The 140,657-nt window shown below is 38.6% G+C and overlaps 12 protein-coding genes, 1 long non-coding RNA gene and 3 pseudogenes across 19 annotated transcripts; 9 read left to right on the top strand and 7 right to left on the bottom strand.

Annotated features, from left to right (window-relative positions):
• Positions 1 to 5,636: 5,636 nt before the first annotated feature.
• On the bottom strand, positions 5,637 to 7,362 carry LOC110046520 (EGF-like repeat and discoidin I-like domain-containing protein 3; annotated as a pseudogene). Its single transcript, XR_016205743.1, has 2 exons — positions 6,986 to 7,362; positions 5,637 to 6,320 (listed from the first exon to the last, which is right to left on the bottom strand). The product of XR_016205743.1 is annotated as an EGF-like repeat and discoidin I-like domain-containing protein 3 (transcript).
• Positions 7,363 to 7,578: 216 nt separating this feature from the next.
• LOC110046518 (uncharacterized) lies at positions 7,579 to 14,732 on the bottom strand. Of its 2 annotated transcripts, XM_089283731.1 has the most exons (4): positions 14,675 to 14,732; positions 14,499 to 14,570; positions 9,429 to 9,779; positions 7,579 to 9,055 (listed from the first exon to the last, which is right to left on the bottom strand). In XM_089283731.1, exons 3-4 carry the CDS (start codon positions 9,742 to 9,744, stop codon positions 8,901 to 8,903), a joined length of 471 nt encoding a protein of 156 aa, XP_089139857.1. In that variant the 5' UTR covers positions 9,745 to 9,779; positions 14,499 to 14,570; positions 14,675 to 14,732; the 3' UTR covers positions 7,579 to 8,900. The 2 variants fall into 2 exon arrangements, with proteins under 2 accessions (XP_089139857.1, XP_089139858.1); XM_089283732.1 differs by lacking the exons at positions 14,499 to 14,570; positions 14,675 to 14,732 and having other exon boundaries at positions 9,429 to 10,065.
• Positions 14,733 to 21,209: 6,477 nt separating this feature from the next.
• Positions 21,210 to 27,253, bottom strand: LOC110046517 (discoidin domain-containing receptor 2-like). Of its 3 annotated transcripts, XM_020752210.2 has the most exons (5): positions 25,713 to 27,253; positions 25,200 to 25,544; positions 24,613 to 24,762; positions 23,885 to 24,198; positions 21,210 to 23,284 (listed from the first exon to the last, which is right to left on the bottom strand). In XM_020752210.2, the coding sequence occupies exons 2-5, from the start codon at positions 25,507 to 25,509 to the stop codon at positions 23,144 to 23,146; spliced, it is 915 nt and encodes a 304-aa protein (XP_020607869.2). In that variant the 5' UTR covers positions 25,510 to 25,544; positions 25,713 to 27,253; the 3' UTR covers positions 21,210 to 23,143. The 3 variants fall into 3 exon arrangements, with proteins under 3 accessions (XP_020607869.2, XP_020607868.2, XP_020607871.2); XM_020752209.2 differs by having other exon boundaries at positions 25,200 to 27,253; XM_020752212.2 differs by having other exon boundaries at positions 24,613 to 24,741; positions 25,200 to 27,253.
• Positions 27,254 to 27,393: 140 nt separating this feature from the next.
• Positions 27,394 to 39,981, bottom strand: LOC110046514 (uncharacterized). 2 transcript variants are annotated; one of them, XM_089283650.1, is made up of 5 exons: positions 39,690 to 39,981; positions 38,439 to 39,170; positions 36,794 to 37,342; positions 29,708 to 30,024; positions 27,394 to 28,963 (listed from the first exon to the last, which is right to left on the bottom strand). In XM_089283650.1, the coding sequence occupies exons 1-5, from the start codon at positions 39,874 to 39,876 to the stop codon at positions 28,823 to 28,825; spliced, it is 1,926 nt and encodes a 641-aa protein (XP_089139776.1). In that variant the 5' UTR covers positions 39,877 to 39,981; the 3' UTR covers positions 27,394 to 28,822. The 2 variants fall into 2 exon arrangements, with proteins under 2 accessions (XP_089139776.1, XP_089139777.1); XM_089283651.1 differs by having other exon boundaries at positions 38,439 to 39,119.
• LOC110058059 (uncharacterized) lies at positions 33,786 to 35,051 on the top strand (annotated as a pseudogene).
• A 309-nt stretch (positions 39,982 to 40,290) lies between the features above and the next one.
• Positions 40,291 to 63,539, bottom strand: LOC110046500 (ephrin type-A receptor 4-like). Its single transcript, XM_089283632.1, has 18 exons — positions 63,353 to 63,539; positions 60,676 to 60,752; positions 58,822 to 59,479; positions 55,710 to 55,853; positions 52,187 to 52,525; positions 51,589 to 51,621; positions 50,596 to 50,695; positions 49,962 to 50,014; positions 49,311 to 49,442; positions 48,782 to 48,861; positions 48,100 to 48,205; positions 47,934 to 47,995; positions 47,036 to 47,134; positions 46,552 to 46,653; positions 45,246 to 45,395; positions 44,655 to 44,699; positions 44,022 to 44,170; positions 40,291 to 43,171 (listed from the first exon to the last, which is right to left on the bottom strand). The coding sequence occupies exons 1-18, from the start codon at positions 63,420 to 63,422 to the stop codon at positions 42,928 to 42,930; spliced, it is 2,643 nt and encodes an 880-aa protein (XP_089139758.1). The 5' UTR covers positions 63,423 to 63,539; the 3' UTR covers positions 40,291 to 42,927.
• A 1,106-nt stretch (positions 63,540 to 64,645) lies between these two features.
• LOC110046528 (uncharacterized) lies at positions 64,646 to 72,717 on the top strand. Its single transcript, XM_020752223.2, has 6 exons — positions 64,646 to 64,997; positions 66,936 to 67,242; positions 68,523 to 68,606; positions 69,274 to 69,422; positions 70,264 to 70,583; positions 71,349 to 72,717. The coding sequence occupies exons 1-6, from the start codon at positions 64,897 to 64,899 to the stop codon at positions 71,609 to 71,611; spliced, it is 1,224 nt and encodes a 407-aa protein (XP_020607882.2). The 5' UTR covers positions 64,646 to 64,896; the 3' UTR covers positions 71,612 to 72,717.
• LOC110046529 (uncharacterized) lies at positions 72,437 to 75,352 on the bottom strand. The gene is made up of 3 exons (XM_020752224.2): positions 75,198 to 75,352; positions 74,319 to 74,357; positions 72,437 to 73,707 (listed from the first exon to the last, which is right to left on the bottom strand). Exons 1-3 carry the CDS (start codon positions 75,319 to 75,321, stop codon positions 73,361 to 73,363), a joined length of 510 nt encoding a protein of 169 aa, XP_020607883.2. The 5' UTR covers positions 75,322 to 75,352; the 3' UTR covers positions 72,437 to 73,360.
• Positions 75,353 to 75,386: 34 nt separating this feature from the next.
• Positions 75,387 to 82,662, top strand: LOC110046501 (uncharacterized; annotated as a pseudogene). Its single transcript, XR_016204246.1, has 8 exons — positions 75,387 to 75,598; positions 79,530 to 79,752; positions 80,173 to 80,298; positions 80,470 to 80,549; positions 81,026 to 81,169; positions 81,290 to 81,385; positions 81,675 to 81,736; positions 82,289 to 82,662. The product of XR_016204246.1 is annotated as an uncharacterized LOC110046501 (transcript).
• LOC149116481 (uncharacterized) lies at positions 77,075 to 78,555 on the top strand. Its single transcript, XR_016205740.1, has 2 exons — positions 77,075 to 77,643; positions 78,062 to 78,555. It is a non-coding gene; the product is annotated as an uncharacterized LOC149116481 (long non-coding RNA).
• A 3,415-nt stretch (positions 82,663 to 86,077) lies between the features above and the next one.
• On the top strand, positions 86,078 to 94,209 carry LOC149116480 (uncharacterized). Its single transcript, XM_089279841.1, has 8 exons — positions 86,078 to 86,323; positions 89,748 to 90,039; positions 90,478 to 90,573; positions 90,773 to 90,851; positions 91,313 to 91,456; positions 92,222 to 92,317; positions 92,607 to 92,668; positions 93,220 to 94,209. Exons 1-8 carry the CDS (start codon positions 86,078 to 86,080, stop codon positions 93,261 to 93,263), a joined length of 1,059 nt encoding a protein of 352 aa, XP_089135967.1. The 3' UTR covers positions 93,264 to 94,209.
• Positions 94,210 to 98,863: 4,654 nt separating this feature from the next.
• On the top strand, positions 98,864 to 101,133 carry LOC149116479 (uncharacterized). The gene is made up of 6 exons (XM_089279838.1): positions 98,864 to 98,923; positions 99,034 to 99,325; positions 99,767 to 99,862; positions 100,063 to 100,141; positions 100,609 to 100,752; positions 100,956 to 101,133. The coding sequence occupies exons 1-6, from the start codon at positions 98,864 to 98,866 to the stop codon at positions 101,053 to 101,055; spliced, it is 771 nt and encodes a 256-aa protein (XP_089135964.1). The 3' UTR covers positions 101,056 to 101,133.
• A 3,880-nt stretch (positions 101,134 to 105,013) lies between these two features.
• LOC110046535 (transmembrane protein 222-like) lies at positions 105,014 to 110,276 on the bottom strand. The gene is made up of 6 exons (XM_020752229.2): positions 110,079 to 110,276; positions 109,259 to 109,343; positions 107,824 to 107,855; positions 107,268 to 107,361; positions 106,228 to 106,358; positions 105,014 to 105,930 (listed from the first exon to the last, which is right to left on the bottom strand). Exons 1-6 carry the CDS (start codon positions 110,192 to 110,194, stop codon positions 105,852 to 105,854), a joined length of 537 nt encoding a protein of 178 aa, XP_020607888.2. The 5' UTR covers positions 110,195 to 110,276; the 3' UTR covers positions 105,014 to 105,851.
• Positions 110,277 to 110,330: 54 nt separating this feature from the next.
• LOC110046537 (uncharacterized) lies at positions 110,331 to 118,243 on the top strand. Its single transcript, XM_089283645.1, has 12 exons — positions 110,331 to 110,488; positions 110,712 to 110,990; positions 111,529 to 111,856; positions 112,180 to 112,364; positions 113,250 to 113,472; positions 113,799 to 113,857; positions 113,951 to 114,044; positions 114,591 to 114,677; positions 115,090 to 115,167; positions 115,764 to 115,844; positions 116,654 to 116,872; positions 116,981 to 118,243. The coding sequence occupies exons 2-12, from the start codon at positions 110,728 to 110,730 to the stop codon at positions 117,380 to 117,382; spliced, it is 2,019 nt and encodes a 672-aa protein (XP_089139771.1). The 5' UTR covers positions 110,331 to 110,488; positions 110,712 to 110,727; the 3' UTR covers positions 117,383 to 118,243.
• Positions 118,244 to 126,312: 8,069 nt separating this feature from the next.
• LOC149116478 (uncharacterized) lies at positions 126,313 to 128,684 on the top strand. The gene is made up of 2 exons (XM_089283766.1): positions 126,313 to 126,491; positions 127,068 to 128,684. Exons 1-2 carry the CDS (start codon positions 126,321 to 126,323, stop codon positions 127,404 to 127,406), a joined length of 510 nt encoding a protein of 169 aa, XP_089139892.1. The 5' UTR covers positions 126,313 to 126,320; the 3' UTR covers positions 127,407 to 128,684.
• Positions 128,685 to 137,641: 8,957 nt separating this feature from the next.
• LOC149116477 (discoidin domain-containing receptor 2-like) lies at positions 137,642 to 139,290 on the top strand. The gene is made up of 2 exons (XM_089283738.1): positions 137,642 to 137,979; positions 138,991 to 139,290. Exons 1-2 carry the CDS (start codon positions 137,716 to 137,718, stop codon positions 139,129 to 139,131), a joined length of 405 nt encoding a protein of 134 aa, XP_089139864.1. The 5' UTR covers positions 137,642 to 137,715; the 3' UTR covers positions 139,132 to 139,290.
• Positions 139,291 to 140,657: the final 1,367 nt, after the last annotated feature.

The following is a 140,657-nucleotide window of genomic DNA, read 5'->3' as shown; positions in this document are numbered from 1 at the left end:
CACAGGTTTCAGTTTTGCTCGATCGCTCGACTCGCTCGATCGTGAATTGAAGTCTTGAAGTTGAAGAAACAGCCGCTCAATGGAACGACTGCATCGTGCACAAGTATAAACTTACATTTCTGACATTTTCCTTTAAGCGTCAGTCTTCTGTTCATTTAAGCTTATTTTACCAAATAACGAAAGAGACAGAAATCATTTTTAAAAGCTACTCAAGTATTCAAGTCGCGCAACTCATCGATTTAACAGGAGATGGAAAGGAAATCGAAACCCACAAACCTGCTATTGAATAGGAGCATCTCCAACAGCTGAAAGCCAGGGGTGTTTGTTCGCTTTCTTCACTACTCTCGCTTCTTCTTCGCATATTCTTCTTTTCTTTACCCAAAGAGACCGTGAAGGACAGAGAGCTCAGCCACCAAAAGTTTCAACCATGTACAGTTTGTTTTCAGTTCTGTGGAAAACTGATCCAAATTTAAGCTTAACTAACTTTTGAGAAACGCTTTTGCAACCGAATGCAATTTTCGTTTGTTGTCCGTGGCTTGATATGTAGGTTAACCGAGCAATTTAAAGTTGTTTGTTTGTCAGGCGAGATCGAGAAAAGGTAAACTAACTCACCGCGATCCAAGAAAAATTTTGATCTGTCGCTTCGTCAGATTTGTGAATGAACATTTTCGCGCGGTTGATGGTGCTTTTGAGTTCATGTAAGCAGGATGAGATTCAATAAATACTTCCATCCGATAGGAAGGATGTTAGAAGTCTCAATGTTATAAAAGAAATGGTAAGAGTGTAGCTTGCAACTATCGAGTTATGGATGCACTTGGGAGGCTTGTTAAACACTCAAGAAGCTAAAGTCGCACTCGGCTATCGCCTCGTGCGACTCTAACGCTGCTTTCGTGCTTAGCAACCTCCCGCGTGCATCCATTTAACAAATAGATTCCATGTTGCCGTGCGTCTGTTCAGTAATAGATTACAGATGAAGTCAAAATGTGTTAAGATCAAAAAAGTGGCACACGAAGCGATAGCCGAGTGTGTTTAATGCAGATAAAGCTTTTTTTTATTTCAAAATCTTTCAACATATATACCTCGAAAGCCGGCCTTTGCCCACTTTGTCGAACACGAAAAAAGCTATTTGACACAGTCTATTGTCTATACAAAATGAAGCAGTCTCATTGGTTGCTATGCGTAGCAAAGAATTGTGATTGGTCCAGGAAGATCACGCCACTGTCAAACTTGACTCCGAGCGTCGCTTCTCGTAGAAAGAAAACTTACATCGAAAGCAGAATTGACCTGTGAAATCTACAAATCTTAAAGAAAACGCTGGAAAAGTCAAGTCAGTTTTTGTCATCAGAGCAGCCCTGTGAGCCGAAAAGCTTGGACGTTACCTTGAATATTGCAGGAGTTCAAAGAATACGCTCGCAAAACTTGCGGTTGCGGTCAATCTGGAGGCCATTTGATTCGGGTTTTGAATTAAGGAGCGTTAGTGACGGTGGAAATATGTGTCCTCTGTGATTGGTGATTCTCAAATCAGTTTGAAATAGTGTCAGAGATACCTTTTAGCTGCGATGCAATTGGCTGTGAGCTGTAGTGAGCTATACTTTGCTCGCTGCTGTGCCCAAAAACGGACTGGAACATTCGCATCGGAAAGCAAGGTTATGTGTTTATTTTAACTGATTTTAAAAAGTAATGTTTTGATGTGTCGTTTCTGACACAATCAGTGTTTCAACAATTATTTTGAGACTGAGAAAAGTTGAATTTTTTAAATAGATCAATCTGATAAACATTTTTTTTATTGGGTTTGTTAAATTCGAGATAAGCGGCAATGGTTCTTGGCTTACCGAGACCAATTTTTTACTTGGTTTAGTCTCACTCTACTGCCGACTGAGAGTGCTCGAGTATTTTAGCCATTTTCTAAAAAAGAAACGGCTTTATCTTTCTTCTTCCTGCTCCTCGTTCCTGTTCAATGCCTCGACAAAAATCTTTTGTACCTTGTCTTTTGCCTAGTCTCGTAAAATAGTATCTAAATTCTCAAAACTTTCCGCCATTTTAAAACACAGAGGGAAAAACTTGGTAACGATGACGTTAATCGTGCGTCTGTCCTCTAATAGATCATAGGCGAGAACCAATCAAAATGGAAGAATAACTTGGATTATTGTATAAAACTCGATAGTTGCACGCTGCACGCTGTCTATTTCTTAAATGAAAGTAGACTGAAGCTACAAAAAGAGTGTTATAATGAGTTACGCACGCAGGTTGTGATGTGAAATTCAAAGCGCTTTACACCACAGACGTTAGATTTGTGGTCGTGTGTTTGATAAGAATGAATTCGAACAAACTACAAATTGTTCCTCGTTTTTCACGTCACTGATTAACAAAGCTATGGCTATGGCTATTTCTATGCGACCGCGCAAAACCTCTATACTGTGTAGTGTTTGTCTTTGTTTTTTGTTGCTGGTGTTTTCGTTTTGTTTATATATTTCAAAAACATATAAATGCTCACATAACTTGCAATTCAGTACACAACTTTCTACATTTTCTACTATCTCTGCAATGAATACTCTGCTTTCATTACAATGACTTTCATTACTTCCACTAAAATTCTTACTCTACTAACAGTGCGAAAAAATAATGACCCTTTGGTTCTTTTCTTTTGTTCTGTCTTGTTTTGTTCTGTTTTATTGAAGAATTGGTTCATGCTTAGCGTGCGTATATTTAACAAATAGATTCCCTGTTGCCGTGCGTTTCTTCAGTAATAGATCGCAGATGACGTACGCGTCAAACGTGGCAAGAACTAATAAGTGGCTCAAGAGGCGATAGCCGAGTATGTCATTGATGTTCTTACCACATTTTGACGTCTTCTGTGATCTATTACTAAACAGACGCACGGCAACATGGAATTAATTTGTTTTATATAATAAAGAAACAACAGAAAAATCGTTTTTTTATTATTTTAAAATCTTTCAACATAACTCGAAAGCCGACCTTTGTCCACTTTGACGTAATCTATTGGCTATACAAAATAAATAAATCTCATTGGTTGCTATGCGTAGCAAAGAATTGTGATTGCTCCAGGAAAATCACGCCACTGTCAAACTTGAGTCGAAAATCGCTTCAAGTGGATTAAAAACTTACGGCGAAAGCAGAATTGATCTGCGAAATCTACAAATCTTAAATAAAATGTTGAAAATTCAAGTCAGTTTTTGTCATCAGAGTAGCCCTGTGAGCCGAGAAGCTTGAATGGTTTTTGAATATTGCAGGAGTTGAAAGAATACGCTCGGAAAACTTGCGGTTGCGGTCAACACTGGAGGCCATTCGATTCGAGGTTTGGATGAAAGGAGCGTTAGCGACGGTGGAAATTTGTGTCCTCTGTGGTTGGTGATTCTCAAATGGGTTTGATATAGTGTTGGAGATACCTTTTAGCTGCGATACAGTTGACCGTGAGGTGTAGTGAGCTCTACTTTGCTCGCTGCTGTGCCCTGAAATGGACTGGAACATTCGCGTCGGTAAACAAGGTTAAACTTAAGCTTACGCGTTTTTTTTTAACTGATGATGTTTTGATGCAGTAATTCCTGGAATCAATCGCGTCAACAATCATTTTGAGACTGAGAAAAGTTGAATTTTTCTAAAAATAAATTAACGACATAAACATTTTGCTTAATGGTTTTGTTAAATTCAAGACAAAGCAAATGTTTCTTACCTTAAAATAATTCTAAGCCAATTTTGTGTTTGGTTTAGTCTCGCTCGACTGTCGACTCAGACTGCTCGAGTATTTTTTCTCTTAGTCAATTTGTAACAAAAAAGCGGCTTTTTCTTTCTTCTCCCACACTCTCGTACCTGTTCAATGCTTCGACAAGACTCTTTTGTACTTTATCTTTCCCCCTTCATGTAAAATAGTATCTTAAATTCTTAAAGCCTTCAGCCACTTTAAACACAGAGGGAAAAACTTTGAAATGATGACGTCAATCGTACGTCTGTCCTCTAATAGAGAATAGGCGAAAAACAACCAAAATGCGAGAAGAACTTGCGTTATTATATAACAAGCTATGGATGCACAAGGGAAGTTTGTACAACGCGAAAAAAAGCATAAGAGTTGTTTGACGCGCAACCGAGGGTAACTCTGGATTCTTGAGTGCTCTCCAAACTTCCCAAGTGCATCCATAAGACGATAAACACACAGCTGAAAACATGAACCAGTTCTTTTATAACATAGCGACAACAACTTGAGCGCTGAAACATGTTTTATTTGTGATTGACTACAAAGTTCTCCCAACGCACGGCGAAGGAAAACAAAGGATCCCGTTGACTGGTTAAAACATGCCACAATCACTTAAGCTAAGGTCGAATGAAACTCTTCATCTAGAATAAAATTGTCACCGAAAAATTCACTTCTCTTAATTACATGTATTGAAAATGTAAAGGATAAGTAAGCAAGTTAAAAATACTCGATGAAAATATTGACAAACAAAGTCAAAGTACTCAATTTTTAGTAAGCAAGGTCAAAGTCAAGGTTTTGGATTAAAACTCGACGGAAATTGCGCAACTAAAATAAAACTGCAAACATCATGTCATATACCCACGGCCGTGAGTATATAGAGACTTCTACCGTAAGGGCTCAAAAGAAATTAGATACGAGCAGCGCGCGCGCTATTTTACAATTTGTTTTTCCTTCTGTCTCTTTTACTTTGCTTTCTTTTTCTTCTTTCCTTTTGTTTGCCTTGGTGAAAGTGGGTTAGGTTCAGGCTCGTACCTGTATTCAAAGTCTCTATCCCGCAGAGTTTTAAGAAATAACTTCTTCAAAAGCCATCAACCTTTGATTGTGATCATTAAACTTCAGTTCATTTCTAATGAATCAGGCGATGTAAAAAACAAACTCAAAAACAAACAAACAACAACAGCAACAAACAAACAAAGTACTTACAGTGCTGTACCTGGGGTAACAGAAAACCCTCTGTTTCTTGAAGACATCAGTTTGGCCATAGAATTTTCAAAGCACTTTTAAATACGTTCCGCAAATACGCGTTTGTTACTCATTACTTCTCATAAAAAACGTGACTCCTGATTATTATTATCAGAATGCGCAGGAAGTTATTAGATGTTACAGCAATGCAAGAATAAGGCAGAAAAGGGGCGAGTGAATCATGAATTATAGGATTCTGCAGGCTGGTTAAACATGTTATAACTAATTATTTTCCCCAGTAGAGATACCAGTTGTCATCTCAGTTGAGGCCGATGTCAACTGAAAGACGAACAACTAACTTGACATTACACATAACGAATTTCCCTTTGAAAAAACACAGGAATGAAATATGATGAAATAAATGATAATGATAATGATAATGACAATGACAATGACAATGACAATGACAATGACAATGACAATGACAATGACAATGACAATGACAATGACAATAATAATGATAATGATAATGATAATAATAATACAAATAAAACAAAAAACGCGCGGTATGACAAAGTCTGAGGGTCCGCCACTCCTATGAATCTTGCGGAGGAGTGGTGTATGAGTTTGAGGGAGACTGGGAGGTAGCGATGGTGTTAGGATTATGACAAACTAACAACTTTGTAGAAGATCCTGCCAACTAACTAATTATCCAACCAAAGAGCAAACCCCATAACCAGTCCGCTATAAGCTCGCAAATTTTATTTTATTAGCCTTCTGGTAAAAGTACTCATTATATACCGTTAACAGCAGATTGTACACGACACAAAACTATTATAAGTGGTCACTCCTACGTTGTGCTCTCTCGTTAAGATATTTTGTCTAAAGATTATCATAGTTTGTTAGTTTTGACTAACGACAACTTGCACCAATCCGTTTAACTGGAGAATCCTCACCTACAGGTAAGGCAAAGACTGTTTCGTTTACTACAAAAAAAAAGTAAAATAAAATAAAATAAATAAATAAATAATGATAAAACGGCAACTCGACAATTGTTGCCCAACGGAATACAGACCGTTAATATGCAATAATATGAGGTATCTGAGCACATCGTAACGTAAGTTTAAAGCTCTGTGTATTGTTTCAGGAGGTTCTCAGCAGTGCCATTAACCTTTTAACTGAGAAAAACACGCCTAATTTACCTTACTTTACAATTAATAGCATTTGTGATCAAATCCGAAAGTAACAATTACCTTTAACCCGGTAGTGAAAAAAGTATTTCATTTGACTACTTTAACACAAATATGTCAATCCTCAAACAAGGCCATGCCTCATACGTTACAGGATAAAATCTAACGAATCTTGCTTTGACAACAGGACTAAGTGAATGCTTCACAATACTGCTTCTATCTGTGTTGCCTGGGAACACCTACAAATGAAAAAGAAATTGCAGAACAGTATGCATTATGCACCTATGACTAAAATCAACAGAGAAAATTTACTTTTACTGGTGTAATAGCACATAAATAAAGGTTGCGAAATATGCTAGTTATATTTGAACTTGTATCATACAGAGTTTAATAAAATAATTAATTATAAATAGCCTTTTATGGTCCATCATCATTATTATTGTTGTTATTATTATTATTAGTGTTACTGTTATTAATTTATTATTATTATTATTACCATTTTCTTGTCCATTCCAATATAATCATTAATAATCATTATAATAACACCTTCAATGTCCTCTTTGTCTTTAAACTGCAGAAAACTTATTAGTAAACTTAATTGTAGCACAAAAAACCCTGAAGGGCACTTTGTCCGTCCTGATATGCGAATTCTCCACTGTTCTTGCTGCCAATCATTTTCAGTGGAAAGCCATGAACCTTTGTTTTTTTACACCCAACTTGTTACACGAATTGCTAGATTCCCATGCGTTTTTCTTTTATACATAGCGAGACATGCAGTCTTTATATACGAGGACTACAGTGCTTGCATGGCTTAACCACGAAGCAATTGTACTGTTTACTCAGACAAATTAATGCTTTCTCTAAAGACCTCAACTCCAAGACAAGAGTATAATTTGTTAGCCACCTTTTCCACATTGTTTCCTTGTAGCTGTTCCATGTTCCTCCATCTGTAGAAAAATGCACTTTGTAGCTGGTGATCCAATCAGAGCTTCTTCCGTGTTCTTGTGATGCCACTGCACAAACAGAGTGCACTGTAATCATATCAACTTGAAGATAGTCTGTTCTGTTATTTTTTGTCTTTGTACACCACGCTCCATCTTCCCTGATCTCATTCAGCCGGCCATAGTATGGATAATATCTACTACTATAGTATGTGCTTGCCGTCATTCTAGCATCTGGTATTTTGATCCTGTGCTCTACACCAACAGGTCCACATACTGAACCACAAACAAACAAACAAACAAACAAACAAAAAAGCAATAAGAAAGACAATCGTGTTACTGCGTTACGAACCTTTCAGTCAAATGCAGTCTGGGGCATTAACTTAGCAAAATATTAATCATATATGTACTGTCTGGCATATAAATCTTATTACTGATATAACATTTTCTAGTCCCTGTCCATAAATATGGAAAATAACTCGGCAAGGGTCGAAAATTCGATTTCGCTTATACTTTTATGGTAGATAATCTAGGGCATGACAAAAACTACTGGGTGTTTTTTTTTTTTTTTGGCAAAATATCCTTTTATTTCAAAGAAATATGCAAAGTACCAAATTCCGTTTAAATCGTCATGTGACGCACCATTTTATTAATCAAGTTTGAGAGCCTCGCATGCAAAACCACATTATTCTTCCTTCTTTAAAACACTCAATTATTTTGTGCAATGTTTAAATCTGTACTGGGTTGATTTTAGGGAATATTGCGTTGTCTTTTTGGGTGCAAAATAATTAAATTTCGAAGACATGTATTTCAGCACAGGCCACCCAAGCTCTCAATGTTATCCTTTTTTTTTTACACTTTTATGCGAACGTTCAGTCTAACGTGACATATGGTATGTACTATTACATGACGACCGAATTTGACTACGCGAAACGTGACTCTGGCATTGCAGCATGTGGAGGTGTTGTGTTACAACGGTTTGAATTTATAAATGTAATAAACGACGGACGAAGGCTAAAACTACGAAGGCACTTTATTAAAACTAGATACGAAAACGGATAATCGTGGCTTTTTCTACTCCTGGGCTACCGCGCCTAGCTTGGTAACCATCACTTGGCACTAGGTACCAGTCCTACATAAAGGTTTGTATGAGAATGCAACGGCTTTGCTTGAAAAGTCAATTATTCTTATATTTTGTGAATAAAATCTACTCACCCTGTTGCTGTGTTGTATTCTTTGTTGTTTGCCAGCTGCTCTGGCCGTTCTAACGCGATTTCGGCGAGTTATCGTTCTGTTGGTTTCCACTACTAAAAGAAAGACAAGGCCGGACACTGATTTCCGTAGTGCCCGCCGCTGGAAGCGAATCAATGCGCTGAAAATAGCCCTGCCGGCTCAATTCCTTCGTAGAATCGAAGAAGAGATGTCGAAGTTCCATGTCAGTTCACTCGCTACGCGATTGCGTCCACAACGCCTTCGCAACGCTACATTTATTTCGAGATTGCTACGCTCGCAAATTCGAAAACAGCCGCTTCACAAAAGTTAGGACACTTTTGCGGTGTTGGGTAACTATAATTAGCCCGACCGGGGGTAGTCAGCAACGATTTGTCAACATTCAAACCAAAATGCTCCCCGGGTAACCGGGCACTCCCTTTATGAGTTTGACAAATAAAGCACAGTTATGGTTGCCGGTGATGCATTCATCAATGTCTAAATTAAAAATAAACTTTTCAAGCTTTGGCAATGGGAAACCTAAAAAGCTCTCATACGCAAAAAGTAAATGAAGAGTTTAGATCTATTTTACACAAAGAAGAAGTCAACAGCAATAATATGCAAGTTATGCTCAAAACATTACTCAAGTGATACGAAAACTGACGGTCATTAACCTTCTAAAGTCATGTCGCAACAAAACAACACTGCCGTTCCATTCCCGGTTGGATCCAACCAGTACTTGCTGCTAACGGTTTCTTTGCCTTCGCTTGCCTTTATTTCCTGACACGAATGCGCTGGGAGCTCCGGAATGGAACCCAGAGGAGCTTTGATCAAGAAAAAACAAAATAATATAAAACTAACTCAGTATACTTTGAGTCCTACCGAAAGAAAATGATAGTAAACTTTGTTTCTGTCCAACGATGGTCTACAGGCTCACGAGGATCAAAGATCGTTGACTAAGAATAAACTCCTGAGAAAAGTCTACTAGGCCAGGAAAATTGAACTAAGGAATTTTATATTTTTACTTTTAACCTCCACTAATGAGTAGAAAAGCTATTATCAAGGATGTTAGAGCTTGACGTCTTCCAAGAAAAGTCGATAATTTGCGCCCAAGAAGAGAACATTGAACTTCCTTGATGACGTCCGCCTCTGAAAAGTGTCTATGCTAATAAGGCTTCTTAACAGTTTTGTACATACCCCGGTTGCTCAAGCGCCGTAAGTAAACACGTGCCGGATCTGAGCGGAAATGTTCAGGTCTTGCCTCCTTGGTTCGGTTATTCAGTTCGCACAAATTTTCCTCTACGACGTAGTTATAGCTTTGACAAGTGAGTTCTCTTTCACACCTGATATCACACTCGTGAAAGGCTCTGACGGAAAGCTTTTTAAAGACGAATCCTTGTAGAGCCATCCCACTTATGCTCCGTTCCTCTTTGCATTGTCCCCCAGCAGATACGCAGTCCATGGCCATAAAGTACCCGGCGAAGAGGAGGAAACATGAAACAGTCCACCGCATTCTCCCGGTCTCTCAATTTTTCACTGTAGGGGAGACTAGCAAAATATAACACTTTTAAACGCACTGCGATTTTAAAAATGACAAAATAATGCATGTCGTAAAAAAAAAAAGGAATTTTGGTCGATAGCTTGACGTGTCGTATGCTTTAAGGTGGCCGAACATAGTTTTCGCGCGCGCTTTTGCTGATGCAATTCGGCGCGCGCACAAGGATTGCAAAAAGCAGACATGCCGTCAATAGAGCGATCATTTTATTTACTCAACACCCGCAGTATCTGTGCTATTTTTCTCTATAATTGAACGCAGCGTATTGATGGCTTTAGTCTTTTAGTACAAAGATAGGTTAGAAAGGTAACGATGCAAAGAACCCAGCAATTCACAGCTTCTTCTTTCTTAGCGAAAGAGCCCAGTTAAATGCAACACATGCGTAGTAAGTGAAAAAATTGCGATTGAATGAAAATTGCACTCTCGGAAATACGCCTATTTCTCGAGAACCACTCATTAGAATTTCACGAAATTTGGCACGAAAATACTTTAGGAAATAAGTAACCGGAGTATTGACAATAATTGAACTTAAACAAAAGAAATTCTAGATTTTCCAGTGAAACTTCAACAAGGGATAATTAAATATCTCTCTGTTAAATTATTAGCAAAATGGTGTTCACTTATGAGAATCATTACAAGCTTGTTGCATGCAAATTATAAAGAAAATCTAATAGCTAGATTTTCTGCAAATAAACAAAACCGATTTTAAAGGTCTGTTTATATTTATTCATGTTGCCATGGCAACGGCACTTTCGTCAGCTTAAGCGTCATAATACCAAAGTTTGTGTTGTTAGCTAGCTTGCTGCCATTTTTGACGACCGAGGGATCAAGGGTTTTAGAGAAAAAGGTCAATGGAACACAAGTATGAAAAACTGTGTTCAGCCACCTTAACATACATCCCCAGAACTGACACTTGGATAGCATACAATTCAATTGAAATACTAAGGAAAACGACTGGAATCTAATTTTAAAAGAAATTTTAAGTGACAAACTGATAAGATACAGACCAATATCTTAATGTCTATTGAAAAAAGTAAAAAAAAAAACATTTGCCAGGCCAGTAAAGAGAAAGTTTCTCACTACCCGAATTCTCATTTAAACCTGCTTTTAATGCTCTGTTCAATAATATCTCCTTAATAAAAGTGTTAATTACAGTTAAGACATTCACGAAACTTTAGGCATTGCTTAATTTGTGATATTAGCCAAGAAATAAATTAACTTCAGTCTACGACTTCAAGCTACATGTACTACCTGGCTATTACTGTTAATTAGTATGAGTAGATCATTCCAAGCTATTTATCCGCATTAAGAGTGGACTATCGACCGACGAGTGGCTCAATACCAAATGAGAGAGAAGGGACTGCAATACAACAGTCATATTTCCTCTGAGCGAAACTTTAACATTTTGTGCAAGTATGGAAAAAACAAAAGTATCAAAGCCTTGAAAATAGAAAAGGAAAGAAAATTGGTCTCATTTAAACGAGAGCAATCTGCTTTCTGTAATTCACATGTTTCATCAGATTCGCACAATCTTAAGGGGATGTCAAAGAACTCTCAAATTGTAACCATGAATTAGCATTTTGACTAAAAATTATACTTAAATTAAACCACTGTCAAGGAATCCTCACTAAACATTGGACGCGCCGTTGATTTTTCGAAGCTAACTTCATGTGGGGACTTGAATTACAAAGACTGTGTAGTAATACATGCAATTTCTTTACTTTGAAAGAGTTGCAAATGATAGAACTCGAGTAAGAGTCTGTAAAAACGTTTGTTACAAATTCGTTGTCAAGAGAGAAGACCCCTTGGATCAAATCTGGTGTGACGAAGGACACTACCATGAAAGCAAGAAGGAAAAATTAACTGCTGGGAAATTGAGGGCCAATCTCCAAGAAGATTAAAAAAAAAAAAAATGTAAAACTACAGCAAAAGATAAACCAAGGGAGTAATTAGTAATGACCAGTCTTGCAACCATCGCCTGTTGATCAATTTCAGCTGTCAGTTTCTATTTCTATTTTGCCAACCGGAGCACTTTGTTTGTTTTCTGTCTGCCAGAAGCCTATCTCTTGGATCTCAATTTCCCCGTTACTGCAAATCAACATGCAAAATAGTATTTGCCCGCAAATTTCATTGGGTTAATTCTATTTAATAGAGCTACCTTTTGGAGTTTCAAGCTTGGTTCTAATTGGTCGGCGGTAAGTCCCCGTTGACAACCTCTTTGATGAGGTGTGACAAGCTCGAAAACTTTTACTTACTTTTTCTCGTCGTGCCCCACAGGACGATAAAGGACATTTAGAACAGCCCTCTTTAGCAGCCAAAAACTCGGATTTTGTTTTTTTTGCGGGATTTCCTTGCTTGAAGCAAATTTATAGGGTGCGTATGTTATGAGGATCAGAATTACTTTTAGTGTATCTGTCATGCAATTCCAGACTTTTCTAGAATTATTTTACAATGTGTAATATTCCAGAAATTTCTTTGATGTGACTCAACAGTTTTCACAAATAGTACACCTTGTAATGCTCTATAAATAATAACAGAACATTCTAGATACCCAGAGTAAAAGTATAAAAGCAGGCTTGTAAGTAATACAACACACTCTCTCCTTATATGCCCGAGGGCTCAACCTCGTGGCCGCTTGTGATTCAATTTATGTAATGCTATGGATACTATACTGTGAGGAAGCTATAATCAACTGCGATAACTTTGGTGAAGCTATGACTTTTGCCCTTGCTATACCCGGAGAGAAGAAAGAGAAGCAAGAGTTTGTGTGCACAGAAGAATCCAGTGAGTGGAAAGAATGCAGTGAATCAAGAAACCCAACCTTGGTTGTCTACATTCGGTGGAAGTTGGAGTTCAAAGTTAATCAAGATGAATACCTTTAGGCCATGAAGGACAGTAAGCCTGCTTAATACGAACTGCTTAACTTAATCTTTAACCTAAGTAAAAGTAACAGTGTAAAACTAATAAATAGTAGTTAAAAGGGTAACTGCTGGTTGTCACACTTTTGTTGCGTGCCCTATATCGCACTCGGGAGTTCTTTTTACTTATGCCTTGTTCGCGGACATCTCTTGGTTATTCCAGTACGTTAACACGTAGATTTGACGGATTTTTTACCAAATTTAACCAAAATGTTTCTTGTTTTAACATTGCAACACAGTGTCCGGAGCTTTTTATGATATTTCAAAAGCTTCGTCTCTTAAGCCGTCTGAAGTGACATAAGAAATATTCGTCTTGCAACATAAATTTTCTCTTTAAAAAATAAATCTGGTGAGAAACCTGCAGGGCCGAGGAAAACAAGAAAGACGAAAACTCCTTCAACAAAAGAAAGAAGGAGGAACTCACCGCTTACGACAGATTGAAGTTTCATGATTAAACCAGCCTTCAAAAAAGTGGAAAGTATAGTGCTCCGGTAATCCAGCAAAAGGTCACCCCAGTGAGTTTATGGCACTCACAAAGTTTTCTGTTTTTTCGGATCACCGGTTGATGACTTAAGTTGCTAGTTTTGTTTCCCTCACTTTTCTTACTATGCTGTCTGAAGCGCTCTGCTTCCTTCCTTTTTCCCGCGCCGTATTCGTAGTCCGACATCTGCTTATTGACATGGTGCAGTTTGTTTGGTCGAAAGTGCCAAGACAAAGGAAGGTAATTTAGTTCAGCAAACACTGTCACTTTTGCGTTTGAGGCCTTGCGTGCGCTAACCAGTAGATGAAATCTTTAATATAATTATTTCCTTTGATGCTATTGTTTAAACGTTTTACAGTTTTTATTACTATTATTCTTTTCTCTTCTTTTCTCCTTTCTATGGTTTGTTGTAAAAAAGCAACAGGAGTAGCAAGATTCTGAAAGACACCGCTGAAGATTTACACTAACCTTAACATCAGTTTTGATCGATGAAGTGAACACTTATTTCAAATCGAAATATTGGAAACAATCATGAAAGAATAATTCTTTAGTTTTCTTATTCCAGAAATTAGAATTTGGAGTAAGGGTCACTAATAATATTACATATTTAAGTCTCAGAACTTATGGAGTGTAATCATAGGATAAGAATTTGAAGTGGGGTTGGTCTTATTTCTCCTCCTGCGCCGTCATGTTTACGATTTTTCGATTTAATTTCTTACACACGTACATTAAAAACAAATTCTTCATGCGTTTTTAATTTTTTTTTTTTTTCCGTATTATATCATTATCACGGTTAGTAACGTAGTCAAACAATTGAGTGGATTATTCACCTTTATGTTTGGCTTTAATAGTTTTTCGTGGTACTAATTGAAAGTCGGCGTTATCACTTTAGTGATTTTATTAATGTTAGGGCTGTTTACACGTACGGAGAGGAAGGTTCTAGCACTCAGAAGATTCTGGAAGGAGTATAATCCTAGCACCATACGTTTTCTGTATTCAGTATACAATTGGCCTTAACACCAAAATCTCCGAAACGCTAGGCTCTTCCAAGCTGAAAGATAAGAAGATGCTAACATCATGTAAACTATCTTCCCTCGGAATACTAGATCCTAGAACTAGGGACAAAGCCAAACAATTATGATGGCATCCAAGCGGACTAGTGTTTAAGACCGACAATTTCATCTTCTTTTTTCTTTCTCCACATGGTAACCACCTCCACGGAATTTTTGCTTGTAAACCAAACGAAACGTTATCTCGTATCTTCCTACTGCTAGGTTCTCCCTCCCTTCATGTCACCAGCTCCTCACACGTACCTATCTGCTGTCTCACTTTCGGTTTTCTTCCCCACGATTTTTACAGCCCCGCAAAAAAGGTATTATAGATTCCTGGAGGTGTGAAAAAATAGATAAGAATATTAAAATATATTCAGCATGTAAAAAAGACCTTTTTTAACCTTCCCTCTAGATTAAGCTGTTAGTTTTGGTAATACCTCACCAGTTCCTCGTTGAAAGATAGCGGTTCTCTTCGATGTTGTGCATCCTTACATTGAAATTACTTCCAATTGTTCAGTCTTTAATAAGCATAAACAGCTTGCACCAGCTGTAATCAGCTATCTATATTGAAATTAAAACTACCGGTCTTTGTGTAAAGATTTATTCATCATGAACAGGAAGATAATATTTCGAGATGAGTAATCGTAGTCTGGTGTCCCCAATTAGTATGCATTGTACGCTAGCGACTTCGACACGTTGATAAAGTTCTTATCTTATCTTACCTTATCTTATTTGCCAGCTGTCGTGTATTATCGACTTTTTGTTAAAAAAAATTAAACGAGAGCTTGCCGACTCTTCATGGAACTGGGGTGAAAATGTGCTAGAAACAAGAAAATTAACTCCAGTTGACGTCCGTGGTTCTAAAACGTCTGTACACATAAGGGCCTTCTCATGAATGTAACTCCGACAAGTCAAAATACAAAAGACGTATTTTGACTGATTAATTCGCATAGAACGGCGACGTCAATAACTCGAACTTCATAACAAAATTTTTTACCAAATCAATGACATCCTTGAGTGATGGTAGAGATCTTACTCAGTTATGGTGAACAGACGATGCTGAATTTATTTTTCTTGATATATGTGAAGCAAGCATTTATAAGCTGTTATATAATGATTGTCTGTTAATAAAGTATTCAGAATTCCGTATGAAGAAATTATGCGAACGATCTTATCGGCCTGCTTCAGATGGCTTTTTGCGCCAGCAGAGCGTTTTAGAACTGTCGAGACCTCCTAACGTTAGGTATATGTTTCAATTTCCATCTGTAATTGAAACAAAAATTTATAACAAAGTAAACATCGATTTGAAAAATGTGCATTTCATTTGCTCGATAGATGCTTTCAAGGCAAGTAACAATCGTATTTCCAATAAAAAGCTTTCGGAAACCACTCAAAATCCTGTAAGATTCTTCGAGAGGAATATTTTGACACATTCGGTGAAAGCGGCTGGGCTTGGTTATATGAGAAAGAAAGATAGAAAATTACGGTCAGAGAGCGTAGACATTCGTAGCGCCGATCGTTTCGCCACGCTTTCGCCACGATCGTTGCGTCACGTTTCTGCTGAATTCAAAATTGTTTCACTCAAAACGTGATTTTCAATGAATAGGTAACAATTCTAAGCCTTTTAAAGTTCAAAACGATGAGTTCCAATGAAATAATTGCTATGAAAAAAAAAACAAAACAAAACAAAAACAAACAGTTATTTCAGTAGAACTCGCAATTTAAACGTTAAAATCGACGAAAAGAACCCATATAAATCTCGATGTGTTTTCTTTCTCACTTCGTGATATTACTCCGAAAGCTTCCGAAAAATTACGCACCATAATAATGGCCGTTTTTGATTCGGAATGCCCGCATTTAGCGAAATCCTAACAATTCATAACTATTGAAATTATTTAGTTCTAAAAAGCGATTAAAAGAACACGAAAACACCTCGAGCCATTTCGATACGCTGTCCACCTCTCTGCAATGGTAGCGTCAGCCGCTCGCGCGGAAAACACATGACTTTCCGCCCGTTCCCACGCCGTTGCTTCAAACCGACATACATTCCTTTCCCATTGTTTGCCATATTTTTTTACTTGGCACAATCAGCGCCTAGTTGTTGTATCCTTTTACTGTTTTCGTTCAAGAAAAAATCCTGACGGGCCATTGCCACGATTGGTAGACATTTTAGCGCAAACCATGTCGGTTTGAAGCAGCCTCGTAGAAACGGGGAAAGTTGCCTGACTCCTGTTCAAGCGGCTTCGAGAAAGACTAATGTACTACACGACTGGAAATGTCTTGAAGAAATTGCATAGTCACGGACTGAAAAGACAACGTAAACTTTAAGGACCCACTTCTAATCGACAACCGACGAGGCATTTACTCACTGCTGAGCTTTTCTAATGTAACATACAGAAAACGAATAGGATATTTGGCAGAAAAAGAAAGCCTGGTTTCTTTTTCTTGCCAAAACAAAACAAAACAATAACAAACCGCTCAGGAAAATCGCAAGCAATCGCTGAAGATCATTGAAGAAAGTGCCTGATCAAATACTTGGAATATACTAGACCGGCAGTGGAACAATCCGATTGGCTAGTTTTAGTAACTGGCCCTGTAAACTAATTTAGTTTTGCAAGAAAGATACCTACATCCACATGAACATCTACAGGAACATCTACATCCATTACGTACGCGATGCCCGTCTGGGGCGGGGTTAATCAGACAGACAACATTGGAAAGACAACATTGCCGTGCTGCTAGAATTATTTTTGGCTTTCCACCGGACATGCCAACAGTTGACGTTTTAGCTACCGTTAAGTGGAACACTTTAACATATATGTATATGGCATGCTCCCTAGCACTTTGGCTGCAGAGTTGATTATCCACGGCGACAGACCTTCTTCACGACTGAAGCATGGGCTGATAGCACTGAGTTTTGCCTCCAAATACGTTAAAAACTCCATTTCCTATAGAGGGGCTGTCCTCTGGAACGCTATAGGGCGAACTAATAGATCGATACTAGAGAGCACAGACCTGAAATCTTTTTTGAAGAATGTTGTTAATTGTAACACTTTTAAGGAATTTAATTTTAATGTTTTAGCCCCACAAATAATTAACAAAAGATCGGAGAATTTTATTTATTTTTAACTATTGATCTCATTCGTTGTTATCAAAATTATATTTTTTATTAACTGTATTAATTATTTATCTATTAATCGTAGTTATTTTATGTATCTTATTAGTACACGACCCCACAAGCTTGTTAGCTTTGACGTCTTTTATCGTGTATAAATAAAGGTTGTATGTATGTATGTATGTATGTATGTATGTATGTATGTATGTATGTATGTATGTATGTATGTATGTATGTATGTATGTATGTATGTATGTATGTATGTATGTATGTATGTACATGAATTAAAAATGAAGAAGAAAAAAGGCTCTTACGGAGAACGTTTTAAAGACGAATCCTTATAGAGCCATTCAATTTATGCTCCGCCGTACCTCTGTACATTGTTCACCAGCAGATACACAGTCCAAAAAGAAGCCGACGAAGAAGAAAAAACATGGAACAGTCCATAGCATTTTCCGGGTCTATCAATTTGTAACTGTAAGAGAGACATAGTCCAAATATAAAACAGTTGACTTAAGTTAAGGCATCTACAAACCTCATGAGGCATCGTTCAATTTGGAAATCTTTAGGAGCCGAAAACTTAGGCTCTTTTTTGTCGTGGATTTCCTTGCTTCGAGCGAATTGTTAGGGCTCGTAGATTTAACCGATTTTTACGAACCTTAGCCAAAATGTTCCTCGATCACCGTTGCGCTTAAGTGAAATTTCAAATACTTCTTCCCTAAGGCTATTTCAGATGACAAAGATCGGAAAAGCCTCACCTTTGTAATCCGTCATCTACTGATAGACATGATGCAATTTGTTTGTTCGTACGCACGAAGACGAAGGCAGGTAATTCAGTTCAGAAAACAGTGTCAGTTTTGCGTTTGAAGGCCTGTGTGCGCTTACACATATATAGACTAAGTCTTTAAAATAGTAACTCTTTTTATTCTACTTTTCTTTTTAGTTCTCCGGGTTTTTTAGTACCATTATTATTTTTCCATTTTCTTTTTATCGGTTTTTTCATCTTTTTCTATTACATGGTTGTGGTTAAAACAATGCTAAAGGTACACAGCAACCTAAACATCAGTTTTGATCCACGAATCAAACATCTATTATAAATGCACATATTGATAGAAATTGCAAAATAATGTTTATTTAATTTTTCTCATTCCTGAGTTTATCTTTTGATGCAAGGGCTACTAATAATACTGTAACTAAATGCACAGTAATCATAGAGTGGGAATTTGACGTTTTTGTCTTATTTCTTCTCCCGTTATGTAAGTTTTTTCCGTCGTATTTTTTTAGCACGATTTTTATTTATTTTATTTGTTTATTTTGATTTTTTGATTTTTTTCACTCTCGGACATAGTCAAGTGCCATTCAAATCAAATTCTCCATACGATTTTGTTTCCTTGTTTTATATCATAAACAAGGATAGTGATTATGATATAAACTAATTCAGCGTTAATTCAGTAACCTTCGTTATTTTAGGGCTGACTACACGAAGAAGGTGGCCTCATGGTTAGTGCGCTCGTCTCCGGATCGAGCGGTCCGGGTTCGAGCCCTGGCCGGGGACATTGTGTTGTGTTCTTGGGCAAGACACTTTACTCTCACAGTGCCTCTCTCCACCCAGGTGTACAAATGGGTACCGGCGAACTTAATGCTGGGGGTAACCCTGCAATGGACTAGCATCCCATCCAGGGGGAGTAGAAATACTCCTAGTCGCTTCATGCTACAGAAACCGGGATAAGCTCCGGCCTGATGGGCCACTTGGCTCGTATGCAGACTTTACCTACCTACCTACACGAAGAAGACGATCATAGAAGGAGTAACATCCTCGCACCATACGTTTTCCGTATTCAGTTTACATTTGGCTCTTGCTAGCACCAGGACTTCTATTTGCTCTGAAAAGCCTCGATGGGGACTGGACAATTAAGTATACAGGTATACAGGTATACAGGAATACAGGTATACAGGTATACAGGTATACAGGTATAAGAAGAGAGTTGCGCTAGGACGATCCTAGCACCAGGGGAAAATGCAAACAAACAAGGCGGTTTCAGATTTGTCGGACGTCATTTGAGCTGCCATCTTAGTGCGCCATATTGGATTTTACGATTTCGTTCAAAAGTAGGTAATTAACAGAAATCGACTCAAAATCGTGCCAGAATACTTACAGAAAGTTGATTATTTATCACTTTGTGCAATTTGATGAAGAAAAATAGAAAAGATTAAGACTTATGTCTTAACTGATTTTTGGCCAGACCACATAAAGTTTTGCGGTTGTCATGGCAACGTCAAAAATCATGGATTCGCAATTGACACATTAAAATCTTCACGGAGAATGAATGAACAGCTACTGAAAGTTTCAGTTTTAAAACCTCGAAAAAACCTTATCGGGGACCCCCGAAGAAAATCGGTGCTTTAGGGAAAGTGGTTTAACTTTAGATTCGTTCCTGTTTTCATGGTCTCCATCATTTCGCGGTGTTTCATATAAGAAATGACTTCGTCGACTCTGATAGTGATCATTAAACTTTAGTTCAATTCTAATGAGTTCAGCGATGTAACAACAACAAAAAAAAGAATAATAAAAACAGACAAAAAATAAACAAACAAAATACTGACTTTGCGGTACCTGGAGTAACAGACAATTCGTTATCTTTTAAAGAGAGTTTTGGCCAGGGAATTGTCGAAGTGCTCAAAAAACGTTCCGGAAAGACACTTTAGTAAGTAAGTAAGTAAGTAAGTAACAACTTTATTTACAGAGGGTAGCACATAACAGTAAAAATTGACGAACCAGTGACCCTCTATCCTAAGTTAAAAATTAAAAACTATTTACACTTATAAGATAATAAAAATTACAAAAATAGAATACAGCTAAGAATTTAAAGATATGATAAAAGTTAAAATTTCAAAAAATCTAAATCTAGATATGCGCAACTAAAAACTAAGCTAAGAGTTTTTGGACAAAAAATATTTTCTAACAGCAGATTTAAAGGAGCCAATGGAGTCCTTCTTGCGAATGTCTAAAAGAATGCTGTTCCATAGTTTTGCTCCATTGGCTTGGAAAGTTCGCCCCCCTTCCGTTTCTCTGTCATAGGAGGGGCACACTAAGTTATATTTTCCATAGCGATTGGTTCTGGTGTGTCGGTCTGAGTTTCTCGTTAAAAGTTCTGTTATATAGCTTTTGTTACTTCGTCCTTCTTGCGGAAACGTGAATTCTCCTTTCAGCATCAGAATGTGCGGGAAGTTCTTAAATGTTACAGCAATGAAAGAATAAGGTAGGAAAGGGGGAGGGTGATATCATGAATTATGGGATTCTGCTAGCTGGTTTAACAAAGTCTTAACGAGTATTTTCCCCAGTACAGATATCAGTTGTAACGAAGCGCACGAAGTCTAAAAATAGAATGCAAATTATTGGAACCCCGCGAGAGTCAGACAAATAGGAGTAAAATGAACGCCAAATTTTAGTTTAAAAATAGTTTTAGGAACACTTGCTAACGCGCTTGAAAAGGCATCAAATCTTCCACCTTTCCGTTTGTTTGTCTGAGTTTGTCTGAGTTATGACGTCACTCGCGCGCTTCGCTATTGTGTTTAACCTCGATTCTTAGTCTGAGGGACTGTTTTTATTGAGGCCGATTGATGATTAATTTGACATTACACAAGATTAATTGCCCTTTGAAAAAATGCACGAATGAAATATGATTAACAAAAATGTTCTGGCAAGGCTTGAGGATTTTGCCTCTGCCATGAATCCTGCAGAGGAATTTTGTATGGGTTTGGGGAAGAGAGAGACAGAGATGGGGGGCGCGGGGGGGGGGGGACGGGGAAGGAGGGAGGAGGCTATGGTGCTAAGAGTATGACAACTGACAACCGTGCGGAGGATCTTGCCTATTTATTAATTATCTACGCTATGAACAAACTCCATTGACAGTCTTCTATCAGTTTGTATTTTTTTTTTTTTTTTTTTTTTTAGTCTATTAGCCTTCTGATAAAAATTCGTTTCCCGTCAGCGAGTACCTATAGCCGTGTTTAGACTTGAGCGTTTTTCCGAGGTGTTAGAGTTTACATATACCTGGGTAAATATTTTACGCGTGTAAACGCCAACTGATACCATGATAAACGTCGCCCAAGACAATAGAAAGTAAACCAAGGTAAAAGTTCGATTAGCCCTGTGATCAGGCCTAGGCTTGGTTTAGGTCGGTAACCAAGGTCAAAATGACAGTTACATCCGCTTGTGGTCGCATAGTATTCCACATCCCGTGGTGTTCAGATTGCTTCAATCGCATTCGATCACGTTTTCGCGCTCACGACTAAGTTTGTCTTCGACTGATCTACGAACATTATCCTTCTCTGCCCAATCCGGAAGATCCACTCGGACAATATATTGTAGTATAAATACTGTGCAGTTTCATCAAGGTTTAGTCATGCAGTAAATGTCTACGTACCTTGGTAAACATTCAAGTGTAAACGCAGCGTATGACACAAACATACACATGGTCACTCCTAAGTTATACCTGGAAAATTATAAATGGTCATCCCTAAGTTATGCTCTCTCGTTAAAAAAAACAAAAAACAAAAAAAAACATTCTCTCAAAAAATTATCATATGTTATAACTTTTTCACCAATGTCAGCTAGCACCTATCCGTTTAACTGGAGAATCCTTACCTACAGGTAAGGCAAAGACTATTTCGATTCCCGTGATACTCACGGGAAGATTGAGGAATAAAACACCTGTTGTAAACACAAAATGGCCGTGGCATTTATCAAACCTTCCTTGGATCCCCGGATCACTCTTTACTGTTCATACATGTATAAGTGCCGAGAGTTGTCCAAAAGAGTGCTTCTACAAACCTTTCAAGAAGACTCTACATGATAAAACCGGCTTCGAGGAAAACAGTGGTCAGAGAACATCGAAGTATGTGATCGTCACGCTCGACACAGCTGAGGTACGTTTAAATGTACCTTGTATACAAACCTACGGCTGGAAGGAATAGCTGGTAGTTTTAATGCTACCTAGGTTTCAAGGATCGCTAAAAAAGGACCAAAACTTTAATATTGAAGCCAGGTAGGAGATTTATGTGAATTTATCAGAGCACTTTACAAAGGCGAGTATCTTACAGTTACTCACTGGGTATATTTTCAAAATTTCCTGAACTTTAAGCGGCTAAGTTATCTTTGAAAACCTTGCGGACAGACAAATTTTATTATTTTTTTTAAAAGTAAGGGCCATTTGTACTTTCTATTCGTGTAGTTCAGCAGTTTCAAACAGATACCACATTTTTGAAACGTGCCTTTAAAGTAGAGCTATTTTCGTGTTTGGTTGAAAACTCGATTAAGCGGGTAGCAAATCTTCTTTTAACCGTTGAAGGAACAACATTGAATTATAATTGCAACATGACTAAACAAACTGTTATAAAATATCTATAGTTGAAAAAAAAGAACTGGGACTTTTGAGGGAATATTATTATTTTTTTAGAGCGCCGGCAATATGTGCTATTTTTCCAGTTTCAGCAGACACGCAACTTGTGTCGAGCGGACCGAAATTCAATTAATCCTAGAAAAATTCAATCAGAATTTTTAATTAAATAAAACTCACTTTAGGTAAGGACTTCGAAATTCCAGCTTATGAGAAAAATCAAATTTTTAAAGTAACATCAGTGGTCGGGTTTTACAGAGACAGCCTCTTAAGTTTCCTAAGCAAAAAAAGACAGCTGCTACTTGACAATTATTTCCCAACGGAATGCAGACCGCCAATAAACAAAATTCGCAATTAACTTTAGGCCAGTAGTGAAAACAAATTTCGTGTGATTACTTTAACACAAATATTTCAACTCTTAAACAAGGCCATGCATAATATGTCACGGGATAAAATCTAACGAATCTTGCTTTGATGTTAGGACTGAGTGAACGCTTCACAACACTGGTTTGATCTGTGTTTCCTGCGAACACCTGAAAATGAAAAAGAAGTAGAAGAACACTTTGCGCTACTTGCTTATTAATGAAAACCTTCTGAAAATAAAATTCTAGAGTAAAAATAAGGGCTACAAATCTGCTAGCATAACCTGCGAGCAGGCTCTTGATTCCCCCAGTACTGAGTAATAGGGCTGAAAAAGAAACCGGCGAGTGTAGCTAACTGGTCTCGCCTAGCTCGCTTCTAGAGATATCGCTCGCCGAATTTTATTTTCTTTTGTTTTTTCTTTTGGTTTGGTTTGTTTTGTTTTGTTTTGTTTTGTTTTTCTTTTTTTCTTTTTTTCTCTCTTCTTTTGTTTTCTTCAGGGGGGTGGGGGAGGATGGGGGGCAAGCTTTGACGAACGTGGCAGGGTTTTTAGTTTCACTATTTTTCAAGAGTTCGTTTATATATTTTTTCTAAATTGTTTTCTCTTCGAAACTTAATTCTTTATAGACACCAGGCCTGTAACACGAATTTTTAGATCTCCATACATTTTTCGGTAATTATATCGGCACGTACAATTTGTCCTTGATACTAAGATAACTTAATGATTTCTCAAAAGACCGCCACTCCTAGACAAGAGTATATTATCTAGTCACCTTTTCAACATTGTTTTCCCTGTAGCTGTTCCACGTTACTCCATCTGTAGAAAGTTGCAGTTTGTAGCTAGTGGTCCAGTCATGCTGTACTTTTCCTCCTTGTGTCGCCACTGCACAAACAGAATGCACAGCACCCACATCAACTTGAATATAGTCTGTTCTATCTTCTTCCTTCTTTGCACACCAAGCTCCGTCTCCCCTGTTCTCATTCAGCCGGCCATAGTATGGATAATAATTTTTATCGAAGTATGTGCTTGCCGTCATTCTAGCATCTGGTATTTTGTTACTGTCCTCTACACCGACAGGTCCACACACTGAACCACAAACAAAAAAACAAACAAACAACAATGCAAAAGCAAACAGGCTCAACGGTGGAGAGATAATCGAGGTCCGCTTGTCATGTTCTCCTCTCCGATAAATAGGAGAAGAAACCGAAGCGGCGATCTCAGACTATTTGATATAAATACGTAACGCTATTTGTGCGGCCATTCACATCTGTATCAATTCAACAAATTCAACAATTCAACGAAAAATAACAAATAACAAATGCCTTGAAAACCTTTGGTAATGAGAAACTACAAACGGGTCTCATACTCAGATAGTAAACCAGGATTAAAATCTATTTTAAGGTCATTTTACCCAACAGAGGCAATTAATAGCAACAAAACGCAAGATAGATATATGCTCAAAACAACACAAAACGAATATGAAAGATGATTGTCAGTAACCTTGTAAGTTCATGTCGCAATGAACCAAAATTGCCGTTCCATTTCTGGTTGGATCAAGCCAGTACTTGCTGCTAATAGTGTCTTTGCCTTCGCTCGACTTAATTTCCTGACACGAATGCGCTGGGAGCTCTGGAATAGAACCCAGAGGCACTTGAATCAAGAAAAGAAATAACATATTACAAAATGTACCAAGCATAGTGTGGGTTCTATTATGATAATAAACTTTGTTTATGTCGAACGAGGATCTACGGGCTGACAAGCGGCCCGCGTAAATTTTATTTTCTAAAAAAAAACCTTTTGTTTTTCTAATCAAGAATCGTTGTTGAACATCAAACCCTTGGGAAAACAACGTTTATGAGGCCGTATAAATTCTAGTTACCATTGAACCAAGGAAGGCAGCCGCAAAGTGAATTTTGTGTTCTTACTTTTGGTGTCCTTTTAACCCCCACTAATGAGCTGGAAAGCTATCATTTTAAGGACGTTATGACTTGACGATTTCAACGAAAAGTCAAGAGCGCTGGACTTCTGTTTGACGTCCACCTTTTAAAAACGTCTATGCTAAAGCTTCTTTGCAGCTTTGTACATACCCCGATTGCTCAAGCGTCGTAAGTAAACACGTGCCGGGTCTGAGCGGAAATGTTCAGGTCTTGCCTCCTTGGTGCGGTTATTCAGTTCGCACGAATTTTCCCCTACGACGTAGTTATAGCTTTGACAGGTGAGTTCTCTTTCACACCTGATATCACACTCATGAAAGGCTCTTAAGGAGAAAGTTTTAAAGACGAATCCCTGTAGAGCCATCCCACTTATGCTCCGTTCTTCTCTGCATTGGTTACTAGCAGATAGGCAGTCCAAATAGAAGCCGGCGAAGAAGAAGAAACGTGGAACAGTCCACAGCATTTCCCTGGTCTATCAGTTTTTAACTCTAGGAGAGACTAATCCAAATATAAAACAATTAATATTAGTAAGGCATTTACAAAACTTGATGCATGGCTCAATTTACAGAGCTTTAGGAGCCGAAAACTAAAGCTTTCTATTTTTGGAAAATTCTCTTGTTTCAGGCGAATTCATAGGGTTCGTAGATTGAACCGATTTTTACGAACCTGAGCCAAAATGTTGCCCGATCACCGTTGCGAAGTGTATTAGCATTTTGCGAGATTTTAAATAATTCTTTACTTAGGCCCTTTCATTCGATGAAGATGCTTGACACACGTTTGTAATCTGTCATCAGGTAATTAACATGGTGCATTTTGTTTGGTTTTACGCGCGAAGAAGACGGCAGGTAATTCACTTCAACAAACATTGTCAGTTTTGCGTTTGAAGGCTTGCCTTCGCATAGATCAAATCTGCAAAATAATTATTTCTTTTGATTGTGCATTTTATTAGCTTTACGTTTTTTGTATTATTATCATTATTATTACTATTATTATTATTATTATTATTTTAACTTAAGCTTTCTTTTTTCTTTAACATTGATGGAAGTGAGTTTAACTGGAGCATGCAATATTTTTAGCTTTTAGGTCACATTTATTACTATCATCATCATCATCATTATTATTATTATTTATTATTATTAGCAGTAGTATTATTATCATCATAATTGTTATACATTGTATCTATTTTTTTCATAATTTTCTATGGTTCTGTTGAGCTACACGAGCATGAAAGATTCTCTGAAAGACACTGCTGAAGGTACACGATAGCCTTAACATCAGTTTCGGTCGATGAATTAAACACTTAGGATACATATTGGAAAAATTGCAAAAGAAGTTTTCTTTATTTTTTTATCCCTAAGCTTTGCTTTTGGCGTCAGGAAAACTAATTATATTGTAACATATTTAAGCTTTGAACTTATAGGAGAGTAATCATAGATTGGAACCTTAAGTTTTCGTCTGATTTTCTTCACCGTTACATACGTTGTTAGTCTTATTTTTTTAACACTTGCATGGTCAAGTGTCTTTGAAATCAAATTTTTCATGCGATTTTTTTTTTCTCGTTTTAGATCATTATCACTGATAGTGACGTAGTGAAACAACTGAGTAGAATTATTCACTTTTCTGATTGGCTTTAAATTTTTTCTTCATACTTTTTTGAAATTTGTCGTTATTCGATTAGTTTTCTTACTCGTTAAGGCTGTTTATAAGGAGAGGAAGATTCTGGCAATTAAGAAGGTAGGAATATTATCCTAGCGCCATAAGGTTTTTATATTCAGTTTACACGCAAAAGGTTGTACTTAGCCCTAGCACCAGGATCTCTCGAGTGCTAGGATCTTGCAAGGTGAGAGATAAGGAGATCCTAGCACCATTTAAACTACCTTCCCTCGGAATTCTCGATCCTAATACTCGGAACAAAAAAACAGAAACCTAACCAAACATGGCGATGTCAGAGCGGTCGACTACTTAAGGCCAACAATTTCATCTTATTTTTCTCCTCCACTTGATAGCCACCTTGATTTAATCTTTTTTGCATGTAAACCAAACGAAACGTTATCTCGTATCTTTCTAGTGCCAGGATCTTCCTCCCTTCATGTCACCAACCACTTACACTAACCTATCTGCTGTCTCACTGTCGGTTTTCTTCTCCACGATATTTATAGCTGCGCTTGGTCCGTACGTCCTTACCGAGAACCAATATTTTCCCGTGTGGCATCACCTCGCTCAGTCAATAAACGTTTTATCAGATGACCACTTTTAAATGTTTAAAATTCTGAAAATTCTATTTGAACCTAAATAGGACGCGACTACATAACATCAAGCGGCCACGCGCGGAATAACTACCAAAACATTTAAAGATCCCACGATACAAGCTCCTCATTTATTTCTTCGCTTCGGAATCTGGCAAGAAACTCACAATTTATCGATTGGAAAAACACGACTCATTTTCTCATTTCTGTTTTTCTTTAGATTTAAAGAACACAATTACAATCCGTTTAACGGGAAATGTTGAGTTATGAAAGTATGAATTGACGAAGTTACGGAGAGGCAGAAAAGTCATTTAATAGCCGTAAAGCTGTTCTAATTGTTTCTACTAGCTTTCACTGCCTAACTCAAAAGCCGACAGGAAGTCGAACTAAAGTTGTCAAAAATATGTGAAAACCATCAAAAACTCAGCGAGTGATTAAGGCTCGCTTCACGCTTCAATGGAATTGTGCCCAAATCTTCTTCATCTGAAGACCGGATAAAATATCGGTGTCGTTTTAAGCTATTTGTCGAGCTATCGGATCATCTTAAACAAGGAAGAACCAGTGACTGAATATTAATTACAATGGTGTTGGCTCCTGCTAAGACTGGAGAGTCTGGGTTTGCTGACCTTGCTGAGCAAAATTTATACACTAACAGGAACAAGCAAGTTTTGTTATCTGGAAGGACTGTACGGTAACCGAGGAAGGCTATTTTGCGAACCTGCGAGCGCGAGCCCGCGAGTCTCTATTTGTGAACCCTGAAAGATTCCTGCCAAAAAAGAAATCCAAAAACGGGCATAATGCCCTAACATGGTATTTATACACGCAGGGGCCCATTATGCCAAACCGACCGGTAAGAGACTAGTGGGAGTACCCGAGGAAAATGGAACAACATTTTCCGATCAAACCGGGCCTATCAAGAGGAATGGCTCTTACCATTTTTCATTCCTTTTCCGAATTCCCTACATAAGTGAAGAGAATTAGGGCAATGATCCGATTTGTCAAAAATGGAAAGGCAAATTTTGGTCGGACCGGTCCGACCGAAAGAAGAGGATCACCTCCAGAGGTGATCCCGAATATTGGTTTCGGAAGGAACTGGAACGGATCTTTCCATTTGACTTCCGACCGAAATTTCAGGAATCTTTGGCATGATGAAAAACACCCACAGTCTTCATGGTTCGGTGCATTGTAGCATGGCAAGTGAGGTGGTGGAGAGTTCCTTTTTTAAAAAATTATTTCTACCAATTACGTACGCAGATATTTTAGGACGGTCACTTTTCCCATTTTGCATTTGAATTACCAGACTTTGGTAGCTGCAAGCGAGGTAAACTTTTGCTAATCTTTAATAAGTTTGCAAAAAGTTGTGATTATTTTTCACCACAGTAAAAACGTACTCAAAAAAAAAAAAAAAAGAAAGAAAAAAAAAATAGAAAGAAAGAAAAAAGCAGTGGCTCGCAAAAATAGGCCTGCAGCCCGTAGCTCGCGGATCGTGGCTCGCGGTTCGCAGGCTCGCACATTAGTTACACTAATGCTTTACTTTGGCACAAATATTTCAACCCTGAAGCAAGGAAAGAAGGCGAATGTTACAGGATAGAACCGAACGAATCTTGCTTTGACGTTAGGACTGAGAAAATGCTTTACAATACTGTTTCGGTCTGTGTTTCCTGCAAACACCTGCAAACGAGAAATAGACACATTAACAACACTTTAATTTCATAATGTCTGGGCAAGTGGGGAGGGGGGGGGGGGGGGGAGCTGAAAGCATCTGACAGATAGTTCCTGTAGTATATAATGACTCTTCTCCTCTTGTCAGAATTTTTTTCCTTCCTCTTGATCGTAAGGTTTTTCAAAGATTTTTCCCCAAAGCTGATAAAATAAAATGCAAGGACATAAACGTAAGAAAAGCTCATTGAAGTAAAATTACAGTCCTGAGTGATAATAATCAGTTTATAGTAATAGATATCGGGTGTGGTTAATTCTATCACTTTTTTTAAAATGAGACCAGTTGGGTCAAATTGGTACGGGTATCAAAAAGTCATGATTTTTTAAAAATAAAATAAGTTTTTAACCCGTAATTTACGTCTCGATGCACTCGTACCTTTCGTCTTTATTACAGGGTCTCATCAAATACAATGCAACAAACTTTGAGAACTGTTTGAATTTATATATATATATAAAAAATTAGATCTTCATTTGATCATGCTTTTCATGGATGTGCTTGTTTTAAGCTCAAGAATGCTTCCCAAGACAGTTTTAAGTGAGTCTAGTGACAAAAATGCCACTACAGTCGATCATCAGTAACAGAGATTCAATATTCAGGAGCCCATGAAGTATCCTCACTGTGTTATAACGAGTCTACCAGCATTATGGACAGTAGAAACGTTTCGTATCTTGATCTATTTGTTATACGTCATTCACCTTTTGAACACTGTTCTCCTTGTAGGATTCCCAAGCTATCCCATCGATAGACAGCTGTAATTTGTAGCTGGTGATCCGTTCAGTAATGGATAACCTGCCTCCTTGTGTTGCCACTGCACAAACGGAGTACACTTTACCTATATCAACTTGGAGATAGTCTGTTCTGTCAGATTTAGTCTTTGGACACCACGCTCCATGTTTCCTGCTTTCATGCAGTCGGCCGAAGTATGGATAATACCAACTATTATAGTACGTGCTTGCCGTCATTCTGGAATCTGGTATTATGTTCCTGTCCGCTACACCAACAGGTCCACAAACTGGAAGACAAAATTAAAATGCATTACGATAATCGTTTAAGTGCGTTACCTTTGTGTGAAAGTTATAGAACATTTAGCCCTACCTACTACCTAGGGTTAGAACATCCTTAGAAAACATGGATGCGAAAGAGATGTTAAGCTGCGTGACGAATAGTAAGTAAGTAACGCCAACGTTTTTGACATATCACCTGCACATCGTCATACTCCTTAGCGGAAAAGAGACACTGTCAGACTGAAGCAGCTTACTTGCCCAAGAAAACAAATACAGCAACCGTGCGCTTAAATAATGTAGAATTCCGACAGCAACGGCCGCCATTACTTTCAGATTTACCGGGAAAAGGGAGCCGCTACTTTCAATCTCTCTCCACCCAGGTGTATAAATGGATACCGGCGAACTTAATGCTGCGGGTAACCCTGCGATGGAGCATCCCATCCAGGGGGAGTAGAAATACTCCTAGTCGCTTCATTCCACAGAAACCGGGATAAGCCCCGGCCTGGTGGGCCGATTGGCTCGTGTGCAGACTTTACTTTCAGGTAGTAGCCGTCACTCAGTTTCGGATAATTAAAAAACTTTTCACACAAAGCGGACATTAAGATAACAGTTCCGTTTTATGTATGTCAGGATGGCACATGTTGAGGTATTCAAAAAACATATTGGCATGTTCACTGTTTCTAAAACAGCAAATAATATCGTCTACATATCTGCGATAGTATAGTACTCTAGGACTGGTGTAATTATCTAACCAAAGCTTTTCATTATAACCCATAAAGAAATTGGCTAATACAGGGGCTAGAGGTGAGCCCATAGCTACTCCATCTACTTGATCATAAAAGCAACCGTTGAATAAAAAATGGATGTGACTTGTAGCAAATTTGAAAAGTTCCTAAAGTTGAATTTTGCTTAGTTTTAAGTCCGACTCAGTGTTACTATAAAAAATTGCATTAACAGCTAAATCAATGGTTTCAGACAAGGGTATATTAATAAAAAGACTAGTAACATCATATGAAACCAAAAACATATCACTGAAATCTATATCTTGAATTTCTCTAACAAAAGAAAACGTATCTGTGGCACAAAACTCTGAGGAGATGTGGGGCTTGAGTAATGAACAAAGATACTTGGCTAAGTTGTAGTTGTACGTGCCTATAGATGATAGTGATAGGTCTAAAAGGAGGTGTAGTAGAACTGAGATCTTTGACCTTATGTAATTTGGGCAAACCATACAATCTAGCTGGTTGAGAACCAATAGGATAAATATCACGATATGTGTCAGTACTTAAGAGACCTTCTTTTTTGAGTTTTCGTAAATAACGTTGTAACTGACCTTCTCTACGTTGGGTTAAATCAGATTTCAACTTCTTAAATTTAGAGTTGTCACTCAACAAATCACTAATAGTATTATTGTAGACTACCTTGTTAAGTACAACGACGCCGTTTCCTTTATCCGGTCTTAAGAAAGTGATGTCTTTGTTCTGTTTGAGTTTCTTCAGTATTTTAAGTTTCTTTAAGTCATTTGTTGTAGGTTTAAAAGAATTGACATAAGTCGTAGCCAGATGTTGAATTTCACTTTTTACTTCATTGGCCTTGCTCTTGTCCACGAGATGTCTTTTGAGATCTTGGTGAAGATGGAGTAGCTATGGGCTCACCTCTAGCCCCTGTATTAGCCAATTTCTTTATGGGTTATTATGAAAAGCTTTGGTTAGATAATTACACCAGTCCTAGAGTACTATACTATCGCAGATATGTAGACGATATTATTTGCTGTTTTAGAAACAGTGAACATGCCAATATGTTTTTTGAATACCTTACAGGCTATACAACCTTGCGAACTGCAGGAGTCGTACTGGCCCGTCAACACTTTTAAAACTCTGTATGACATTCATGGACGGGCCCCGTCCTGCCTCGTACAAGTTAACTGGCGTTTCCAAGATTTTAGCATGACACATTTACGCAGTAAGCGGGGCATTTATCACCGCCCCAAAAGAAAAACTAACGTTAGATTTCACTCATGGAAAGCCAACCACTGGCCTTAGTAAGATAGGTCTAGTCAAAACATACACTGACCTACATTAGATAGGTCAAGTTTCAAAATCGACTGACCTTGAACATACGTTAGGATCGAAAATCACACGACACTATTGGCCAGTTGAATCTGACCAATAAGAAATGAGGCGCAATTTTTCGATCCGAATAACGGTCATCAGGGATATAAAAACTCCAAAGAACAGAATGCGTTCTGACTGCTCTCAGAACCTTTACTGGCAACTGACGAGATTCATTTAGAATCGAAACTTCAGTCTTGCCTTAGCAGTAATATGACAGAAACACTCACAAAAAATGGTTTTCTCATCGAAACCACAGAGCAAGAACTAACTGAAGAAATGCAGACTGAATTTAGCGATTTAACGGAAGAAGACGAAAACAGCCTTCTGTCCGATGAAACGTACGAACAGATCTGAAGACGAAATCCCTAGCGCTCAAGTACAGAGGCAGAAGCCTACAACCGGTAACGAGCAGAGATTTAAACAGCCTAAAGAAAAACACAGCAACTCGAGCCACCAATACAACGGTTTGGGCAGAAAACGCCACCGGGAAGACAAGTCCACCAAAACTAACGACAGCACCGGCGTGAAGAGATCCCGCCAAGAAGAAGAGCTGAGTTCAATACAAGAGAGGATTACTAGCTCAAACAACTCCATCGGTTTTCTTTAAAAACCACTTGGAGAAAGGGACTTGTCCTAAGACCTTAAGATATAACGCGCGGGCAAACATTACGCCCGATGAGGATTTCAAAAACGAAATAGGCTCGATCAGGAAAAAGGCAGAACAGGCTCTCGTAGGAGCGCTGGTGAAATTTCACCATAGGCGCATTGAAAGACTCACAATTAAGTTAAGAAAGCTTGAGCAAGCAAAGTCTCGAAGGTGCAACTTTGTAAATAAGCAGTCTTCAAACAGAAAACAACCGCTGGCTAGTGAGAAAATTGTAAAAAACGAGAATGTTGACGAACTAGCCACAGTCATTTTAGCCAAGATTAGCGACACACAGCTGGAAAAGATCAGGTCTGAAACAACGAATAAACAGACTGAAGCTTATCCTGTTGTCCTATCTGACTCTTTAATAATAAGGGAAGAGGGGATAAAAAACAAACACAACAACAAAGCGGCGAAAAACCGCAAAAGAAAAGAAAGGAGAAAAGACCAGAGTAAAACGCGTTTTCGTAACGCCATTGAGCAACGCAAAGAACATATCAAAAACCTGTCAAACACACAATCGACAGACGAAAAAATCACTTTACTATCACGTGGTTTAAAATTCATTCCAGTGCCCGTCACGAGAGAAAATCTCATCAGGCGCCAGTTACTCGCAGATTTTAATCAATTTGATAGGCGGATGCGCCTCCAATATCTCTTCTACGGGGAAGAGAGAGAACCTCACCCTTTCCACGTTAAGTCAGACTAGAATCCACCAGTTCAACCTTCTGTAACATTAGAAACATTCTTAGAAGAAGTCAAATTTGAACTTGCTACAATCAATATTGAGAAACCAAACGACAAACTATCACATGGAGAGCGATGTGCGCTCAAAGAACTTTCGCGTGACAAAAACATTATACTCAATAAAGCTGATAAGGGAACCACAACCGTCGTAATGAATAGAGAAGACAAAATACACGAGGGTCAAGCCCTACTCAATGACATTAACAACTATCGACCCCTAGAAAAACCTATGGTTGATACCACAGCCAAAAAATTACAGCGAGTGATTAAGTCACTGCTTCGAGAAGACCACATTGACGACATGACAGCGAAATGGCTCTCCCGTACGCCAAACTCTCCAAGAATACCAGTGTTTTACACACTCACTAAGATTCACAAACCGACCCCTGTCGGTAGACCTATTATATCAGGGTGCGATGGCCCTTCAGAACGTATCTCAGCTTTTGTCGATCACCTTCTTCAGCCTATAGCACAAATACAACCTTCGTATCTTAAAGATACAACAGACTTCATCAATTTTGTAGAGAAGACAAAATTGCCTCTCAATACCATCCTAGTCTCAATGGATGTCACCAGTCTCTATACTAACATACCACAAGAGGAGGGTATTTACACTGTATGCGAAGCATACGAAGAATTTCATCAGGGGAATGCCCCCATACCCACCAGATATCTAAGAGAAATGCTCAGTCTGATCCTACAAGAAAACTCATTCCAATTTAACGGAAAAGATTTTCTCCAATCTCATGGAACGGCGATGGGTACGAAAATGGCCGTAGCATTTGCTAATATCTTGATGGCTAAAATAGAACGCGAAATACTGACACAAAGTAACACAACACCCATCTTTTGGAAGAGATTTATTGATGACATCATATCAATGTGGGACACAAACAGAGACAAAATAGAAGAATTTCTCTTGAAGGCAAACAGCTTTCACCCTGCTATCAAATTCACGGCTGAAATATCAGAAATAGACACGACTTTCTTCGACACTGTAGTGTACAAAGGTGACAGATCCTCAAGGAATCTATACTTGATGTGCGCACACATTTCAAACCTACAGAGACCTTTCAATACACGAATTTTTATTCGTGTCACACGCCAGGCGTCACGAAAGGCTTCATTAAAGGAGAAGCGTTAAGGCTCCTAAGAACAAATTCCTCACAACTTACTTTTGAGGAAAACATTAAAAATTTTGCCCTACGCCTTAAGGATAGAGGTTACCCAGCAGCAACAGAAGAAAAACGTCTCTCAGAAGTCAAATTTTCTGAAAGAAAAACGTCGCTAACAAATAAGAACAGAACCGCGCAAAAGAAAATTCTACCCTTTGTCACAGAATACCACCCGGCGTTGCCTGACATAAAAGAAACTCTCATGGGGAAATGGCACTTGATACAGAACCAACCACAATTAAGAAATATCTTTAAGGAGCCACCCCTTCTATCATATCGCAAAGGAAAATCCCTAAAAGACATCCTTGTCAAAGCTAAGCTATAAAGGCTATACAACCTTGCGAACTGCAGGAGTCGTGCTGGCCGGTCAACACTTTTAAAACTCTGTATAACATCAAGTTCAAATGGAAACAGAGGAAAAAGGTCAATTGCCATTTTTAGATGTATTGTTATCTAAGCAGAGCACTAGTGACGATCAGTGTTATTGTGTCACTTCTGTTTTACGGAAGAAGACTTACACTGGTTTACTAACTAATTTTTTTAGCTTTACTCCCTTTAAGTACAAATTAGGTTTAATTAAAACTCTCATAGACAGAGCCTACAAAATTAACAACACTACTCAGAGCTTTCAAAATGACATCAACAACGTTTCTGTTATTTTGAAACGTAATTTGTTTCCAAGTTGGCTTATTGACAAGTCGGTTAAGGGTTATCTCAAAAAGATCAAAACCACAGAACAGGATGTAGATACTGCAACATCTGACACATCCAAATGCCATTTTTATAAACTACCATATATTGGTTTTTATTCTACCTACACAGGGAAGAAAATTTCATCTATTATTAATAAGTATTGCAAAGATTTGAATGTAAAAGTTATATTCTCTCCTTTCAAACTTAGCAGCATGTTTAGTCCTAAAGACTTTATTCCCGAGTCTCTTAAATCACGTGTTGTGTACCAGTTTACGTGTGCGAGCTTTGGAGGTCGTTATATTGGTGAAACCAATAGGCATTTTACACACGTGTTAATCAACTTTTTCGGGACAAAAATTCCCATGTTTTTAAACATCTCAATTGTTTTAAGCATTGTCGAGACAATTGTGATGCCTCCAGTTTTAAAATTATTGATTTTGGTAAGACTTTCTCACAACTTAAAATCAAGGAGAGTTTTCATATTGAACGGTTAAATCCAGAACTCAACAAACAAGTTGAGCATGTCAATTTATCGTTACACTTAATTTTAAATGTATCTATTTCAGCTTAGTGGTTTTTCACTATTGTTCCTATCAAAATTTTTATTGGTTAGTTTAAATAAGTTTGCATTTTACCTTAATTTAAATTTATAAGGCTCATTGTATAGGCTGTTACATATATAACAACGATCTTTCTGTAAACCTTATATATTCATTATGGCTGATGATGATGCTTGAAACATCGAAACATGTTCCGAAAACTGAAAAGCGATGTTGTATATTTAAAAATATTTACAACATTTGTGCTATCAAGACCCATACGATTGCTACTAGTAAGAGTCACGATGTGTTGTGGTATTTGAATTGCGGGGGGATTATTTTGACAAAGGATTTTCTGTATTCTAAATGTCCGGCAAACATCCCTACATAGCTTTACACTGACCAAAATTATAGCAGGGAATTTTGTATATTACAATGAAGGTCGAGAAAACGAGAAAACGAGAAAAACTTTTTGTTGGAACAATCCCCATCCCAATGATCTAGGTAGAGATGTTTTACAATTAAAGTACTTAAAAAATCTGTTATTTTCGTCCATTTTTATTTTCTCAGATCATGATTATGCTTCATTTCCATGACCTCCGTGCTTCGACGGTTGAGTTAGTAAAAAAACTCGGTAGCAATAAATAAAACTGGCTGGCTAGCCACGAGATAAGCCGACTTGCAGTATTGTACTTTTCTCTAGATGGGATGCTAATGTTTGCTAGAAGCCTCAGCATTTTTATTTGATAGACTGAGCCCTGAAAATTTCAGCACGTATCTATAATACTGGGTGGAGAGAACACAATGCACAGCTGGGTAATTAAAAGAATACGTTTGTGAAAGATAAATACTTAAAATCCTACCTCCTCTTGTAACAGTCAGTTTCATAACAGATAACGCTTTTTCCAACACTGCAGCGGATGCCGCCATACAAGTATATCTCCCCGAATCCTCCTCCTTAGAGTTCCAAATTTGAAGTGTTCCATCGACACCAACGTTTGATCTTCCTAGAGGTAGCTTACCGTTTTCCTTCATCCAAGTGATTTTCGGCTTGGGGTCCCCGGTGGCCTGGCAAGTGACTGTTATATTGTGGTTCCTAAGCTCTCTGAGTTGCTCAGGCGGCCTGACTGTAAACTGAGGCAGTTCCACTACGCTTAGATGTGTAACAGCCGAGTGGTGACCTAAGATGTTTGTTGCTTTACATTTGTACAAGCCAGAGTCTTTCTTCTGGGCATTTGTTATTGACAGCTGTCCGTCTTTTGAAACAGTTCTGGCTCCTACCAGTTCACCGTGCACTTTAGACCACGTGATCACCGCTAGAGGAAAGCTAGTCACGTAACAAGTTGGTAAAGTGATGTCCTTGTTCTTTTCGACGTAGGATGGTCCAAACGAGAGAGAAACTTTTGGCTTACCTAGAAGCAAATGATCATAATGATAATATAATAATTTTCCAGTTTAACTACACAGGCAATAGGAACTCTTTTAATGGCACCTTATCATTAGCAAAGCCCTCTGTATTCAACACGAAGCGTCATTTTCGTTCACTCAAAAATACGTTTAAACTATCGACAAGCACAAAAATTTTTAAACTTACCTTTAAAATTCAATTGATACGATCGAAAATGATACCTCTAGGAATATTTCAGATGTAACTTCTAAATATCGTCCAGACAGAAAGAAACAAACGAGCGGATAAAACTACTTAAACGTTTAAAGACCAAAAAACCAGACACACACAAAAACACCAACATAGAAAACGCGGAAAGCTGGCATAAGTTATCATTATCACTGACTAGACGTCTAAATTATTTATCAGTTTTGTCAAACTCATGTCCCCTTTTCTAAATACTGTTTTGCACCAAGTTCACCGCGCATGCGCAAAATAACTAACAAAATGCGCAGAACACACAGAAATACAACATCGACACAGAAATAAGACCTTTGGTTGTGTGTAAAAACTCAAGTTTTGTCTATTTAATTTGTTCAAACGTTAAAGCTCAGTATGAATGGATCTTCCTCAATTTCTCAACTTACGAGAAATACCAAACAAATGCCATTTCTCTCCAATGAGATTGCAAAGAAGACAGACATAAATATTTTGTCCACAGCCTAACTGGAACCACTGAATCTGCGTGGGATTTAAGTAAGTATGGCCCTGTAAGCATAACTGACAATAACTCATGTTCTTAATTGAGGTTTCTATGTCTTAAGTGATCTGTAATGTCAGAGTTGTAGTTCCCAACCTAACCGCTGGTAGCCTAACCCACACTAAGTCTACTTGCTAACTTAGGGATGTAGGTCAAGCTTTGTTGTAAATTTTCCCGTGATTGTGAAGGCAATAAAATATGTAAATAAAACAACGGTGAAGGAGAATAATTGTTCTTAATATATACATATTTCAGTTAAAGGTTCAATCAAAGGTATTTGGCTTAAAGCGACGTATGTTACATGTTGTGTACTTGAGACAAAATAAACTATATTAAAAATATATGTATAATTTTAACTTACTCTGTACAACAAGGTTTGCAGAGGTTTCATCTTCTCCCAGAATATTGCGCGCCACGCATTTGTATTTCCCAGCATCCTCTAAGCGAACGTCATCAATCTGCAACAGGCCATCTAACGTCATTTTGACCCTGCTGCTAGGTAACGATCCATCAATCCTAACCCACGACAGCTCGGGAGCGGGATTTCCAGTAACAGAGCAAAACAGAGCAGCAGTCTTGCTTTCGTTGACAGTCAGTTGTGAAGCAGGGGAAATTGTCACTTTTGGTGCAGAAATTGATTCTCCGGGTTCACCTTTAATCCCTGGGATGCCCGGTGGCCCAATATCCCCTTTAATTCCCTTTTCTCCTCTTATGCCTGGTGTTCCCATAATTCCTTGTTTTCCACTTCGACCAGGGGGTCCCATAACTCCTTGCTTCCCATCTGGACCCTGTGGTCCCATAATTCCTCGGGAACCTTTTCTTCCTCTCCTTCCCGGAGGTCCCGGCAGTCCTCGCGGGCAAACATTAAAGCTTCCACTCTTCTGACAGATCTTTTTAAAACTCGAGGTGACAACGTCTTCCAAAACTTCTTTCATGTTGGCTGAATTATTAAAAGTCGGATTGTTGGCAATGCTACGTGTGATTCTATGGAGCTTTGTGTCACTGTTTGTCTCTTTCTTCTCAGAACGCAGCGGTAGAATTTCTAAACAGGAATTAGAGAGATATACCTTTGTACTGTCAATTATGAGTCGAACTGAAAATTTAAAAGTCAAAAGATCTGTTTCAGCCTTTGGGCCGTTTCAGTTAGTAAATGGAGGCTAATTTGGCCTTGAATGAATTATCAGTCAGGGTGTCTGTCTGTCTGTCTGTCTGTCTGTCTGTCTGTCTGTGTCATGAATGAAAGAGGTTTTGTGGCATTAAAGAGCAACTCGAAGCTGTTTGTACTAAAGCATCTCTGTACGAGACCAAAGGTGACTAAGGCACGAGATAGTATTACTTGAAATCTTTCTTCATTTATCGAAAATTGAGACTTAAACAGAGATCAAGTGCAACTGGTAGATTGTGCTCTTTGTTTTCTTTTTTCAATTGTAACACGAACGTTTATCTAGAAGTAACCGGGAGCCTTTGGGATATTTAGTTACAATTCCTTCACTAAAGCATTTTTTCTGTTCAAAGAAGCTAATATAGCTAATATAATAATAAGATCAATAAGTGAATTGCTGAAGAGGAAGAGATTTTGTTAAAACAGTTAGACGACACACCAATACCTAACCTTTATTCAAGGTGCCCGCCATTCCGTGTTTCAACTGAGAAATGACTTCCTCCACAGCCAACAACCTTTGATCGTGATCATTAAACTTCAGCTCGATTCTAATGAATCCAGCGGAGTAAAGAAGCAGACAAACCACAGACAACACTGTGCCAGGGCTCACTGATAAACCATTGTTTTTCCAAGACATTTTGGGAACCCAGAATGGTGGAAACAGATCGAACGTGATCAAAAATCACCCGCAAAGACACGTTTGTAACTTTGCACCGATTATAGCTTGACCCGTCCTTTGAGTATCAGAATAAACAGGAAATTCTTAAAGATCCTTGGTATCACTTTCAACAGTTCCTCACTGGGTTAGAGACTGGTAACTGCGAAGGAGACTAATGTGTTACACGACTGAAAATATTTTCAAAAAATTCCGCAATTACGAACTCTTCAGATCGAGAGTCGAATTGGGGTTAACTCTATGCTCATTTTTTTAAGGAACAAAGGAAAGTTGTGGAAGAAAAAGAAAGCCAAACTAACATAATCGTGCAACAGAGCTAGATATTCGAAAACGTTTTTCAGCTCCTTAAGTAGGTGACCATTAACTCTTTACAAAGCAAAGTTGAAAACATCTTTATTACGAATTACATATAATTATCTGTACATTGAAAAAACAAATCTACAAAATTAAATGTAAACAGACTTTCTAACAATACGATGTGAAAAAATACTAAAGATGCGACAGAACTTGGTATTTACAATAATTCAATGTTGAGATTCCACAACAGTATCTATAATGGAAAATAAAGCTAGATAAAATATAAACCAATTTAACCAGGTTTTGCACAATAAATCTGAATCGCAGAAAAAAAATTGTAAATCTACAAAACTTACAATATTTATGTTAATTTTTTCTACTTTACATAATTGATACTTTTTATTTGGACATCTGCAAGAAGTAGTAGAAACTAGCAACGGAATCATATGACGTAAGACACTACGACGAAAAAGTAAATACAAGACTTAGAAAGCTTTTGAAAGAGTCAAACACATGTGTAGGCTTGGCCATTCTTCACTCAGTATGCTGAAATCTGTTTTCAACAAACTGAAGAAGTGCTAGGCTTATTTTAAACATGTACGAACTACTTGACACTTTAAAGAACTTTTTCAGACACGTATTTGCATCTGAACAAAGAGTAAACAACCAAAGCTTGGGACTAACATGGCTAAAAAGCCATAAAAGTACTGCCTTCAATAACACTGTTGCGCATGCTCCGTTTGCACTCGACGAAGTTCTTGACTAATTTTTGACAGGTTTTTTTGACATTTTTTCCCCACAACTTGATGTCTTCTGTTTCAACTGGCCAATCAAAAGGCAAGAGCACAATGGCGGAAGCGGTGAGGGTGAACATGGAATTTGGGAACCCTGGCAATCAGCTCTTACATTTTGTCATCAGACAGTGACAAAAAATATGTCAAAAATAAATCTAAAACTTTGTCAAGTAGGAAAGGAACGGCGTACAGCTCTGTAACCAAAGAACAAAATAAATTAATAGTGGGAATAATGTTATGTACCGTACATCGTCTTAAGGTATCTTTATATTGTATTGATTGCTTAATGAGCAAGTTGAAGTTCAAGTTAAAGTAAACTACATTCCAACAAATTGTACTCATATAATTTCACACTAAGCCTCGACAAACATGTCAGTGTATTTTAACTTCGACAAATATATCAGTGCACGAACGAAGTTCCAAATGGGTTACGAAACTATTCCTTATCTATACTTTTTGCGATAATTAGCATAACAAGTCAGCGGTCAAACAAGAGCGCTAATTTGATAATGACACTGATTCTTTTGGTCAGCAAATCAGCAGCAAGAATTCGGACCTCTGGGTAAAACCGCAAGATTTGTCACCACTGGTAACGGAGTTTGCTTTCTTTGCGCGTGCTTAGACACCAGTGGTGAGTTGGACGCACCCCCACGTGGACTTATGGGCGTTTGGTCTCCGCTGATCAAAAATGCGCGAGCTCTGGAGACGAGAATGCCTGTCTTCAAATTAATCCTAGTCCTCGTGCCTGATCCAGCTTGTTTACGCCTAACTGGTCCGACTGAAGCTTCCGCGAAAAATAAAAAAGAAAAAGAAAAATTGCCCTCAACTGACAATTTGTTTGTGTACTTGCTGATATTTTTTGAAACTACTATGTACACGACATTTTTTTGTTGTAATCTACTGCAACCTACCCATGTGGAGCCCCTTAAAGGGAAGAAACGTCTCAGATGACACCTTAACTAATAGACCATATTCGTATTCTCGACGTTGGACTGGATCTAGCTTGGAACTGAGGCTAATGCGGGGAGTCTTATATTCCTCTCCATGAGCCTCCATTGCAAGCTAGTTCCAGTTCAATACCGAGAATACGAAAATTGGTCTATTTAACACGACCTGCCAATTATTTATTTATATTCATTTTAAACCTCCTCTAACAAATTATAACTTTACCCCTAAAAAATAGAAGTATTTGTGCGAGCGCAAGGGTTGTGCACAAGTGTAGCGCAGCGTGCTTGTTACAAATTCAATTCATACTTTCCAAAGTAATAAATTATGATTAAACCGTATTCCTTATGGCGACAATAAAGCTAATATGGAATTGAACAAGACCCATGCTGATATTTTAACTTAAAGTTCTACATCACTAATAAAATTGTTCGCAATGTTCGATATTTGCTACAAGCATACCATAGATACATGTGTGCTAAATTTTCAAGACCCCAGGCAATTCCCCATTTCAAACCGACTTAAACATCCTGTCAATAAAGAGACGAAAAGGTCAATTAACAGCACCTGAGCGCATTTTGCTTTGAGAGACTAGTCAACAGCAACAGGGATCCGTACAACTATAATTGACTCGTCAGTAGATTGGGATAAAAAATGAAGGAATTTTGTTGTTGTCCGTACTTCGGGGATTCCACCCTTCAAGATTTCCACCCATATGAAATAGTGTACTGCTGTGTGGGGTAACTTGTTATTTGTAATAATTGTATTATGGCGAAATTAGTAAATTTGCAATGTTAAAAATCGTCAAATACGCTTAAACTAATCCACGGTGTCGTTCCTACAAGAGTTTCGTAAATTTCTCCATGTCCATTCTTTTGTTTCTGCACTTATCTAAATCCCTGTCAGTTCGCTGAAGCGCATGCCTTTGTTCCCAGTCTCGCGCAATCTCTGGCTCGTCATCAATCCGCGCTGAGAGTTACACCGGAAGGAAGGGTTCTTTGTCCAAAGTCTTCTTAACGTCTCTAAGACTCTTCCTAATCTTGTTCTTGTGCCCGATGAGCTTGATTCCCATGTCGTTAAGATCCAGTTCATCCTGCTTGGCCACTTGGTCCAGGTGCGTGTAGCCTGCTTTGCTGAACATGTCGCTGTATTGTCCCATCTTGATGCTCTCTAGCCAATCATGCACGGTCGTCTTTTCGGTGTATTCCATCTTGGGCGACCTGGAAAGAGTCACGCCATACACGTGTCAACACACTGGCAATGAAATGTTTGGGGACCAGCTTATAGCTTTAGTAAAGAAGAATCCTTTTTCGCACGTTCAATTCATCCTCCTTGAACAAGACACCTTTATTTGGATGCGAAAACCTGTGACGTACATTACTTGCAAAAAAATTCGAACGATTTTAATTTCGGACAAAAAAAAAGTGTCCGAAAATACAATACAGTATAAAACTTGCTCGTTGCTCCAGAGCTCTTGGTTTCCTCTCTGGAAGGAACTTTAGTAGAGACACTGCTTTTGATACGCAAGAGCGTGGGAAAATTTGTGCCATTTTCACTGACTTCGGTGTTTCTGTAAACCCAAGAGGGAGCAGTTAAACTATCATTTTCACAACTGTTGTTTAAGTCTAATTCGTGTTTTTAACTCGTAAATTTACTTTAGCTATGTTTACGCAAAGTGTCCGAAATTTTTGTCCGAAGTCGGTGTCCGAAATTAAACGTCCGAAATTTTGTCATATTTTATCTGGCTGTTTACCAGCTAAATTCATTGACAGCATTATTTGTCGACTAAGCGAAGGAATAAGCGAAGGTCGATTTGGGCCAAGTCTGTGCAGTAGTCAGAGACACTATCTACTGATAAGGAGATTCATTAGATTCCTCAAGCTACAGCAACAGAAATATTTTCACAATATCTCTGCAAGTTACCTATTCCTTCTTAAACGAACGTTGCTTACAAGTTAAGTAGGCCCTCTACGCACTGAAACTATTTTTCCGCTACGTCACTTAACAATGCACAAAAAGGAAAAGCGAGAACAACAAAATTAAAGAACTCATTTGAAGAAGTTATCTTACTTGGGAACAGTAGTAGACACTTCATTGAGCTTGTCAGGGGAGCGAATCAGCTGGTCTAGCTTCTTCACGATTTCAGCAAACTTGGGTCGCTTATTGCGGTCAACATTCCAGCAGTTCAACATGATTTGATGAATGGCCTTTGGGCAATCCTGAAAAAGGAAAGAAAACGAACAGATTTACCTTGTCGAGATCAAAATCTGCTGACGAGTGTTGCTTCAATCTTAGAAGCAACGGTCAAGGCAATGGCCGAGAAGGGGGGGGGGGGGGGGGGGGGAGGGCGACTGACGAAAATTGAGAGTTAGCGCTGGTGCCTTAGCCTGAGTATCGAGCCTTTCTAAGAGGAGGGAGGAGGGGAGGTCGGTGCTTTCAAAACAAGGAAAGGAAACCTTCTGGTCGTCTGCTACTATTTGCATTTGTGAACTGAGGTCACTCAAAATTCTTCATGGCACGTTTTTACCCATAACAATTATTATAACGGAGGAACGGGTAGAGGTTGGCTACTGAACTTTTGAGACTTCACATTCTCCAAAATTCATCTCTATTTCACACATTGTGCGACGTTTAAGGCGGAGCTCCGTGAGTGAACGAAAAACGAAACAAAATAAGAATACTAAAAGGATAGACACAACTTACCAACGGAGGCGGAAGACGATATCCTCCCTTCACTCGGTCCATTACCTTGAATGCAAAGAAAGGACAAAGAAGGAAGTGTAAACAATTTTATATCTGTACCGTCATTTATGATTACCATAATTATGATCTATGATCCATAAAAGCTGTTTAGTGAAAGGTAAAAGATAAAGTCGGCATTATCACAAGCCAAGTGGCCTATCAGGCCGGAGCTTATCTCTGGTTTCTGTAGCATTAAACGACCAGTCCATGGTAGGGTTACCACCAGCACTTATTTGTCCAGTATCCATTTATACACCTGGGTGGAGAGAGGCGCTGTGAGAGTTAAGTGTCTTGCCCAAGAACACAACACAAAGTCCCCGGCCAGGGCTCGAACCCGGACCGCTCAGTCCGTAGTCAAGCACGCTAACCATGAGGCCACCGCTCCACCCTCGTCCACAACAAAGAAAACTTGACATAACACAAACAAAGAAAACAAAAATAACACTGCAAATATCTCGTTCTCATTAGCCTAACAGGGAGTCACACATATGGATAGCTGTCAACTTGTGACTCAGCCAATCATAGGGCGGAAGCCAAGCCACGTGGACTCACCTCATAGTTACCCCAATCCCAGTAAGGTCTTTCAGCAAATGACATGATCTCCCACAAGAGCACTCCATAGCTCCACACATCACTCGCTGCAGTAAATTTACGATAATCAATCGCCTCTGGCGCCGTCCATCTCACAGGAATCTTACCTCCCTAAAGGAAAACAACAACAACAACAAAAAAGAAGTTAGAAAACAATGTAACTACTCGATGGTGTATATTATTTTTAAAGGGTAAAGGGCGAGAGAATGATGAGGTGGCGAACACTGGGCCTGAGGCAACGTAAAAGAGAAAAAAAACCCTTTGCTTGCCGTCACAAAAGGGACAGTCACTGCGTCGAATGTTGCGTGACAACACGGGGGTATAGGTAATCGAATGAATATGGGTGCAAATACGGAACTAACACTGAGAGTGATATTTCAGCCTTTAGGCGAATGCAATTTGAAAGAACTTTCAAATATCACGAGTAGTGTAAACCCTCAGTCGCTCGAGCTTTCGTATGCATTTCAGTTATTGTAGGACTGAGTAAATAAACGCGCATTAATTTGCACTGCAGCGCAAATTAAAAATTAACCATAAATTGGCCTACACTCAACCAATCACAACGAATTTATTATCTCAGTACTATAATGAACACGATACACTGTACATCGATTAGGCGATTTACATGATGGCATCATTTGACTACAACTACCAGAATCCTTCACTCTTTCTGTTTGTCAAGCTAATTAGGGCAATTGTTATTTAAACCCTACTGGGACTTTAAAATTTAAATGATAAAGAAAAGACGAAAGGAATTGTGGTAGTTGCAGTCAAATGACGGCAACGTGCAAATCTGCTATTCGAAACATTCGTGTGAAAACTCAAGAGAGTGCAACAGATTCGTGTAACAACGTCGCACTTGCATACAATTCATAACGAGGTCGTAAGGAAAACGATTACCGGCTTTGGCAAATCTTAAGGAATTTCCGATTGTTGTTGCTAGCCTACGAGCAAGCTTACGTTGGAGCACAACCGTACGCGGCGTAGCCGCGAGCGCGAAATTCGAGCGCCTCTTCATCAGACTCCTTCCCGCCGGATCGTTTGCTCTTCGCCTCTTGCGCATGTCACTCAAAGGTGAATCTCCTCGCTGGCTAATTATTGACCAATCGGGCCGTTAAACGAACACCCGTCAGCACAGACAGATCTCCTCCATTAGCTTGTTGCTATGACAACGCCTCACATTGCTTCCAACTGTTGTAGTGTACATGTAGCCCGTGGGCTCACTCTTTAAACTTTAAACCTTCTGAATCTGTGGGATTACACTTACCGATGTTTCATAAGCCGAGTCCTCTAGTTCTCTGGACAGACCGAAATCTGCGACTTTACAAACCATGTTTTCTGACACCAATATATTACGAGCAGCCAGATCCTGAAAGAAAAGGGAAAAAAATACAAAGAAAACACGGATGGTCAGACTGACAGCAGCTTGCTCTGGGTGGACAAAACCATTTAAAATTATGAGTGTGATCAAAATCTCATTTCACCTAATACAGTCTAGCACGTATGTGATAAGAATAACGAATATTGTTAGTTTGAAAGCCGTCGCCTTAATACACCCTTGGTTACGCAGAAAGCAAAATTTCAGACTCGCGTGACAGCTGGTGAGGATGCAACAAACTAGAAGCATGTCACGAGTGGTTTTGGTTTTACGACAGTCGATTGAAAACCGCTCTAATGACAGGCTGACATCACTGAAGGTCCGACGACAACTGAAGAATTTATCAAATATATAGCTGTGATGAATTCCTTACCCGATGAACAAAGTTCATTTCAGACAGATATTTCATGCCTGAAGAGACACCTCGTGCCATTCCCAGCAGCTGTAATATGGTAAGCTTGCCGTCCAATTTCTGCGAAAGAATGATTCAAAATCATATGTAACAAAAAGCTATGATACAAGGAACTATTCCGATCAACATGGCAACCTCATGGGTACCCTGTGGACCGGCAAAACGTAGCTCAGTTCAAGGATACACTTGGAACTTCAAACGAGCGAAGTTACAGTCGAACTCTGCTATCTCTAGCCCCGATCACACCACTCCAGAGGAATTTGAAAACGCAACAACAACCGGTCAGTTTGGATTTGTGGCTGATCAGGAAAACTCGGTCAGGGAGATCTTATTATTATCGAGATGTCATCGTTTTCCGTCCACAACGTAAAGCGGGCGTTTTCAAATTCTTCCAGTTTGAAGAGCGTTTTCGAAAAGCTCCGTTTTCGTGACGGATTAGTGTGGACAGTAGGCCTAACCGTAGAACTAAAGCTCCGTTTTCAAAATCCTCCGGCATAATATGGACAAGGTCTTTCCTCTTGAGGGAAACAAAAAATAGTTCGAGATGGCAGAGGTTCGAGATAGCTGATAACCAATGACTGAAATCCAAGAGGGCATGACTTGAGTTCGAGAATAGGTATGTCGAAAGATTTTCGTTGGACCTTTAGATAACAGTCTAAAAAGATTTAATAATTAGATGTGGATTCCAGCATCGTCATGGTATCAGAGCTCAATACATTTTGACACTCGCTGTAGAACGCACCAACAATCCTGACAACTTGAATTAATGAAGTCAGAAATTGAACTAAGTGGAACACTGCCCCGCTCTATCTGATAAGCCTGTCTGATCATCGAATACACAGTTGCTAATACCACTAACCTTGAGATAGTTGTCGAGGGAACCATTTGACATGAATTCAATAATAATCATCATGGGTGAAGCTGTTACAAAAAGAAAAGAAAAGAAAAAAATGATGGATTAACTGTCAAGGGGCAATTACAAGCGCGCGACAGATCCAGCTGAAGTGGTTTACAGTTAAACTTACTTTTAGTAACAACGCCTTCCAGAAAGATGACATTTGGGTCACAGAACTGCCCCATTATAGAGGCTTCCGCAATGAAGTCTTGACGGTTTTTCCGGGCAGCACCAGCCTAGGAAATTAAAAAATAATAATAGTTATAATAAAAATAAACAACTTTAACCACCACCACCGCGACAACAACAACACTTGCAAACACAGATCTTGTTTGTATGTTCCCTTGAGGTCGGCACACACTAGGGCTCATGTTGGGTGGACATGAAGTGGAGGCACGTTGCAGCGACAGTTTTCCTCTTGTTCTTGCAAAAAAGTTTTGTTACGTGAACAAAATTGCGTCCCCGCAACATTCTGCTGCTTTGGCCTAGAGGGTAATGAAGCAGGCACAGGATGACCTCAGGTTTGAATGTTAAATCGTGTGCACTGTATTTGCAAACAGTCGCAGCTGCAACATAGAAATGTACCAATATCCACTTCGTGTGCATCAGCTTGCGTACTATCTCTGAAACACTGATTCGTCACACACGAAGGGCTTATACCTGCTTTACGTCGCCGCAGCATTAAGAGCGCTGACCGAACTTCAAAACCATTCTGAAAAGCAATCCCAGGTCAATTGTAGGGACGAAATGAACTTCTTCTACACTCAAGCGATCCCTTAGCTAGAGGAAAGTAAAGGAACTACAGAGGTCACCTTTAAAGTCTTGACAGCAACAAGAATAGGCTCTTCGTCTGGTCGTGATAACGTCCCTTGGTAAACATCACCAAATTCACCTGAAGACAAAGTTTCGTTGTTAATACATGAAAAAATCGTGACAAACCTGCAATTGTTTTGTATGCTATTCGTACTTCAGCTCTTCATTGCTTTTTTAAACATTGCCACAAATCTACACTGGCTGATTACAATCAATCCCTTGAAAAAGTTATTCGAAGTGAAATCGTCTCCCCTTTGCGATAACATTGTTTCAAAGATTAACTAGATGGAGCATGCCAAATTGAGAGTAACAGTACACTCTGTATAAATCGGTAGCCAGTATATAGCGCAATTTGTTTTGTCAACTCTTATCCACTGGATAGTAATTTTTCCGATGGATTTTAAAGCCTTATCAAAGCTTCGAACAAGTGGGAACAGAAGTCTTTCTTGTACGAGAAGGAAGACAAGATACACCGATGCTTCTTCGGGCGAATTATAATATCAACATTTCTGTAGTTACTAAATGTACCTCCTCCAATGATCTTTTCTAAAGAGATCCACTTCTTCTCCAGCTCTTTGGCAAAACTTCGCAAGGCTTCCTCGGGGTCTTCATAGTTGCTAGGATCAATGTAGAGTCTGTGACCATGCGACGGTAAAATAACTACAAGAAATTAACGTGAGATTCACCAGTCAGGCAATAAATGCTTTACTACAGATTTGGATAGCGAGGAAAAAAAAAGCCAGTAAAGAGAGGCATTTGTTTACTTCCCACTAAGAAGCCAGAACAATAAAATACAACTCTACAGTAAAGTTTCGTAGCGCTGGAAATAAACCACGAATTTCCATTAAGAGCGTTAGCAACGGAATTCAAGAGAAGAGTCAGTGCTCAGTTTTCTTTGCTTCGTGTGGTTACCAATTTCCTCCCTAAGGCTAATGATAGAAAGGAACATCAAGGCTAATTTCCAGAACTACAGTGTAAAGGCTACTGGTAGTAGATACTTTACTGAAGTCTTTATTTGTTTATTTTTTTCTTTTCTCCTTCTCTTTTTCCCTTTCCTCTCTTTTTTTCTCATTTTCCTGTTTAACTTAGATGGTTGTAAAAGCCAAACTGAGAGGCTTTGAAGATACAACTGCCACAAAACTGGACATGTCTGTGTTTGCAATCTAGTTTTATGTCTACCTTGTCCATCCTTTAACTCTACCGGAGGCTGATAACCTTCCTTGTTTCTGCTCCTACAAAGAACAAATCATGGAGATATCTTCACCCAACATGTTAATTTCCTTCACGGTTTTCAAGTTGCCCCCAAAACGCAGCCGTTACCTACCTCCAGTCACGCAACGTTCCTCCCTATACAAAATTGCTACATGTATTTTTGGAGAGGAGCTAGCGTTGCGTGACCAGCCAAATATTGAATGCGTTCGAGGCTATTCGCAACGGGTTCTTTTTTCCCCTTACAATAATTTGGGTACCACCATAACTTGAACACAAGCTTAGCTAGATTGAAGAGGCAAATATTTGCAGGGGAGGACTGTAACAATACGACTAGGAAAATTTACTACAAGTACGATTTTCGAATTTCAAACCAGTGACGTCTCCAGAGCCCTCGCTCTTCGTGTTGGTTTTTAGGCAGAGAGGGTGCATGTAGCTCATCGGATGAGCGGACAAGGGTGACCATGGGTATAAGTAACGTGGTAATGCGGAGTCTTCAAACTAGAATTGAAAAGTCGTCCTCGAACTCGATTTTGTACTCGTACTCAAATCTAGTAGGTTGCCAGGCTGGTAAATTCTGCCGAGTACTTAGTAGTTCACTTACCTACAGAAGCACAAGGCGAAGAGAATGGCCAGTAAAAGAAGGACACCCACAATGGGCGCCCCGATATACAAAGCCATCTTCATCGTCTTATTCAAGCCACCTGGAGCAGAAAAAAATATATTAAAGTGGATCATGATTTAATCTACCTACTGAACTGTAATGTAAAATCCGTGCTTTTCAATAACATGCACTAGAAAAGGACAGGTGCAAAAAATAAATAAATAAATAAGTGAGTGGGTGGGCAACCACGAAACAGGCTTGTAGGGATGAACTTGTAGTTTATTTGTGTTTTTCCTCCCACATTGTATACTTCGCTCTACTCTGATGTATTGAGCACTGTTCTACGAACATCAAATTTTACACCTTAAATAAATATATATATATATAAATAAATAAATAAATAAATTAAATGAATAAATAAATAGATAAATAAAAATTAAATATATAAATAAAAAATAAAAAATACTTTATAAAACTCTATTTTTGTCTTTCCCCAAATCCTCAAATCCACTGTGGTCAATAATTTTGCTTGAGATCTCGACAAACTCAAGAAAAAAAAATAGACGGTATGTAGGCAGACTAGGTCTTTGATGTGGATTAGCTTTGAAGTCAGACGTTAGAACACTGCACTGCAGAGATGACTGAGCAGTAGCAGTCCAAAAAAAGATTGAGTTACATATAGCTACAAATGAATGTATCCCAGTCAAAGACATTTTCTCCACCTTACATCATCTTAGACCATTGTGCTCTTATTTGATTTTTGTTTTGGTTCCAGATTTTTAAAATCAGTTTTATTGCTACTATTAGTATTTCTCTTTCGTGAGACAAAGAAAAGGAAAAACTAACTACAGTAAGCTCAGGTTTCAATGAAAATTTCAAACCAATTGCAAATTTACGTATTAGTTACATACAGAAAGTAAGATGACAACAACAATAACAACAACCACATTTCATAGATAATACAGCGTGTTAAGCTCTACAGATGCATCTTACCAGTCATTCCTTCAGTTGGGTTGTGTTTGCTCTCTAGGAAGGCAAAAAGTAAGAAGCAATAACCACCTCATTTATTCCAAATGTAAAGTTAGTTTAACTACCTTCATATTGAGTGAGAGAGTTAAAGGCAATAATGTCACCAAAAGGGTGATACATAGGTCTTAGCCCTGGCAACATCATTGTGTTACTTTCTTCTTTTCGTTCGTTACTTTCACAGTGCCTGCCTGGGCACCAGCAAACTGTTAGAGCAATCCAACAAATCCTGGATCCTGCGGGGGAGGGGGGGAGAGAGAGACGGGTAGGGGTGGGCAACCTACAGATGATTACATGTAGTCTCCCATTAAGGATCAATGGAGATTATCCCAATCATTCAAACTCTGGGGCAGACAAAGTGGGGATTGGGCGGGGGAGGGGGTTGTCGAACCCCCTATTTTTAAAAAAAAAATGAGACACTATGACAAGCGGCAAAAATTGAGCATAGCCGGAAAACTATCAACCAACTCTGTATCATCATAGAAAACAACACTTGCAATACTACAAGATATACATGCACAGAAGTGTACATTGCATAAAATGCAACTGACTGACTAAACAATACCTTTTGTTTTCACATACACCTCAGCATATTTCCAGTTATCCTTGTTGTTTTCCAGTTGATTCAATTCACTCACAGAATAAACTCTGAACAAAAAAAAGCTGGACGGTGATAAACCATGAACTGTTACATTCATGCCAGTTAAGTTCTCCTTTCCTGGTAAATATTGCACTTGTCGACCACATGCCTCCTTACAGTTCTTATCCTCTTCAGACTTGCACCTGAAGCAGTCCAGGGCATATGTTATCTTTCCATTATCGTCTGGCGAGCGGTGCCAGCTGATGACAACACGTGTTGCAAGGACCTTGGTAAAGTTAGCCTTGACTGGAGCTTGTGGGAGAGCTGGAAAAGATTATTGTGATGTTCTTATAACTTCTAAGGGCAATAAACATCTAGATTCTTACCACTTACAATGTAACAATAGCAAACTCTACTTGAAAATGATTGGCTCAAACAGTCTGTTAGATATTAAAATTATTATTAATACTAGTAGTAATCAGAGATTATGAGAGTGCATTCGACGCTCTCTCTTTAATATATATATACCGTAAATAAATGATTTCACTAGCTGACTTTCAACCTTTGTCTATTACTAAAATTAATGTTTTTCAGCAGCAACCGAGGTTTTACAGTCATATATACATAGTGTCAAAGTCCATGCTAGTGAAGAGGTCACGATTTGTTGATACGTTGCATGACGCCGCCAGTTTCTGTAGACACGCAAGTTTCATAGAATATTTAAATTACGTACATTATTCTAAGCTAGCATTTGCTATCACATGCTCGTTTCACGTGGTTGTTTATCGTAAACAAACTCCATGCGACTAATTCAAGTATTTCCCCTGATGAATAAAGTAGTCTTATGGATCTTGCCTTCAGAGTACTTTTCCACGATTCCTAACAATAAAATTTCGACCGGATAAAGACTGAGCTATCTGTCGCAACTGGAACTAATCAACAAATGCAATCAAAATGTAGTTGTTCCCACGGTTATCATCCTAAAGCGAAGTCATGTTAATAAACAAGGACAATTCCCTCAGATTTCGATAAATGCTACCGTCGAGGTGTTAAAAATTTGCCAAAATCTAACACTGAAAGCACATAACAGCAAAGCATACAGCAACTGAATGGAAAGAAGTCAAAGAAAGATCCATCGCAAAAGAAGAGCTCAAATGGCCTGCTCACATACTAACATGTTCACCACGTCTTATCACATGTCTTAGCATTAAACGGTACCAATTTACTGCCCGTGACATGCCCCCGTAAAAATCAAGCGGGGTGGCCATTTTGTGTCCTTACAGGAATGTGTTTTTCTCGGCATATAACTGTGCACAAGGTAACCAACTCTGGAAAGCCACAGGTCAAAATTAGGTTTGCGTTCCACTTCGTCGAACGCAATTAAACAATTTTAATTAATTTATAACCAATCATAATATCATTATGATTACATATTTATTTAATATTTTCCCAACAGCTTATGTCCAAGGGCGATGTAAACATGAGAGAATTAAGTTTTCGGAGAATCTGTTTGGGTTGTTTGAAAGGCGGATAAAGCTATCCACTGCATAGCGATTTGTGTGGGCTGTGAATGTATATGTACATTGGAATAATTTCCAATCACTCTGGCTTTACACTGCTTACACTGCTTGCTCAGAATTCATAACAATTGTTTGACTCTGTATTGAATTTTCTTACATTGTATATTGTTTTACCACGTAAAAAAATGCTTAAAAGGGTGCCAAAGTTGGACATTTTGGGGCATTCTGTACTCGGGGTTCGGATGGGAAAATCCAGAGCAATGGAGTATGTATGATTAGCCAATCAGATTCAAGGATTTAGGATTCTGGACTGTTGAGAAGTTGGAGACAAAAAATAAATAGATTTAGCCACGCCAAAATGTGGAACTCCTGATTACAATAACTTAGCCTGGTTTGAACCTACGATCCAATCGAAAACCAGTATCTAATCAGCAGTAAACAAAAAAAGTGACCTTGATGAGCTCTAAACCTGAGCCCACAATGCAGCCATGTGACACTGGTCAGCAGATACCTTGTTTTTGACAAGTGTCAATTGACATAACATCCAATGTCCAATACCAAAGATGTATACTGTAAACCAAGGATGCATGACTTGGTCAGGAGTATGGCGGCCATGTGGCAAGACGTCATTGTCGTAGGGTGCATGTACCTGTAATCCCTGCCATAATCCCTGCCGCTAGCCACATTGCCCATGAAAAAAGAGTTGCATGCATGCAGTTCTGTTCCTATTCTTATGATGCTCCATGTGACAGCCCTTTGGGCTGTTGGAGCATCCCTCCCCAGCGGTTTTGTTCTGTTAAGGCACAGTGAAATAAATTTACATTGAGTAGATAGCCCTGAGCTTGCTCTACAAGATGATACCATTTTTGATGGTTATGATGTCAAATAACCGTCCATCTTGGATTTCATAGAATGCTTATGAAATGCACAAATTGAATATTTGTGAATTTCTACAATTGTATGAGGAAAACTGGAATAAAAACTAACACAATTAAACCAAAAAAGTTGATTCTTGGCCAGACCTACACGAAGTTTGAAGTTGCCATGGCAACATGAAAACTGATGGACACAACTGATGCATCAAATTTTCTGTGGAGGATGAATTAACAGCTACTGAAGTTTCTGCCCCCTAGAGTAAATTGTCTTTTCAAAACTTTGAAAAAACCTTATAGGGGTGGTGGCACCCATCCCCCAACCCCAACTCCTTGCACGTCCAAGGGTTAAGACAGAGTTTTTTAAATTGCTTGGATAAAACCTAGTACAAGGGTGCAAATAACAGTCGGCCATCAGAAAATTGTCTGCTAAAAATTGAGGTTTTGACCGGCAAAGTCTCAACCTGGTTGGATATTGTGACAGCGCATTTCTGATCCAATGCAAAAACTATGTACCTTGAGGTTTGGGCACGAATATGGAACATTTTCATTTTATTACACGTTGGCGTAAACATGTGATGGAAAAACATATAATTTTGTCCAAACAAACTGGCCTCTTTTCAGGTCAAAACTTGTCCCTGGCCGGACAAATGACCTGCCTAATGACAAAAATTATTTGCAGGCTTGTAGTAGGTATGTCAAATTTGATCCATGCCCGGGCTACCTATCTACATGATCAGTGCATCTAAGTGAAAAGGGACACAGGTACCAATTTTATCAGAGCTGCACAAATTTATGTATACCTGCCAACTTTTTCTGAGTTATGAGCATGAGATTTCTTTTGTATAATTTGTGTGATTTACTGCATTTAAATTAGTATTGAACTTTAAACTTGTGCATTTACTAAATTGAAGTTTAGAGAGAGATGAGTGTACAAACTCTACTAACAGTGCATGTAAGCTAATATGTATTTCATAATGCTACACATAGATTTCTTCTGTTCCTTTGGAAAACTCAAAGGTAACGTTAATCCTTACCCATCCTGATGTCCTTGAATCCAAGGAGGAAAAATTAAGGGCATTCAACATGATCAAATGCTGTATGACTGAAATGTACCTTTGCAATCCTCTACATCAGATGATTGGTAGAATCCCTCTTCACAAGTGCATGCTGTTCTCTCAGCATTAGAAACTGACCTCAGAGGACACTGAACACATTTTGTGTTGCTGATGGTACTCTTGAATGCTCCACTTGGACATTCTACATAATGGACGAAAAAAAATAAAGAAGGAATTTGTATACCGGTATGTAATCATACGGTTTCGAGTTCAATTTGGAATTAATTTGCATGAGTGAGCTTTTTGAAAAACTCACAAGTGCAAATTAATTCCAAATTGAACGAGAAAAACCGTATGATTACTTATTAATAATATAAACATGTGATACCATTGGCTTAGAAAATTTCCTTTTGTCTCTCAGCCAAACATAACTCAGAATTACAACATGTAATTTGCACTGGTGTTACACTTTTTGCAGTGGTGTTACACTTGAACTGCTCTGGTCTCAGCCAATCAGAATTGAGTAATTTTTTTCATGTATATTGTTAAGAAAGAAACCCATGGAAAATTAATTAAAATTTAATACAAGGCATATCTGTCTGAAAAATAAAATAAAATATTAATTAATAACAATAATGGGGATAGCCTGTGTGGCAGGCCATACAAGGGGAGGAAAGGGTCAAAATGAGCCCAGGAGGATCAAGCACACTTCAAGAGGGATGGCCTGCAAGGACACTATTGTTGCCTTCTTTTTCTACATCCACCAGATGGACGTAAAAATCCTGATTGGTCAGATTTAAATGAATTACTTAATCCATCGTTCTGATTGGTCAGCCACCTGTCATTCTAGAGCACAGGGGCCTCACATTCAGATTCAACATGACATATAAATCAAGGGATCATTTCGAACTATTTCTAGAGGAACTGCTACGATCTTTGGAAGAAAATGGTATAACATTCGTGCTAAAAGCAGTGCAACAGAAGGCGATTAAACAATTGTTTGCAAAAGAGGATCTCTTTTTGCTTGTTCCATCCTCCGCAGGTCTTCAAATTATTTCATTTTCTCACCCAAAAAATAGAACAAGAAATACGAGAACCCGCTGGCACCTACAGACTTTGCTGTGAAAGAAGGGTGTGATTCTGATTGGATAATTTTGACAGCCAGACATTCCACAGTTGAGTGGGTTTTGCATAGTTAATTAGGGGGCGGAATGAAGAAAACAATAGCGTCCTTGCAGGCGTCATCCACTATCACACGCCTCGCACGCTTGTTCTTTCCCCTTTCCCTCCCCTTTGGACGCCTGCCACGCAGGCTATAATGGGGACCAGTGGTGAAGAAAAAAAACAAAGGGGACTGACAACCAGGGGTGGGATGCATGGGGGATAGGTCGTGAATGTTTACAGAACTTATAAAGCAGTCAATTTAGGTTATGGTCAGGAGCATTTCCATAAGTAAGTGATTAAAACAGCAAACATAGGGCGTGTTCCATTCAACCAAAACTTCCGGTTTGAACTACCAAAATTTTTGTATGCCAAATGCAATGGTATTTTCCACCAGACCAGACCGATCTCGTTCTGTTCCCACTTGGGCACGTTTCCTGCCAATATTAACTCCACAAAATTTTGAAGGATAATGATGAAGTGAGAGTCTTAAGTGCAGTAAGCTGCTTCATGCGAAGAAATTTAACATGCATTCATGATTATTTTAAGTAAACTCTTCCGAGATATTTACCCGACCGACTCAGGAATTATTTTCGTGTGATGGGAAACTTGTGAACTTTTCTCACAGGAGATTACACAAACTGGGCAAATACCCACAGGAAATTCGGAACCAGTCCACAATTTTCCAGAAAAGCTGATCCTAACATTTTTTTTTCCTAATATTTTAAACTGTGACAGATCGTATTGCACCAGTGTAGTGTTGACTGGCTGCCAAAGTCTTGTAGCTTTGGTGGAGGCAATATCCACAGCTGGAGGAACTAGGTCTGATTCATACAGGGTAGAAATGCCAAATAGATCAGGAAATTTCCGGAATTTCCAAATTTCCGAAAAAAAAAAAGGATCACCAGAAGTTGACCAAAATTTACAGGTAAGTTTCTGGAAACTTCCTGAACATTCTATCTGATTTTGAACCAAAATTTCCAAACATTTTGGTCGAATAGTACACGCCCATAGTAAAGGCTGTCAATCAACTGTAGATTGTACATGCGTCTAATAAATTAATTAAATTATACAATTAGTAGGTAAAGCCTGCATACGAGTTAGGTGGCCCATTAGGTCGGCACTGATCTCCAGTTTCAGTAGCACAATGCAACTACATGTAGGAGTATTCTCCATCTACTTCCCCATCCTCTCCCCCCCCCCCCCCCCCCCCCGTGCCCCTTCCCCCCACTGGGATTAAGGATGCTAGTCCATCACAGGGTTACATGTACTCCCCAGTATACGCACCTGTGTGGAGAGAAGTAGTTTAAGAGAAAAGTATTTTACAAGAGAACACAAGACATTGTTCACAGCCAGGATTTGAACCCAGACTGCTTGATCTGAAGGTAAGCACACTAACCACGAGGCCAGCGGGCCACCACTGACACATTAGTAGCTCCAAAGATAATAATAAATTTATTTATATCATATTTTAATTATATAGTTTAATCATTTTGGTAACCAGGGTGGATATTTAACTTTGGGAGGTAAATAATGGGCCCTTATTAGAGGCATAGCACATAGCATAGCCACCACAATATTTGACTTTCAGATCAACACAGTGCTTTACAATTTGTGTCTGAATTGTTTTGGTAAAAAATAGTAAACACACACCACAACTTGTTAATGTGCTGAACCTCAACACTTAAATACTTAGTTTACTACATAGTACTAATTAGTCATGTCGAGGTGCAGTGGCCTCACGGTTAGTGTGCTTGGCCCTGGCCGGGGACATTGTGTTGTGTTCTTGGTCAAGACACTTTACTCTCACAGTGCCTCTCTCCACTCACGTATATAAATGGGTACTGGCGAACTTAATGCTGGGGGTAACCCTGCGATGGACTAGCATCCAATCCAGGGGGGAGTAGAAATATCCCCAGTTGCTTCATGTTATGGAAACCACGATAAGCTCTGGCATGGTGGGCCACTTGGCTCATATGCAGACTTTTACTAAATTAGTCATGCCAAACCATTGCATTCCAGAACAGCCCCAGATCCATTAATGAGCTCGTAACCTGCATTGCATAGACACATCAGGTTGCCTGTATTGTTCCATTTTCCATCACTGAGACACACACTCACTAACTTGACTTTATTTACTGAATTAACATCAGTACATTTTCCTTCTTGTTCCGTTAGATCCGAGTCATTTGCTGGGGCAACTGTCTTTGGGAATTCCACTAAAGTACTGCCTATCTCAGGGCAGTAGCTGTAGCTAATGACAACTTTTGTCAAAGTTATGCAGACTCCTTGGTCTAAGAATGCCAGATATATACCCCGAGCTCTGGTAACCACAGAACCATAAAATATGTCTGTTGTATGTTTTCCCTGAGGAGGCAACCTTTTCGGCGTTATGCTTGCTTCTTCCTGAAACATCCCTTTAGTGGGGTCAGGAAGAGGTTCTTTGGTATTTGTATGATAGGAATAAAGAGTTAAGTATGTTTTGCAGAATGGACTAGACTCTCCTTTGGGGCAGTTTCGGAAGGTGTAATGTATTTCAATATCCAGCCGTTTAGCATTCTTGACGTCAATAAAGTCTGTTCGTAACCAATTCTTTGGTTCCCTCGTGATCAGTTCACTAACATCACAAACTGTGTAACTCTGCTTTACAGTTGAAGGGTCAATCCACTATAAAAATAATAAAAAAAGAAGAGAGAAAAAATATTACCAATGAAATTAGTACAGAGAGCTTGTGTTTTAATTATAATTAAATTGTTCGAGCTACAATTCTGAAAACAGATATGACCCGTTAACCCAAATCAAACATTTCTCACAAGAAAGAATACACTGTGCACAGTAAATCATATATTTATAAATTATTAAATTATAATAATTATAATAATAATAATAATTATTATTTAAAAAAAAAAAAATAATAATTATTATTATTATTATTATTATTATTGTTGTTATTATTATTATTATATGGATCCAGACCAGATATTCAGGCAGCACGAAACAGAGAACAAGCGCCAGTATGCCAGCCGTGTGTTAGAAGTAGAGCAAGCTACATTCACGCCATTAGTTTTTAGCACGACGGGTGGAATGGCAGTGGAATGTAATCGATACCATAGTAGACTTGCTAAGTTAGTTGCAACAAAGAAGGGCAAAAGTTATGCAACTACCATGTCATGGATCAGGGCAAGAGTATCTTTTGCGCTGCTGAGATCAGCATTACTTTGTTTAAGAGGCTCGCGAGCTCCTAGGAGAGTCCACTTAGAACTGTCAGACATTGATTTAGATATCGAAAAAGGACATGCAAATATTCGTTAAGGCAATTGAGAATGCTATTTCTGGGGAACTCTAGCCGAAGCCACGAACACTGAGCCAAGAAGTGGACCTGCATATAGCTACAGTGTATTTTTAAAGTAGAGTTTTTGCCATTTAAATGTGTAGAGTATTTTTTACTATCCTTATTTAAATTTTTTCGGCAAATGACAATAGACAAATTTATAAGGGTTGTAAAGAATGAGTGTAATTTGTAATTCGTTTGTAAGTTAGTATTTCCCTGACATATATATTGTCCTAAGAATTTTTACAGTTGTAATTTTTTATAAGCCACTAATAAACATTATTATTATTAAAAAATTATTATTATTATTATTATTATTATTATTATCATTATTTTAAGCTCACAATATTCCTCAATGGGAATATAATATATTACAGTACTTGAAACTGACTCAATGATTATTTCACTCATTCACATTTCACTCATAAACTCATAGACTCATTTAGCTCATAAGGACTGTTATTGGTCTTCTCCACACAACGTCACACTTCACATTTTTTTTTTATATCATGACAGCTGATATACCACTCACCCCGGCGCCTGGTGTGTCTGACATCGTATTCCAGTTCCACAGACCAGAACCAGATGGAGGCTCATTGACAAGAATTTCTGAAGAGGAAAAGGGGTAATATTGAAAGCAGATAAGTGCCTAGAAACACTTTGCATGTGTATTTATACCCCACCAAAACGTACACATAACCAATAACATTTGCCAGGCACAAACTAATAGCAAAATATGCTCATGATTAACAAATAGAACTCCCAATACTGTATGTGATTGTCCAATTTTGTTAATCACTTAAAGTATCAGATTACAGACTGAATTGGGCTCTGCTCAGTCCTATCACCATAATTATAATAATCAATCATATAAATACTTGTAAAGGTCTTGATTTTGATCAGTTTCTTTACATGTGCACTTTATTTTGTCTCCTCCAGCTAGTGCATAAGATACAATTACATGTATTTATTGGTCCGTACAACGTCAGACAGACAAAATTCAAGGACTTTCAACAGACAAAAAATAATTTTCAAGGACTAAGCTTTATTCGTGATCAATAAATTGACATTCTTTGTCCCATTTTCCCCCTGCCAAGGTTAAATTAGTATCTATAATGATCAACATTTGTAAAATGACCACAGTTACTGGCTATTACATTTGTACTTTAATGTCTGAGGTACAGGGATGACTCACACTGATTTGAAATGTAGCTCTAAACAGAAATGTTCCATCATTACAACCCAATTTTCCTTAGCATAATCATTTGATTTCTCAGAAAAGTGATATGGTATAAGAAATTTAATAAGTAAACTTCGAGGACTTTTCAAGACCTAATTAAGAAATCACATACTTTCAAAGGACCTTAACCAAAGTTAAGGGCCTATGAAAGTATGTGGTTTCTTCATTAGGTCTTGAAAAGTCCTTGGAGTTTACTAATTAAATTTCTTATGTCAAGGACTTTTCAAGATGACTACTATAAACAAAAGACATTTTTCAAGTATGAAACATTCCAGCATTTCCCTTCAAATAACTGGCTATTCAATTTTACATGACTTCCAGTTTCTATAAAACAATTCCTTTTTTTCTGGGACTGGGTGATTAGCCAAGTGCCCGATCCCCAATCAGGATAGCCTGCAAGAAGCAGGCTCTCATATCTGGGCCAGAGTCCTGAGCAGTGAGGCAGCCAGCTGAGACATGCGAACAAAAGTCGGTCATTGGACAATTGTCCAGTAAATTTGAGGTTTTGACAGGTAAAAACTTAGCCTGGTCGGACACTCTGACTGGGCATTTCTGCTAAATGAAAAATATTTTAACTGGAAATTTGTGGCCAAATATGGCACAAATATTATTATATTATACTACCACACAATACTATGCTTTTCATTTTTATTCCATTTCTGAGAAATAATTTTATCGCGCGTAATGCGTCGTCTCAAATGTGATGTCTAAACTACTGTAAACAAACTGCATCAGTGCTACTATTTAGGCAATGTGTTAATTTACGCATTTTGCGTTGGTGTCGCGAAAGATCGCAAAGAATATAGATTCGCTGTGAGGTGAGGAATTGCACTTTTAATTTTTCATACAAATGTCTCTAAATTTTCCCGCAAATGTTGACTCAACGGTTTTACAGGCATTAGAAAATGAAACCCTTAAATGTGGCTTATCTAACAACGCTATTTCCCTCAAACACGATAAATACATTCCTTTGCCTAGTATCTTTAGTTTTAAACTAATAGATACTTCAGAACTCAAATTTTCCGTGAGTTATCAGGCATTAGATACACCTTTTGCCCCATACATTTACCGTAATTTTTGCTGTATTTGCCCCCTAAATAAGATGGCATCAGAAACTGTAGAAGGGTCTAATCTCCTGGCCAGAATGGTTGATTGAAGTGAATTCTTCATGCAAGCTTAACAGAATTCTGGTCGTTAGTATAAAAAGGATGATTACAGTAAGAGAATAACTAAGATTAAAAGATTCAATTTCTGGTAAGAATCGTTGTCAAACATAAGGTAATCAGGTGCGTCAGCTCACATGCATGAACAACAATAATTAAAATAATGACAATGATAAAATAAGAATTATAAAATAAAAATTTAAAAAACAGTACACTACATATATATATATATATATATATTCATCATAACATTCAAAGGCAATGAAACTTTATGATCAACACTTCCTTTACGAAGAGAGATCGCAGTTTACTAAACTTACATCTACGACTTAAATTTTTCAATAGCGTCCTCTGAGTTTTGAGCAAACACCCACGTACGTTTGACTTGACAGACTTTAACATACATGAACAAACTTGATCAAGTGCATCGCTGCGATAAAAGAAATAATCCACTCATTCTAAAATAAACATAGAGAGAAATGAGGAAATCGTCTACATCTTGACGCTTTGATCATATACCTCGCGGCTGGAAACTTCCTTTCAAATCTTTGAAATCAGGCACGATGTAAACTTTTCAGGAATTCGATGATTTTAAATTCACAAAGACACAAAGCCTGATTTTAAGAGATTTAGAGAAAAATAAAAACGAACAAATCTTCACTGGACCGCATCTGACAATCGATTGCACATCGCATTAAGAGATTTGAATACCGATCAGCCAACACGAAAGTAAAATATCAGAAAATATCAGAAAATATCAACCCCCATGTCGAACCTCTTCACAACCGAAAATTATCATACTTTACCTTTGTCTCCAAAGACTTCGTACAAAGCAGTGATTAACCATAGGAAAAGCTTCAGTTCGTAAACCTTCATAATGAAGAAACGACGCAGGAAAAGCCCGTCTTTCCCAACATATAAGTATTGTTGTGTTATGGACTTCCGATCCCTCGCTCTTTCAGACGTCAAAGATTGGCAAGTGCGCAAGAACGGAAGACCAGCGGTCTGATACTCAAAGGAGGGTTCGACCTTTGCGACCGCGCCCAGTTGTGACAAAGTGGAGCTGGTTCAGTCACGTATGCAATGGGGGCATAAAAAATGCACCAAGTATTGGGGTTTTTCGCCGGCTAGTTTTATTGGAGGCTTCAATATACGACTATTAAACGAGCATAAGTACACAGATGAAAGGGACCGGTCCAAAAATGGCCCAGTTTGATCAGGCTACGGCATGACTGACACCGGACTCATAGCGTGACGGACGATGAATTCATTTTCTTCTTTCAGTATGGTTTCATTATGACCTCATCTCGTGATAAATATACAATTATTTTGATGATACCTAATACTGGATCAGCTGGCCCGCGTTTGTAATTTTCCTCCGGCGGAGGGGAGGGGAGGGGAGGGGAGGGAGGGGCTCTCTGGCTTATCATCTCTTTCTTTCTTTCTTTTTACATTTATGAAGCTACTGAAATACGCCTTTTGGCATACAAAAAAAAAAAAAAAAAAAGAAAAATAAGGGACACTGGGGCTTCAAAACGCCAGACTGAAATATTTAAGTCCCACGTCCTAGGTCCTCTTTCGTGCCTTTAGTAAGCTTAGTGACTGACTTTTTCGAAAGCAACGTCAATCTGGATGTGACAAATTAATAGGTGTGGTCAGGAGCCCGTGTGGTGTGGAAAGGGGCGTGGAAATCTGATTACTGTTGTAACTTTGTCATACATAGTAATCAGTGTACAGGATCTAGGATGAAGGGGTTCTTAAACTAACCTTCTTCCGCCCTGCAGGTTTCAGCATTTGCGAAAGATTTTCGAGACCTTTCATTTCCGCGGGCAAGTGGTGTTATATATATGTTGAGTTTTATCAGAGCGTCACACGCAATCTGTGGCCTGTCCTTTTACTCTCGCCCGCCCGTCTTTTCGAGGCTTCGAGTTGTCCCCACTGACCGCGCGAGGTGTCCGAGATCCTCGAACAGGTCACGCAAAAGTCACGCCAATTTGAAAATAAACTCAAAATAGAAGTTAGCGTGAATGGACTTGGCGATTTAGGCGATAATTAAGGAATCATGACCTTTTACAATGACTTGACGCCGATTAGAACTGTCCTATGACGAACTGCTGATGTTTCATCGATGACCGGAAAAGGGTTGATATCCCTCAAATGACGTCATCGTTATGCTATCCCAGGGTCCTCTTGTGCTGATCACGTGATCATTTGGCGCGTAAATTCACACGAAGAAGAGGCTTGCTTTGAGACCATGTTTGTTTTCTTTGATTTGTCGAACAGCTGTGAAGGATGAAATTGAATGAAATCTGAAAAGCTTATGTTTTGAGCAAGTGCTTCAACATTAAAGATGCCTCTAGTGGACAATTCCGAGGCAGGAGATCGTTCTTCCTTTCGTTTGCGACGCATTGGAACACCGGCTACCTTCCCTGGCATCTCAGACACATTCAAGTAAGGTGATATTTCTGTCGAGAAGCTTGTGGCATGTTAATCTGCTTAGCTCAGTCAGATCAACAAATTCATAAAATCAGATTTTGAAGTATTCACTCACTTAACTTAAAAGAAGCTCCTGCTCTGTCGTTTCAGCCAATAGGTAACGTTTGTTGCGTTTTAGCGACATGTACGCTAAATGCTAACCTGTGTCCCCGGGTCTAACCTAATTTTATAAAATGCTTGCTGATTACTTTAAAACATGGGCATACGATGACATTGCTTGTGATTTCTGAGGATCACTCTTCCTACATGTTGTTTTACAAGTTTCGTATAGACGTTGGTTTGGAAAAATGTGGCTGGTCAACATTTTAAAAGTCTAAGGACCAGTTGGTCTCGGGTACCCTTACCCGAGTTTCTCTGGCTGAGTAACGTTTCACTTAATTCTTTACCAAATTTAACCAACCGTTTACATGACGGTCACAAACCGTCTCTGGAGACGAGACAACTCGGGTGAACTTTTCTTCATATAAACACTTTGGCTTGCATTGCCTAACCAGGACAACTCTTGATGTGGCGAGTGCCAGGAAAATTATGTCCAGCTTAAGGGGTTGAAAGCAGAAATTTGGGCAAAACCCACTATGATCGAATGACCAAGGGAAACTCAAAGAAAGAGGGATATTTGCAGATTTGATTATTCAATTAGGGTTATGAATAACTCTGCAGGGTCAACTTGGACTCGACCTGTGGGGAAACCGTTTTCATAATTTAACGATCGACAAAGTTGCCTCAGGGGGAGGGTTGTCTTTGGTACCTGAGACCATATTGCATTTCCTGTAAAGAGGTTCATAATTAAGAGGCCATGATGAATTTCAAAATCTCTCTCTCTGTCCTGAGCAAATATGCTAAGAAGGCAGGGAAATGTGAAACATGGGTGGGATATTACTTGACAAGTAATATTCTGCCCATGTTTCAAGTTGTTGGAATATGCTACAGTAATAGTATTGAAAGTGAAGTATGATCATCGCAGTAAATTTTCCAATTTAAGCAACTGGAAAGAAGAAGCCTGAAAAAAAAAAATCAGGGCTTCAACGGGATTCGAACCCATGACCTCCGCGATACCGGTGCGATGCTCTACCAACTGAGCTATGAAGCCACACATTGGGAGCGAGGTCAATTAATTGAGTTCATATCTTCCCGTGAGTGAAATGATGTGAAGTATATATGAAATAATTCATATTTGAACTGCGGTAGTAGATGTAGGCTTCATAGCTCAGTTGGTAGAGCATCTTCCCGTGAGTGAAATGATGTGAAGTATATATGAAATAATTCATATTTGAACTGCTGTAGTAGATGTAGGCTTCATAGCTCAGTTGGTAGAGCATCGCACCGGTATCGTGGAGGTCATGGGTTCGAATCCCGTTGAAGCCCTGATTTTTTTCAGGCTTCTTCTTTCCAGTTGCTTAAATTGGAAAATTTACTGCGATGATCATACTTCACTTTCATCTACTACCGCAGTTCAAATATGAATTATTTCATATATACTTCACAGTAATAGTATTCATTGTAAAAGTGCTGTACAGTACTATGACTTTTTTCATACTGACTTTTTATCCACATTTACATAAGGCTTCATGCAACAGATCATTCTTATGCATACTTTTAGACTTGAACACTTGATATTTTATGGTGGCAGTCCTCTGCTATTAATTGGTAATGTGATAACTTTAGGAGAGTATTAACTTATTGTCTGAGAAGGAGGGTGGACAGGGAAATATTTGGTACAAGGCCATGATGGATGCAATGACCTTAAGGCACATACATTTGTATGCCTTCTTATTGATTACTTTACCCTGAGTAGCTGGATGTCTTTCATTGCATGTGCAAATGTCAAGAGAAGTCATAAGAAATTTTCCCCCATGCCATGTGTGCCATAATTTTGTTGATCTTTATTTTCAGAATCAACAAAGATGTAACCATAGTTGGTAGAAATCCGTCATCTTCAGACATATTCTTGGATTCTAACAAGAATAAAGTTATGATATCTAGACTTCATGCACGAATCGTCACAGAGAAAGATAGCAAAGGAAACTATACTTTCAAAATCTCAGACACAAGCCTCAACGGCACTTACGTAAATGACATTAAGATTGCTGATTCCTGTAATCTTCAGCCAGGAGATACTGTTACATTTGGACATCTTAAAGGGGCTGTGTTAGCCCCTGGTGTACTTGCTCAGCAACCAGATTCCGAGTTTCGTTTTAAAGTAAGTTACACATTTAACTAGCCAGTCTAGTTGTTGTTTACTAACCATTTTTCTCACCCTTGTTTGCAAAAAAGTCATCTGTCTTGTGACATAAGTACAGTGTACACATCTGCACTTACCTATGCTCTTTTGAGATGAGACTTGTAAACACGTAAATAGACCTTGACTTTTGAACTTTATGGCTGTTATTGCAGTTGAGCCTGTGATAATATGTTCACAATAATGGCCAAAAGGGTTAATACAACAGTCACAATGGCTAATGGCCCAAGTGCCTTATTCCTCGGCAAAACGCTTAGAACTGTAGTAAAGGTGTAGTCTTTGTAAGGCCAAGTGACTCTTACAGTCTGGGCCGATATTCTCGGTTTCTGTAGCACCAAGCTACTAACAGTATTTCTACTGTGTCCCTGATTGGATGCTAGTCCATCACAGGTTATCCCCTAGCGTTAAATTTGCCGATACCCATTTACACACCTGGGAGGAGAGAGGCACTGTGAAAGTTAAGTGCTCTCTAAGGCATAGTTTACACTAGCAACATAATGACATAAGAAGGATGTTATACCATTATGTTGACTGTGTGAGCATCCTGACATAACAACATAACAGCAACATAACAACATGAACATAACAACATACATGTAAGGCGAAAGCTGATCTTTTCTTTATGTTGTTATGACATTATGGTTCTGTTGAAACAAGTGTGAACATCATCGACATAACAACATAACAAAGAACCAATCAGAGTGGTTCAAGAATTGTCGAACCCTGTCCGCCACCAGCATTATTTTCAAAATGGCAGCAGTGAGCAAGAATTGACTGTTGGCGAGCAATAAATATTGACAGCTTGGATAGATGAAGAAGCACTTGCCGAAGTGGTTGGATACTATCCAATGTTTTATGACAAATGTATGAAGGAATTTAAAGACCAAAAAGTGTCTCCTGCTCCATTTCTCACCTAGCATTATGTCATTATGTTGATGTTCACATTGCTGACATATAAGGTGATTATGTCATTATGTCGCCAGTGTGAACTGGGCTTAAAGGAACACAGTGCAATGACACCAGCAATGGCGTGAACCTGGACTACTCAACCCAGAATCCAGCATGCTAACCATGAGGCCACCTTGCTTCCACGTGAACTGCAATAACAGAGCTCTGTTTGTTGCATTGGAAATCTCACTCAGATTCATGAAGCACAAATAAAGACTCTCAACATAATTTTCTAAAATTATTCTTTTATTCTCAGTATATATATATATTTTTTTTCTTTTCAATAAATTTAGTTTGAGACGTACCCTTCTACACCTCCAAACAAGAAACAGAGAACTTCAGAAGACATCACTTCCTCTCCAGAATTTCAAAGAAAGGTATATGCATGTAGAGGTGGTCACAATATGTCTACATGATTTCCTCTCCCTGGTATTGATGTTGTTTGATTCTCATTGATTCTCAGGGCTGTGCTAACAGGCAACTAACTCTTGCCATTGGGCAACTGGTAAAACTTACTTTTTTCATAATAAGCTTAAGTGCTGGGCACCGAGCGTGTCATGGTTAGGAACCTTTGGGCTCCTCATAGTTTTTCTTAGACCGCAGCCTTGATTCAGTCATTCTCCTTTTTCCTTTTATTTCTAACATAGCACTTGTGCATGTACATTGTATACAGGGTTGCTGCGGTCAGGGAAAAGTCAGGGAAATTTTGATTTTATTTAAGGTCAGGGAAAAGCCAGGGAGTTTTGTATCAGGTCAGGGAGTTTCTAAATCCCTGTTCAAAGTCAGTGAAAAGTCAGGGAATTTTATCTAAGGTTGCCGCAACTTATTATATTAGTTGTTTTTGTATAGACAAGGTAATTTTGTTTTAAAAATTATCTGAGCCATCCTTACTTTTGTTGATTCATGGCCAAAATAGTCATCCTGTAGGGTCAGGGAAAATTGCTTTACAGTCAGTGAAAAGTCAGGGAAAAGGCAGGGATTTTTTTTTGTTCAGGTGGGTGGCAACCCTGGTATATTACAAGTTATTTTGTTGGATTTCACCAGACACCAAGCCCACAAGTACCAAAGCCCGCTCTAACAACTGCTCCAAAGACCCCATTGGTTCAAACAGCTCTTGTGCCAGATCTCTCGGCCTTTTTATCTCCACGAACACCCAGTCATTCAGCGGCATCACCATCCACAGTGAAATACAGGTACATATATACAGTACGAGCCTGTATTAAATCAATGTGCTGGTCACAGCCCAGGCTGTATAGCAAGTATGTTTTTTATGGGGGGGGGGGGGGGGGGGGGTGGCAAGTAACATTTTTTAAGCTTTTACATGTAGTTAGCCTCTATTTTAGCTGTTTCCAGCGGTCATTTCCTCGTCACAGTATGGTAAGCAACCAGTGGAAATGGCTGATATTCATAACATTTGAACTCGCTTGCTTAAATGGGTCCCCTGAAAGTGACAAAACTGCAAAATAATTCTGTAATAATTGGGTAATGATTACAAAAATGTGTTGAACACAAGCATTTATCGGTCATTGAACACCTACAAGCATTCATCAATCGTTCAAAAATTCTGATGAAAGTCTTGCATGTAGTTGGATAATTCCTTCTGAACTACAAAGAAAATAGGGAAAAGTTTGTCATTCTTCAGCCAACCTCCAGCTGCTGCACAATTATTAATGTGGCTCTAGAAAATGTCCATACCCACTGCAAAGAGGGTTATTAGAACTTCTAAGAGGGAGGAAGGTCTCCAAAGGTTAAGACAAATTGTTTAAACGAAATTGTGAATCAAAAGTGGAATTTCCAGCAGGATGGAGAGGGGATCATACTAAACAACCCTTCATGGGATGAAGGATATTGTCCCTGACAATACAATGGCTGATGGTGAGTTATAGCTCGGCCAATCAGATAGCATAATTTGTAATTACTTAGTAGAGTCTGATAGAATTCTTCCTCTACTGATCAGTGAACATTGCAAAGACTGATTACAAAATGAAATAGAAATTACCGTACACATATTGATTCAAGCACATTTTATCCCAGATTGCCTGATTCTATACATGGAAAGCAAACATGGCGGCAACATTTTGTCAGTGAGAGCTCTGATTCTGAAAACAGTGATGATGATCTTAAGGCATATGCAGCTGCAGCAGGTGGAGCAATGGAGGATAGTGATGAAGACATGTTCTCTGTTCAGCTCCCTGACTCTCCCGAGTCATACGATGAACCTGGTACATCCTCTGCTGGTGCGTATCATTCTGCACCACTACCTGACAAGACATCTTACCAAACTTATACACATCATGATGAAGAAGATACAAAAACATCCACAATTAAAGAGGAGCACAAGGGCACTAGGAAAGGTACACTGACTACTAACTAACCGAGAGTGAGGTCTTTACTGGAAATCCCAAACCAAGACCCTGTCCTATTGACAGAGCGATAGCGAGGTCTATACGGCAAGGCCAAAGTTTGAGATTTTCCTATGAAGACCAAACGTTTGAGGTTAAAAAGTTGTTTATTACATGTATATGATTTTTGCTTTGGTTTTACAGGCCCGTAATCGGTCCGTGGGCATTGCAGGAAAATAATGCAAACACAAACACAAGCCATATACAGTAATACATGTAAATAAAGATATTAGATTTTGTCTACTGTATTGTACACTCTGTAATTAATTAATATAAGCTAAACCTGTGTAACTAAAGTTGATGTGCATATAAAATGCACATAGCTTACAAACAAATTTTAGGCCTAAATGAGTTGTATTTCCTTTACTTTAGAATTATGGCAATACACGGTAAGTCTTGAACAAAGAGAAATACATGTACAAATCAGATTAGTTTGTAATAATCAGTTTTGATATATGTCCTCTTTTATTTAGTTTATTGTTAGTAATAAATGTATTTACTTGACTGTTTGTATTTTGACTTGCTTATGGCCTGTCAAAATACAACACAAGTTGTAAATTATAAAAAAGACAATTTACCACACTTGATACTATATGTATGCACTTGACTGCCAAGGAAGATCGCTAAGCTTTATACTGGTGCATGTACTTCATATTGTGTTGGATGCAAATGCGATCCAAAATGTAATGTTTTGGTGTCATCCTTTTGCCTCAACAGCCAGCAAAAGACGAAGAAAACAAACCTTAACCCACAAGAAAGCTGCACGGAAATCTTCCAGAAGCAATGATTCTGCTGACCAAGATAATTTCATGTACAATACTTGTGCTTCTGTGGACTGTCTTCACCCTCACGACCAAGACAAGCTTGTTGATTGGGTACAGTGTGATGACTGTGATGATTGGTACCACGTCAAGTGTACCGGGCTGACTCTTAAGTCTGTACAGCCAAAATCAGCGAAGTTTCACTGTGGGTGTGTCTGAAAATCACAAATCCATCTTTCGTAAAATATGTGTAGATAGGTTTGTCAATGGAGAAGCTTTCCCAAATTGTGCAATTTGATGTGCGTACGACAATAGCATGTGCAACAGAATAAGGCTTATGAAATGATCAACACTAACTTTGCCTGCTTCACATAACTGTTTAGCTCTGTAAGAAAGTCTTGTCCAAAGTCTTCATATGTTTTGGTTATTTTGTCATTGTTGTTGTTGTTGTCTGTCTGTCTATTTGTTTGTTTCTTCTTTTACTGAATTTTACTATCAATAGATTTAGTGACAATTTAAAGCAATAATTTTTAACTGACCACCTAACATGTAGCTTCCATTACAGACATCAACACTTGGTGAGTGCTCAATCACTGAATGGGATTAAATTTAATGTTTGCAATAACATTATTCCCAGTTGAAGTACAAAAATAGGCCAAAGCAGTTCAGGCTATATTAATGTTATAAGTTTCTTGTTTCTTTTATTGAAGTCAGCAGTAACATATCAAAGAAAACACAATGCACATGAATCCATGTACAATTTTGTTTCTGTTGTTTTTGTTGTTCTGACAATCATTTTTGCCCATCAGTTAAAAATGGTACAGTGTACTTACAGCTGTAGCTGTTGCTTTCTTACCAATTGTCTAATATTTTTATTAATAGATTGAGTTTTCTTATTTTAATTTGGAATTTTATGTAATAGCAGTTTTTTTTTTTTTTTTTTTTTTTTTTTTTTTTATGCTAATAACCTTCATAGTTTATAACATGGAGCAATATTATATTGTAGTCTGTGGCCTGTGTCCCAGAAGAAATTTACAATGACTCTTTGTTGGTACATCATATTTCAAATTTATTTTATTAAATTATCAAAACTATCAATTTGCATTAAATTTAACTAAAATATTCCATGCTTTGCAAACTTTTTGAAAACTACATTATGTTAATGTAAAGGTAGTTGTTCTTCACTCACAATATTCCTGTCACCTCCAGTTCAATTCCAAGCTTAAAATGTACATAAAGACTAGTAATTCTCTTTACTGACAATCATAGATTCAATTAGATAGTAGTTCTGAGTTAAAATAAATTTATCAATTTTACACATTAAATTATTATTTGTTGTTTCATAAATATTCTAGTTTTAACATTAATAAGACATATAATTATTTTCATCTAAAGTATTTTGAATAAAAGTTGTGTTAGCTCTTAAGTGTTTGATTAAGGAATCTATATCTTAGTTTGCAGAGTTCATTGAAACTTTCAAAGAAATTGGAAAGAGAAATGGGAAGAGCCTAATGAAATTAGTAAGATTAACCATTTTGAGGCCATTAGAATTTTTAAGCAAGATTTTAGGACAGTTTTATAGTTTCAAACAAACAATCTGCATGCTGGCTTTTTGCCATCCAAGGGCATTTTTCCTTACAAGTCTTGGTAATTTTTAAACCCTCAGATACATACATGTACCATCTCAGTGGACTCAAAATTGCACTCTCTTTCTATTTCTGGTATCTATTTCATACCATGACCATTTCATTTAAAGATTGACTGGTCACCTGACATAGTCACATGACACAGTTACCCAAGGGCCTATTATAATTATTTCACTACCAAGTAGCTAACCCATTACAAATTGAAGTGACAAATGGCCTTATAATTTACGTCAAAATAATACAGAATGTCATTTTGCTGAATAATGTTATTTCAATATGTCTATATGATTGCTATCACTATGTGTAAAGTTTATGTGCGATCTCATACATTAGCCTTGACATTTCCTGTATCAATCTCTTCAGAAATTTTCTTGCAAAACTCTTTGGGTAACAGCCCATCTGGGATGGTCTTTAGTAACAACTGTTGCAGTTTGACTGTCTGTGGGCCAACAACCAATTCTGGTTGTGCTTTTTCCTTTGCAGTGTCGAGTACTAAGAATCCCTTATAGCCAAGTCGTGATGGCATGTTTACGTGACGGTAGATGAAGCCACTAGCTCGCGCATCTTCAAGAAGACGTTCAATATCCTTATAGTTTGGGTCACTTGTAAGAACCTGCCATTCTGGATCAGGACGGCCAGAAAATATCCCCAAAGTTACTTTCAAGTCTCCTGTAAAGTAACAAAATGTGGAAAGATTTGCTGATGCTTGTTATTAAACCAACAAGAAGTCCAGTCAAGAAAATTCATTGCAGAACAACATTTGTTGTCATCTATTACGATAATTAGCTTTGTGATTCTTTTCTTCACAAAAATCTCATTTTTTGCCAATTTGTAACAGTCCCCAATCAAACCTGACTATAGATCAGGAGACAGCGCCTACATGATTATGAAAGGAAAGCATGTAGTCTGCAGCCATCTTTTCAGGTTGTCATGTGCTGCTGGGGAAGGAAGCATTGTGTAATGACCCCAAACAAAAGCTGCAAAAGAAACCAGGAAGCATGAAGCTAAGCTAAAATTTCCAGAGAGGTGGGGGACTAGGGGGAGGGGGTCAAACCAAATGGAGATGGAGGTATTGATATTTTCTGGAAAAAAACTTAATGCTGACCATGCATTTCTTAGTCAAACATAGTAAATAATATTTGTAATTATATTTTATTGTTATGCGTTTGGCAATTGCATTCATTTTGGATATATATTGTATGTGGAATGACGGAGATGTTGAACATAAATTATGTGGTGACTTGAAGTCATCACAGCCTTTTATCACAGTCGTTATATACCTTGCACAGTTGCCATGGTGGTGTCACTTGGAGTTGTTCCTATATTAAAGTGAAGGAAGAAGAAAACTGTATTTTTTTTTCTGGACTAAAGATTTGGGAACAATAAAATTATTGTGGAAAAACAGAATGGTTAATCTAAGGAGAGGTGATGATAAACATTCAGGTTTTACCAGTTGGGTTTAATGTAATGCGACATTTTAACAGACACCTGTGAAACCTGTTAAGAATTAAAATACCTTCCATTTGTGAGCAGACTTGATAATGATCGACTAACTGCAATTTGCAAGGCTTTATGTTTGTTAATGAGACGGAGCCAGTGTAGAAGTTTAGAAAGTGAGACTTTACAACGTAGTCACATTTCACACAAACAAAAAGATTAAAAAAAACCCACCCAAGGTACACAAGTTAGGACATAAAATGATAGTGTGGGCCTACACGTACAATCAATAATTCTGAAACTGTCTTTTGCTCTGCCTTTTCCAACCCGGCCCCTGTCTCCTGTGTCTCACAGACGTCGATCTTTAAGTCAACATGAGCTTGAAAAAGCTCTAAGCTTATGTTATATTGGGTCTAAGCTAAAATTCAAACAACGGAACCTACATCCTTTTTACATGTATGTTTTCTGGTATTTTCTTCAATGCCTTGACCTTATTCATTCCACAATCCCAGGCATAACAATGGCTAACAATAATATGAAAATAATTTTGCAAGTCTCATTCTACGGATGATTGCTGTTCACAAGTAAAGGAAGCCTCGAAGAAACTATGCATAATGAAGCTACGAACAGAGAAATGGTAGCGAGATCGTGATCGACCAAAGCGTGGCACACGAGGCAAACTTTGTCACGAAAGCATCCTAACATACTAACATTATATTTACCTGATGTTAATGCGGCTCTTATTGATGTCGTGCTGCTGGTTTTACTTGAAGTCCTTACAAAGAAAGTGAATGAAAACAATAACCAAATTTTACAAGAATATTTTGGTTTAGAAAACACCATCATATACGCTTTCGCAATGGGTTCGGAAAATGTCGGAGAAAACCGAATGTCTTCCGAAGATACGATTAGACCCAGATCCCTAGGAGTTTGCAAAGAAACAAGTTTTTCCAATTTTCATCGAAAAGTATAACATCTGATCCACCGACAGACCAACCGACCGGCCTGCGATTCGGACAGACAGACGATCAACATCTCTTTTATTTGTCCATCGACCATCATAGTCTCCAATCCTCAAGCTGAGATGTCGCCCTTTCTTCTTTCTTGTTATTTTCCACTTCTGGTAAGACACATAGCTTATTCGCAAGGAAATAACTAAGTTGCTAGGAGGAGAAAGCTAAGTTCGCAACGTTTTCGGGTTGCAAGACATCAGGCATATCTGGAAAGACTGAAAAGATTAGGAACGTTTGAGCGAGAATTTTCCAGTCTATAGATTGTCTTTAAATTTTTACTGCAGTCAGATAATGAGTTACTTGAGTCAGAAATGCAAAACAATCGGGGGTCACCGACTTCGTTTCAGAGATAAAGCGTGTGGAAAGCTATCCAGATTTTGAAAAATTGGTGCATGTAATTTAGCATGGTCTACAGAGGTTTATAATTAAAAATATCGAAGGTGAGTCAACGGAGGCAAACGATCTTAGTCATATTTTGTAGAAGTGGGTCTGTTGCGTAAATGATTCCAAATGCTACAAACGTTTTCACAAAACTTAACCCTTCAAGGGACATTTGGAACCGTCGCACAGATAAACGAAGAGCTAAAAAAGAACGGAACTCGATGGTGCATTTTGCAAAAAATACAAACTTCTAGTCGATAGATTTTCTTCATTTTTTCGCTAAACGTAGAAAATTGGTCAAGAAAATGATCCATCAAAAGAAAGATAGGAGTCACCGAACGTCCAAGATCGTTAAATCCAGGCAAAGCCAGCAAAGCTATAGCAATGGCCATTATCATTGTTCATTTTATTTCTTAGCCCGCGCTCTCATAGTCTCCTCCGCAGCTGTTTTTTGCGTGACATCCCCAAAAACGGCCGCGGAGGAGACTAGCGCTCTCATGCATGACGTGCGTGTGAATTTGCGTGCGCAGTAAGGATGCGTAGAAACAATTAGCCCGAACTTCCGAGAGTTAATCCTACATATAGTCAAAGGAATCCATCTCAAGTTATTTCCTCGTTTTGTACCTGGTTCAGTTGCAAATGTTACCATGCACGTTGAATGGGTTTCATGATATGGGTCTTCGGAAGACCTTCGGTTTTACTTTTTCCGAACCTCAGCTAACACGAGGATGAAATGAGCGTAAAGCCGATTGAGCTGTGTAAATCCATAGGCGGATTTAGGGGAGGGGCCGAGGGGGCCGCGGCCCCCCCCCCCCCCGTTTTTTTCCTCGTATTTTCAAAACGTTTTCGTACGACCCCAACCCTTCTAACCGTCCTTTGAGTGTTGTTACAATTATTGTACAATCAGGTTTCAGTTTTATTCAATTTCGGAGCTTTCCTGATTTAAAATATATTTTGTGTTAACTATTATAATATATTATCAAATATTCAAACAAACGTAACCCAAAAATTAAAATTCGCGCTAATTGTTAACGCCAAATATAACAGGCGTTTCTTTCGGTCTCAAATGACGAGGAACACTGGACACGAATATTGTCACGCGGTGCCCCTTGCTGCACTGCTGAAGAGTGAAATATTTTTCTGAAGTTTTCGAGGAAAGCAAAGACACTGTTTACATTTCATCGTGAACCAGGTGAGTACGTTACTTATTTGACCTAACTTAAACGTAATCGTTTTTATTGTTTAAGATCTGTATCTGTTTGCTGGTGGGCAACGTTCGAGCTCTGCCTTGGAGACTTTGTTTAGTGATCATTCGCCCCAGCAAAAAGGCAAATGAAGTAAAAATATTAAACTTAAGCTTATATTAAAGCACTCAATGTAATGATTTGTAGCAAAAGGTTTTGCGTAAATTGAGTTAATTTCTCGATAGAAAATTCTGACAGAAACGATTAGAATCATTACAGCAATAACACTTTGCTGATGATGTTTCAAAAATGGATCAGTTGTTTCTACTTGTGTCAGGTGATTGCGAGTTTAAACAGCAAGGTTGATTATCATTCGGTGTTTTTATGATTAGTAACGTTTCCCTTCTAGAACGTTGCACCGTAGGACTCAGCCGTTCGTTGCAGGGTTCCACACTGGATGTTATTGAGGCAACAAGCATGTTAACGTTGTGAAGGAACAGATGAAAGGTATGCGCAAGAATGCTAAAACAGCATTTGCAAGTCTTGTGTATGAAAAGATCAAGAAGATGGCTAAGAAGGCGAACGTCAAGGTAAGCATCCCTCGAACTTGTGGTAGGCAAATATTAAGAAACAACACCAATGCCAGGACACCAGTCGCCTACTTTCGGCAGGCAATATTTCTTCCCTTCCTTGACAACTTGTTGGAGCAAATAAATACCCGCTTTAATGGACTATCAGAAGCGGCATTGCTTGGACTGCTTCTGATACCTGCCAACTTACAGCAGCTTAATGAGTCGTCTCAAGATAAACTTATTCAGCATTATTCCCCTGATCTGCCGTCCCCAAGCAGTGCGTCGCGGGAGCTGGATCTGTGGAGGTGCTTCTGGTATGTTATTCTGCGTTAATGCTCTACATGGGTTACCAAGTTTATAGTGAAACTGTGATAAGCGGAAAAAACCGATTAAACCTTGTATTGAAATATGTGTTAATTCTTGCTTTTATTTTTAGGAACAACGCTACAGTAAAACCCCCGATACTGCAAGAGACATTGAAAGCCCGCATCTCAAGCCTCTACCCCAATGTCCACACAATTCTGCGCCTCCTGTTGATCACCCCAGTCACAAGTGCAACTGTTGAACGTAGCAACTCTTCACTGCGCTTTGTGCAGAATGTTTATCGCAGCACCATGGGAGAAGAACGTTTAAATGCACCGTTGCTGCTCTTTATTCACAAAGACATACCTTTAAATTATAATGCCGTTGTTGACGAGTACGCCAAACGAAACCAGAGAAGGATGACATTTATAAATCCACTGCAGTGATTTATTTCGATTAATACTAGATGTATAAATGCAATGCAATGACTCTGTTCACCGTTCGCCTACCACTAACACTACGATTTTGCTTTGAAAATCGTTTTTAGAAAATGCTCTTTAATTCTATCTTCCGAAACGTTAACGTTACTTTACTTTGCATCACGAATGCGCCCACAATCATGTATGCTGCATCTCCTGAAAAGTGAAGTTTTCATTCGGGTGGAGGGGGGGGAAAGGGTGAGGAACTCGGCCCCCTCTTTCTGAATTTTCTGGATCCGCCCCTGAAATCTACGTCACAAGATTGTCTATATCGTCTATATCGTCTATATCGTCTATATCGTCCCTGTTCCTTTTCCTTCGTGAGTTCTCTTCGCACACCAGGAAACTTTTAAATTGAGACTGCTCGATGTTTTTCCAACAAAAGAAACAAACACCAAGGATCGGAATCTACCTATCTCAACCCACAGAATTCACTGTCTGTTTTCCGAGAGGTCCTCTCACATGATGACGAATGCGTATAACGTTATTTCCTGTCGTCAGTGTCGTACGGAATGGGAATCAGGAGGAGACTGAAGGTAAAATGCAGACTCGGTGCAAAATGCAGCCTGCAAACAAGCTCACCTGGACGTTAGATATGCGCAGCCTAACCAGAGTGAAACTCTGCGCTCCAGTTACCTTCAATAATAGCGCTCCCGTTGTAATAGTTTGTAGTCCACAATCTGAGTTTTATACTGATTACTTCCAATTAACGATTAGCCTTGACAGTCCTTCTAGCCAATCAGCTCCTTTTGCGAACCACTAGCGCACGCGCTATTACATCACAAACGACGGAACGCTTAAAGACAAGATTTTCGCGCGAAATCGGTCAGGTGTAAATAACCGTGAAATCTGAGTTTCAACGTTACCTTTATTTGGAGGGTTTTGCGATGGGTTGCGCATTTAGCCGAAATCGGGCTCGTTTTCCACGAATCATTAAAAGAAAAAAGGTGAGTGTCATTGGAATGCAAGATAATTTCATTAATGTTCCTAGAGAATCAAATCGCGCGTGTTTCGCGCCTCGAAAAAAGTTGGTGACTTTTTTTTTTGACCCATGACAGCATTTTTTGTTTTGCTATTACGCGTATCGTAACAATCCCTCAAGATTATTTTACATTTTACCAGGTTTCTAAAAGCCAAAAATATGAGATATCAACGCCTCAAGAAGTTAAGCATGTATCAACACAGACAACAGGCGACCACCTTCGCTCACTACACAGCCAACAGCCAGCCACGCTTAACAACAACACCTCCACATCGGGGTGGTACACCCCCGATGTGGCCCCCAGTACTTTGCTGTGGCTGGCCGGCCCTAAAGACTGTCTTGAAGACAGTATACCAGAATTAGGTAGGTTTCATTTTCAGTTTTGCGCTGTTAGGAAACCTATGTCACGGATGGATGATTAATTTGATGATAACTAGAAAAGAACGTTGCGTTAACTTAATTAGAAAATAATTAAGCTTGCCTAGCTTTGCTTAATTATTTCTGTTACAGTTAATGAAGTAATTAATTTATTTATTTATTATCTAGTTTTACCCAGACGAAAACAAGAAACGCGCCATGTTTGTAAATTTAATTTAGTTGCTATAGAAACCGCCTATGCCGCGCGCGTACTTCTCGCATTTAAATACGTCATTCGTTAATGAACGGATAAAATTTAAATTTTAACATACAGCACAGTTCGATAATCGTCGTTTGCAACTCGAAAAAATCTCATACACTCATTAGCTACCTTGTAAAATGCTGTTTTCGCTTTTGTCCCTGCAGCCAACACTAGCAAGAACAAGAACAATAACAAACAAGAAAGCAATGATCAGGATGAAAGCAAGAAAATCGACTTAGCAACTTGTCTGGAATATCAAGGTACGAATCATTCTAAAGGCAAAAAAAAATCCAATTCTTGATAACTTTTCAAGTGATAGAATTTCTTTTCAACGGACCTTGAGTCTCTTTTGGTTCTCAGACGTACAATTACCAATAAACACCCCATATAATTTCTTGTACTCTGGTTTATATTCTAACGGAAACGTTGTATCTTATTATTATTTCTCTTTTTGTTCTCAGGTTTTCATGAATATGGATATCACCTCTTTACTTTAAACAGTTCAGTTTTTTAACAATACTGTTCAAGACTTGAGCCTGGAGTAAGTATAGTGTCTTAAACTGCGTAAGCATAATAACACTAAACTGAGCCTATACTGTGAGCAGTAGGAATAAGGTCAGTTCACCCGGGTACATAACGATCTCACACGATTTTAAATTACAGGAACATTGTTATTTTATATCTTATTTTGATTCTGTGTCAAAAATATAGAACATTTTTGAGTAGTACAGTGGAATGTAAAATAAAACTTGAGTTTTACTGTGGGCTTATTGTTGTAAAATTCGGACCGCCATAAGAAAACAATCAGAATTCTCCTTTTCATCGCAGACCGGTTAAGCCGTATAATAATTTGATATAATCAGTTTGTATATTCCATGAAGATTAAGCCATAGTTAGAAATTTAGCCGAATTTAATTGAGAGCCTCCTTTGTTTCCTATACATTTTATGTTGAAACTTGTAAAAATACTTGGATCAACTTTCTGTTATTGATCTTTTCTTTTTCTTTGTGAACACAGTTGCATTCCAGAAGCTATCGCTTCAATCTTGGGCCACAATAAAAATCCATTTGTGATTGAGTACAAAAACACCCAGAACAAAACAACCTACCTGCCAAACCCACCAGCCTGGAGCAATGATATACTGGGAGAGATTTGCACTCGGTAAGTTTTTATGTTCCTATTAGCCCTATAACCTGAACAGTTATGTATCCTAAAAAAAAAAATGCTGCGCGCAGCCGCTATGTTTAAGTTTCTGTTTTATTCTCTGCTTCTGTTCCACAGCTTCGGTGATCAGCTTCTTCGCGTGGTTTTATACCGACCATCGTGGTTTTTTCAGATTGTGCTCAACGAGCAGGGTGATAACAGCTGCTATTTTAGGTGAGAGACCTAACAATGCTTATTTAATTAAGACTAAGAGATCTTTCGCTTAGGAGTACAACTTAATTTTGAAGAACAAAGTTCTCAGGTCTTTAGCACAGAGTTATATTGACTTTATCGTACACTACGAATAGTCCCTCTTTCGCTTAGTCCGTCGTTCGTGACGGGTGGCCGTGCGAAACCCTGGAGGCAAGGAGCGTGGTTTTCTTTCGCGTCACGCACGACGGACTAAGCAAAAGAGGGACTACTCGTAGTCTAACTCTATTGAGGATTTTAATTTCTTTCTTAGTTTGGCAGTCAGAGAGAAGCTGAAGGTCACAAGTGACTACAAAGAACTTGCCATATTGACAGGTATAGATTAATGACGCATATATTAGAACACTGCCATACAAGCAACCCGTAGACACGCCCAGATTTTGATGGCCTTATGGTAGTCGGATCAACTTGGTTCGACTGTATAGCGAGTTGAACAAATGCTTCAAAACAAATTTAGAATCTCTACTCTACCCCTCCTTCAAAAAGGTCACGTGTGGTAACAGACGGAGTTTAACAGAGCGAGTAGTTAAAAAAAGAAATTAAAGCGTCCGGGGTCATGTAGGCCCATTTAATGAGGCTTTCAACAGGCTTTTCAAGATCATTTCACACAGCAATTAAAGAAGATTTTCAGTACGTACCAGACTTTCACTGCATTAAATTATCATAAAAGCGGATAAAGGTTTTTCTTCTGTCCTTTTTTTAAGGGAAATAATAATTAAAAAAAGAAAAACCCAAGATAACGTAAGAATTGTTATTTGACCAGCTGCGAATACTCAAAAGATTAAAATGCCATATATTAAACACATCCACAACACGCATTGAACTTCAAAGGTCTATCTTAATGTTGTTCTTTTGTTCTGTTCACAGGTTTTCCAGGGGAAATAAAAGAGAAGCCACAGAACTCTTACTAATTGTAGAAGTGATTTGCTCAACCATTTATGCTGGACAGCAGTTTAAAAGTCGTGTTTTAATTCACACAAACAACGACATTGAGAAAAAAAATGTTTTGGTATGAGTTTTTATACATCTGTAATTCAGCACTATATGATGTAATATTTCAAATCTAAATATGATCAAAATTGCTACTGAGTTAGAATATCGAACTAGCAAAGCCGTGAGTACTGAGGTTTTATTCCAAGAAAGTTTTAAAACATAATTGCCTTCTAAGTGATCTGTATGTGAAGGTAACTTTTCTTTTAATTTATTGTTATCTAACTTTTCCTTTTCCATTTTCCATACACTTATTACCATTTTTGCTATATTCTGTAAGCCAGTAATAGAGTTGATTCAGCTGACGTTTTCAGCTCAAAGAAATTTGGACTCTAATATGAACAGCAATAGCGACAGTCACTGCTTAGCCTCAGGCTTTGCGCCGTGATAGTAATAGCAGAACGTATGTGCCCGAGAGCTGGGGAGAATCTGATTAGAACTCCTTAGAAGCACGTCACCAAGGACGTGTAAGACTAGAAACAGTCACGTGACTAAGGTGCTAGACAGAAATAGACTTGGTTGGTCAACAGTGGCCAAGGAAGAACTTCTTTCTCCAGCCTGTCAATCAGGTTTCTTTCTTCGTGTTGTCCTCCTAAATGGCTTCTAGAGGCGTTATGAAGAAAGAGGCCGTAGGGGAATTTATTCCACTCTGATTGTTTAATTCTTTTTTTTTATTCTGATATATATAGCAAATTAGATAGAAAATATCATCGGTATTTGAGAGAGATGTTTGTAAGAGAGAATAGCTATGGTGTATACATTGTATTAAACTAAGGATGTCAAACAGTGAAATTGTGAAGAAAGCAAACTCTGTAGAGTATAAGAGTTGAAAATATTACTGCATTAAAAATTAATCACGCTTCAAATGTGTCTTTTCGTTTACCAAACGGGCAAACTGCTGGACACGTTTTTGACATTTCTTCCTCATGACTTAGGTTGCAAATTCTACTCACCTGATACCTGCTCAGCTTACATTCTTCTGCTCCGCGTTCCCGTCAAAGAATTTCACGCAAAATAAAACGAAAATATTTCGCCACTGAATAAATTGACGCACCGTTTTTTCTTTCTTTCGTTTCTTATCAAGTTGCGGTGCGGGAGTGAGGTGTTTTGTATTGAGGTTATCGTGACATTAAAGCGAACAAACCTGCAACACTTGGGATCGTCACAAAACTCTTACAGCGCGTTTATTTAAAGATGATGAGTAGTCTTGAGTATTGAAGATGATACATCGCCACCAGTCAGTTCAAGACGAATAAAAGTCTTACATTAAGAATCTAGCTTTTACGAGTAGTAGCCCCCTCTGAGCAATCATGATCTAAGAATAACTTGTGAGAGATTATGCGAGTATACCTTGGAAATAAGTCTTTATAACCATACCCATCGTCTCCTCTTGGGTGGCTTACGATAAAAGATGTTACACTCACTGTTAGAACTTTTGGCTCTCTGTTCACAAAAGCCGGTTCCCGTAGTGCTTATGCGCAGTTATTGCGCTATCCATTTTGGGAGTGGGAGATGGGAAGGTGAGAGCTCGATCGCCATGACACTTACTGGAAAATCAATCGGCCTTTAACTTGTAACACAGACGGGAAAAAAAAATTGCTTAGATTTGGCTTGAGCAAATATGATTTAAATCATGTTTAATACAAACTTAGCACACGTTCATGAGGTAGAGGCAATCGTTGAGTTGCGAGAGCAACAAATTTGTAGGGGTCGCTTTCCAACAACGTAGAAACACGGTATGTTACCGTAAAGTTTGAGATAACAATCTGTGCCGCACGGGAAGCGTAAAACAGAACTTATACTCGCAAATCTTCAAGGTGAATAGTCATTCCAGGGAGCAAAATTGTTTTGTTGATTTCAATCCTACCTTGCGCACAACAATATTAAGGAGCGTCCTCTATCAGTAACGTTACAAAAATAGATGTGGCAAACTATCAGCCATAGAAGGAAGGTGCTGTCTTGGTTGAGTGTCGCGTTGGCTTTATCGCGAGCGAGTAATAGAGTGTGTTGATTGTCACGCATTAAAAAACAAAATCAAAAATCACTCAGAGGATTAAGTCAAGAAATTGTAATTTAAACACGATAAATATAGAAGACAGTTCTCCAAGTATAAGTTGTGTGCGTTGTCCCAAGGTTGAGATATTCGTCGAAATATTCCACGCAAATTTATAGAGCCTTGGTCCTCCAGTATGGCGGCCGGAAAATAGTGTAAACATCTGGAACTTACTTTGGCTATCTGGTCGACTGATTATCTCAACCGAACCAAAAAACATTTACACAAGCACTTTTCCTAATACTTTAATTTCGAAAATGGCTTAAAATCACAAGATAAGTGTATATTTTTCGTCAAACACGATCTTAGCTTTATATTTCACGCACGGCCATAACTCCGAAATTCAAAATGCGCTGGTTTCCAAACGAAGGGCGTTATTGAGCTGGAAAGTTGTAAACAAATATAAATTTAGTACCTCTCATGCCTGATGAGGGTAAAACCTTTAGTGGTTCTTTAGTTTTGGATTTGAGATTTTGATGACGTCAAGTGAACACACTCTATAGCTTGGGGCCCTGGCCGAAACAGGAGCGCCTGCTGTTCACAGGGTACTAAACCAAAGCAGGACGTTTTGATTCATTTCCCCAAAATAACCGTACACTTGTAGTCTCAAATCACCGGTATTACACGATATATTTACTGGGAGTCAGTCCGGCTAAGGATCATCTTGTTATTTGATCATGATAACGCACTAATATTACGAACTTTAAATACAGCCACATTTTTCGCCGGAACAAGACAGCTCAGTATATCATCAGTCATGAACACGCCATTAATCCTCTAGATTGGTTGTTTGTTGGTCTGTCAGAGACTCGCGTTCACAAATTACCAATCTGCTGAATATTTGCAGACTGCTGAATCAGTCGATATTATTACTTAAAAGTAATTAATTATTACTGAATTAATTACTTAATTAATAATTAAAAGTAATAATTATTTACTACTTATACGCAAGCGAGCTACTAATTAACCATTGTTCCTCTGTTCTGTTCACCTCCAAAAAATTGGCAATTGTTTTAAATAGGTGTTAAATTTTTGTATGTGAAATAGAAAAGCAACTTCTAACAACCCTGTTGATGAATAATACAATTACAAGTGGTCTTGCGTACTTGTTATGGTACATTAGTGCCCTCTAGTGTATTTTTTTATTTACAGTCCGGTGAGGGGACACCTCCCGTAAGCGGACACTTACCCTTGGTCCCGGGGGTGTCCGCTTACAGGAGGTTCGACTGTAGTTAATGTAATCCCTCTGAGGTTATTTCCTCATATTGTGCCCAGTTCACTTTGCAGATGTTACCACGCGCTTTGCATGAATGTTTCGTGATGGGTATCGTCGGAAAACATTCTTTTTTTTTCCGACATCTTCCGAACCCAACTGGCCAAGATGAAATCTGTGCATGTAAAGCCGCTTGAGCCGTGTAAATCTGCGTCACTTGATTGTCTATATCGTCCCTGCTGCTTCTCACTCGTGAGTTTTCGTCGCACACCAGGAAATTACTATTATTATTATTATTATTATTATTATTATTACTATTATCCCTGCAATTACGGAGCATAGGTGCACTCGGCTGGACAGGGACATTCTAGCACTGCCAGTCCGTCTAGGGGGGCTTGGCATGACAAACCCGTGTCTTGACGCAAATCTTGAGCAATCCTCCTCCGTCAAAGTTACCATCCCGCTGGTCCAACAGATCGTGGCTCAATCCCATCAGATGCCGGATGATTCTTTGGTCAAGCCACTACAACAGGCAATGAGGAGTGAGAGAGCATCGGTGCTCCAAGACAGGGCAGAGCATATCAGAGGGGTAGCCCCACAGAAAGTCCAACGGGCACTTGACCTTGCTGCGGAAAAAGGGTCATCTGTTTGGCTGACGGTACTCCCCCTTCGTGAAATGGGTTTCAATCTAAATAAGAGAGAGTTCCGCGATGCAATCAAACTGCGCTACGATTGGCCGGTTGATGATATCCCCTCCACCTGTGTATGCGGTGATGCTTTTACAGTGGACCACGCAATGATATGCCAGAGAGGTGGGTTCGTTACCCAACGTCACAATGTGCTGAGGGACTTAGAAGCCGAACTCCTGAATATGGTTTGTACCGATGTCGAGATTGAGCCTGTCCTGCAAGACATCTTGGGTGAACAGCTGGGAAGAGGTGCTAATCGAGCTCCAGATGCGAGATTAGATATTCATGCGCGCGGGTTCTGGGAGAACCAACGATCAGCATTCTTTGACGTGAGGGTTTGTCACCCTAATGCTGATTCGTATAGGGACCTAGAGCTCCAACAGATATACTGCAATCATGAGAACGAGAAGAAGCGCCTTTACGCGAGGAGGGTTTTGGATATCGAACAAGGAACTTTTACACCCCTTATGTTCACGTCAACAGGCGGCATGGGAAACGAGTGCTTGCAATACCATTCCAGACTGGCGCAGCTGATCTCCATCAAGAAAGGAGAACATTATGCTAAAACAATCTCCTGGATAAGAGCAAGGACATCCTTCGCTTTATAAGATCCGCACTAATCTGCCTAAGAGGTTCAAGAGCTAGAAGGAAAGCCTTTTGTGACTTTAAGAACATTGATATTGACGTTGAAACCCAGGAGGGAGCCATTATGTAAACACTGTTGAAATAGGTTTTAATAGTTTTTTTCTTTTATTTACTTTTACCTTGTAATATACCGATATTGACGTTGAAACCCAGGAGGGAGCCATTATGTAAACACTGTTGAAATAGGTTTTAATAGTTTTTTTCTTTTATTTACTTTTACCTTGTAATATACCGATATTGACGTTGAAACCTAGGAGGGAGCCATTATGTAAACACTGTTGAAATAGGTTTTAATAGTTTATTTCTTTTACTTACTTTTACCTTGTATATACCAATTTGTATGGAATATGTTAATTAAAGTTATGATGACAACACTACCCACCAGGAAATTATGAAATTGAGACTCCTCGATTATGTTTTTCCAACAAAAAAGGCAAACACAAGGGATCGGAATCTACCAATCACAACCCACAGAATTCACTGTCTGTTTTCTGAGAGGTCCTCTCTCATGATGACTTAAGTTAAATGTTGTGTGCATAATTGCGGTGATCAATTATATCTTCAGGTATCACGGTAGGTGGATTTTTACGAAAAATGCGTTAAATCTTTTTTTCGCTCTTCCAATTGAGAAGACAGGGATAAATAATTTGCAAAAATTTTGCAAAAAGAATGGGGAAAAAACTTTTTTACTTTTTAAGATAAAGAGAAAAACTATTTTGAATCTCATTAACCCCTTACGGCGCGTTGACACCTCTAATTAAAATTCAGTGCCAGTTGTCACATGTAATGCGATTTCATCTGTGCACGCGAACTGTTCTCGATCTGGTTGTTTCATCGCAAGTTAGCTTTCGTTCTTGTAGAATTTTCTATATGCCCATTTTCGTCTTCGTAGAAGTCGAAGAGGCAAAAACTCTTGTGGACCCCACAGGTTCAGCGTCGAACAAGATCTTTGGCTCTGAGCGACCGTGGGTCGCACTGTAACCAAGAAGAATGGAGAACGGATGCGATTCCGAAACTTCCACAACAAGAGAGTCAAGCACGGATGTAAATGTAGACGATGTAGACTTCGAGATTTCCTCTTTTTGGCTTCACGAGGCATGGTTTCCAAAAATGTCTGGAGAACGAAGAAGCCTAAACTTGAGCAACATATAACCAAAGCCGCCGACGAAATCTGCTAAATAAAAGAAATCACGGCAGTTTAAATAAAAACCTGGGAAAAGCTCTTGGTAGTTTTTCGCTCCTCGGACGATTTCAGAGGGTCGTTAAAAGGGGAGGGGTGTGGAAGGGGGAGGTGGCGGACTCTGCCACGGTTCACGAAAGGAAAAAAAATTGAGGATCACGGATCACGGAAATTTCCCCGAATCACGAAAGTAGCCGAGTAAGATACTATTTTTAATGACCTGCTCTTATGCTAGAAAGAGTGTTTGAAGAAAGCAAAATCACGAATGGTCAAGGCTCCAAATTGCAAATCGCATACCTAAGTCACTCTCGACAGACGACTCTAGCCATTTGGAGGACTTGCGTCTCAAAATCACGTAGAATAGAGCGGTAAAATTACGAACATACTAATATGATAAAAAGTTTTTCGTCTTTTTCTCAATATAAAACTGCATATAAGGATAAACATTTCTAGTTCGTTTAGGCGCGTCTTCCGACAGAATTGGCTGAAAATCAGCAGGTATGTTCCAAGATACATCCTTCGAAAAAGCGTGTCGAGCTTTGTTTAATTTCGCTTCCATTTCAAAGTTATGGCCTCTTTAGTAGAAGGAAACGTCCACATTAAAAATATCAAAGTTTAGGAGGGTGTAGAAAAAAAACCAACCCACATCTAGAAAATCGCCGACATTCCTTTGGGGGTGATGTGTGAGAAAACGTTTCCGATGTTAATGGCGCTGCTCCGATAATTCACGCGCGGAAGGGAACCAGTTTTAGCAAAGCATTGTGTCTGGGTATTTCTTTTAATATCACTGCGACGATATCTTTCCAGAAAATTTCAAAGATATGATTGTATTCTATAACTATTAAGCTTTCAGAAAATGTATAGGTTGATGAGGTTTTCTTTCAAAGCGCCATCGTAAGAGCACGATTTCCAAACACTGTCAATCCGCCTACCATGATACAGTTCAAATATATGATCTTTCATATATTCATTAGTAACGTTATTTGCTGTCGTCAGTGTCGTACGGAAGGGGAACCAGGAGGAGACTGAAGGTAAAATTCAGACTCGGCGAAAAATGCAGCCTGCAAACAAGCTCAGCTGGGCATTATATATGCGCAGGTTAACCAGAGTGAAACTCTGCGCTCCAGTTATCGGTCTTCAATAATAGCGCTCCCGTTGTAATAGTTTGTAGTCCACAATCTGAGTTTTATATTGATTGCTTCCAATTAACGATTAGCCTTGACAGTCCTTCTACCCAATCAGCTCCTTTTTCGAACCACTAGCGCACGCGCTATTACATCACAAACGACGGAACGCTTAAAGACAAGATTTTCGCGCGAAATCGGTCAGGTGTAAATAACCGTGAAATCTGAGTTTCAACGTTACCTTTATTTGGAGGGTTTTGCGATGGGTTGCGCATTTAGCCGAAATCGGGCTCGTTTTCCACGAATCATTAAAAGAAAAAAGGTGAGTGTCATTGTAATGCAAGATAAGTTCATTAATGTTCCTAGAGAATCAAATCGCACGTGTTTCGCGCCTCACAAAAAAATGGGTGACTTTCTTTTGACACATGATAGCATTTTTTTTGTTTTGCTATTACGCGTATCGAAGTAACAATCGCTCAAGATTATTTTACATTTGACCAGGTTTCTAGAAGCCAAAAATATGAGATATCAACGCCTCAAGAAGTTAAGCATGTATCAACACAGACAACAGCCGACCACCTTCGCTCATTACACAGCCAACGGCCAGCCACGCTTAACAACAACACCTCCACATCGTGGTGGTACACCCCCGATGTGGCCCCCAGTACTTTGCTGTGGCTGGCCGGGCCTAAAGACTGTCTTGAAGACAGTATACCAGAATTAGGTAGGTTTAACTTTCAGTTCTGCGTTGTTAAAAAACCTATGTCAAAGATTGATGTTTAATTTAATGATGATTAGGAAAAAAAAGAGTTGTTTTAACTTAATTAAAAAATAATTAAGTTTGCCTAGCTTTGCTTATTTGTGTTACAGTTAATGAACTAATTAATTTACTTAATTATTATCTAGTTTTACTCAGACGAGAACAAGAAACGCGCGATGTTTGTAGATTTTAATTTTTTTTTTCTCTTTGTGATTTAGTTGCTATAGAAACCGTCTATGCCGCACGCGTACTTCTCGCATTTAAATACGTCATTCGTTAATGAACGGATAAAATTTAAATTTTAACATACAGCACAGTTTGATAATCGTTGTTTGCAACTCGAAAAAATCTCACACTTATAAGTTACCTTGTAAAATGGTGTTTTCGCTTTTGTCCCTACAGCCAACACTAGCAAAAACAAGAACAATAACAAACAAGAAGGCAATGATCAGGATGAAAGCAAGAAAATCGACTTACCAGCTTGTCTGGAATATCAAGGTACGAATCATTCTAGAGACAAAAAAAAACCAATTCTTGATAACTTTTCAAGTGATAGAATTTCTTTTAAACGGACCTTGAGTCTCTTTTTTGTTCTCAGACGTACTATTACCAACAAACATTCCATATAATTCCTTGCACTCTGGTTTATTCTAACGGAAACGTTGTATCTTCTTATTATTTCTCTTTTTGTTCTCAGGTTTTCATGAATATGGATATCACTTCTTTACTTTCAACAGTTCAGTTTTTAACAATACTGTTCAAGACTTGAGCCTGGAGTAAGTATAGTGTCTTAAACTGCGTAAGCATAATAACGCTAAACTGAGCCTGTACTGTAAGCATTAGGAATAAGGTCGGTTCACCCGGGTACATAACGATCTCACGCTATTTTAAACTATAGGAAAATCGTTATTTTATGTTATTTTCATTCTGAGTCTCAAATATAGAACATTTTTGAGTAGTACAATGGAATGTAAAATAAATCTTGAGTTTTGCTGTGGGCTTATTCGGACCGCTAAGAGAACAATCAGAATTCTTTTTTTCATCGCAGACCAGTTAAGCCGTATAATAATTTGATATAATCAGTTTGTATATTCCATGAAGATTAAGCCATAGTTAGAAATTTAGCCGAATTTAATAGAGAGCCTCCTTTGTTTCCTATATATTTTATGTTGATACTTGTAAAAATACTTGGATCAACTTTCTGTTATTGATCTTTTCTTTTTCTTTGTGAACACAGTTGCATTCCAGAAGCTATCGCTTCAATCTTGGGCCACAATAAAAATCCATTTGTGATTGAGTACAAAAACACCCAGAACAAAACAACCTACCTGCCAAACCCACCAGCCTGGAGCAATGATATACTGGGAGAGATTTGCACTCGGTAAGTTTTTATGTTCCTATTAGCCCTATAACCTGAACAGTTATGTATCCTAAAAAAAAATGCTGCGCGCAGCCGCTATGTTTAAGGTCATTCCTCACATTTGCATTGCGCATCCTTACTGCGCATAATTTATGGCGTCATTAGCGCGGGCTCGTGCACGCGCACATTGAAAACATGACGGATTTGCCTTGATATTGAGCTCTGTCAGTTGAAAAATGGCTCTAGCTCACCAACGAGCACGGGCACCCCAATTTTTTTTCCAGTCATTGTAATCAACTAATCATAAGCTTTGCGTGAGAAAAGACTGATTTAATTTCTATTGCTGAAAATTGAATAAATAAGAAAAATAGCAGATGCACTGTGGTCTTTTCTATTCTGCAGTCGGTAACCACCTCAAGAAATTTGGTTCAAATTTTTAATCAAGGATTTAGCTTTCCGTCTGAATCAAACTTAAAACGTTTATTTGTGTCCGACACATTGTATTGACTGTAGTTTAATGCGTGTTGTTATGAGTCCCGGCTCACAAAGATGTTACAATTACTGGGAATGCGTTCTTATGATAAGCATTAAATAATGCCAAAATGGGGCATTTTCAATGCCTCATTGCTCCTAAATGAGCATGGGCACCCCCCTTTTTTATTTCAAAATTGAAGTTATCATATGACAAATATTCAGTGGACAAAGTTTGAACAAAAATCTATTGTCACTTTTATTTCAGAGGAATTACCTTAAGTTTCTGTTTTATTCTCTGCTTCTGTTCCACAGCTTCGGTGATCAGCTTCTTCGCGTGGTTTTATACCGACCATCGTGGTTTTTTCAGATTGTGCTCAACGAGCAGGGTGATAACAGCTGCTATTTTAGGTGAGAGACCTAACAATGCTTATTTAATTAAGACTAAGAGATCTTTCACTTAGGAGTACAACTTAATTTTGAAGAACAAAGTTCTCTGGTCTTTAGCACAGAGTTATATTGACTTTATCGTACACTACGAATAGTCCCTCTTTCGCTTAGTCCGTCGTTCGTGACGGGTGGCCGTGCGAAACCCTGGAGGCAAGGAGCGTGGTTTTCTTTCGCGTCACGCACGACGGACTAAGCAAAAGAGGGACTACTCGTAGTCTAACTCTATTGAGGATTTTAATTTCTTTCTTAGTTTGGCAGTCAGAGAGAAGCTGAAGGTCACAAGTGACTACAAAGAACTGGCCATATTGACAGGTATAGATTAATGACGCATATATTAGAGCACTGCCATACAAGCAACCCGTAGACACACCCAGATTTTGATGGCCTTATGGTAGTCGGATCAACTTGGTTCGACTGTATAGCGAGTTGAACAAATGCTTCAAAACAAATTTAGAATCTCTACTCTACCCCTCCTTCAAAAAGGTCACGTGTGGTAACAGACGGAGTTTAACAGAGCGAGTAGTTAAAAAAGAAATTAAAGCGTCCGGGGTCATGTAGGCCCATTTAATGCGGCTTTCAACAGGCTTTTCAAGATCATTTCACACAGCAATTAAAGAAGATTTTCAGTACGTACCAGACTTTCACTGCATTAAATTATCATAAAAGCGGATAAAGGTTTTTCTTCTGTCCTTTTTTTAAGGGAAATAATAATTAAAAAAAGAAAAACTCAAGATAACGTAAGAATTGTTATTTGACCAGCTGCGAATACTCAAAAGATTAAAATGCCATATATTAAACACATCCACAACACGCATTGAACTTCAAAGGTCTATCTTAATGTTGTTCTTTTGTTCTGTTCACAGGTTTTCCAGGGGAAACAAAAGAGAAGCCACAGAACTCTTACTAATTGTAGAAGTGATTTGCTCAACCATTTATCCTGGACAGTAGTTTAAAAATCGTGTTTTAATTCACACAAACAACGACATTGAGAAAAAAAATGTTTTGGTATGAGTTTTTATACATCTGTAATTCAGCACTATATGATGTAATATTTCAAATCTAAATATGATCAAAATTGCTACTGAGTTAGAATATCGAACTAGCAAAGCCGTGAGTACTGAGGTTTTATTCCAAGAAAGTTTTAAAACATAATTGCCTTCTAAGTGATCTGTATGTGAAGGTAACTTTTCTTTTAATTTATTGTTATCTAACTTTTCCTTTTCCATTTTCCATACACTTATTACCATTTTTCCTATATTCTGTAAGCCAGTAATAGAGCTGATTCAGCTGACGTTTTCAGCTCAAAGAAATTTGGACTCTAATATGAACAGCAATAGCGACAGTCACTGCTTAGCCTCAGGCTTTGCGCCGTGATAGTAATAGCAGAACGTATGTGCCCGAGAGCTGGGGAGAATCTGATTAGAACTCCTTAGAAGCACGTCACCAAGGACGTGTAAGACTAGAAACAGTCACGTGACTAAGGTGCTAGACAGAAATAGACTTGGTTGGTCAACAGTGGCCAAGGAAGAACTTCTTTCTCCAGCCTGTCAATCAGGTTTCTTTCTTCGTGTTGTCCTCCTAAATGGCTTCTAGAGGCCTTATGAAGAAAGAGGCCGTAGGGGAATTTATTCCACTCTGATTGTTTAATTCTTTTTTTTTTATTCTGATATATATAGCAAATTAGATAGAAAATATCATCGGTATTTGAGAGAGATGTTTGTAAGAGAGAATAGCTATGGTGTATACATTGTATTAAACTAAGGATGTCAAACAGTGAAATTGTAAAGAAAGCAAACTCTGTAAAGTATGAGAGTTGAAAATATTACTGCATTAAAAATTAATCACGCTTCAAATGTGTCTTTTCGTTTACCAAACGGGCAAACTGCTGGACACGTTTTTGACATTTTTTCCTCATGACTTTGGTTGCAAATTCTACTCACTTGATACCTGCTCAGCTCACATTCTTCTGCTCCGCGTTCCCGTCAAATAATTTCACGCAAAATAAAACGAAAATATTTCGCCACTGAATAAATTGACGCACTGTTTTTTCTTTCTTTCGTTTCTTATCAAGTTGCGGTGCGGGAGTGAGGTGTTTTGTATTGAGGTTATCGTGACATTAAAGCGAACAAACCCGCAACACTTGGGATCGTCACAAAACTCTTACAGCACGTTTATTTAAAGATGATGAGTAGTCTTGAGTATTGAAGATGATATATCGCTACCAGTCAGTTCAAGACGAATAAAAGTCTTACATTAAGAATCTAGCTTTTACGAGTAGTAGCCCCCTCTGAGCAATCATGATCTAAGATTAACTTGGGAGAGATTATGCAAGTATACCTTGAAAATAAGTCTTTATAACCATACCCATTGTCTCCTCTTGGGTGGCTTACGATAAAAGATGTTACACTCACTGTTAGAACTTTTGGCTCTCTGTTCACAAAAGCCGGTTCCCTTATTGCGCATGCGTAGTCATTGCGCTATCCATTTTGGGAGTGGGAGATGGGAGGGTGAGTGTTCGATCGCCATGACACTTACTGGAAAATCAATCGGCCTTTAACTTGAAACACAGACGGGAAAAAAATTGCTTAAATTTGGCTTGAGAAAATGTGATTTAAATGTTTAATAAAAACTTAGCCGCACGTTGATGAGGTAGAGGCAATCGTTGAGTTGCGAGAGCAACAAATTTGTAGAGCTCGCTTTCCAACAAAATAGAAAGACGGTATTTGACCGTGAAGTTTGAGGTAACAATCTGTGCCGCATGGAAAGCGTAAAACAGAACTCATATATACTGGTGAATCTTCAAGGTGGATAGTCATTCCTGGAAGCGAAATTTTTTTGCTGATTTCAATGCTAACTTGCTACCTATAGTAGGGAGCATCGACCTCTATCAGTAACGTTGCACAAATAAATGTGGCAAACTATCAGCCATAGAAGGAAGGTGCTCTCTTGGCCGAGTTTCGTGTTGGCTTTATCACGAGCGAGTAATAGAGTGTGTTCATTGTTACGCAATAAAAAATAAAATCAAAAAACATTTTGTAGATAAAGTCCAAAAATTGTGATATTATAAACGATAAATAAAGAAGACAGTTCTCCAAGTTAAAGGTGAGTGCATTGTCCCAAAGTTGAGATATTCGTCGAAATGTTCCACGCAAAATTATGGAGCCTTGGTCCTCCAATATGGCGGCCGGAAAATAGTGTAAACATCTGGAACTTACTTTGGCTATCTAGTCGACTGACTATCTCAACCGAACCAAGAAACATTTATACAAGCACTATTCTTAATACTTTAGTTCCGAAAGTGGCTAAAAATCAAGAGATGAGTGTCTATTTTTCGTCAAACGCGATCTTAGCTTCATGACACACACCGCCATAATTCCAGAATTCAAAATGCGTTGGTTTCCAAATGAAGGACGTTATTGAGCTGGAAAGTTGTAAACAGGCATAAATTTAGTACCTCTCATGCCTGATGAGGGTAAAACCTTTAGTGGCTCTTTAGTTTTGGATTGAGATTTTGATGACGTCAAGTGAACACACTCTATAGCTTGGGGCCCTGGCCGAAACAGGAGCGCCTGCTGCTCACAGGGTACTAAACCAAAGCAGGACGTTTTGATTCATTTCCCTAAAATAAACGTACACTTGTAGTCTCAAATCACCGGTATTACACGATATATTTATTGAGAGTCACTCCGGCTAAGGATCATCTTGTTATTTGATCATGATAACACGCTAATCTTACGAACTTTAAATACAGCAACATTCTTCGCCGGAACAAGAAAGTTCAGTATATCATCAGTCGTGAACACGCCATTCGGCCGCTGGATTGGTTGTTTGTTGGTCTGTCAGAGACTCGCGTAAGCAGACACTTACCCTTGGTCCCGGGGGTGTCCGCTTACGGGAGGTTCGACTGTAGTTAATGTAATCCCTCTGAGGTTATTTCCTCATATTGTGCCCAGTTTCCTTGCAGATGTTACCACGCGCTTTGCATGAATGTTTCGTGATGGGTATCGTCGGAAAACTTTCGTTTTTTTTGCGACATCTTCCGAACCCAACTGGCCAAGATGAAATCTGTGCATATAAAGCCGCTTGAGCCGTGTAAATCTGCGTCACTTGATTGTCTATATCGTCCCTGCTGCTTCTCACTCGTGAGTTTTCGTCGCACACCAGGAAATTACTATTACTATTATTATTATTATTACTACTATTATTATTATTACTATTATTATTATTATTGTTATTATTAATATTATTATTTAATACTTAAATTGTAATTCGCACTACTTACAACACTACCCACCAGGAAATTATGAAATTGAGACTCCTCGATTATGTTTTTCCAACAAAAAAGGCAAACACAAGGGATCGGAATCTACCAATCACAACCCACAGAATTCATTATCTGTTTTCTGATAGGTCCTCTCTCATGATGACTTAAGTTAATTGTTGTGTGCACAACTGCGGTGATCAATTATATCTTCAGGTATCATGGTAGGCGGATTTTTACGAAAAATACGTTAAATCTTTTTTTCGCTCTTCCAATTGAGAAGACTGGGATAAATAATTTGCAAAAATTTTGCAAAAGAATGGGGAAAAGAACTTTTTTACTTTTTAAGATAAAGAGAAAAACTATTTTTGAATCTCATTAACCCCTTACGGCGCGTTGACACCTCTAATTAAAATTCAGCGCCAGTTGTCACATGTAATGCGATTTCATCTGTGCACGCGAACTGTTCTCGATCTGGTTGTTTCATCGCAAGTTAGCTTTCGTTCTTGTAGAATTTTCTATATGTTAGGACTAAAACGCAAGAAAACTTCATGCCCATTTTCGTCTTCGTAGAAGTCGAAGAGGCAAAAACTCTTGTGGACCCCACAGGTTCAGCGTCGAACAAGATCTTTGGCTCTGAGCGACCGTGGGTCGCACTGTAACCGAGAAGAATGGAGAACGGATGCGATTCCGAAACTTCCACCACAAGAGAGTCAAGCGCGGATGTAAATGTAGACGATGTAGACTTCGAGATTTCCTCTTTTTGTCTTCACGAGGCATGGTTTCCAAAAATGTCTGGAGAACGAAGAAGCCTAAACTTGAGCAACATATAACCAAAGCCGTCAACGAAATCTGCTAAATAAAAGAAATCACGGCAGTTTAAATAAAAACCTGGGAAAAGCTCTTGGTAGTTTTTCGCTCCTCGGACGATTTCAGAGGGTCGTTAAAAGGGGAGGGGTGTGGAAGGGGGAGGTGGCGGACTCTACCACGGTTCACGAAAGGAAAAAAATTGAGGATCACGGATCACGGAAATTTCCCCGAATCACGAAAGTAGCCGAGTAAGATACTAGTTTTAATGACCTGCTCTTATACTAGAAAGAGTGTTTGAAGAAAGCAAAATCACGAATGGTCAAGACTCCATATTGCAAATCGCATACCTAAGTCACTCTCGACAGACGACTCTAGCCATTCGGAGGACTTGCGTCTCAAAATCACGTAGAATAGAGCGGTAAAATTACGAACATACTAATATGATAAAAAGCTTTTCGTCTTTTTCTCAATATAAAACTGCATATAAGGATAAACATTTCTAGTTCGTTTAGGCGCGTCTTCCGACAGAATTGGCTGAAAATCAGCAGGTATGTTCCAAGATACATCCTTCGAAAAAGCGTGTCGAGCTTTGTTTAATTTCGCTTCCATTTCAAAGTTATGGCCTCTTTAGTAGAAGGAAACGTCCACATTAAAAATATCAAAGTTTAGGAGGGTGTAGAAAAAAAACCAACCCACATCTAGAAAATCGCCGACATTCCTTTGGGGGTGATGTGTGAGAAAACGTTTCCGATGTTAATGGCGCTGCTCCGATAATTCACGCGCGGAAGGGAACCAGTTTTAGCAAAGCATTGTGTCTGGGTATTTCTTTTAATATCACTGCGACGATATCTTTCCAGAAAATTTCAAAGATATGATTGTATTCTATAACTATTAAGCTTTCAGAAAATGTATAGGTTGATGAGGTTTTCTTTCAAAGCGCCATCGTAAGAACACGATTTCCAAACACTGTCAATCCGCCTACCATGATACAGTTCAAATATATGATCTTTCATATATTCATTAGTAACGTTATTTGCTGTCGTCAGTGTCGTACGGAAGGGGAACCAGGAGGAGACTGAAGGTAAAATTCAGACTCGGCGCAAAATGCAGCCTGCAAACAAGCTCAGCTGGGCATTATATATGCGCAGGTTAACCAGAGTGAAACTCTGCGCTCCAGTTATCGGTCTTCAATAATAGCGCTCCCGTTGTAATAGTTTGTAGTCCACAATCTGAGTTTTATATTGATTGCTTCCAATTAACGATTAGCCTTGACAGTCCTTCTACCCAATCAGCTCCTTTTTCGAACCACTAGCGCACGCGCTATTACATCACAAACGACGGAACGCTTAAAGACAAGATTTTCGCGCGAAATCGGTCAGGTGTAAATAACCGTGAAATCTGAGTTTCAACGTTACCTTTATTTGGAGGGTTTTGCGATGGGTTGCGCATTTAGCCGAAATCGGGCTCGTTTTCCACGAATCATTAAAAGAAAAAAGGTGAGTGTCATTGTAATGCAAGATAAGTTCATTAATGTTCCTAGAGAATCAAATCGCACGTGTTTCGCGCCTCACAAAAAAATGGGTGACTTTCTTTTGACACATGATAGCATTTTTTTTGTTTTGCTATTACGCGTATCGAAGTAACAATCGCTCAAGATTATTTTACATTTGACCAGGTTTCTAGAAGCCAAAAATATGAGATATCAACGCCTCAAGAAGTTAAGCATGTATCAACACAGACAACAGCCGACCACCTTCGCTCATTACACAGCCAACGGCCAGCCACGCTTAACAACAACACCTCCACATCGTGGTGGTACACCCCCGATGTGGCCCCCAGTACTTTGCTGTGGCTGGCCGGGCCTAAAGACTGTCTTGAAGACAGTATACCAGAATTAGGTAGGTTTAACTTTCAGTTCTGCGTTGTTAAAAAACCTATGTCAAAGATTGATGTTTAATTTAATGATGATTAGGAAAAAAAAGAGTTGTTTTAACTTAATTAAAAAATAATTAAGTTTGCCTAGCTTTGCTTATTTGTGTTACAGTTAATGAACTAATTAATTTACTTAATTATTATCTAGTTTTACTCAGACGAGAACAAGAAACGCGCGATGTTTGTAGATTTTAATTTTTTTTTCTCTTTGTGATTTAGTTGCTATAGAAACCGTCTATGCCGCACGCGCGCGCGCTTTTCGCATTCGAATACGTCATTCGTTAATGAACGGATAAAATTTAAATTTTAACATACAGCACAGTTTGATAATCGTTGTTTGCAACTCGAAAAAATCTCACACTTATAAGCTACCTTGTAAAATGGTGTTTTCGCTTTTGTCCCTGCAGCCAACACTAGCAAAAACAAGAACAATAACAAACAAGAAGGCAATGATCAGGATGAAAGCAAGAAAATCGACTTACCAGCTTGTCTGGAATATCAAGGTACGAATCATTCTAGAGACAAAAAAATCCAATTCTTGATAACTTTTCAAGTGATAGAATTTCTTTTAAACGGACCTTGAGTCTCTTTTTTTTGTTCTCAGACGTACTATTACCAACAAACATTCCATATAATTTCTTGTACTCTGGTTTATTCTAACGGAAACGTTGTATCTTATTATTATTTCTCTTTTTGTTCTCAGGTTTTCATGAATATGGATATCACCTGTTTACTTTAAACAGTTCAGTTTTTAACAATACTGTTCAAGACTTGAGCCTGGAGTAAGTATAGTGCCTTAAATTGCGTAAGGATAATAACGCTAAACTGAGCCTATACTGTAAGCATTAGGGATAAGGTCGGTTCACCCGTGTACATAACGATCTCACGCTATTTTAAACTATAGGAAAATCGTTATTTTATATGTATGTTATTTTAATCCTGAGTCTCCAATATAGAACATTTTTGAGTAGTACAATGGAATGTAAAATAAAACTTGAGTTTTACTGTGGGCTTATTCGGACCGCCAAGAGAACAATCAGAATTCTTTTTTTCATCGCAGACCAGTTAAGCCGTATAATAATTTGATATAATCGGTTTTTATATTCCATGAAGATTAAGCCATAGTTAGTAATTTAGCCGAATTTAATTGAGAGCCTCCTTTGTTAACTATATATTTCATGCTGATATTTGTAAAAGTACTTGGATCAACTTTCTGTTACTGATCTTTCCTTTTTCTTTGGGGACACAGTTGCATTCCAGAAGCTATCGCTTCAATCCTGGGCCACGATAAAAATCCATTTGTGATTGAGTACAAAAACACCCAGGAGAACACCACGTACCTGCCAAACCCACCAGCCTGGAGCAATGATATACTGGAAAAGATTTGCACTCGGTAAGTTTTCATGTTCCTGTTAGCCCTATAACCTGAACAGTTATGTATCCTTCTCTGCTACGGAGGAACCGGGTCGAGAAGATTAGGAGGAGGGAAGGGGGTAGGGGGGGGGGGGGGGAAGGGGTTAATTATTTCTATTAAAAAATGCTGCGCGTAGCAACTGTGTTTAAGTTTCTGTTTTCATCTCTGCTTTTGTTCCACAGCTTCGGTGATAAGCTTCTTCGTGTGGTTTTATACCGACCATCGTGGTTTTTACAGATTGTGCTCGACGAGCAGGGGTATAACAGCTGCTTTTTTAGGTGAGAGACAATATATTGTGATTTCGTGGTAAAAAAAAAATCGATTTTGTAAACCACTATAGTTTGTGAAAAAAGAAAGTAAATACGACCTTACAATGCTTATTTTATTAAGACTAAGAGATCTTTTGCTTAGAGGTACAACTTAATTTTGGAGAACAAAATTCTCAGATCTTTAGTACAGAGTTACATTGATCCTATTGGCGATTTTAATTTCTTTCTTAGTTTGGCAGTCAGAGAGAAGCTGAAGGTCACAAGTGACTTCAAAGAATTGGCCAGACTGACAGGTATAGATTAATGACGCATATATTAAAACAATGTCATACAAGCAGCCCGTAGACAAGACCAGGTTATCGATGGCCTCTTGGTAGCCGGATTAACTTGGTTCAACTGTATAGCGAGTTAGACAAATCCTGCAAAACAAATTTAGAATCTCTACTCTACCTCTCCTTCAAAAAGTTCACGTGGCCTGATTTTGACTGGGTGGAGCAAATGGGGTTTAACAGAGCGAGTAGTTAAAAAAAGTAAAGCGTCTGGAGTCATGTAAGCCCATATTATGACGCTTTCAACACGCTTTCCAAGATCATTTCACACAGTAATTAAAGAAGATTTTCAGTATGTACCAGACTTTCAGTGCACATTATCATAAAACACTTACAATAACGAAAGATTTTTTTTTGACCAGCTACGAATACTCAAAAGATTAAAATGCTATATATTAAACACATCCCCAACACACATTTAACTTCAAAGGTCTATCTTAATGTTGTTCTTTTGTTCTGTTCACAGGTTTTCCAGGCGAAATAAAAGAGAAGCCGCAGAACTCTTACTAACTGTAGAAGTGATTTGCCCAATCATTTATCCTGGACACTAGTTAAGAAATAGTGTTTTTAATTTACACAAATTACGACCTTGAGAAAGGAAATTTTTTTGGATGAATTTGTATCCATCTTTAATTCAGCACTATATGATGTAATATTTCAAATCTAAATATGATCAAAATTTCTTCTTGCTGAACTAGGAAAGCCGAGAGTACTGAAGTTGTATTCCGAGAAATTTTTAAAACTCATAAATGCCTTCCAAGTGATCTGTATGTGACGGTAACGTTTCATAATTGACTGTCATCTAGCATTTCTCATTGTTTACCATTCGTTTATTACCATTTTCCTTATATTCTGCAAGTCAGTAATAGAGCTGATTCAGTTGACGTTTTCAGCTCAAAGAAATTTGGATTCTAATATGAACAGCAACAGCGACGGTCACTGCTTAGCCCCAGGTTTTGCGCGGTGATAGTAATAAGAGAACGTATATGCCCGTGAGCTGGGGCGAATCTAATTAGAACTCCCCAGAAGCCCGCCACAAGGACGTGTAAGACTAGAAACAGTCACGTGACTAGGGTTGTCGTCGAAAATTGATCTGGTTGGTCAACAGTGGCCAAGGAAGAACTTCTTTCTCACGCCTGTCATTCTGGTTTCTTTTTTCGTCTTGTCTTCCTAAACGAGGAGAGATTGCAGAGGAGTTTATTTCTGTTTAATTGTTTAATTCTCCTTTTTATTCTGATATACATAGCAAATAAGAATGACAATATCATCGGTATTTGATAAAGATATTTGTAAGAGAGAATGCATTATGGTTTATGTATTGTAATAAACTAAGAATGTCAAAACAGTAAATTGTAAAAAAAAGCTAACTCTGTAAAATATGAGAGTTGAAAATAAAATTACAGTTAAAACATTCCCCAAGTGCTTTGTCTTTTGTAGCAAACTGGCAAACTCCTGGATACGTTTTTTTTTTACATTTCTGCCCCAGGACTTGAGTTTCAAATTGTACCGATTTTGGAAGCAACTTTTGAAGCTGTTCATGCAAGACGCACTCTTCTACTCCGCGTTCCCGTAAAAAGAAAAGAAAAGAAATGCACAATATTTTGCCACTGAAAAAAATTTAAGCACCATTAATGTTTTTTTATTATTATTATTATTTTTTTTTTGATCTCAAGTTGTAGTACGGGAGTGATGTGTTTTGATTTGAGGGGGTCCTGACATTAAAGAGAACAGACCTGCAACAAATTGACAAACTTTTGAATCCCCACACAACTCCCACAGCACGTTAACTTACATGTAAGATGATGGGCAGCCTTCAGTATTAGAGATGATAGTCGCCACCAGTCTTAATTATAGGACGAAGAAAGTCTTAATTTAGGAATCTAGTTTTACAAGTACAGTAGACTCTGCTGGGTGATTATGATCCACATTTATATGCAAGGGGGCGGGGGCGGGGTTACTTGCCCTACCTTTCTTCGTCAATTGGCTAAACTATTTCGCGAAAAAAAAAAAAAAAGACATCACTCACTGTTAGAACGTTTCGCGCTCTGTCCTCAAAAGCCGGTTCCCAGAGTGCGCATATTCATTGCACTATCTATCATCGATGTGTGGGAGGCGCGGTGGCCTCATGGTTAGTGCGCTTGTCTCCGGATCGAGCGGTTCGGGTTCGAGCCCTGGCCGGGGACATTGTGTTGTGTTCTTGGGCAAGACACTTTACTCTCACAGTGCCTCTCTCCACCCAGGTGTATAAATGGGTACCGGCGAACTTAATGCTGGGGGTAACCCTGCGATGGACTAGCATCCCATCCAGGGGGGAGTAGAAATACTTCTAGTCGCTTCATGCTACAGAAATGGGCCACTTGGCTCGCATGCAGACTTTACCTTACCTTTTACCTTGACCTCTATGATCGATGTGGGGGATGGGTGTTCCAACGCCATGACACTTACTGAGGTATCAGTCGACCTCTAGCTTGTAACACTGGAAGAAAACACAGATTTGCTGAAATTTGGCTAGGGCAAATATAATGCAAGTTTTAAATAAAACCTAGCATACGTTCATGAGGTATAAACAATCTCTGCATGGTTTTCGACAGTAGAAAATTTCTAGGGCTCGATTCTAACAATGCAGGATAGAAACACGATATATATTATTGTAAAGTTTGAGGTAGCAACCTGTACCGCGCGGAAAGCGCGAAACAGAACTTGTATTGGCGAATCTTCAAGATGGATGATCAATCCTTGCAGCGAGAATTTTTGTGCTGATTTTCCATGGACTCACTCCTACCTTACGCGCGCAACAATGTTAGGGAGCGTCCTCTATCAGTAACTTTGCACGTAACGATATGGCAAACTATCAGATATTTCCTACCTTTTGCTTATCTCATCTCTAAACCCTAGCCTGTAAGGCAGCTTTACTGTCTGGGTTTTGTGCCGTTCCGGTCCGAGTTTCGCGTTGGCTTTTTCGCGAGCGAGTTATAATTATAGCTGTCCCAAAGCCAAACCTAATCCCAAACAAGAGACAACAAAAAGCAACAACGACAACAAACTTTATTCGCTCTTGAGCCTGCTCATTGGCTACTAAACCCAAACAGGAAGGTTTGTCTCGCTTCCAAAAGTAATTTATATAATTTTCTCAAACTAATTAATAATTCATCAAGTTTAAACAAAGGAAATCATGACCGTGACGGTGTTTGGATATCTGATGTTAATCAGCAGAGATTTTCACGATTTTAATTCTCCGTTTTTTCCTTAGTTTTAGTTTCGATTGAAAAGATTTATCAAACACTCAAGACAGTGTTTGACCACATTTCCAAACACCTCGTAGTTCGTCAAAAGAACTCCGCTACGCGTCGTATTTTCAACACTGTTCTGGGTGTTTGGAAATGTGGTCAAACACTGTCTTTCGTGTTTGATATATTACGTACACTTGTTGTCTGAAATCGCCGATATTACACGACACAGTCACTAATAGTCAGCCGGCCTTTAGTATTACGAATTTCCGGCCACAATTTCCGCCGGACCAAGAAAGCTCAGTTTGTCATCCTTCATGACCACACTATAAATTCCACCAGGTTGGTTGTACGTTGTTCTGTCACAAACCCACGCTCCAAATTACAAATTAAATCAATGTATCCCACAACTCAGTAATATTGTAGACTCGTGAATCAGTCAACTTTACTAGCAATAATTATCAGCTATCGATATACAAGCATACTCTATACTGACCATGTTAAACAATAATCTCGGTCGTATTTCGAGTTGTTTTCTAAGTTTATTCCCTTCTACTTGGGTATGTGCTAGGTACGTTTCTCGTGTAACTTTATAAGTTCCTAGCAGGAAAAAAAAAAATCTACAACTACGGTACACGTACAAACATATTCCCATTATTTCTGTGGTGTAGTAGGTACGGCCAAAACATGATATTCAAACCTACAACAAAATTTAACATTCTATTTTCTTACACCTAAGCAATGGTACAAACAATATTCCAACCGCAGCAGACGACAAGGCAGAAATACACAACTACCACAATTTCATTGTAATAATTTTGTTTTCTTGATAATTCAGTAGCTAAATTTTGAAACCACACTGAACTTTAAACACAATTGCCCTAATTAGAAAAAAAAGAAAAAGTGAAGATATCTGGTAGTTGTATTGTTGTAGGAAAATGACACCATCAAGAAAGTTGCCTAGATTATTGATAACTAAATTTGCTGAAAAAAAAAATGGATTTGTGTCGACCAAATTTATATGCAGCCTTTCTACCCCAGAGAGTTTTTAACAGTGACCACCACATTTTATAGCAGACACTCTAAATGCCAACAACAATTTTCTCCTATCCTACTCTAACCAGAATGCATAAAAAAGGGAAAATTGATATGTTGCTATATGAATTTAAGGAATGAACTGACCAAAAGCTAGGTGTAGCTCTAACATGTATCTATAGACAATTATGATTGAAATTATACAGATTGTTCACTGTTCACAAGAAAATGACAAGGAGTATGATCCCAGCAGCAACCAGAGTGAAAGGTAGCCATGTTTTCAGAAATGCACTCAAACTGCAATGAAAAAATAACAGTACTGTAATTAAAAATGAATAAATATGTAAATAAATGACTGACTGACTGACGGACGGACAGACAGACAGACAGACAGACAGACAGACAGACGGAATGAATGAATGAATGAATGAATAAACAAATGAGTTTACAAAATGCCAAATCTGAGTAAAAGAGATTTAGATCCAAATGTCCAGCATCCGAATAACCAATGAGGACAAAATGATACATGTGCGTATGTTACAGTCGGTATGGGGAAGCCTAAGGCTGATCAGAATGGATCTCATACAACTGTACCTGACAAACTTGCCACGAATAAACATGTAGAAAGCCAGCTTGATCATGTTCCACGAGGTTGACCTGTCATACTGCATCATGTTCAGTGCCATGGCAACATGGGAGTGACAGTTGTCACAACAAAGGTTATGCTAAAACAAGGTAAACAAAAGGTCACCTCATATAATTGCACTTTACTGGCTGCACATAATATTGCTGTCAAAGTTTTGTTATTGGACTAAAAATTGACATGACACTGTCTATGACACTGTCTAAGTTGGCCAGGTAGAGGGATGCTGAGAAAGGCAAAAAGCCATTTTCCATCTCTCTGTATGTTCCCTGTCATGAGTTTTTACTTGTATCCATCATTTATCATCCAAAAATTAAATCAAATTGATCGCACATATTTAATCATGAACAGAGCAAAATAACAGATAAGTTAAATTTTATATTACCTTTATTTCTTTTATTGCTTAGTGGTATACTGACTAGAAACAAATTGATAAAAATGATATCCCACATGTGAGTGTATCGTTTTTATCCACACAAGCAAAGGCATAATTTTTGATAACATTTTGTCCCTTTAACTGCACTTAAATTTGTTGGCTTATGATTGAAACATCTTTGGATTCTCTGGCAGTCTTTGGTTATCTTTGAAAAATGTTCGGAAACATTCGCCTGGCTTTCAGACAAATTTAGGAAAATCTTCGGAAATCTTTGGAAAATCATCAAAAATGTTCTTATGTATTGTGAGAACTTTACATAATAAAAAGAAAATTACACGGATCGATTGGTCGCTTGTGTACATAATTTGTTTCTGCCAGTTTATCACTTAATAATCTATGAAAAAAGCTGTTAATGTCTCGGTTTTTTCATTTATTTTGAGTATAAAGTTTGCTATATACTTTTAATAATTAATATTTGTTGTTTGTTTGATTGGATTTTTTTGGCAAAGTCTGCAAAACAATGTAAACTTAAAAAAAATACAATCTGCCTGAGTGGATGAAACATAAACACCACATGTAAGTAAATAAATTTCATAAATATAATCACTAACTCACCATTCGGTGCTTGTATTCCTCTGAGGCGGAGGAAATGGCCACATCCCAGCTGTTTTGCAAACTTGAAGCTTTTGCTGGATTTAATCGCCAGAATCTATTTAAAATTATATTATTTTAGACATGTACAGTCTATACTGTATATTTTTTTGGAATTGTAACATTGATTGCAGCTTATTAACTGATGTATCTTGTGATTCCAATTTAATAATGATGGAATAAATTAAAATAATATTAATGTTACTTAATATTACAAGTACACATCTATTTGTCTAATGATTGTACACTGTATATGACTGCACAGTACCATCAGAAAATATTAATAAATAAATCTGACGTTCTTATCTTGTATTGACTGGGCTTGCATGTATATGATAGCAGAGAGGGAGGAAAGTGGATGCATAAGAGGATGGACATAAGCAAATAACGCAACTAATAACAATAAAAAATAAATAAATAAATAAATCATAAATAAATATACTGTTGCTAGCTTTCCCTTGGTTACGTGCCTTGGCAGTAGCAGTATGAAGGAAAATCCAAAACTAAAATTGCAACTTACTTTGTAGGTCTTCCAAATGCCATATCATCTTCCTTTAAAGAGAAAATAATAATGCATTCCTATTATGTAGTTACTAATTAATAGAATTAAAGGCTATTTTTCTCTTGACAGAAGATTTAAATTTGTAGGTAATTTCATTGCCTATGTTTACAAATAATATTGATGCAATTTAAGCTTGGGTACATGCATGCATATATGCAAAATTTATCTTTGGTTTAAAAATTAATATCAAAGCCAGTTTCATTTCCATTTTTTTTTTTTTTTATTACATTATTTATTATCATAATAATTGTCACAATATAACCAAACGAGAAAGTCTAATCAAACTGGTTTGAAAAGTTTAATATTTAAATGAAAGATTTGTCCAGTCAGTGCCTGTCTAACACAGTTTGGACATCCAAAGGTTTCTACATGGTATTTTGAAATAATAACTAAATATTGATATTAATTATTGATATTGGCTTCAGGAGACGTAAGTACTGTAGTCAAAGAATGGAGCCTGATCAGTGTGAAATTTAAACGTCAAAAACAATGGCAACAGGAATGTCATTAAAAATGGTTTTAATGATGAGTGGGTCCACATAAAGTTGTGTTATTTATTTATTTATTTATTTATTTGCATGTATGTCTCTGCTGTTCTGTGCAAAACAACAAGGGGAAAGAAACCAAATGCTGTGTAGTTTGGATGATGCAAACCATAATGTTCAGCATTTTTTTTATGTTTCTGTTTCAAATTTAAAGCTGTCTTGTGTATTCACTTTTGGAATGATCAGCTGTGTAAGTGATATTTCTTAGCTAATCCATGTTTCTCTTGGTGTCACTGTAGAGGTAGGCCTAAAATGGAGGTGAGGGATGTAAGGTGCTGGTGAAGGGTGAGGGGTTTGGGGCATCATCAGTACCATTACTTAGAACTTAAACCAGAGTGCAACCTCATTCCTGCAGCCCTGGTCTGTCTTCTTTCTGATCCTACAGCTCTAAGGGGAAGGAGGGGGAGGGGTGGGGAGAAGAGAGACGAAAGGAAAGAGACGAAAAGAGACGCTCTTAGTCAGCGTGCTATTCAGCCTCAGCTCAGCCCCTAACTTGCACCCCTAAGCCTTCACACCCCATTTTAGATTTGCCCTCACTGTAATGGTTGATTAAACTTCCTATTATTCAGGATTGGGTGATTCCAGAAAATATCCATACCATACCACGGGCAGCATACTGGAATTCTGAGGGAGACGGGGGTTTCTTGGACTGTAATTCTGAAGGCATGTGGGGTGGGGGTGACGCAGTTTGGAATTCCAAATGCATTGGGGAGGGGTTCAGCTCTGGATATTTCTGGAATCACCCATTAACAAAATTAATTATACAAGTACATGTATAATTGTTGATGTATCCAGTAAACCATAAGGCTGTATACTAATTGCACACAGTATAGCTAGAGGGGCCTTACCGAAACATAGAATGGACCAGCAAAGTCTCTAATCACTCCGGATGACATGGCAATTCCCATGTGACCAACAAAAGGAAAAAGCCATCTGAAATAGAAGAATGTGACAATGGCCCAATGATTAACTGCTTGGAATTTACTTGAAAATACATTGATCACTCATTACAGGTTGCAGATATCTGTACATGCATGCTACAAAGTGGTACCACTGACCACTCGACATGGACTTCACTAAAGGTAAGAAGGTGTTTGTGAAATAACTGGTAAACTGTACTGTACAATTCAAAGGTGAAGTGATTTCGTTAGCACTAAATAATCTTCAAGGAACTTTATGCTCGGGAAAAAAAGACTTCAACAAAGCTAAGCATGAACTTCAGAAAACAGCTTTGATATGAATATAAGCTTAAATATTGCACATAATCAATCGAGCCAAGTTGACGTTTCAGGCAGCCTAGAGCAAAAGCGCTTCTATGAAAAGGTTGGACAATGGCCGGGAAATATATAAGCTTAATTCGCCGGCAGTAAAACGAGTAAACATTTAAAAAAAAGAAACAAATAAAGCTCCCAAACAGATAGACAAACAAACAAACAAAAACTCAACGACTGTATCAAAAATCCTCCAAAATTATAGGAATTAAGCTGCAAGCAGAGTCGCATCGATAGGACAACTTCTACTTTCCCGATTTATTTAAGCAAAGGTCGAGATGACTCTGCTCGCTGGGTATCAAAAGTAATGATTTCAAAGAAAATGCATCAGTCCAACATTTACAGAAGTAAAATAAAAAATGTCTAAATAATAATAAAGTTGTATTCTTATACTGACGTTAAAACGGGAATGGGTGTCCATACAATGCAGTAAGGATATCTACTCCGTGCCACATCAATCTTTGAGTAGATATCTTCGGGATCCATGATATTTTTTTGGTGATTATCGTCCATTGTAAGGAGACATACCGAAAGCAATTTTGCTTACAACTACGCCATATTGGTTCTTATTCGGTGGGATCATTCAGGACTTATAATCATGTGGTACTAACTGTTATTTGATATAGACCGCTGAAACAATAGCGCTGACTCCTTAGAAACCAAAGAACGACGCCATGTTTTGAAATTACTCGATCGGATCGTTCGTTGAATTGGAATTAGTTGTTGGCGATAATGTGATTTAGAGACTAATTCCTCAGTTTGCTGCCTCTGAATTATGGCATTCAAGCCAACAACGATCGCATTCAGGTAATTTCGACGTGCAGAGCTTTATGCATGACTTGGGCTTTGAACGTTTGCGTTTTCTCATATTTCAGCATATTTTAGCTTACTAAAGGAGTTGATTTTGATCTGCAGTAGTGAATTGTTTAATTTAATGGATTCAGTGTCATATATGGAAAATTACATATGTTTAGTTTCCTTTTTTTTTTTTTTTTTTTTTTTTTTGCGCAAACCGAACATGACTTTGCAGGTGAAGCTCAGATATAATGGATCGATTTATACCCGAGCATCCCCTCCCCCAGGAAATTCAGGCGATGCCAAAAGATGACACTGTCTGTCAGTTTTGTGGAGTTAGCTATCTGATTCACAGTGAAATGAAAGCCTTGGAGGAACGTGTTAAAGAGGCTGAAAGAAAAAAGGAATATTACATAGGAAGCGTCGAGCGGGAAGAGAAACTAAAAATTAAGGTGGCTAGCATGGAGGAGGAGAGTGATAAGCTGTCAAGGGCATTACAGGCTAGTGAAGAAAGGTAGGCTGGATAAATGAAGAAAAATAGTAAGTAACTTTAAGCTTAGTAGGCCATAGGCAAAACACAAGAGATATCCTGAAAGGATTTGAGCTCATGACCTTCCCATCCCACCCCCCCCCCCCCCCCAAAAAAAAAATGATGATGATAATAAATAATAACAATGAATAGATAAATATATGACTGGAAGGGAAAATCAATATCATGGCTCTTCATTTTCTGGTTTCAGTATCTGAAACAGAATTCTGTGTTCTAATTCCCAGAACTTATCAACTGCTGGGGTTTCATTAAGGTCCAGGCACTGGACAAATTGACCAGTTGTGATGATGATTTTTCCCATCTGGTTTGACAAGCTAGAGTAAAGTTTTTCCTACAAAGAAGTTCAGTCCAAAATGTTTTGCCCACCTGTGAAAGCCTCCCTCCTGCTGAAAATGGAAGTGAAACCCCTGCATCTGTAGTATAATTGCTACTGTATGTGTAGTGCTCTGCATGTACATTATTCTTCTAACATGTTATGTATCATGTTTTAACTAACCTGCAGGACAAAGATTCTGGCACAAGATTTAACCTCAAAGCAAGAACAGATTGAAAGTCTTAAACAACAAATAGGGGATCTAAAGAGTGAACTTCACAGCAAAGAGGGAGAAGTCACACAAACTCATTTGAAATTTTCTGATCTTATAACACAAATTTCATCATTTCAAACAACCTTACAGACACAGAGAACAGCTCTGAATGATATTAAAGTCAATGTTCAAGAAAATTACCAAGATATTGCTGAGCAACATAGCAAAGTTGTCAGCAATGTAGCTCTTACATGTGAGAAGTTTGCTCAAGAGAAAAGAGACTTGGAGGAAAGCTTAAGAAAGGTAAAACTGCTGTTACAGATTGACAAGGGATTGGTACAAAACATGGCACAGTGGCCTCATGGTTAGTGGGCTCACCTCTGGATCGAGCAGTCGGGGTTCAAGTCGTGGCCATGCACATTGTGTTGTGATCTTGGGCAAAACACTTTACTTTCACAGTGCCTCTCTCCCCCTAGGTTTATAAATGAGTTCTGGCAAACTTTATGCTGGAGGTAACCCTGCAATGGACTAGCATCCCAACTAGGGGTATAAATACTCCTAGTTGCTTCACACCACAGAGACTGGGATGTATGCAGACTTAATTATCTGTTATTTTGTTGTTCTAGGCTGAGAATGAAAAAAGTCTCCACCATGAGACTGTAAGTAAAACTGAAACATTGATTCAGGAGCTAAAGCAGAAATGCACTCAGTTGGAAAATAAAGTTCGTGAACAAGAGATTGAGCTGGCAAAAGCAAAAGAACAGAATGACATGTGTAACAGTGAAATAATGCAAAGCAAGGAATTAATAAAGTAAGTAATGTTAATGGGCTCAATATTTGTATGCATAACTTGATACTGTTAAATGTATGCACTGTCAAATATGATGTTGTTGAGATGGGTCCCCAGTACAGTTGATGTACGTTGTGCACATACTCTGCTGTTTAAACAGTGACTGCAATTCTCTTACACTGGAGGTTCTTATATGTAACATGGTTTTGGCTGTACCATGGTGGAAAACCATACAGAATCTTTGAGGCTATTAATCTTTTAAGACCTTCTAATGATCCTTAGTGATAAATATCTTTCAAGGACTCTGAAAAGATCTTGAAAGATCCTGGCAAGAAGGATCAAGATCCTCAAGGACCTTGACAAGAAAAGTGAAAATTCTGAAGGATCTCTGAGGTTCTTGGCAAGAATTCTTAAACTTAATAAAGGTCTTGTTAAGATAGGATCCTCAAAGATCTTTATGGATTGAATAAATCTTTGACTGAAGATCCTTGACAATCTTCAAAATATTTTCTCCAGGGTTATTATCTCAGTGGAGATGTACAATCAATAAATTGCACTCATCTTGTTTACCTCACCCTAAACGTAAAGCAAGATTAGACTTATTTGTGATTTGTCAAACCAAATAGAACCTGACAGAATGAAATGTCTACACCCTTTGGACAGTACTTTGTAGAGTGGCATTGTAAAGTCCATGGATTGGTCTTTTACAAGCCCCTGTCCCTAAGATGTAGGAGGAGGAAGGTTCTGTGAGAGTTCAAGACTTGAAGCTTCAACCACCATGCAATGTCTCTCATGCCACCCTATTCCCTTCAGGGGTCCAATAGGAACTGGCGATGGCAGTGCATGTTTTTATTTATTTAACCTCCAGAAAACCGTTTTTTTTTTTTTTTTTTTGGCCTCTTTCAGTTCCAAGTCTAATGAAGTTAATGACTGGAAACAAAAACTTCAGAACCAGGCAGAGACATTTAAACTTGAAACCGCGAAAAAAGAGGAGGATATTCTTTCAAAAGAACAACGCATTCAACAACTCTTGGAAAACTGTAAGAACCTTGAGAAGCATGTTGTTGAATATTCGCAGGCAAGAAGCGAAGTGGAAGAGAAGAGTGCAAGCTCTTTGGAGGAAATAAAAGTAAGTTGCTCAGAAAAAAATAAGCATGGGCTGATTTTACTAAGACAGCCTAAATATGATTTAGTTTGAGTTTTCACTGAACTGTGTAGATAAAACCCAGTTTGGCTTTCATCAAAGTGTAAACAATGTTAATTTTATTTCCTCATCCATTCCACAGCATGTAACACAACCACTTTGTCAATTCTTTGTTTGAATCTCAGTTTTATCTAGAGATAGCGACTATTATAGATTGGAAGCATGGCTGTTAGTTTGCACTCTCTTAAACAAGATATTTTCTGATTTAATTTGAATTGAATTACTACTTTCGGCCATTTTTGTATGTATAGGTTTTGAAAGAGTCTTCCATAAAAGCAAGAGATGAAGTGGCAGCCCTAAAAGAGGAAAGGTATGTTTTTGAATACAATGTTAATTTCAAATTGCTCAATCTTTTTTTCTGGATAATTTTTATTTGTCTTATTACAAGCTGAATGTGTTTCAGAGAGATGATGATTTCTGCTCACCACAATCGCATAGAACAATTGAGAGAAAGCTTTAAGAAGAAAATGGAAGAAGCAGATGCTTGGCCAGGAAAAGTGAGTAAATGAACTACACATGTTTCTCTGATTATAATGTACTTGTGTTTGGCCTCAGTTTTGAGCCACTGGGAAAGAATTTTTGGAGTTGGGTTTTTATTTCCAGAAAGTGACCTTCTGCTATTTCCCTCTCCACCCATGGAGTGCCCAACTGGACAGCGAAGTATGGTATGGATTTCCTTCATTAAGCTAAGGGTACAGTACTGTTAGCTTGTTGTTGGTTTAGGGGGAGTGGGGGCAGGTTGGGGCTGAATCAAAACTTGAACCCAGGAGCTTGTATTTGGGTGACAAGAGGGATTTTATGGAAGGATGTTTGCATCGATGGCTTGGAGGCTCATTTATGAGGAGCCATTAGGATAAGAATAAACTTGAGCTTTTAGGACAGGTACATGTAATCCCAAGTCTTGTATTGGCAGTTTTAATATTATAATATCAGTTTGTTTTAGTTTTCGCATTTGATTTGATTTTGCTTGTTTGTTTCTGTTTCGTTTGTTTGTTTTTTTTAATTGTTTTATGAACTGTCTTTTATCGTCTTCTTTGGTTCAGCTTGACAAGATTGTGCAGGAAAAGGAAGCACAGTTTAACGAAGAGAAAAACAACATGTGGAAAGAGTTAACCGAAGCATTTCAAAAGGTAGTCATTGATGTGGGTAGAACAGATTGCTATAATGTGTAACATAATGGGAATGCAAATGCATGTGGTATAATTAAGCTGGATTACATGCACTTCCTCTTGAAATACTCTTCGATACTAAAATTATGTATTTTTGTTTGATTGGTTTAGTTCGCCAATGAATTAGGTGACCAACCAAATCACATTGTTGGGAAATAACTAGTTTTTTGTTCGTTTGTTTGTTTTTCAGAGGTTTTCTTTTTTTTTTTTTTATCCATACCTGATAAATCATCACTCGTGTTTATGACTTATTCAGTTTGTTTAGTTTATTTATTTTTTTCTGCGATTCAGTTTGCATAAAATAACGTTAAGTATTTCCTGTAGGATTAGTCTATTCAGTGATTGTTTTTTCTCTCTTGCTGGATATCGTCAGGAAATAGATGAAGAACAACAGAAGCATCATGAAGAGCTCGTTGCGTGGAAGACGGAAGCGAAGGCTGCTCAAGATAAAGTATGCATAGAGGATATTACACGGCGGCGCGAAGATATGAATTGTATTTTCGAGTGGCAAAAACAATATGTTACGAACGAGCGGAGAAAGTGAGTAAAATATTGTTTTTAACTCAGAGATAGTAAAATTCATATGTTCAAGCCTCCGTGTAATTTTCTTTTTTATATCGACAAACTGACAGATTGCACAAATGACCGTAAAAAAGCGAGAAAACACGTCATCAATATCCTCACTTATATCTAGGACGTGAAGAAATGGAAAATACTCCACTCGGGAACTCGGATGTAGTTTGGTATGATTTTTATGAGTGGTGTAATTTCCAAAAAAAAAACTTGTGTCTATATAATAAAGGACATTATTTCGCTTTTCCATTTCTACGAAATCGCGAGTGTATGCCACGTCTCTTTAGTGTTGCAGAAACGTTTGATAAAATAGAAACCTGGGAGAATGAGAAGTCACATATTTCGACTTTCAACGAGTATTTTCGTTACTACAGAAAAAGGAGTGATTGCGCATGCGAACAATAACTTCCACTTGCGTCTTTCTGATATCAATCTAAGAAGGGAACTTTTTTTCTCATCTTTCTTCGTATTTAGTTTAGAGAAGACATCTCCTCATTGAGTCGCAAACACCGTGAAGAAGTTAAGCGACTGGAGCGGACATTAAACGAAGCCAAAGTAAGTTGGGGCTCACTCCCTGAGTCCCAAGGGTGATCAACATGTATTCTCTCATTATATTGTCAGCTTAGTGTCAACAAGTGTGTAAAGAGAATAGAGAAAGCCATCAACAAAGGATATAAGTTAGATGTGCATGTACGACCAAATTCTCTGAACTAACATTAGAAGAAATGTATTGTAGTCAGTTGCGAGAATTCAACTGGAATCACGTGTCAATCACTCGTGGTTGAGGCTGTGTTAGCGCTGGTTTTGTCTTAGCAATGGCACTTTAATCTCACAGTGGCACTCTCCAGCGAGTGGTAAAATTGGTCTTATTATAAAAATGTTAGGGTGACTACCGATGTACTAGCATGCCTTTCGGGGACGGGCGGGGTGGGGTGAGGGGGCAATGCAGAAAATGAAACCAGAGCAGCCGGCTTCTTTAGCTACAAGGCTCTGGAAAGGTTTTGCAGTTCCTTAAAAGAAGCAAGCAAATATTCAAAGAAAGAAATGGAATTTTAACCATGTTTCAAGTCATGCAGAATGTTAAGTAATATTGCAAGAGAAATAAACTGCTTTTTAATATGGTCTGTCCACAGACTTTCTTTGTTTCCTTTATTTGAATTCTTCTTCGTTCCGAGCTTTTTTCAAATTTCCTGTGAGCACTTTTGCGTGCGATCTCGCTGAACTCACGGCAAAATTTAAACAGAGGGTCAGACTAGGTGCTTTCTAATTTGTTTCACGGCTGTATCTAGACCGCAAAAGAATTTCTTCATCACCCATATGAATAGAAACATCCGCATAATGTGACCCCAGTTATTTTATTTCAGGAGAAAAGCGAACAGACCAGAAACGCTAACAACTCAATCATACAAAATCTGGAGGCAAAAATCGTGGATTTGGAAAACCGTCTGCGTCAACCGTCAACGGAGTCAGCGGAAGAAGTTCGCAAATTAAGGACCAGGCTCCAGGAGTCGGAAGGAAGGCTGCAAGAGGCCGAGCAGCAAATTGATGAATTGGAGACTAAAAACGAATCGTGGAGGCAAGAGGTAAGGGACGGTACTACTGTTTCTCCTTTCTCTTCTCTCTTCTAAGGTACGCCTGAACAGTGCATGTACCTTTAAGAACAATGTATTTCTTTTCTTTTCTTTTCTTAGGTCTCTTTTTTACAAGAAACTGTTCGACGCGAGTGCGAGGAACGTTTGGAATTGACGGATGCTCTGGGTGAAGCGCGGGCTCAACTTCTAGCCCTTAAACGCACTTCCGGTGACTCGATTTCGCGAAGCAGCCTCAATTCCTCTAGTTCAATATCGTCTGGCAGCCTCACCCGGGGTAGTGCTAAGCCGGGATATGACGTCAATGGACTTAACGACAGTGCCCAGGCCACTTCATGCGCCGTCGGTTTCGACGAAGGCGTGGGTTATAGGCCTGGAACTGGCGCACGTGAAACGGGGCGATCGTCACGTGCAGGGAGCGTGGATGATAGCCGACAACGAATCGCGGCGGCCGTAAGAAGATCGGGAACGAAGAGTCGTTTGGGTGGAAACTTTAGTAGCTGACAAACCTTTAAGTCCTTGCAGTTAGTCTTAATTGAGCAGATAAAATGTGCTAGCGGACAATTCAACAGAGCGACAGATAGTCAAGAGAGATGTGAGTGCTGTGAGCTCGCCCTCCCTCCAACCATTTTATTTTATTTTATTTTTTTTCCGCTTGCAAATGAGAACTGGGGATATATAGCTTTTCCCGAAGAGGAAAGGATGAAACAAAACGAACATTAATATAAAGAAATACAAAACATTACTTTACGTTTTAGTACTGAGTTTCAAAAATATCGTGTTGGTGGTGTAAATATTGTACATATAGCAGTGTTTTACTTACTTTGAAACTAACTTCTGCTAATAAGTACCGCGTTTCGCTGCGCGGGGATCGCTTCTGAATCAATCTTAGCTGACTCAATGAATTAAAAAAAGTAAGAACAGCATGCGTGTTTACAAAACCTGGGGTCATATAGTTGAACCAGAAATTCCAGGGCTTTCGAAGCGGGAGCAACTGGTGGTAAAATTTCCTTGGAAAGTTTCCCCGAACGTCCCAAAACTGTTACATTTCCAAAACACGAACTATTCAACCGAAAAATCCGGAAAGCCGGGATGAGAATCAAATGGGACAGAAATTCCCGATGAGAAATTTTCGGAAATTTGGCCGGGTATGCAGCGCAAGGTTGTCCTTTTTTCCGTAAATTGTGGGAAATGCTCTTCCATTCGCCACTGGAAATTTCCGGATATGCAAACGGGAAGTTTTGGTCGAATGGATAGCGCCCCTGATGTTCACAGTAGAGAGAGTTTGGGGGAATCCGAAAGTTCATGCAACAGGAAGTCTTAGGTGAAGGCTTACCAATTAAAAGTACTTTTAAATGCAGATAACATTGTATTTCTACTCCAGTATTTTCCGTTTTAAGTCTCGGACCGAGCCAATATATTCTACTCCTCTTCTTCGATCAATGTGTTGTGTTTCGAAAGAAGCACAAAAATTGCTTGTATTTTTTAAGCGTTATAGGCCCAGGAGTGCATCAATACCGTCATCATCTTGATTAGGTCTGAGTTATAATTCCCAAAACATCTAATCTCCCCCCTTTTTTTCTTGTCCCCTTCCTATCTTCCAAGATCGTGTACACCTCGGTTACAAAGATTTTTGTTTTGGTTTTGTTTTTGCATTGCTTTGTTTTGTTTTTGTTTTTGTTTTTGTTTTTGTTTTTGTTTTTGTTTTTGTTTTTGTTTTTGTTTTTGTTTTTGTTTTTGTTTTTGTTTTTGTTTTTGTTTTTGTTTTTGGTTTGGTTTTGGTTTTGGTTTGTTTTTGTTTTTGTTTCTGTTTTTGTTTTGTTTTGTTTTTGTTTTGTTTCGTTTTTGTTTTTTTGTTCGTTGGGTACTGTTAATATAATTTTAAAACACTGAATTCATTTCACAGAACAATACAGGGAGACTTGTATATAACAGTCTTTTCTTGCGAGGCTTATTCAAAGTTTTAAATTGTAATCTATGCAAACTAGCTTCGCTTTTGACAAATTTGAAATATATTTATATAAGGAAATGAAGAAAATCACTTGATAAAAAAATCGATTACGTCAATTATGAGTTGTTTTTGTTTTTATTTTTGTTTGTATTTGAGGTGTCATCATGGTTTCATTGAAGAAAGACAATCTAAAGGCTTTTGAGTCAGTTAACGTTTGTGTGGTGTGTGATTTCTAATTAAAAAATGTCCTGAAATTAAGTAACCCACAACTTAACAGTCGCTAACCAAATCACTCTTCTTTAGAAAAGATATTTTTAGTCCTTAGTAATGTGATGTTATCAAATCCTTTGAAAATCTTTCCTAACAAAAGATGCCCGGCCGTAAGCATCTATTTATGACGTATGGTGATCTGCGATTTTATGTAAAGACACCTGGCTTCATTGAAGATCAGTGTTTACTCACGGTTTAGTTCAAAAGCCTAGAGTTTGTCTTATGTCTTCTCTAATGAGAGAAAAATTAACCTCTAGGTATCATTGAAAACGGAACTTATACTTTCTGGCCAGTGACTTTCTAATTGGGAGCAAACTTATTCCCTGCACTAGCGTTATTGACTGAATAAGGCAAGGTGCCTAATTTAACATAGTTATCCTGCTTCGGGGGGTACTTAACTGAATGCTCGAGTTTGCAGGTGGCGGGAAAGTGTTGTTTTGGATATGTTTTCGCAGTTACAATTAGAATGCACGTAACTGGTAAATGAAGGCAATACGCAGTTTGGACCTGTCTGTTCTTTTCACCTCCATTTTGTTGCTGTTGTCCTTGCCTTAAGATCAGTCTGTTGTTTGAATCTTATTGTCTGAAGATTTTTACTGATCCAGGTTTACAAAGGGTGTGTTTCCCATTCGGCATGTTGCTGGGTGTTCGCCTTTCTTGGAGTTAGTTAATGAAAGCTGGCTAACGCATTCAAGAAGACGGTTAGTCGCTTATTATCTACTCAAAACGATGTGGACGATTATGGTCATATGTATGGCTTGGCATCTTCATTGTTCGGCGCTGAGTGAAGGTAGGAAGATATTCTGGGTTACGTTGAGTGTTAGCTAAGAGAGAGGGAGATTTAACAAATCGAATGTGGTTTAGCGTGGTCTTTACTCTTATCGACGACGATACGCGTCTTCACAGTGGTCAAAATGTTGTGGGCTCACGAGGCGTAACAGAGTGCGTCCAAAAAGGCAAAGGTGAGTCCAAAAAGACATTGCGTGACGCATTGACGCGAGAAGCGTTGCCTGAACTCTTATCGACAACGGCAAATTAGCCAATCAGATTGCGAGATTACTAGCAATTGTGGTAAAAAAGGTGATTGCTCAGTATTACTTTGCGTATCCCTACTGCGCACGATTTTCGCGTCATAAGCGCGCGCTCATGCGCGTGCACGTGCACAAAGTAAGAGATATCCCACAAGCTAAGCTCGACAGTGAAATAAATGCTCGTTTTCTCTTAAACGAGCATGGTGATCTACATTTTTTTATTGCATAATTTCGTGTACAAAATTATCCTCTTTAAGTTAAAAAAATAAGGAAAACATGGTTCGAAAGGAAAAGAAATATAGCTAAAAGCAGGGCGCCTCTTTTCGCCCTGGCTAAAAGAGTGCACAAAACCGATACGCGAGGATGCCAATTATGACCTCGAAAACAGCGGTTCTAGGAACGTTTTGAATCAATGTTGTTTAGAATTGTGTGATTTTGCAATAAATTATATATTACATTGTTCAATTCGCCCGACACTTTCTACCTATCAAGATTTTTTCAAGTTTGCTTTAATAACCTTTGCTTTCAGTTACCGCAAAATGTAAGGTCAACTGATGAAATAACGCGCGTGATTAGGCATAAATGGGGTAAGATTGGCCCATCATAACTCTTTAGCGAAAATGGTGACCTTTTTTATTGTATTTTTCGATAAAGTGCCTGGTAGGGAACACCGAGGGAAAGTTTCAAAACAATTGTTCGCATTTTTATTTCAGAGGAATCAACTTAATTGCACCCTCACACCACAGTGACGCGCTTAATTTTCTATGGCTACAACTGTTCAGTTTTCATCGAACACTCGACACTGCCTATATTCAGTGCTAAACTATTTTGAGTTAGGCTAAATAAAAAAATCGTTCTAAATAAAACAATTTTCTATGCAGTATTGAGTAAATTAGGTTCAAGTGGTCCCGTTATTTGTGGAGAGAAACAAATCAAGTGTCTGCAGTAAGGAACAATAAAGAAGTAATTAAGTAACGGTAAAGTTCTCAGAGATCAAACCTTGTCAAAGCACAAATAGCAACAAATTGTGTAAAGCAGCGATGTGTTTCGAAAGACTCCTCAATCAAATGCTTTTCAGTAATTAGGGAACTTGAATTTATGATGAGACAGCACACGAGTTTTAGAGGCTCTGTAGATCAACACTCTGTAAGGCCTGTGTCATAGGAGAGCGATTGTCTGGTCGATACACATACAAGTAAGGAATTTTAATTTCATATCACGATTGGCCTGTGAATTAATTTCATAAACAAATCCCAACTGATCAAAAATAACGGGGGCTTTTACACAATGTAAAAATCAACACGCAAAAGATATGGTGAAAACGTCTCGGTATTTCATTCCATTTCAGCTCAAGAATGCCGTCAACTAAAGTATTCCCAACCAGTTCAGGACAGAGCACTAACTAATCACGTGATTATAAATATCAACACAACAAGAGAAGACATCTGCAACATCAGATGTTTCATCGAGCCAAATTGTTTGTCTTTTAAAGTGCCACTGAAACGAAATTTTCGTACTCTCTTTTTTTAGCCCAATTTATAGTTTCAAACGTGCTTAAAATAATGGTGAACTTTATTTCTGTCAAATCCTAACGGAAAGTGCTCTTTTTAGCTGCTGAAATCGACTTTTTGGAGCAAAACTGTGTCCGGGCTCTGGAACCGAGTTTAAGGACCTTGTGACGTCACTGGTTGTATTCACGCAGGAAGCGCTTAAGATTCTCTCTTGTTTTCACTTGATTCATTTAAGTTTATTCTTCATATTGTCGATACCTACTAGTTTCCTACCTTGTAATTTCTGTCCAGCCTTGACAGGAAATACACATCATAAACGTTGGAGGGCGCCAAAGAATGTAGATTCACCAAAATGAATGCTACAGATTAGAACAGCTCAGTATACTTTTCGAACATCTTGAGTACTCGATTGGAGATTTCGAAGACGAGTGTGGCAACTTTTGTATCACGTCCTGAAGCCTAAACACCATATTTCGTCGTCTGTTTTCAGCCTGGTTCTGAAATTTGGATTCTCACGTTTATCTAAGGTCTATTAACAAGGTTCGAATATATCCTCGGCAACTTTGCTGCATTAAAAGCCGTAAGCGCATCAGCCATCCGCACAATCATGAAGTTATTAACGGTCCACAAGCTTTGAGTCGAGTACTTCTTTGCACACAGAGAGCATCTTTTTATGATACTAATAAGTGAGAGTTCTTGTGGTAGACAAAATGTATCTTTGAAAATTGTGATCCGCAGCAGGGTTTGCTTTATCGCCGCATACGTATCAGTGTAAACAAAGCGGGAATTTCGCGTCTCTTTTACACGTATCTCCCAATTGTAATATTTCACGGCCGATGGATAACTTGGAGTTCTTTAGCACATACTTATGTCTATGATCTTCATTTAATAGTATTCAAGTTCAAAGCAATTCGTTAAACGTCACTAGTTTATTATTTAGTCGAAGGTTTATTAAACAGAATTTGAACTAATTTGCATATATGACCTTTCGCCGCCGACATTGTCACGCTTTCTCTCGTTTCCTGAAAACATATAATTGTAGGGTTATGGCAGCTAAGTTTACCTTTATAGTTTAAATTCGCTCCCTCATATAAAAGAAGAGGGTTTCTTAAATTGTTGCTGTTGTGATAACTTGTAGGATGTAGCAGATACAACTAGACTAAAGGTCACTGTGGCACAATCTCGTCCGCGGTGAAACTCACAAAGCGTCCGGTTTCCTCGAAGCGAAGCGACTCGAAAACTCGAAACGTTGTTGCTACGATTCGTGCAGCAGCACTCCGGATAATATTTTCAAAAGCCGCTTTCTCTTATTTTCATGTCTTTTAACTTTATGAGTGTAGATATTGTTTAATTGAGTGCTGGCCATTTCACTAAGAGTCCCGATCATTTTGCGATCTAAGAACTCCCACTCGTTTGCTTGCATACATAAAATATCCAATTAAATAGACTGAAAAGCCCCAGGATCGACTCTCCACCTCTTCATGTCTAAGGCTACTGTTATTATCTGCTTTACAGCCCTGAGATGTCCTTAAGATGTTTTTTGGGGGGCTTCGAACAGTATTCTCTTCTCCTATAATCACTCTAAATTTTCAGCGCGGCATGAGAGCAATACAACCAGTGACGTCACTAGGCTGTTTTGGCCGCGCCAAGATGGCCGCCAATTTTGGGCTTAACCAGCCAATTTCGAACGGCTGAAAAAGCAGTTTTCGCTTACCGTATGCGAAAAAAAAGTCTGCAGTGTTTCCAAGTAAGGTTGAAACTTTATTACTAAGCAAAAATCTCACATACGAAAATTTCGTTTCAGTGGCACTTTAACGTTGGACCTTTGGACGATAATCATCAATACTTGTGTGAGATAAGCAAGTCGGATGAGGTACTGCATCCGGAAGATTTGCTGCCGCGTATGGGATTTACCTATCGGGGAACGCAGGTATTTTTAGAATTTGATTTTGTTCCCGGGCAAAGCAAAGGGCAGTATGGTAGTCTACTATTTCACCAATGAAAACGAGAGGCTCTGGGCAAAACAAACAAAAACTCGAGTAATCAAGGTTTATCTGAGTTTCGTTGGTATTTTTAGAACAATGATTTTGTTTTGTCCCCGAGCATTGGGCAGTATAGGAGTTAACTGTTTACCAATATAAACGACAAGTTCTGAGCAAAAGAACGCAATTTCGAGTCGTCATGGTATATCTGCGTTTTGTTAGAAGAAATTAAATGCCAAACCACAAAAGCCAAAAAGGGTCGATGGTAAAACTAGCATTTTCCACGCAAAAAAGTTGTTAGCTACGTCAGTACGGAGTTTTCATCTTAATTTTCTCTTCTTGCTTTACCAGAGTCCCTGTAGCAATGGCGCTTGTGTAGAGAGTAGCACTTGTCAAGCTGGATACACCAGTAAAGGTTATCGTTGCATCTGTCCGGCAGGATTCACTGGATCGAGCTGCAGTCAAGGTGATTGGAGCATACCTTTTTTAGTTGACTTATTTTCAGGTTAGATGAGTTTTGAAGACAGTTCAGTTCAAACTTATTTTACATACAGCGACATTGAAGACAGGAGAGATCATGAAAGAGACTTGAGTGAGAAGCAAAATAATTGCCAATCAAGCGGAGGTTAACCTTCTCCTTTCCACCGGTTACCTGTTTGGCTTGGACTTGTAAGCTCTTTGTGATTCATTGTAGAGTGTTCAAGTTTTGTTAAGTTCAGACTCTTTATTTTTGCTTTTTTCACCGTTTGATATGATCACACGGCATTCTGTTAATGCAATCAAATTTGTCGTAATCAGATCAAAAAGACGCCAACATATTCGATAAATATTCCTCTTCCATAGCAAGTCACACTCCCGCCAAAAATAAGCGCCGATTAACTAATGTTCATAAAATAGCCAGGGCCGTAAAGAGGTAACCACCTCGTGTTTAGATAATTTGATCGAAGCCATCCTATTTGTGATCTAGATATTGATGAATGCACCAATGGTGGCCATGATTGCCCTGTGAATGCTGATTGTGTTAACACTGAGGGGTCCTTTAATTGCACCTGTAGTTTGGGCTACACTGGAGATGGACGTGATTGTGCAGGTAGGGACTGATAGAGGGTGATATGTGTAAGGTAACCACCAGTTGATATGGGCACGGAGAGATGTGCTTTTCAAGGAAGCAAATATACATTATCTACTGGCACTCATGTAAGTAGGCGATCACGAATAAAAGTGACCTTTTGTCTGGGAAAGACTTCATTATTTTTACTATTTTTGTAAGGCTCGCCGTAAAGCCAATCAGTTCAGCTTTTCTAGTTCGTAGGTAATCAAAAATATAAAGTCAACCAATACTTCACTGATCATTTATTGCCACCTTTCTTTCTCCTAATTTAGCCTTTCCTGACCAATTGAATAATTTTTTTTAGCTGTAAATGACTGTTCTGATGCTCCTCAAACAACTGGAGTCTACAACATACTCAACCACGGTCTGTCATCATTCCCTGTGTACTGTGATCAGACAAATGATGGAGGAGGTATTTTAACATCTTTTTCGCAAAACGGTTTCTTGTTCGTTAGTAAACTTATCAAGGATGAATAACACAGACAAACAAACAAACAAACAAACAAACAAACAAACAAACAAATGAATGAACCAAAACAATCATCGATATAAATCCCTAGTAATTGAGACCTGAGGAGACCTGATCAGTGTATCTTAGACTATCACTGTCTGCTCTAGATACCTGAAAACGTCTCCAACCACTTTTCCATTTGTATTATTTAAAACCGAATTGCCAAAACCCTTTTTTCTAAATATGTCGAAAAGGCTTGAAAATAAAGGAAAGAAAATATGTGGTGTGCGACAAATAAATGCTGCGAACCTGTGAATTTGTTGATACGCACCTACACCGACCGGTAGAGCACCAAGCTTGCAGACATTCAGGCCTGTAGACTTGTGCGACAAATGCAGACTTGCCGATTTTTGCCAAAACTCAAGTATATTAGTACATACCATGTATGTCGTTTTACCATTGTCATTATTGAGGGATTACTAGAGCACTAATCAGGCTTACTTGGCTATAGCTACACGGGCTCATTTACAAATCAACTCAGGACTGTGACTGATTATCTAGTCTGGGCAAACAAGATTTTCTTTCCCTCCATGTTCTAATCGCCAAGGGCAAACCTATTTTAACCATTTATTCAGTTTGGTTGGAAATATATGCAGTAGCTGTGAGTCCCTGTAGTATGGTATGATAATCTAGTCACTTGCTCTTGGAATTAGTGGTTACCATGGAAACACATGGGGTGCAACGCAATGGATGTCATACCAAATCTTTCTTTCTGCTTTGAAGTTTACCGTGCTTCATAACCATCTCTCTCTGTTAACTCTGACCAAACATGATGAACAAAAACAGATTTAATCTCAGTAACAGCTCTATTTTATTTCCGTCTTCCGTGAATTTCAACATATGTTTAGACAAGAAACATGGTTTACATGGTTTTCATTGTCGATCAAAGCAGAATGCAGGACTCGTGTCATTTAAGACCTTAGTAAATGGCCTAGCACCCGCTGCGAATCTCTCCATACTCGGAGGTTACGTTGGCACCTACAGTAAACAAACCAGTTGGCAATATTAAAGTTCCCTGTATTCATTCCATACAGTAATTTTGGAATTGGAAAATGTCACTTTGACAGGTTGGACAATGGTATTCAAAGTTGTCGGTGGCGCTTCTCCGCCAGACGTGGGTCAGTTGTGGGCGTCTTCTCACACCCATTCTGAAAATATCAATGATGCACTAGACACAACTACAACCTATAACGGACATTATAAAAACCGTATTGTTATGAACTGGCAAACTTTCCAACCCCAACAGGCAATGAACTATAATAGTAAAGGAGATTTCTCAAAATCGTAAAGAATTTAAAAAGTTTGAACAATGGATTATAGCCCGATAGTGTTTAAATGGCTCACCTCCTAATTGGCTTAGAGTTTTTATGATTTTGTGTGTCCGTTTTCTCCTTAGTTTTACTTTTGATTGAGAAGATCTGTCAAACACTCATAATAACGTTTTATTTCCAAACACCCCGCAGTTCGTCAAACCATTTCCGCTGGGCACCGTAATTTGAACTCACTTCTGAGTATTTTTAAATCTGGTGAAACAAGGTTTCTCTTGTTTGATATATTACGTGTATACGCTTCTCTTGCACGACTGCCTACTGCTTTTTGGTTACGCAAACCTAACATTCCCAGTAACCCAAGGTACTATTTATTGCTTATACGTGTGAACAGTACAGCACAGCGCTTGATTAGCGTGTAAGCTGTCATCCTGCGCAAAGCCATCCGCTTAGTTATCGCAAAGAGAGAGAGAGACTGCACCATGCTTGTGGAATGATAGCAAATGGATTTTTCTTGGAAAAGCAATGTGATATGAATTCCTCTGCAATTTCAGGTTCGCGTGGTTTTGTACGAGAAAGGCGTTGAAGTCGTCGCACTCAAGTTCAGTGCTGTGGGCACAAACAACATGGACTGGTTTTCACAGGCAAACCTTATCTCGTCTCCTTGGAATGACCTCAAAAATGCCCCATTCGTAAACTTTGGCATCATCGGACCAGTAGTTTTTGATCGCTACTTTGAATTTCTCAGATGGTACACTACTTGTCCCACCGATACAGGTTGGTTGCTGGTCACGAGTCACCCTGTATGTCTGTGGGATAAACGCGCTCCTCAGCCCAATATTCAATACAGCAAACTGGCGACAACCTCGTTTATGATCGATTACGGTACGTAAATAAACTGTATGAAATTGAAGTGACAAATAATTTCGTTAGATATGTTCAGAAGGTGCTCATTCGAGAGGTAATATAAAGTCAGGTAATTCGTCATTAATTTTTCTCCGCCCAAGCAAATGTTTCATTTACTTGCATTGCCGTCTTGAATTCTCCCCGGCTTACATGTACATGCCATTGGAACCATGTGAAAAGGCAAAGGCTGCCTCTTTAGGAACAAATTAATTTTTCCATTTTTAACTCGTGATTGTCATAGCAATTTACGAGTTGTAGTGCTTTATCAGATAAGGATATGCAGATGAGGGTTCGGTCACTCAATCGTTCAGTTCCGGTGTTAATTTATTTCCTTCTACCTTGCGGTAAATGTTGGAATTGCTGACGTGCTAGCCGTATTTGTCCGCTGAGGACATCTCATAATTTGTCTGGAGCTGCTGGCGTTGATATGTATCTCCACATATTTCGGTTTTGTAAACATGTGATTGACATCCTTGTACAGGCGGGCCAGAAGTGAATATATACACATTCCCGAACCATATATATGAGTAATACTTTTTCATGTTTTGTATCCACAGTACCACACACGGGTATATATGTCTGGATTTATGAAAACAGTGTTCAAGATATCGCGCCCTGATCAAGCGAATTTCTCCGAAGTAGACAATATAAAAATTAAACGGAATGTCAGTCTTCTTTTTTTATCCTTCACTCTCTTATCTTCCTTTTCTTGTTCTTCTCTATTTTTTAATATCGTAGAGTTATTTTCCGGCCTTTAGGAGCCGTGAAATCAAAATGAATATGGGTGATTTGGTGCAATGTATTGTTACGGTTTTCATAAATCCAGTCATGTATAATTTGCCAAGGATAAAAACCAGTATCTAGCTCTACACTAAAGAATGAAAACAAGGTGCTGAACAAGTATAATTGTAGTCCTATAATTGACACAAAATTAAAACACCTTTTACTCAGGGGAAGGTGTATTAGCAGTGGACAACACATCATTATGGACCCCCATACGTCTCGGTCCAAAAAAGAGGGACCTGGTCAATACGTGGCCGTCTCGTCCTCGCGATCAGTGAGCACAAAATAATTTCGTTTAGCATAATGAGGACCATTTTCTTGCGGAATATAAATGTGTAATTCCAAATGGGCAATATTTTACTTGGGTAGCCAATCACAGTGCAGATCTCGTTCATCTTGTACCTACGCTGAGCTAAGCTAACCGTATAATAATATTACACAGATAAGAGGAAATAAATGTAATTAACATTTTGACTTTCAAACTGAACGGAGTTTATTTTTTTTGCATACTGAGCTTATGGTGTTATTATTGCCGAAGACATTACCACTCTTTCCCTCGCCAGGGTAATTTCCCATGTAACATTTTCTGGAGGAAGTGGGAAGTAGAGGGTGGATGCAACCATTGGTGATTTGCTGAATTTTAAAAAGAGGATGTACGAGGCGAGGTTGAAACTTTCAAAAGTTGTTGATTCCTCCCTCGCCGAGACTTTGGACTTGTCGACAGTCATTTTGACCTGGAGTTGAAGGTGACGTTGTGTTCTGGGCGCAGGCGGCCCAAGCTTATGATAACACTCCTTGCATCATGAGCTTGGGTCGCCTGTGGTCTGGACTCGTGTGCAAAAGCGCCAAAAAGTGCAAATTTGTCCCAAGACGTTTTTCAATGATTGTAGCTTCCAAGACTTCAGAAAAAATAGTAATGTAAGGTATTGCTTCGGAGTTGGATTTAATCTTTTAGTAGTCTGCAGATTCACTCGGCATCGCCTCTTGCTTTGACAATGTTATGACGAAATTCATGATCAACAACACGACAAACGCATGAAAAACTGACGTCAATTTGTTTATTTTACGCACGGCCGTGCTTCAATAACATGACATGTGCAGTTTCATTTTAGCTGCAAAATTTTCGTCGAGTTTCGGGTGCGAGTTCCTTTGGTAAAAGTTTCGGAAATGAATGCAGTAAATAAAAGAAAGTAGGGAAGACCAGCCAAATGTTTCTCTTGGCGTTGACTTTCCATCAAGCAGTCACAAATTGGTCTGTGACAGCTTTTAAAGGTAAACATCTCGGTTGATGTTGTTGTTGTTTTTTGTTGCATTTCTTAAACCTACCGAAAACCATACATTTAATTACAAAATCAACAAAACAATCGCAGACGCGAACATTTTCGCGAAACTTTCATTTCAAAAACATTACAACTACACTGAAACATGGTTAATTGAAAACATCAGTCTCCCATTGTCTATAAACTAAATGGTATTACCATTATTTCGTTTCTGAATTTAGCTTGGTGTAGTGAGAAAAAAATACCGACACCACTGGACACATATGTCGCTTGGTCAACTAGATACAAACCTTCGCAGATTCTACGCAGAGACACAAATAAGTCCAGAGATGTGTACAGTAAATCTTCACTCCTTTGTTTTTCGTCACGGCATTGAAAGATATCAGAATGCACCGCCACTGAACACCTGAAGCTCACTTCCGACCCAAGATTTAAAAGGTCAAACGAAATGCTGAATGCGACGGTAGTTAGCTTGAAGCGTCAAGGAAAAGGAAACGTAAAACACAAACCAGCGATTGAAAGCGAAGATTTGCTGCGACTAAAATCGTCGAAAGTTCTCGCCTTGAGCAGCCCACTTTCTCTTCTACGCAACGTATTGTTCCACGTCGTCCTCTTCTTTTGTACAAGAGTTCGACAGGGTCCGAGGACCCCCAAAACGAGCAGCTTCAAGTTTGAAGTGGACTCAACTGACCGCAACTACGCGACGATGGCGCATGATGAGGCTACCAAAAACCATCCTGATTGAATTGCCGACGTTTCCAGCACCGAAAAGTTGGCCCGAATGTACGAAACAGACGACTTGAACGACAGCTGCAAGGCCTTGGAATTGTTCATGTCCAAATTAAACCCGAAGTGCGAGTCGTTTATCCTATAATATCCAAGAAAGAACTGGAGTTTCGACGACAACATCTGGTATGAAGCGCGTCCAGTCAGCGTAAACTCGCGCCACTACATGATGAAAAACATGAACGAAGCAACATCCTTGGTATCCTTGTCGAAGCCCTACACCAACCATAGCGTCAGGACGACAGCCATACCTTTCGGTGGTCTAATGCAGGAATCCCAAACAGGCACATCATGGCGATCTCCGGTCACAGAGATGAGCAAAGCCTTGCTCATTGCAACACGCGCCCATCCACGTCCCAGCTTCGCAGTAAGGTTCTGTGAAACAGCCTTCTCAACGGCACAACCGAGTCCTCCTCCACAGGGACTACTGTCCGTCAAAATAACGGTATGGTGGTGGCTCACGACAAAACTGCAAATTGCAATGTGGACATCGTTTTCATTAATCTAAACCCCGCTACTTGTGGTCTTTGGCATTTACCAACCTAACTTGTTTACTAAAACTGAAGTATTTTGACTTTGTTTGTCTACATTTTCATCGAGGAGTTTGACTTTCTTTGCCTACATTTTCACTTAATTCGACGAATCGTTGGAGTTCAACTGTCTCCCAACTGATTGTGGCGTCTCTATAAACAGCCAGTGAGATCCTTTGTCGTGCATTGTTAGAACTTTTGTAATGAATCAAAAAATAAAACGTCTTTGAGCACCAGCGTTGTTGTCGTATGTTATAAAAGAATTGTTTCATGCTTTTAGCTGTGCCTATATCGAGTTATGGATGCAATTTTGTTTGTGCCTCTTTTTGCTGCGCCTCGAACAACTCTTAAGCTTCTTTCGTGCTCTCCAAACTTCCTGCGTGCATCCATAACTCGATATACGCACGTTAAGCATGAAACAATTCTTAAGTCTACCCTGAAACATTTACCAGTTATAAAACAAACAGTGGATTAATGGAAAAGAAGGAAAAGGATAAAAAAAAAAAAAAAAAAAAAAACGATAGCGGAATAGCCCTGAACAAGCCTACTCGGCTAGCCAAGTCGAGTACGGATATTTATACATTAAAACTAAACGCGTAATTCATCGGCCTGTTTGTTTTAATACAATATTGAAAAAACTCTCTACGAAGTAGAGGAAAGGAGCGCCTGAAGATGATAAACGCGAGGTTGCCATGCCATATATCAGCGATTAAATTCGCTGGTAATTCCGCGGCAATCAACGTGTGTGCCAGAAGAGGGCAGCGACGAAACATTCGCTTGCGATTTACGCTTCCGTCCAAATTAGGGAACGCGGAGACCGTGCAGAATGGCTTAGTCTATCGCTCAACCCTTGGATGTACCCCGTAAGGTTTTTTCAAAGGTTTGAAAAGACGATTTACTCCAAGGGGCTGAAACTTTCAGTAGCTGTTCATTCATCCTTCGCGGAAATATTGTTATGTCAACTGTGTGGCCAAGATGACGGATCCAAGATGGCGGATCCAAGATGGCGGGTGAAATGACGTCATCTGACGTCACAACCAACAAATATGATATCATTTTGTAGAACAAGCTCAGGGCTATCTAATCAATGTAAATTTATTTCGCTGTGCCTTAACAGAACGAAAACCCAAAGGGGGGTTTCATCCAACCCCCTCCACTCCTTGTACCACCGTGGGGGCTTGTACGTCCGAGGGTTAAGATACGGAAACAAGGGATAAGCAAAACAAGCGAAATACGAGTCCGCGGATAAGATGGCCGCCAAAATTTCTACTACTAAAGCCAATGGTTGACAGATTGTAATTGGCTAATCAAAGCTTATCAAGTTGACTTGCGTAAAAAACTCACTTTTTTGTGGATAACTCGTTCGCGTTTTAAGTTTTTAAAATATTTTTTAAAGAAAATTTAGATTTCGTAGTAGTCTTGAATTTGGTGTGACAGAAAAAATGCTTTGGAGAAAATCGGCCTTTGAAGGTCTACAGTTACCTCAACAATCATTCCCCGCAGTGGAGGCGAGGTGAATATTATATCCGTTATTAGCCAGCTAGAGACACTAAGGGGAATACACACCAAAGCAGTATGAAAAAATACCCGCGTAAAATGTCCAGCATGCAAGAAAAGTCACATGATTCATCAGGTGATGAAAAAACCCAAACTTTTCTCGCCAAGCTAATTCCAATTTTTACACAACAACCTATGCAAACTAGCCTCGATCGCTTTTATGTTTGCAAACTCGAAATTTATTTATATGAGGAAGTAAAGAAAAAAAAATTCTAACAAACCGATTAAGTCACATAGCATTAAACTCAAGTGTATTTGTTTTTATTTGAGAATTCATTAAGATTACAATAAAAAATAAAAAGAAAAAGGAAAGAAAAGAAAAGAAATAAATGAAAAGAGAAAACCCACCCTAAAAACGTTATTTCAAAGCTAGGGCAGTTAGTCAGTGAATGATAGTGTGGACGTGATTTCCCATAAAAATGTCTCAATTTTAAAGAAAATTTCCAGTCCGTACTGCGCAGTCTCGGCATTACATTACAGATCTCACTCGATGGAATGCAAATCGATTTTACTCGTTACGAACCACATACCTTATCTTTGAGGCCTTTCAAATTCTTTTCCCAACAGCTTCATTGATTTTTACCGCTGCGAGGCTTTTTCATCAAGTGATATGAGAAAAAGAACGAAGCTTAAAGCTTCGACCGCTTCGCATCCATAATGGCAGTTGTTTTGAAACTTTGAATTTACTTCATGTAAGTAGTTGCAAAATGTTTACATTTTGTGATGTCTTACATGGAACAGAACAAAAAACGCAAACAAACTCTCGAGAGTGTGCAGCACGGACTGGAAATCACCTTTAATCGACCCAGAATGAACTTTACATTCGTTGAACCCCCAAACACTCCACCTTCTCAAAATACGTTTTCAGTTCCTAGTCATGAGATATTATCAACGCCTTTCAAATCACCAAATCACCCGTCTTTAGAAACATATTTTAAGTTTTTAGTGATACGATATTACCAATTCCTTTGAAAACCTTTCCTCACAAAAGATTGCAGGGAGCAAGGATCCATTTATGAATAAGGTGTATACGTATGGTGATTTTCGATAAGAATAGCCGATACCAGGGTGATTAAAAACACCTGGCTTTAGTTAGGTCATTGTTTACCCGAGGTTTAGTTCGAAACTTTATAGTTTGCCTTATGTCTTCTCTAATGAGAGAAAAATGAACCTCATTGTAACATTGAAAATTAAACTGAAGTAATCTTTTCTGGCCAGTGACTAACGTTATTGACACAACCTCCAATCAAGCATATTTTGTCGTCCGCTTGGGGGGAGGGGAGGGGGGTACTTAACGGAATACTCGAGATGACAGGTGGCGGTTGTCAGTGTTGTTTGGGAGTTGTTTCTGTCAGTGGTTTTTAAAGACTAGAAGGCAAAACTGAAACTAAAATGAGCGTAACTAGTAAATGAAGGCAGTAAATAAAGAAATAAATGAATCAAAGAAAAGCAATTTCTAACACAGCGAATAACTCACATAGACTTAAACTCGTCTTATGCTTATTTGTTTTTATTTGAGAGCTCATTAACATTACAAAAACAAAAACAAAACAAAACAAAACAAAACAAAAAAAAAAAACACCCAAAAGAGAACTTCAAAGCTAGGGTAGTTAGTCAGTGAACGTTAGCGCGGACGTGATTTCCCATAAAAGTCTCGATCCGGAATTAACTTTATATTCCTTAAACCCCCAAAAACTCTATCTTCTCAAAATAATATGTTTTCAGTTCCTAGTAATGAGATATTATCAACTCCTTTCAAAATCGTTCCTGACAAACGATTTGCAGGGCGCAAGCATCCATTTATGAATAATGCGTATACATATGGTGATTTTCGATAACAATAGCCGATACTAGGTTGATTAAAAGCAACTAGCTTCATTAAGATCAGTGTTTACTCAACGTTCAGTTCCAAACCTGAAATACGAATTCTCTAATGAGGGAAAAATTAACCTCATTGTAACATTGAATACTGAAGTAATATTTTCTGTGTAGTGACTAGCGTTAATGACACAACGTATAATTAAGCACATTTTATAGTCCGCTTTAAGGAGGGCGGAGGGGGGGTAGGGGTAGGGGGTACTTAACTGATTACTCGAGATGGCAGGTGACGGTTGTCAGTGTTGTTTAGGAGTTGTTTTTCTCAGTCGTTATCAATGGTTAGAAAGCAAAACTGAAGCTAAAAGGAGCGTCACAAGTAAATGAAGGCAGTAAGAAGTTCTCAACTGTCTTTTCTTTTCATCTCGGTTTTGCTGTTGTCGTCCTTGCCTCATTCCTCTGTTTATTTCGTGTTCTCTCATGATGTTTACTGCGGCACTCCATTAAGGCGAGTTGATGTGGTTTCCCCTTTCTTACAGTTAGTAAATGAAGGCTGGCTAACGCATTCAAGAAGACGGTTGGGTCGCTTAAAATCTACTCAGACAGACACAACGATGTGGACGATTATGATGATATTGATGTTTTGGTATCTTCCATGTTTGGCAGTGAGTGAAGGTAGGAAGACATTTTGGGTTAAAATGAGGATTCACTAAGGGAGAGGAAGACTAACTTGTTTCAGGAAGTTTCTGGGCCATTTAATTGTACTCTCGTAGCGGAATGTTACATTTTCTATGGCTACAAATGTTCAGTTTTCATCGTTCTCTTACAGTGCTCGTTAAGTGGTAACCATTTTGAATCAGGCTAAATTAAAAAAAAAAAAAAAAAAAAAAAAAACACTTTCTACAAACTGTTAAGCCAGGCTCAGAAGGTCGTGTTATCTGTGGAGGTGTCTGCAGTAAGGCAGAATAAAGACGTGATTTACCGAGTAGCGATGACGTTCTCAGAGATGAGGTTGTTCGAGGACAAATCGTGTAAAGTAACCATGAAAATAAATGAAATAAAGAAAAAATTACAATCTTAAGAGAAAGCCACATCCGCCTTATTACCTGGTTTTCATGTGGGTCCTCTATCCTGGTCGAATTGGAATTTGATGTTGCGTCTTGTGGAAGCAGGGAAGCGGAGAACCTGGAGAAAAACCCTCAGAGCAAGAACTCGTGGGACGCGAGCGCTCTCACCACTGCGCCATCCCTGCTCCAATATATTTTGGAAGGCTCCTCAAATGCTTTGCAGTAATTGAGTAAACCTGAATTTATGATGAGACAGGCAAGGTTTGGGGGATCTGCACCTCGACGAGGATTGCGTCTCAGGAACGTGATTGTTTGGTCGCGATGGACGTAAAAGAGGAGTTATTTTAATGTCATATTTCTGGCGTTACCGCACTGCATTAAGCATATCACAAACGATAAAAAATCACGCGAACCTTTTTGCTAACAAGTAAAACTAACATGGAAAACATGAGGTGAAAACGTCTCTGCATTCCATTTCAGCTCAAGAATGCCGTCAACTGGAGTACTCCCAACCAGTCCAGGACAGAGCTCTAACTAATCACGAGATTATAAGAATCAACATAACAAGAGAAGACATCTGCAACATCAAGTGTTTCATCGAGCCAAATTGTTTGTCTTTTAACGTTGGGCCACTCGACGATAACTTCCAATACTTGTGTGAGATAAGCAACTCGAATGAGGCACGGCATCCAGGAGATTTGGTCCCGCGTATGGGATTCACGTATCAGGGAACGCAGGTATTATTAAATTTGATTTCGTTCTCGGGCTAAGTATGTGAATTTACTGTGTAATCAATATAAACGACAAACACTGGGCTAAATCAACAAAAGTTCAAATCAGCCAGGTATACCTGCAGAGTTTTGTTGGAACAAATTAAATGCCAGATATTAAAGATTATTAAAATAGATTATCAAAATAGGCATAGGAACAAAATTACCAGCTACGTCATAACTAAGTTGACATCTTGATTTTCCTTTGTTACTTTATCAGAGTCCTTGTAGCATTGGTGCTTGTGTAGAGACTAGCACTTGTCAAGCTGGATACACCAGTAAAGGTTACCGTTGCATCTGTCCGACAGGATTCACTGGATCGAGCTGCAGTCAAGGTGATTGGAGAATAGCCTTTTTTGTAAAAGTTTCAAACTTCCCTTACAGCGATATAACGAGTAGAAGCAAGAGGTCGTGATCCATATTCTCCTGGTAGAAGTGAAAATAACGAGAGTCTAAGTGACATGGTTCTCTTTTGCATTGTAGTAATGCCTTGGCGTGTATCAGTCCTGCTCCATGCATTGGAAAAGAGCGCCGAAAATTTCGGGATTTTGTAATATTAATTAAGTCCTTAAAGTAGTAACGCCCGCGTGTTTAGAAAAATTGATTTGATTGAGGACGATTCTGTCCGTAATCTAGATATCGACGAGTGCAATCTGGATGGTGGCCATGATTGCCATGTGAATGCTGACTGTGTTAACACTGAGGGATCCTTTAGTTGTACCTGTGGCCTGGGCTACATTGGTGATGGACGTAATTGTACAGGTAAGGACTGATCTGGGGTGAAATGTGCAAGGTAGACACCTAGTCATATGGGCACGAAGAGATCTTCTTTTCAAGGAAACAAACATACATCATTTTTTAAAGTGGCACCCATCTTTTAATGGCCATGCAGCCATGAATATTAAAAGTAACTTAATTTGTCTAGTAAAGTTTTATTCAGGCTTTGGTTCCCAGCTCGCGGCCAGTTAATTAATCGTTTCCAGTGCGTAACTGGAATCAGGACTAATATATAGATTTAGCCAAGCCTAAAAGCGGAGCTCGTGAGCCGGGTTGTTCAAAGTCTGATCAAGCTAACCCATGATAAGTGAGAATCTTGATTTTAGTTTTTTGTAAAGTTACTGACAATCAACTTCCATGTCAGATCTGTGTTGTTTTGAGTAGCATAGCTCGGGTGCAGTCAAGGTTGTATGCTTCTTCTCCTTCTTGTTGTTCCAGGCTCTCAAAAGTTCTAAGCGAAATTTCGCGCGGTGCATTATTGAAATAGTCCGAGGAGTTTGCAAAAATTTTGATGTAAGGCAACCCTTCGGTTCCTTGCCTGTTTATCGGAGAAGACACCAATACGAGCGGACTCCGACCATCTCTCCACCGCTGACCAACCTCTGGTCAAATTGCGTATCAGATATGTCGCAGATACAAAGTGACTGACCTCGGCTGTCATAACCTCGGTCGATATAAGTCACAAATTCCTAATTTGAATTACGATAACATTTGAAGATAATTTTATATCAATGATAAGTTTATATGCTGGATAGTACATATATATGATTAAAATTTTGTTCAGTTAATGCCCGAGAAGGCCTTTGATTCAAATGTACGTAACACAGTAACACGATTGTCCTTTTTATTAATTTTTTGTTTGTTTGTTGTTTGTGGTTCAGAATGTGGAGCTGTTGGTGTAGAGGACAGTAACAAAATACCAGATGCAAGAATGACGGCAAGCACATACTACAATAGTGATTTTTATCCATACTACGGCCGGCTGAATGGGATCAGGGGAGACGGAGCGTGGTGTGCAAAGACAACAACAGACAGTACAGACTATCTTCAAGTTGATATGATTACAGTACACTCTGTTTGTGCAGTGGCGACACAAGGAGAAATAGCATTCTCTGAATGGACCACCAGCTACAAATTGCATCTTTCTACGGATGGAGTAACATGGAACAGCTACAAGGAAAACAATGTTGAAAAGGTGACTGACATATATTGTACTCTTTTATTATATGGCTGTTGCTCACAAGGACTGGGAACTACCGAATTCACGAATTTGATCGGCTGAAATTGATATTGAAAGGCAAAAATATTGACTATTTTCTTTTAACATTATTTATTTTTGGAAGTGCCAAAAAGCCTGATGAGAAAAGAAGAGTTAAGTGGACGAGCAGACTTTGGCGGATTTAAGTTCAGCTCATCGCCGTTCGCAAGCAAAATGTAGGCTAGTGCAAACCAGTTACATTAAACGAATTAAATTGTTCTTGTTTGCCATATAATAAACATCTTATTAACCGAGCTTAGTCGGTCTGTATGGGAGAATCTTGACCTCGGTTGTGTGTACAGACCTCACTGCGTTCAGTCTGTACCCGCGACCTCGGTCAAGATTCTCCCATACAGACCTCCTGCTTGGTTAACAAGAGCTAAGTCTAGGGGTGGCGGTCTATAGGAAAATCATAAAGTTATCTCAGTAAACAGGAGAGTTGCGTCGTGCTTAAGTTACACAAGCCTATCGATCCTCGCACGTGAAGATTGTATGTATCGCTTTATATAACTGTAAAATGTGTGGAGAACTAGAAATTCGTGTTAAGTTTCGAAGACAAAACAAATTATAAAAATATATATTTACAGAGTCGTTTTAAAAAAAGGGGAAGCTAAAACTCTACCATCTTAGTTCTAGCCTCTCAACAACAACAACAAACCAACAAGAACCAAAACAAAATTCGGCGAGTGTTATCACTCGAAGCAAGCTGGGCCACGCCAGTTAGCTCAGCTCAGCTATCGCTAGCTATCGCTAGCTCAGCTCGGAGGCTTCCTTTCTTTTTTCAGCCCTCTAAATCATTCAAGGAAATCAAGAACCTGTTCACAGGTTATGTTGGCATATTTACGGCCTTTATTTCTGTTCCAGGACCCCAATGAAAATTTTAGTTTCAGTAGACTTAAGTTAATAAGTGACAATGCGAACCGTTCTGCTATTTGTTTTTCATTTCAGGTGTTCGCAGGAAACACAGATGAAAACAGCATTGTGAGGCATTCACTCAGTCGGGACGTCAAAGCAAGATTCGTTAGATTTTATCCCGTAACGCATAACGCATGGCCTTGTTTGAGAGTTGAAATATTTGTGTTAAAGTAGCCACGGGGAATTTGCTTTCATAACCAGATTAAAGCTTCCCTCCAGTGATATCGTGGCTAATTGTTTATTTTATTAGTATATTATTATTTGTATCATTACCATTACCATTACCATTACCATTACCATTATCATTATCATTATCATTATCATTATCATTATCATTATCACTACCATTATCATTATCATTATCATTAACGTTATCATGTTTATTATAATTACTATTATTATTATTATTATTATTATTATTATTAGTATTTTTTGTCGGTTATTGTTGTTGTTCTTTTCATTATTTCGTCACAAATGCATTTGGATTTAAGGTTACTGTACATCTTCAAGGGCTGGTTTTTTGTTCATGCCAACTTCAAGACTTTAAAATCGTAAAATCCCAGCGAGTTATCCACACAAACGTGATGTTTTCAAACAAGTCAACGATCCGCAAACTGTGATAAGCCAATGCGTCAACCACTGAGTCGAGCAGTAACAATTTTCACGGCCATCCCATCCACAGACTCGTATTTTGTTTCTATTGTTTATCTTTTACGTCTTGCAATTTCTCGCACAAAATTCTTCGCTTTTGCTGATTACGTTCGTCTTTTAAGCGATAGACTTAGACTAACAACATTACCGGATAGTCTTTTGACCAAAATCTCTAAACAAGAGTGCATAACTTAGGAATAACCAACTAAACATTTATAGCAGGTTTGTGTCATAGGTGTTCAAAGATGGGACACCGGCGAAAGACAGTTTACTGTTAACGATATCTAATGAGTAGTTTTACTAGAGAACTGATAAACTAAGAAGCAAGCTAGCTTGCTGAACTCTTTCTGACTAGTCAGCGTTTAGTCCTGCCTTGGAAGTGAGATGTGATATCCTTAAATACAATTGCTAACGAAAAAAATGTACTTCATATTGAGATGCTTTTGAGTCAATTTACTTAGGAGGAATAATCAACAACTTAGAAAATCATGATCGAGTTATTTCGTGACCATTTCATAACTTCGTTCTTGTACATGTTATTCGATGTTTGGTTTGAATATATGTGGATGCAACTTGTAGTGATGTAGTCTGTGCTCACTAACTAATCATTAAAAAAAAAAAAAGACTTTAGTAAATAGACTTATACTAATGATAATATTGTCAATATTATTACGTTGACTTCGTTAGTTACAGTGCTCCGGTGCTCCGTACCTTTGCTACTTGATTTTGTTTTAGATTTTAATCCAAAAAAATTAAAATTAAAATTTTTGACATTTTTTATTAACTGTCTGTTGGCAGAAAATGTAAGAACAGTGAGGCTCTTGCCTATCGACTTGCTGGTTGAAACATAAGACATCAATAAATTGTCGAAAAGAAAAATTAAAAAAACATTTGTCAAAAATAAATCCAAAATCGTGGCCTGCCAACGGCGCATGCGCAGCAGTGTAACTGAATAGTGTTGTGTTTTTTCTTAATTTAGTCCTAGTGGTCCCAATCTTGGTTAAAGTGCTCTTTGTACAGCTGTAAAATACAAGGGTGTAAAAGTTCTT

Source organism: Orbicella faveolata, unplaced genomic scaffold (assembly GCF_042242905.1).
Source record: "Orbicella faveolata isolate gen_17 unplaced genomic scaffold, um_ofav_v1 contig_12, whole genome shotgun sequence".
NCBI classification, from domain to species: Eukaryota; Metazoa; Cnidaria; class Anthozoa; order Scleractinia; family Merulinidae; genus Orbicella; species Orbicella faveolata.
This window is presented reverse-complemented; position numbering and strand designations above follow the sequence as displayed.

Bases quoted from the DNA above. Each gene is read 5' to 3' on its own strand.
- LOC110046518 (XM_089283731.1), bottom strand. From the start codon at position 9,744: ATGCGGTGGACTGTTTCATGTTTCCTCCTCTTCGCCGGGTACTTTATG. The intron at 9,056-9,428 runs GTATGTACAAAA...TCTTGATCAAAG, and splicing joins ACGGCGCTTGAGCAACCGGG to CTCCTCTGGGTTCCATTCCG.
- LOC110046517 (XM_020752209.2), bottom strand. From the start codon at position 25,509: ATGCTGTGGACTGTTCCACGTTTCTTCTTCTTCGCCGGCTTCTATTTG. The intron at 24,199-24,612 runs GTTACTGACAAT...TTTGTGGTTCAG, and splicing joins TTGCGACATGAACTTACAAG to TGTGTGGACCTGTCGGTGTA. The intron at 23,285-23,884 runs GTGACTAGATAA...TTTCATTTTCAG, and splicing joins GGGAAAACAATGTTGAAAAG to GTGTTCGCAGGAAACACAGA.
- LOC110046514 (XM_089283650.1), bottom strand. From the start codon at position 39,876: ATGTCTTGGAAAAACAATGGTTTATCAGTGAGCCCTGGCACAGTGTTG. The intron at 39,171-39,689 runs GTTAGGTATTGG...TTAAATTTTCAG, and splicing joins GGCGGGCACCTTGAATAAAG to TTCGACTCATAATTGACAGT. The intron at 30,025-36,793 runs GTAGGATTTTAA...TTTGTCTTCCAG, and splicing joins ACTGACTGTTACAAGAGGAG to TTTGTGGACCTGTTGGTGTA.
- LOC110046500 (XM_089283632.1), bottom strand. From the start codon at position 63,422: ATGAAGGTTTACGAACTGAAGCTTTTCCTATGGTTAATCACTGCTTTG. The intron at 51,622-52,186 runs GTATTGTTTAGT...TTGCCTTCCTAG, and splicing joins GGTGTATGTGAAAACAAAAG to AGAGCAAACACAACCCAACT. The intron at 48,862-49,310 runs GTACATTTAGTA...CTTTGTCTTCAG, and splicing joins AGAAAAGATCATTGGAGGAG to GTGAATTTGGTGATGTTTAC.
- LOC110046528 (XM_020752223.2), top strand. From the start codon at position 64,897: ATGCCTCTAGTGGACAATTCCGAGGCAGGAGATCGTTCTTCCTTTCGT. The intron at 68,607-69,273 runs GTATATGCATGT...GGATTTCACCAG, and splicing joins CTCCAGAATTTCAAAGAAAG to ACACCAAGCCCACAAGTACC. The intron at 69,423-70,263 runs GTACATATATAC...ATTTTATCCCAG, and splicing joins CCATCCACAGTGAAATACAG to ATTGCCTGATTCTATACATG.
- LOC110046529 (XM_020752224.2), bottom strand. From the start codon at position 75,321: ATGATGGTGTTTTCTAAACCAAAATATTCTTGTAAAATTTGGTTATTG. The intron at 74,358-75,197 runs GTAAATATAATG...ACTTTAATATAG, and splicing joins AAGAGCCGCATTAACATCAG to GAACAACTCCAAGTGACACC. The intron at 73,708-74,318 runs GTATATAACGAC...GTTACTTTACAG, and splicing joins CACCATGGCAACTGTGCAAG to GAGACTTGAAAGTAACTTTG.
- LOC149116480 (XM_089279841.1), top strand. From the start codon at position 86,078: ATGACAAACCCGTGTCTTGACGCAAATCTTGAGCAATCCTCCTCCGTC. The intron at 90,574-90,772 runs GTACGAATCATT...TTTTGTTCTCAG, and splicing joins AGCTTGTCTGGAATATCAAG to GTTTTCATGAATATGGATAT. The intron at 91,457-92,221 runs GTAAGTTTTTAT...TCTGTTCCACAG, and splicing joins CTGGGAGAGATTTGCACTCG to CTTCGGTGATCAGCTTCTTC.
- LOC149116479 (XM_089279838.1), top strand. From the start codon at position 98,864: ATGGGTTGCGCATTTAGCCGAAATCGGGCTCGTTTTCCACGAATCATT. The intron at 98,924-99,033 runs GTGAGTGTCATT...GACACATGATAG, and splicing joins GAATCATTAAAAGAAAAAAG to CATTTTTTTTGTTTTGCTAT. The intron at 99,326-99,766 runs GTAGGTTTAACT...TTGTCCCTGCAG, and splicing joins AGACAGTATACCAGAATTAG to CCAACACTAGCAAAAACAAG.
- LOC110046535 (XM_020752229.2), bottom strand. From the start codon at position 110,194: ATGGACGATAATCACCAAAAAAATATCATGGATCCCGAAGATATCTAC. The intron at 107,362-107,823 runs GTAAGTTGCAAT...AATTTTAAATAG, and splicing joins GCATTTGGAAGACCTACAAA to ATTCTGGCGATTAAATCCAG. The intron at 106,359-107,267 runs GTGAGTTAGTGA...ACCTTGTTTTAG, and splicing joins AGGAATACAAGCACCGAATG to CATAACCTTTGTTGTGACAA.
- LOC110046537 (XM_089283645.1), top strand. From the start codon at position 110,728: ATGGATCGATTTATACCCGAGCATCCCCTCCCCCAGGAAATTCAGGCG. The intron at 110,991-111,528 runs GTAGGCTGGATA...ACTAACCTGCAG, and splicing joins TTACAGGCTAGTGAAGAAAG to GACAAAGATTCTGGCACAAG. The intron at 112,365-113,249 runs GTAAGTAATGTT...GGCCTCTTTCAG, and splicing joins CAAAGCAAGGAATTAATAAA to TTCCAAGTCTAATGAAGTTA.
- LOC149116478 (XM_089283766.1), top strand. From the start codon at position 126,321: ATGGTATTCAAAGTTGTCGGTGGCGCTTCTCCGCCAGACGTGGGTCAG. The intron at 126,492-127,067 runs GCAATGAACTAT...CTGCAATTTCAG, and splicing joins AAACTTTCCAACCCCAACAG to GTTCGCGTGGTTTTGTACGA.
- LOC149116477 (XM_089283738.1), top strand. From the start codon at position 137,716: ATGACGGCAAGCACATACTACAATAGTGATTTTTATCCATACTACGGC. The intron at 137,980-138,990 runs GTGACTGACATA...TTTTCATTTCAG, and splicing joins AGGAAAACAATGTTGAAAAG to GTGTTCGCAGGAAACACAGA.